General features: G+C 38.5%; 1 protein-coding gene across 1 annotated transcript; it reads left to right on the top strand.

The window, feature by feature from the left end:
- Positions 1-53,785: 53,785 nt before the first annotated feature.
- Positions 53,786-130,037, top strand: SLC27A6 (solute carrier family 27 member 6). Its single transcript, XM_020893503.2, has 10 exons — positions 53,786-55,122; positions 64,998-65,201; positions 73,851-74,009; positions 75,323-75,447; positions 101,788-101,982; positions 117,472-117,562; positions 120,996-121,194; positions 122,195-122,292; positions 123,511-123,641; positions 129,457-130,037. The coding sequence occupies exons 1-10, from the start codon at positions 54,597-54,599 to the stop codon at positions 129,631-129,633; spliced, it is 1,905 nt and encodes a 634-aa protein (XP_020749162.2). The 5' UTR covers positions 53,786-54,596; the 3' UTR covers positions 129,634-130,037.
- The last annotated feature ends 14,142 nt before the right edge of the window (positions 130,038-144,179 follow it).

Genomic DNA, 144,179 nt, shown 5'->3' with positions numbered 1-144,179 from the left:
TATATATTGAGAATCTGATTGGCTAGACCATACATTTTAACACAATCATTAGAACTTTATATTCCTAAATTCTAATGCAAATGTCTAATTGCTCCATGTTACCACATACTCCCCTGAATGGTAGTGCAGAACTTCCTCTCCAGATTTACCTACTGCACTCATGCAAGCCGGCTATAAGGGTGCTACTGTAAGTAACACGCTTGTTACAGATGAACCAGTTATGATGGTCTCTTTCTGGAAAATTAATGTGTCTGTGTTCTGGTTACCATTTTACATGACATCTCTTCCAAATTCTCTATTGTAGGTAGGGTGGTCTTCTACCATTGACAAATCATAATAGGCCTCCTTCTTGGCAAACAGGTTTACTGTATGCACAAAAATTACTATATACTTTCCTTCTGTTTTGGAAGTTTACCCTCTATATTATCCCCAGGTTAGTCAAGCGCTGTTACTTAAAGCCTAGGATCCCCTCAGAGGTTCCACCAGGGCTGCTACCAAGAGGAAAGAGGAGTGAGCTTCGATCGTGGGTCACTTTCAAGGTTAAGCTTATTATGCTTTGGTGATCAATTTAAGAGTTTGTTAGAAAAAGGTTCCTACTGCTTTCAATAAAAAAGAAATTTGAAAACTGACACCTGAGGTTACTTTCTTTCTCAGATCCTGATCTGCACCATTAAAGTGGGCAATAATATAAAGTTCTGTGTACAAATTTAGGAACAGTTTTGTTTTCAAGGATGAAACATAGAAAATCTATGGTAGTAATTGTACAATCAATATTTGTGCACTAATGACATTGAATTTGAAAGTGAAAGTGAAGTAGCTCAGTCATGTGCAACTCTTTGTGACCACATAGACTGTAGCCTACCAGGCTCCTCCCTCCATGGGATTCTCCAGGCAAGAATACTGGAGTGGGTTGCCATTTCCTTCTCCAGGGGATCTTCCCGACCCAGGGATCAAACCCAGGTCTCCTGCATTGCAGGCAGACACTTTAACCTCTGAGCCACCAAGGAAGCCCTTTGAATTTGGACATTGAATTTGGACTTTAACAAATAGGAGTATTCTCAATTAAATTTGTGTCTTAGAGCTAGATGAAGGCATATTCATTTCTGCTTCATTATTCATCTGTCAAGTGTTTAGGAGCTTGCAGATTTATTTAGAAGCTGGTTCATGGAGTGTCTGACTTGTGTTAGTTTGAAGATTCATTATTGTTGTACAAGTCCTTTCTCTACATGTCTCCAGAGCCCTTATCATGCAGCACTGAGTGTCAGGACTTGAGTGTCATGTGACAATGTAGAGTGTGACTGAAAGAAGCTCATGAGGCATTTGGTGTGGAATATGGCCTTTATTTTATTACCACTCTGTTGAGGGGATTTTAAAAATCTTTACACTTAAAATAAGTGGAATACTGTCCTCCTCCTAACCCCCAGAAAAGCTGTCCACATTTTAATGCTTGGAACCTATTGTCTTGCTTGGCAAAGAGAGTCTGAAGATCTGATTAAGTTGAGAATTCTGAGATAGACTATCCTGAATTATCTGGGTGGGCCAAATGTAATTACAAGGGTTTTTATAAGAGAAAACCAGGAAATTCAGAGTGAGAGGAAGGTTTAAAAAATACATTGCTGATTTTGAAAAGAGAGGAAGGGGCCATGATCCAAGAAATGCAGACAGGCTCCAGAAACTGGAAAAGACAGGGAAGCAGGGTCTCTCCTGGAGCCACCAGAAAGGAATGGATCCCTGACATCTTCATTTTAACCCAGTGATACTTTTTTTTTCAGATCTCTGAGTTGTTTTAAGCATTATGTTTCTACTAATTTGCTATAGCATTAATGGAAACTAGTAAAATGCCCCCCAGAATTGCAAAATTTGGACAGGTGAATAGCATCAAGTATTTGAAAATGTGAAGAGATGGGAAGCTTGTAACTGCTTGTGAAAGTATAGCCTGGTTTTTCCATTCTGGAAAGCAATTTGGAAATGCTTTGTAAAATTAAGTATGTATTTGTACTATGACCCAGAGATTTTACTGCTGGATATATATCCCAGAGAAATATTTTCATATAGTTCCTTAAAGATAGTTGTGTTCAAGTCTATTTGTATAGCATATTTAGTGCTAGTGGGAATTAGGATATCTCGGTATTTAAATTTTGTAAAAAATTTTTTATATTCTGTTGTTCAATCCCTCAACATCAGCTGTGTCTGACTCTTTGTGACCCCATAGACTGTGGCACACCAGGCTTTCTTGTCCTTCACTATCCCCAGAGTATGGTCACACTCACGTCCACTGAGTCAGTGATGCTGTCCAACCATCTCATCTTCTGTCACCCTCTTCTTTTCCTGCCCTCAGTCTTTCCCAGTATCAGGGTCTTTTCCAATGAATCAGGTCTTCACATCAGGTGGGCGAAGGATTGGAGCTTCTGCTTCAGCATCTGTCCTTCCAATGAATATTCAGAGTTAATTTCCTTAAGGATTGATTGGTTTGATCCTCTTGCCATCCAAGGGACGCTCAAGAATCTTCTCTAGCACAACAGTTCAAAAGCATCAATTCTTCAGTGCTCAACCTTCTATTTGGTCCAACATGACTACTGGAAAAACCATAGCTTTGACTAGATGGACCTTTGTCAGCAAAGTAATGTCTCTGCTTTTTAATACTCTGTCTAGGTTTGTCATAGCTTTTCTTCCAAGGAGCAAGCATCCTTTAATTTCATGGCTGCAGTCACTGTCTGTGGTGATTTTGGAGCCAAAGAAAAGAAATTCTGTCACTGTTTCCCTTTTTTTGCTCATCTATTCACCATGAAGTGATGAGCCTGGATGCCGTTATTATAGTTTTTTGAATGTTAAGTTCTAAGCCAGCTTTTTCACTCTCCTCTTTCTTTTTTTTTCCATTTATTTTTATTAGTTGGAGGCTAATTACTTTACAGTATTGTAGTGGTTTTTGTCATACACTGACATGAATCAGCCATGGATTTACATGTATTCCCCACTTGCATCAAGAGGCTCTTTCTTTCCTCTTCACTTTGTGCCATTAGGGTGGTGTCATCTGCAGGTAATTGATATTTTTCCCGACAATCTTGACTCATCCAGACTAGCCTTTTGCATAATGTACTCTGCGTGTAAGTTAAGTAAGTAGGGTGACAGTATACAGCCTGACACTTTATTTTTGCCGGGACTAGGTCTTTGTTGGTGCACGGGCTTTCCTCTTGTTGCAGTAAACAGGGGCTACTCTTGATCGCAGTGCCCAGGCTTTTCTCACTGCGGTGGCCTCTCTTGTTGTGGAACACGGGCTCTAGGGCATTTGGGCTTCTGTAGTCATGGTTCCCATGCTCTAGACCACAGGCTCAGTAGCTGTGGCGCATGGGCTTAGTTGCCCCATGGCGTGTGGGATCTTCCCAGATCAGGGGTTGAACCCATGTCTCCTACATTGGCAAGTGGATTCTTTACCATAGAGATGCCAAGGAAGGCCCTAAGTATTTATTTCTAAAATAAGGAATATGTATACCAGTGAAATTGTGTGTATTGTTTGGAAACAGGAAGCAAATATATGAAGTATAAAGTTAGATCTTCCAAATAAAATAAAAAAAAAAACCAGTAGATTTATTTCTCAGTACTACTTATATAACACAGAATATTGATTTATATTTTCAGCTGTTGATTTATATTAGTATGGCCTCCTGAATATTTATTTCATTCTGTGGGGTATAATCTAGTACTGTTGTCACTTATTTTGTTGCTAAAACTTTTCCATTTAGGGCCACTGAGAGCTCTTTCAAGTTAGCTTATGCAATACATTTATTTTTATCTTAATTAAATTGCTTATATCTTTACCATAATCTTTTCAGAATCTTCTCTTGAAATGTGGTCATATTACAAAAGAAAAGGGAAGAAGAAGGGGGAGAAGGAGGAGGCAGCAAATAAGCAAAAAAAAAAAAAAATTGGGACTTAGCACCTACTTAGAGAAGAGACAGCATCATGGATTAATTATTAAATGATGTCAAAGTCTTAATCATAATAATATTACATCCTCCTCCTCTTTTATCAAGTTTGGTGATTCCTAACACATTAAAGATGCATCTTTAGGAATGGGTACAGTAACTGACATCACTTTGCAAGACAGAAGAGGGGTACCTTGCAGCATCTCTCAGAACTTGCTCAGAAACACAAGTGAGTCAGCCCCTGGTGATTCCAGAAGTAACTCAGTGTGTGTGTGTGTGTGTGTGTGTGTGTGTGTGTGTGTGGTGTATGTGCATGTTTGTGTCCACATGTGCTTACTGTTCATGAACATGCAATCACATAACCGTAGCCAAGGCAAGGGATAAAAGCAGAAGTTGTATAGTCAGAAAGAGACCAACATTAAGCAAAAGAAAGGTATTTTTATTTCCAAATAGTAGCAGTATCCATATAGGCCTTCCCCAGTGGCTCAGTGGTAAAGAATCCGCCTGCAGCGCAGGAGACCCAGGAGATGCCAGTTCGATCCCTGGGTCTGAAAGATTTCCCTGGAGGAGGAAATGGCAACCCACTCCATTATTCTTGCCTGGGAAATCCCATGGACAGAGGAGCCTGGTGGGCTACAGTCCATAAGGTCGCAAAAAGTGGGACAAGACTAAGCAGCATCTCAGCTACTGTATGTGAACTCCAAACACAACAAAAGGGCTGTAGTAGAAGATACTCAAGTCTGTAAACACTCTTTTCTCATCACTGCCTAGCTTGGTCACCTCAGCTTCATGGTCCATAGCTGACTACTCCCTCCCCGCTGAGGACTCTTCCCCGTCGGCTTCCAGGACACCACTTACAGATACGTACACTACACCACATACATTCCAGGTCTTGCTCCTGCCTTTCTGGCCATCCATTCTGTTTCTTTCACCAGCTCCTTTCTATTGACTCAGCTGCCAAATGCTGAAGTGTCCCAGGATTCAGCCCTTGCACATTGTCTTTTTTTGTCTACACTCCTTCCGTGGGCATCTTGCCCAATTTATGGCTTGGAATTTCACCTATCTGCTGATATTCCCAAATTTATATCTCCCACTTGGACCATTTCCCTGAACTCCACACTGACATCAATTTGCCTGTTCATGACCTTCTCTGACTCTCTAAGAGACATATGAAAACTAGCAAGTCCGAAGCTAAACTCTGCCTTTCCCTACCATACCATTCGTCCCCAACCAGGAAATGCCATTGTTAGCTGCTCAAGTCAAAACTTTTGCATTAATCACCCTTGACTCCCTTCTTTCTCACACCCTGGAAACAAGGCACTGGCAAGTCCTTGTAAGTTACATATTCAAGATGTACCCTGAATCTTTTTATTTCTTAGTACTTCAGACTTACCACCTTACCCAAATTATTGTAATGGCCTCCCACCTCGTCTCTCTGCTTCTACCTTTGTACCTTGACTGCCTCAAGATCATCTTTCACAGTCATGTTAGATGGCCTTGCCACTCTGCTCAGTCTCTGATGGTCCCCAGAGGCAATGCCCACCTGCACAATGGCGTAAAGACCCTTCACATTGTGTACCCTTCCACTCCCCATGACTTCTCTGACTTCTCTGATCTAATTTCCTACTACCCTCCATCCTCACTGACCTTGCTTCCTTTTGGAACCCACCAGGTGCCTTCATCTCTCAAGGCATTTGCCAGTTCCTCTGCCTGCATGAGGACTTCCCTGGTGGCTTAGAAGGTAAAGCGTCCACCTGCAATGCAGGAGACCCAGGTTCAATCCCTGAGTCGGGAAGATCCCCTGGAGAAGGAAATGGCAACCCACTCCAGTACTCTTGCCTAGAAAATCCCATAGACGGAGGAGCCTGGTAGGCTACAGTCCATGGGATTTCAAAGAGTCGGACACAACTGAGCGACTTCACTTCACTTCTGCCTGCATGCCATTTCCTGAGATGGCTCTACTCTCTCCGTCTCTCAGGATTTTGTTCTTATGCCACCTACTCAGGGTTGTCTTTCACCATAATAAATTTGCAATTATTTCCATACCAGGAACTCACTCCCTTCTTTCCCTTCTTTATTTTTTTCCACAATGTTTTTAAACACTAGCTTACTATATATTTTACTCTTTCTGTTTGTCTTCTTTAACTCAAAAGGGACATTCACAAAGGCAGTGATATTTATTACTTCTGTTGAACCCAGAGCAGTGTCTGGCACATTGTAAAGTGTTTAGGACATAGTTGATGTTTGAACTAGTTGAATGGAGGAACAATTTCCTTTGGTACTTTACCAGTCACAAATGGGGCAGATAGTAATACGTCTCTGTTCAACATTTGTCGAGGCTGAATTCGTGTTAAAATGCCATTCTTTGGTAGAGGTTTTCCTCTCCCTGCGCTGGAACTCGCCTGTAGTCAAGGAAGGAAGCTGGGCTTAATGGCCATTGCAGCAACAGGATGGTGTCAAGAAAAAGGGAAGAAAGTGGCAGGAAGAGAAAGTGGGCAGGTTTCAAAGAAAACCCTTGCCTGCTGGTTGCACTCTCCCTGCAGACAATGCACTCCAGAGGCTACTGTCTCGGTCTCTAAGTTGTTTCCAGTGGAGCTTTATTTCAGCTTAGTGGCCAAGGGTAATCTGAATAAAATGAATAAGGTGGGTTATTCAGTTTCTAATTGCTATTTGCGCAACTTTTTCCTAATTGCATTTTCCATGTGCAGTTTGTGCCAAAATGAACATTCCACTAATGATGCTGGCAAGACAGTCTGTCAAACACTGACACCTAGTGAATGTTACTATACAGACCTTGTTCTGGGCTCGGTTTCAGGTCCAAGAAATTCCACAGACATTCAATTTAGGAGGCAGTCAAATCTCATTCACCTACTTTTAGTATTAGACTTGGCAGAGTTTGACTCTGAAGTGGTGCTCCTGCTCATTACCGGGCCCCCACGCATGAGTGAGTGTATGCCCTTGGAATGCTGGCAAAATTCTTAATCTAAGAAAAACAACCAGACAGAACTCATGCAAAATTACCTAGAGATCCTCTCGAGTCAAATAGAAATATTTCATTTTCATCACCTGTCCTGGTGTGTGATCAGCACTGCTCCTTCATTGCCAGGTGAGAAGAGCTCAGTCTTCCACTCCCGCGGGGTTCCCCAGACGAGGTGCTGGGCTTGATCTATGATAAGAGTGTCTTAAAATCGAAGAACTGGCACTTCAGCAGTATTTGCTGCCAACTGGTGTGATATAATGGAGGGGTTTAGACCCATCGAGAGACAAGAACTTTTGTGGGGTATGATGGAATCTGAATGGAACTTGGACAAACATCGCAGGGAACAAATGAGCGCTCCACCAGAGTGGCGCTCCACTGATTAACTAAATTTCTCTGCCGCGCAGTTTACGATGCTATTAAACAGAGAGCTCGCCAAGGCCCCCGGTTCTGAGAAGCAGTGAATGAGATGTGCAGGGAAAGTGTCCCAGCCATTGCGGCATCCTGCTCTTTTCCTTCTGTTCCCTTGGAGTCGCTCAGCAAGGGGCTGGGCCAAGCTGAAGGGCAGGTCTGTCTGTGAGCTGAATCTTTTCTTTACCTCCGTGTCTCTGCCTTAGCTGCAAGCGTGCCCTGACATGCAGAAAGCCCTAGAGCAGATCCCCTTACTCTTCTCACAGCTTGTAACCGGGACTCGGACCGTCCACACTGACATTGCCCAGACAGAGGAGAATGATCTCAGGGCCTCAGCTTCTAGCCCTGCTTGCTTGTATGCAGCAGGCTCTCACACCTGCCTCTCTGAAGACTTGGGGCAGTCATCCTTCAGGTTAAGAGAGAGGCTCTAAATCAGGTTACTTAGGTTCAGAACCCTCCTCCACCTGTTATTAGCTGTTTCACCCCAGACAAGTAACTTACACTCTCTTTCTGCCTCGTTACTCCCATCTGTAAAATGAGGACAAGACAAATCTCACCCCATAGGGCTGCTGTGAGAATTCAGTTAGTGTAGTGTGTGATCCCTGGGTCAGAAGATACCCTGGAAGAGGAAATGACAACCCACTCCAGTTTACTTACCTGGAGAATCCCATGGACAGAGGAGCCCTGGCGGGCTACAGCCGATAGGGTTGCAAAGAGTTGGACACGCATTATTAGTATAGCTAATAATATTGCCATATTCCTATAACGTAAGTTATGTCAGTGTGGGGGTGATGTGTGGAATGTTCCCTAGAGAAGACATGCATGATGGACTGCCAGCACCAGACTTGCTTGTCTGTGTGCTTTTGGTTCTGGTTTGGCAGAGTTTAGGTTATGTTGCTGTCCCGTCCTTTGCGAAGTCGAGCTGTTTGCAGTCTCGTCTTACTCCCGGGTGTATCGCTTCAGCCCTGTGTGGGCTTAGGAGAAGCACCAGCATTTGGCTCAGGCTGTTCCCTCCTGAGCCCTCCATTCTCCTCCCCTCTGCTCCTTTCCCTGTTCCCTTGCTCTTCCTCTTTCTTTTTCTCCCTTAATCTTATCCTCTCTCTCTCCCTCTCTTTCTCCCCACCCAACTGCCCCTTTACTCTTTGATGGAAGGCTGGATGTTTTTTTTCCCTTAATGGCACTCAGTTCATCTTCAGCACCCTACTTTGTTTGCCCAGAAATCTCTCAGCAGCTACAGGAAATAGCGTGCACATGCATATATGTGTTTTGTCCATTCTTTGTTGATATCAAATTAGAAATGTTTGCCAAAGTAAGGCTTTGCCTTCCTCACTCAAGGTTCATCTCAGGTGGCAAGAAAGTCCAGTGGCTACCTGGGCACCTCACAGTGACCTTAACAGCTCACTGTAGGTTGGAAATTTAGTCTTGGTTCACATAAGGTGAAATCTGGAGCAACTAGAGAGACAGAAGCAAGCTCAGTGCTTTGATCCTAAGGGACCAAAATAGGTCTTTGCTAAGTGACATTCTTGTGCTTCTGTTACTGATTCACAGGTCACACTAGACAGTTTCCCAAGCACTTTGTATGATTATACAAACACATTTTCAGGTGACATTTTCAGTCCCAGAGGGCAAATCCTCATCCTGTTAATTGACTTCCTTAGGCTCTTCTGCATGCCTTTGGACTGTTTTCTAACTCAGAACCCTGGGCCATTTCCCTTATCTGCTTTTTTTGTTATTAGGGCGTATTTCAGCTGTAACAAAAAGTTAGAAAGGTAGTATTGTGTGCCCACACCTGTCAAAAAACATGAGAAGTGCAGTTTCCTTTTGCCATAATATCAGATAGTAAAAGCTACACTGCTATTTATGTTATGTGCCTTTTTTTTTTTCATGTAATTGCCCCTGTTTTTTAAGTCCAGTCCTTGAATGGATGTATACTGAATTTAGCTTAATTAAACTTATTGGATTTTATTTCTATGATCATATTTTATGTTTTCCATTGGTCCATGCTTGCTTTTTCCTTTATAAATTTTGTTTTGATTGATCATGTTCTTTTACTATGCTTTGTTGGCTTAGAAACAATATATTCTATATCTCTTTTTTATGGTTATTCTTAAACTTTTACTACTTGTAGATGATTAAGAAAGTCAATCAACACTTTTACTGCGTCTAAAGAATAACTTATAATATTTTAACTTCAAGGATTATCTCCATTACATTAGTTCCTTAACAAATTATTCTATTACTAGTATTTTCCTTAGAGTTTACACAATTATTGCTTATGTATATATTATGACAAATTTGCTAACTCTAATGCTCATAATTATTTCTTTTACCTCAGGTCTTTTTTTCTGGAATAAATCAAAATTTCTAAGTGAAAGTCCCTTGGTAAAAAATTTCCTCAACATTGTTCCTTTCAATATGTCATAATTTTACCCTTGTGCTTGAAAGATAGTATTTCAGAGCTATAAAATCTTAGTTGACGGTTATTTTACCTTAGCACATTGAGGCTTGAGACTATTATTTTTCTTCTGCTTTTAAGGGTTTTTTTTTTTTTTTTTTTTTCTAGTCAATCTGTCTTTTCTGTCTGGCTGCTACAAAGAAGATCATTATAGCTATAAAATACTACTCTGGTTTAATTACATTGCATTTAAGTTTGAATTTGGTCTTATGTATCTTGTTTGTGACTTAGTGTATCTTGTGAATTTGAGGACCCAACTTCCATTGCACTGCAAAATTCTGAGCCATAGTTTTTCAATATTGCCTTTGATTTGTTAGCTGTTTCCTCTTAAAATTCTCATAAGATGCATAATCGCCTTTCTCCTCATCTTTTAATTTCATTTTTTTGTGTGTTCTCCACTTCCTGTTTTACACAGACTGCATTATAGATGACCATTTTAGAACTTTAATTCAATCATTTTAGAATTATAACTATACTTGTGCCTGATGCTGTATATTAACAACTCATTGATTACTTTTAATTTCAGTGATTTTGCTTTCTCACTCACTAGAAATTTTCATTTAATTTTTGTTCAAATCAACCTAGTATATTTTGAAAGTATTATATCTTTTTATTTTATTTTTATTTCATTTGTATTCCTCTAAACAATATAAGTCCATGGGGTCACAAAGAGTCGGACACAACTGAGCGACTTCACTTCTTCACTTAAACAATATAACATTTTAATGTTTTGACTCGTGCTTTCATAGTCTGCTTAGCAGTATACTTATGCCATTTGCTGTGTTAAAGCCTTAATTGTGATAGCTTATATTCTCTCATGTCATAATTTCAGACTACATGCTTCTGTTGGAAAGGGTGGTGGAGCTTCATTTAAGGAAGCCTTGTGGGGACTTATGATTCCTTGGTGGCTCAGACAGTAAAGCGTCTGCCTGCAATGTGGGAGACCTGGGTTCGATCCCTGGGTCGGGAAGATCCCCTGGAGAAGGAAATGGCAACCCACTCCAGTACTCTTGCCTGGAAAATCCCATGGACTGAGGAGCCTGTTAGGCTACAGTCTATGGGATCACAAAGAGTCAGATACGACTGAGCGACTTCACTTCGTGGGGACTGGATTGAGGGTGTGCCCCCAAAAGTTACTTTATGCTATACTTTCTTCTGCCATGAACATTACTAGATGGGATGAGCAGACTGCCTTTGTGCTCAAATACTAGCATCTGTATTCCCAGACCACACAGAAAATGTACATTTTATTTAAACTATGCTTGAGGGTACACCTTTGGTTACAAATTCTCAGAGGTCTTTTACCCAGATCCTGTACTTTCTACCTCAGATTAGTATGTATGAGATTGCTCTGCTCATCTCCATAAACTGGTGGATGACTATGGCTTTTCGCCGTATAGCTTTCTTCCACCAGGTGTGGGTCTCTTGGGTGGTTCTGGCTTGGCACACGCACTTAGTCTGCTCTTCAGCTTTCTAAGCCCCAGCGTTGGTCTCCCAGACCCTACTGAGAGTCGAAGCCTCTCCTGCACTCTGCCATCTTGGCTTTTACCTTCTTTCACCCTCTTTGCTTCCTGAGTGCTCAGATAGGCATTTAAAAACGTGTTTGTTACAGTTTCCCTTTAGGACGGCCACTATCAAAACATCAGAAAACAACAAGTGTGGGTGAGGATGGGAAGACATTGGAGCCCGTGACCATTTCTGGCAGAAACATGACATAGTGCAGCCACTGTGGAAAACAGTACGACCGTTCCTCAAAAAATAAAATGTTGAAATACCATATGACTCAGCAATTCCACTTCTGGGTATTTGCCCAAAATAATTGAAAGCAGGGACTTGAACAGATATTATCACACCAACATTCATAGCAACATTATCCACAATAGCCCAAAGTAGAAGAAATTCAAGTGTCCCCTGAAAGATGAGTGACTAGATAAAAATGTACATATGAACATATAATAATATTCAGACTTAAAATAGGAAGAAAATTCTGATACACAGTAAAACATGGATGAACCTTGAAGATGTTATACTAAGTGAAATAAAGCATTGGCAAGAGGACAAATATTGAATAATTCCATTTGTTTGAGGTTTCTCACTAGTGGTAAAGAATCTATCTGCCAGTGCAGGAGATACAAAAGACACAAGTTCAATCCCTGGGTCAGGAAAATATCCTGGAGGAGAAAATGGCAACCCACTCCAGGACTCTTGCCTGAAAAATCCCATGGACGGAGGAGCCTGATGGGCTACAGTCCATGGGGTCACAAAGAGTCAGACATGACTAAGCACGGTGGCAGTGGCCTGAGGTATCTAAAGTAGTCTAATCTTTGGAGACAGAAAGTAGAATAATTGTTGCTAGGGTAGAGGAGGGCAGTGCAGAAAGATCAAGGAGTTGTTTAATGGCTATGGAGTTTCAGTTTTGGAAGATACAGATTTCTGGAGATGGACAGTGGTGATAGTTCCACAATAATGTGACTGTAATTGATGCCAATAAACTGTACACTCTAAAGTGATTAAAATAATAAAATTTATTTTATATATATCCATAATGAAAAAAAAGTATATTTGACACACATTTATCCAGCATCCAGTATTTCTAGGTATTTTATATCAGAAAAATTTCTAGGTTAGTTGAACTGTAATTGTCCCAAAATAGGGATTCCCTAATTATATTACTTTTAGGAACTTTGAGTTTTTATTACACGCCAATGTATTGCTGAGACAAGCAAGAGAGCAGAGAAAATAAAACTTGAGGCTTCATTATTAGAGAATTCTTGTTCTCTTTAGTCTTATTTGACTGCTAAGGTAGTTGTATTATATGAATCTAATACGATAACAGGAATCTCAAGACTTCAAAGATGAGAAGCAAAGTAGTATCTGACCTCACAAGAAACACAACTGTTATCAACATGTCCAAGCTCATTCTGCTCGCTGCATGATTGTCCAATAAGTCTGGAGATGAGGTGTTGAGGCAAGACTTCAACTTTATTCAGAAAATCAGCTGACCAAAAAGGTGGCAGACTAACATCTCAACCATCTTCTTGGGGCCTGGAGGCCAGGTTCTTTTATGGATCAGAGATAGGGGGAGGTAAGGAAATAAAGTAAACATTCTTACAAGTATCTCTTAGAATATCAAGCCTCAGGTAGTGGGATGTGTTCATTGCTTTCTTCCTGCAGAGATAGGGGGAGGTGAGGAAACAAAGTAAAAATTCTTGCAAATATCTCTTAGAATACCAAGCCTCAGGCAGTGGGATGTGTTCATTTCTTTCTTCCTGCTGTCTACAGGTGGACAGGGTTATGAACAAAGGCTCTTTAGTTTAACAGTCAGGCAGAGAGGGGAAGTGTTCCATGAGGCAGGCCATTACATATAGTCTAATAACAAAAGCAGCAGAAAACAGGGATTAAAGTTACAAAAATAGATCCAGTATGGAATCAAAGTTAGTCCTTTCTGGTTACAAACGCAGCTACATGGTCCTTTAGACATAGCTTGTCTTAATATCTCTGGCTTTTCTATTTTCCCTGATAATTACCCACTTATTTTCATTTACTCATGGCATCCATTCCCATCAGCTTGTTGCAACGCATTTGAAGGGACCAAATTCTCTTTACCTCATGAAAATTTTTGATGTAGTATCTTGGCATCTACCTTTCAGAATAAGGGCTATAGATCCTTGACTTGAGAGGAGTCTGATTTGATGATGATTGTGAGTTCAGACACCTGATCCAGACATGTTCATTCACTAATAATGAATACACTACCTGGCAATGTGAGGAGCTCCATGGACCCACTCCCCAGCAAAACTGGCAGAAGTTATTTTTAAAAACCCAAATAATTTTAAGTTTCTTGAAATAGTCCTAAAGGCATACAGAAAAAGAAACACTCAAGAAAGTCTTCTTAAAATGTGGTAAAAACAGCAAAAATGTGTGCCATTGGAACCACCACCAGCTCCCTCCAGCCCCCTCCCACCCCATTCAGCTCAGCGTAATGGAAACTGCACTTCTGATGGGTGCAGCCTCTTCCCCCAGCTCCCAGTCAGAGACTATGGCATTTTCCCAGAAGGGCAAGATGGCAGTATTTCTCATACTGCCCCCAACTATATGTGGTAAAGGCTAAGGTCTGGCTAAGCACTGCCAAGAGTTGGGGACCCTGTTCTTCCATCTAGCATCCTCTCATGGGACAGGACCTTCACCTTGGGTGCAGTGAATACTGGAGCCCCATCACGCTCGGCCTGTTCGCAGACAGACGTTCCATGTCACAGGTGGCAAGCTGAGACTGGAGCCTACTGTCCTCAGCCTCTACCTGCCTTCCAAATGTCCCAGATCCTGAAGCAGGGGTGTTGCCAGGAGAAAGTAGTGTGTTACTTTCTCTACTTTAAGCTTCAGAGAAAACCAGATTTTGCCCAAGAATAAAGGTAAGTCAAAAAAAGAGCAATCATAACTCTTCCTAAAGGAACTCACTTTATTTGCAACAGTTTGGGGAAGTTCAGGCCTAAGGGCACTCTCAAAAACAATGGCAATTGTAGTAAAAAGAGCAATTGAGTAGATTTATAGATTCCATTAGAGATATAAGCTAAACTACCATCCAGTTAGTTTACCAGAGAAAACCCAGTAAAAGGGACAATTATGAGGAGTCTTTCCAGGGTCAGAACAAATCTGAAACACTGACCTCAAAAACTGTCACTAACAACACATCCTGATTTTAATTAGCTCAGTCTGTGGAGCAATTTATGCCCCAGAGCATTATTTAAAGCAATAGAACAGTCAGCTGGCAATCAATGGGGCTTAACAGCTGGTTGTGTTCAGGGAAAGAGACAATCAAAGAGATCTCTGCCGAAATCACTGCCATCCCAGAGTGACTGTGCAGGCTCCATGCTCCACAGGCTGCTCCATCTAGCAGCAACATTAGAAGTTGCACAATGTAGGGAGAAAACAGACTTTGTTAAACTCATCAAGCCAGTCTCTAAACAAATAAGCAAGCAGAAGATCAATAACAAACCCTGGTGTGAAGGGCCCGAGAATCAGTACCTAGTTTTGCTATTAATATAGTACCCAAAATGTCTAGTTCCAAAAGGGAAAAAAAAGATTGCAAGACATACAAAGAAAGGAAAACCTACACGTGAGAGAAAATAGCAGGCAACAAAAACTGCCTGTGAGAATAATCAGATACCAGGTTTAGCAAGACCTTAAAGAAGCCATTATAAATATGTTCAAAGAAACAAAGGAAACCATGCTTAAAGAAATAAAGGAAGAAGTGTTGACAGTGTCTTCTCAAATAGAAAATATAAAGAAGTTGTTAAAATTAATGACTTTTTCAATAGATTGAAAAAAATTTTTTGGTAAAGATATCATTTGAAAGGACCAAATGGAAATTATAGTTTTTACTGAAAAGTAAAATAACTGAAATAAAAAATTCACTAGAGGTTTCAACAGTACATTTTAGCCGTCAAGCTAAAGAATTAATGAACTTGAATATACTTTTTAGACATTATGCAACCTGAAGAACAGAGAGAAATAGAAATGAAGGAAAATGAACAGAACCTCAGAGAGATGTGGGACACCACTAAGCACACTGATATTTGCAAAATGAGAATACCAGGAGAGGACAGGGAGGAACAAAAGAAATACTTATTGAAAACTCAATGAAAAACATTCATCTACACATCCAAAATCTTGTCTGGTCTGAGAGTGGGGGCCCACACGAACACAAAATGACATCATTTGTCTCCAGGAGCTGTTAGAAGGGAAAAAAAATCCACGTCTGTAGCAAAATTATTAAGTAATCAGCTGTTTTAATTTTTGAGGTAGGTAATAAAAATGTATCTAGTTCACATCAACAAGAATTCTCCTTTAATGTGAATCTTGAGATTCTATAAAACACTAAACTAACTTCATAATCAAAGATGTATTAAAATAATCAGTGATGATTTAATGATTAAATACTATCTTAAGTATGATCTTTATTGACTTAAATGTTTGACTAATAGAATATTAATTCATGTTATCTAATAGTAGAGAGGATAGTTTCTAAACTAACTCTTCTACTCCTCTGGGATAGAGCATGCCTTACATGTAGAAATTAAGATTTGAGGGTCTCAGTGACTCCCCTTCCCTAAATTTACTTCTCCTAAGACTTATTACTTCTAGTTAAGCCCCTCTTCCAGATGCAAATGGAAGAAGGACCCTATTTAAAGCTGGATCAATCTTTCACATGAATCTGAGTGACATGAATCAGAGAAACGGGAAGGACCCTTAGAATCACTGAGATTGGAAGACAGCACAGCTTGGGCAGTGCCTTGATGGTATGAGAGTCAACTTTGATTACTTTTAGACCTTATTTACATCCTGCTCATGTAGGGGATTTGAAAAGCAAATTACTTTTACTATTGGTAAGATAATTCAAATTTGTTCAACTTATTTGTCTCTACTTTCACCCACAAAATTTTTAAATGACTGTAATTTTAGGAAATGACAGAAAAACACATAAAGGAAAAAGTGTTCTGTAGTGAGCCATGTATATTGAAGCTATGTTGTAATTATAGAACATAATACAGTTCTGAGGCTTTTTGATTGAGAGGAAAACAACAGTAGGGATTGGTATGTACAAAGGGAAGTAAATGCTTCAACACTAATGAGTTTAATCATCACATTCTCTCAAGGATTATAAAATTGAGAAGAAAAGGATGTGAGATTACAGAGACCTGTTCTGTTTATGAACAAGCTGTATATCAAGTGGCTTCAAGAATCTGGTGTCAGTCAGGCCATAAGAATGTTCCCTCTGAATTGCCCTAGTAAAGTGCTGTGGCATTAGCATCTTCACTCCTTTGGGTTAGTCTCAGCACTCCTACCTTCCAGGGTGAAAGAGTGTGATCAAAAAGGAAATACACATTATGTTTCAGTAATCCATGAAGTCTGATGGAAAATATGTTTCATTGTAATAAAACCACATTGTGCTAGTTAAAACATCAGTTTACTTTTGTCTTAAGTTTTCTTTTGGATGAAAAAACACAGAGGAGGGACACCCATGAGACTTATGGTGGTGGAAAGCATGAGGAAGGCTAATTACTGAGCTCAGCTCTGAAGGAAGAATAAAGACAAGAAGTAGTTAGGGCAGGAGAGGTGTCCAAACAGAAGAAGCAGAACATGTTATGTCCAGAGGGTAAAAGTGAGCATGATTTTTACTGGGACCTGTCAGTGTATTAGCACTTCTGAAGCATCGAGTGTGACAGGGAGATGTTAGAAAACTCCAGCTATGAAGACATGTGGCCAAAGAAATCAGTTAGAGGTTCTCCCCTAATTTAGCACAAGCTGGAAGTGAAGTGAAGTAGAGCCAGTTGGGATGACAAGAAGTGAAGCAGTTCTCGAGAGAGCATTACGTAGAGATAACAGACCATATATCTTTTGTGAATGCTCAAAAAATTGGAGTCAAGCATTTATGTCCCGGAATCAAGATTGCTGGGAGAAATATCAACAGCTTCAGAGATACAGATGACACCAGTCTTATGGCAGAAAGCAAAGAAGAACTAAAGAGCCTCTTGATGAAAGTGAAAAGAGAGTGAAAAATTTGGCTTCAAACTCAACATTCAGAAAACTAAGATCATGGCATCTGGTCCCATCACTTCATGGCAAATAAATGGGGAAACAGTGGAAACAGTGACAGACTTTATTTTTTGGGGCTCCAAAATCACTGCAGATGGTGACGGCAGCCATGAAATTAAAAGACACTTACTCCTTGGAAGAAAAGTTATGACCAACCTGGAGAGCATATTAATAAAAGCAGAGACATTACTTTGCCAACAATGGTCTGTCTAGTCAAGGCTATGGTTTTTCTAGTAGTCATGTGAGATGTGGATGTGAGAGTTGGACTATAAAGAAAGCTGAGCACCAAAGAATTGATGCTTTTGAACTGTGGTATTGGAGAAGACTCTTGAGAGTCCCTTTAAGGAAATCAGTCCTGAATATTCATTGGAGGACTGATGTTGAAGCTGAAACTCCAATACTTCAGCCACCTGATGTGAAGAACTGGAAAAGAGGCTGAGAAAGGTTGAAGGCAGGAGGAGAAGTGGACGACAGAGGATGAGATGGTTGGATGGCATCACCGACTCAATGGACATGAGTTTGAGTAAACTCCGGGAGTTGGTGGTGGACAGGGAGGACTGGTGTGCTGCAGTCCATGGGGTTGCAAAGAGTTGGACATGACTGAGTGACTGAACTGAACTGATTTATGTCCTGGTGTCTGATTTAAATGGGGAGCTGGTATTCCCATTTCCTGCAAAGGTTGGGGGGCTGTGGTTAGAAGGTGCAGTCAAGGTGGGTGCTAGGTGGAGGCAGAGGTCAATATAAGTGACATTTCTACAAATGTCTGTTTCATCTTTATAATGCGTAGGTTTTGTGACTACTTCTTTCTTTTTTTGGTCTCTTTTGTGCAGAATGGGCCCTTTATCTCTAAATTTTAGCTGAAACATTTGATGAGAACAGCAGAAACACTCATATTTGCTGCCAGCAAGGCACTCGTCCCACTCTATCAAGGAGTGTCCACAGCTGAGGCATTGTTCAAGCAATTCAGGCCAAAACAAGTTTTCCTGAACTGTATAGATCATCAAAGATAAATAGGGGGAGTAATTTTTCTGTTAAACAGGGGCAAGTATAATTTCTTCACATCTTCTCTTTGTTTGATGCATGTAATCACAGCAAAGCATAAATGATTTTAAATAAGGGAAATATGGATGTTTAAAAATAAGTCTCCTTTAATTGTAAATAAATAGAATTTGTTTTTCATAGTGACTACAGTTAGAATGTGTTTTAGATCTTCAGCCACATCCAGGAACATCTAAGAATGCTGTCTGGGGTCCAGAATTTTTTTTATATATATCCTTAATGGTAAGTTAATTTGATCTTCATAAGAACTGCCTTGGCTGCTGTCAGAGTGTGACTTAAAATGTCTGAAGTTTGAGAGGAAACAGACCATTTGGGGAAGTAACTTCAGATGATGAGCGAACTACAGCATTCAAACCACATCAATCATGGGGGTGGAGGACTACCGCTAAGCACATATGAAAATAGTTGGGAAGTTTCCAAAGGCATGGGGAAGAGCTATAGCAAGCACTTAATGTTTAGTTTTAAGGGTGTGGTTCTTTCTTTTAAAACATTTGAATAGTTTTAAAAGGTTACATTTCCTTATATATTGCACTTTTATTTTTTTAATACTAGCTGAGAACAGCACCACTGGGAAAAGATCTGGGTTGTCTTTGGTTGCTAGAGGATACCTATTCTGTTTGGATAAGAGACACGTGTAATATTGCTTGCTGCCAAAATTTTCATCTGCTAGTATACTTTATATAAATGAAAGTCCACCAGTAGAGTTTTCTTTTTTTTTCCTTAGGAAGGATAAAAATTTCTGATATTTACAAATCACCTAATAATATCCTTCACATGCAACAGCAGGGAGAATAAGGTGAAGGAAGCACAAGATGGGAGATGGAGGAAATGAAACTGACTACCTAAAGAATCACAAAGTATCCTGATATGAGAAGAGAAGGGATAATGGTGGTTGAAAAGGGGAGTGGAAGAACACATTAAAAAAACTGACAGACTTCACAGTTTTCATGGAGCTAAGTCCAGGTCAGAAGTTCACTGAAGAAGAGGAGGGGTTGAGTGACGACTGCATATATGATCATGACTCATTTTCCAGTGGGCTCCCCCGGTGGCTCAGATGTTAGATATAGAATCTGCCTGCAATGCAGGAGCCCCAGGTTCGATCTCTGGGTTGATAAGATCCCCTGGAGAAGGGAATGGCTACCCACTCCAGTATTCTTACCTAGAGAATTCCATGGACAGAGGAGCCTGATGGGCTACAGTCCATGGGGTTGCAAAAGATTGGACACAACTGAGTAACTAACACTATAATAAATATCATGAGTGACTTCTCTTTTAATTTACTCTAAATGCATTATTTAAAATTCAGCTTCTGAAATTTTCATAATGTTTTTTCGCTAAAAAGAAAATAACCAGCTTCCACTAACAGATTTATAGGAAAAAATGACTAGTTATTTTGACCATTCATTCAACAAAATATTTATTGGACATCTATATGGACAAGACTCTTCTAGATGTTAGAGATACAGCAATAACTAAAATATGGGGAAGAAACCTGTCCTCACAGAGCTTATGAAGTAATGAGCTGAAGTTGTTTTGATATACCACAGTGGATCTTCCCAAACCAGGCTTCCCTGATGACTCAGGGGTAAAGAATGTCTGCTGATGCAGGAGACACAGGTTCAATCCCTGGGTCAGGAAAATATCCTGGAGGAGGGAAATGGCAACCCACTCCAGTATTCTTGCCTGAAAAATCCCATGGACAGAGAAGCCTGGTGGGCTACAGTCCATGGGGTTGGAAAGAGTCAGACATGACTGAGTGACTAAGCGTGAGCATGATATAACACAGTACCTGCATTAAGCAAACTGAATATACTGAATATATAGTATTTTAGATAACGATAAATATTGGAGAGAAAACACCAAACAGAAAATGGAGTTAGGAAAATTATGTGTGTTAGAAATGCACTAATTTTGAAGAGGCCAGCCAGCCGGCCAGATAAGACATTACTGAGAAGCTGATATTTTTAAAAAGGTCATGAAGACTTGAGGAAGTGAACTTTGTGAATAGCTGAGGGAAAAGCATTCCAGATACGTATAAAATAAATATAATATCAAATTGGCAGACATAGTGCCTACGTTATAAGTAAGTACATTAAATGCAAGTGGGCCAAATTCTTCAACTGAAGGCCAGATACTGGAAGAATTTGTATAAAAACATAATCCAATTATATACTGTCTCAAAAGACAGCCTAATTCAAATAGCCAAAAAGTGGAAACCATCCAAATTTCCATCAACTGATGAATGGGTAAGCAAAGTGTGGCACACCCATGCAGTGAAATATTGTTCAGTCATGAAGTATAACGAAGCACTTATACATAGTACAATATGGATGAACCTTGAAAATATTATGTTAACTGAGAGAAACAATACATAAAAGGCTGCATATTGTATGACTGCATTCTATAAAACATGTGGAATAAACAAATCTATTAAAGGAGAATGTAAAATAGGGTTGACAGGAATTGAGTGGAAAAATAATGAGGGTACTGTTTATGATCTGGAGTTTCTTTTGGAGGTGATAAAAGTGTTATGGACTCAGATAGTGGTGATGATTGCACAGCCTAGTAGATTACAAAAATACTGAATTGTATACCTTAAGATCGTGAATTTTATAGTATGCAAATCATTTTTTGCACTGTTAAAGAGGACAAATAACATAGCAGATTAGACAGAACAAAACTGAAATTCTAGATTTGAAACGAATAATAATTAAAACCCAAACTAATGGATGTGGGACAGGGAGGGTTGAAGATGATGGAATAGGAAGACTCTGAGCTCACCTCCCTGCCATGATTACATCAAAACTACAAATACATATAGAAACTCTCTCTGAGAATGACCCAAAGACTAGCAGAATAGCTCTTCTACATCCAAGGCTGTAAATGAAGAACCATGTAGAGTCTGATAGAAGGGAAGGAGTGGTTGTTTGCACCTCTAGTGGTTGACCCAAAAGAGGAGGGGAATGTAACAGGCTTGGGTATCCTCCCAGGAGAGGAGGGGGTTTAAGCAACGTGCTGGGTATTCCAGCCCTGGGACTTGACACCAGGGCGACAAGGCCTCTTAGCTGATTTGAAAACCACTGGGGCCTACCAGAAGGCTGTAAGAGGTGGACAACAGTTTTATTCTTGAAATGTGTTGTCAATATTTAAGTATACAAAAAAGCGCTTCATAAACAAGTAAGTCCAAGCAATGTTCCATTGTTTGTATTACAAGCAGATCTATCTTTTTGACTAAACAAATTCTCATGTCTTTATCCAGTGAGTCATAATTAAAAGCATTTGACCAAAGATGGTTATATTTCTGTGTTCTGAATACTGCTACCTCTCCAGCTTTTGCACGCCTTATCATTCTTATCTGTGTCAACCATTGTGTGTGTTATTCCCTTGCTATCACTATCTGAAGAAATCATGTGTACTTCTTTATGAAGAGAAATACTGGAGGTTAAAAACTGAGAAAAAATGGTCACGTATTTGTCAAAATGGCCTTAGAATTATAATATTGAAGACTAGACTTTGCAGCATAACTAGATGAGTAAGGCTAAAGGAAAATGTATCCATTTATGAGGGGAAAAAAAACCTGAAGACCGTTTTTGAACACTAGTAGTGAGGAACTCGAGTGAGAAAGCTTAGTTAAGGGACATCATAAAATGGGTATGAACATTTAATGCATGAAAACAGTAAAATTTTACAAAAAAAGGTCTTCATGACAAAGATAACCATGATGGTGTGGTCACTCATACCATCACTCATACCAGACTGGCTTGCTGCAGTCTCTGGAGTTGCAAAGAGTCAGACATGACTGAACGACTGAACTGACAGTTAACACAGCTAAACCTAGAAATTATCATACTAACTGAAGTAAGCCAGATGAAGACAACTATCATATGATATCACTTTGTATGTGGAATCTTAAAAAAAAAATGTGTTACAAATGTACTCATATACAAAACAGAAATAGACCCACAAACATAGAAAGCCAAAGGAGAGGGAGGGATAAATTAGGAGTTTAGGATTAACATATACAAACTACTGTATATAAAATAGATAACCAACAAGGACCTACTTATAACAGGAAACTGTGCTCAATACTGTCTAGTAACATATAAGAGAAAAGAAGTGGAATACATACATATATATATATATATATGTATAACTGAATCACTTTGTTGTACATCTGAAACTAACACAACATTGTAAATCAATAATATTTCAATTTAAAAGATGAAAAATAAAATAATTCAGATTGGAAATAAGCAAAGTGACCACATAATTTATCCTTCAAACTGAGACACTGGAAACCAAGGTGAAAATTGTCAGTCATCTTCAGGCTAGACTTGGAACTAACATATTGTCATTTCTTCAATACTCATTAGCCACAGAAGTCAAAGGTTAGCTTGGATTCAAAGGGAAGAAACATCATACCAAGTTAAAATGGGAGAAGCATCAAAGAGCTTGTGGCCGTCTTTAATAAGCTACATATGGTCAAAGTGGGCTCAGCATAACACCAGAATGTCTGTACCCAGCCATTCACTTACTGTTAAACCAAATACTATCAACTGTCCTTACTCAAATCTGGCAACTCAAATTTATATAGTCAGTCTCATGATAATTATCTCATGATAATATTAATCTCTTGCCTATCAATTAGTCAGATGAGTAACTACTAGCATCATCCACGCACAAGACATTGGCACTGTGTAAACTGCTATGGAATAAAAACATGAACCCAAAATTCCAACCTTTAAAGGAGCCAAGAACCTATCAGAAGGTAATCATTCTCAAACAGGCACCATAAAGAAAGATGTGAATTCATAAGGAAGTTGATTCCTGGTGCCCATTCAAGAGTATGTGCAGGCTTACTTATCATTGAAAGGAAAATGTTTATTGAAATTATGTAACATTAATACATAATTATCAAGTCCATTTAACATTGTATAATCTTCGTTCTTAATATTCCAAGACATTTAGTTATGGTAACACAATTTAATAAGTAACCGCACAGTGTTAGGCCTCTTTTTACTTTTACTGTTAATGAAAGTGAAAGTCGCTCAGTTGTGTCCAACTCTTTGCGACCCCATGGACTACACAGTCCATGGAATTCTCCAAGCCAGAATACTGGAATGGGTAACCTTTCCCTTCTCCAGGGGATGTTCCCAATCTAGGGATTGAACCCAGGTGTCCCTCACTGCAGGTGGATTCTTTACCAGCTGAGCCACAAGGGAAGCCCATTAGGCCTAGGTAATGGTTTTATTTTAAAACATTTTGTTTATCCTTAAAATGAAAGCCTTTGAAAGAAAGAAAATGATGTAATTTGTAAAAGTGAAGTAGCTCAGTCATGTGCGACCCTTTGCGAACCCATGTACTATAGCCTACCAGGCTCCTCCATCCATGGGATTCTCCAGGCAAGAACACTGGAGTGGGTTGCCATTTCCTTCTCCAGGGGATCTTACAGACCCAGGGATCAAACCCAGGTCTCCCACATTGGAGGGAGAGGCTTTAACCTCTGAGCCGTGTGGCATTAATACAAGTGAACTTACAGATCTGGACATACAAAAGTATTATCTCAAGAGATTGACCCACTTGTGTGCCAGACCCAGGAAGTCCTATAGAGGTCACACAGGAGTCTCACACACACACACACACACACACACACACACACACACACACACACACACACAGAGCAAACTGTGTACATTTCAGCAGTTACTTTGACTTATGATTATGACTATATGAAAAAAAAAAGATAGGTCCTAAAAATGAATGGTGGAAAAAGCCACTGTTATCTATACTGAGAAAGAACTGGTCTAACCCTGCAGCTAGCAGCTCCAGAGAAGCAATGAATCCTCTCTAAAGAAGCATTAGCTCTAACTCTGTAAAGAATTATAAGTTTCCCCCCTCAAGGAATGCAACAAAAATTAGAGAAACCACATAGACTGAGGCTACAAGGAAGAAGAAAAGACAACCACATGAATTATACCTCAGGAGATTTAAGTTTACAAGCCAGGTTCTCAGAAGTCAGCAAAAAGTAACTATTCATTCTGAAATTTCTAATAATAGCAATGCCATCAGAAACCCCCTCCTTAATAAATCCTCAAACATAATCCATGTTGATTAATCTAAACTAAGATATGTAAATGTGCTATAATGTGGGTCTCACTGCACGCATTTATTTTGTTCATCCTTTTCTTGACTCAAAGCAGATTACAGCCGAAGCATCACCTAATAGAGATTGTAGAACTAGCTCCTTGTTTGTTTATTCTTTTTGGATATTGAAATATTCTTATTCAAGCTACAAAGTGTATCTCTACTCAACCTGAAATGCAGAAAAAGAGATTAGACTTGAGATAATTTATGTGCTTATCAGTCACTACAAGTGGGATTTGTACGACAAACTCCACCTGATTTATTTCGTATATTTGGTATTCCTGTTTGGTAGTTATTGTTATCATTATTATTAGATGTTTAGATTATTAGATGTTTAGATTATTAGATTATTAGATGTTTAGATTATTAGATGGAGAAGGGTTTTGGGGTTTTTTTGTGTGTATGTGTGTGTGCTGCTCAGTCACTCAATTGTGTCCGACTCTTTGCAACCCTATTGACTACAGCCCACCAGGCTCCACTGTCCATGGGGTTTCCCAGGCAATAATACTGGAGTGGATTGCTGTTTCCTTCTCCAGGGGATCTTCCCGACCCAGGGATCGAACCCACGTCTCTTGTGTCTCCTGCATTGGCAGATGGATTCTTTGCCACTGTGGCATCAAAAACTGTTCTAAAAATAATGAATTTTCTTTTTAGGAAAAATTCAATGAAAAAGAACAGTAAAAGTCAACTACACTCTAGAGATAATTCTGTATACATTTTGTCACATTTGTTCAGTATTTTAAAAATCTGCACATGTATGTATAGAATTATGTTGTGTATTGTATGTATGTATATGTATATGTGTATATGTACTACACCTACATGGTAAGAGATGGGTTGATTTTAGCATTAAATACACTCAGCAACAGACCCTGTATAGTTCAGAAGACTGTGTAAATCAGATAGGTCTGAATGGAGATGGGGTAGATACTGGAAGATATCTTAGGTTGGGTTCCCTGGAAAAGCACTAAGAAAAAGAATTATGTGTGCAGAAATTTAATTAAGGGGGAGTGGGATGATGCCCCTCTCCCATCACCTATAAGGAAGTGAGAAAATCAGGACTGGGCAAACAGGGAAATTGAAACAGGGGTCTAAGGCAATCCAGTGGGGAATTTAGAGCTTGAATGGTCCTTCAACAAGGGGGCCAGGCATTGAGAAGTGATCATTTTTCTTTTATTTTGGAGACGTCTTGGCACACTCCATACTATTGGACTTCTAAAGTCTCAACTGATGTGTTGTACCCTTGAAATTTTGTACAATTTATTTTCCATGTTATAGAATGTGTCTGGAGTCCCCCAACATAAATTTTTCTTGAAATTGAATTAAAAAAAAAAAAAAACAACACTAATGTATAGAACACTAGCTGTCTTTCAGAAAATTCCTGGAGAGAGTCGCTCAGCACTTAATGGTTCCTTATCATGATCTAGAACTCAGTCTAATAGCCCTATTGTGTTTGGGAAATAGGGGTTTTCATTCTGGGCAACCGAATGTGCAGAGGAAGATCGAGTTTTCTGTTACAGACAATGAGCAAGGTTGGAGGGCCACTGACCATCTCTGCCGTAAAAGTCTAATGCATTTAAATGTGGGATCAAGGATAAAACTGTAGGAATTAGGAATTACTGCTTTAGAACCAAATGTAAATACCACATATTTCGACAGTGTAGAAACTCTGTCTAATAAATAAACAAATTACACAGAGAAAAGCAAGCAAATACCATATGATATTACTTATACACTGACTCAAAAAAAAAAAACAAAAAACCCAAACCCTCACAGATACATAGAGAACAGGCAGGGGTGAGGGGAATGCGTTAAAGGGGGGAAAAAGATAAAAACTTACATGTGTAAAATAAGTCTTGGAGACGTAATGTGCAATATGAGGACTGTAGTTAATAAATAATATTGTATTGCATATTTGAAAGTTGCTAAGAGAGTAAATCATAAAATTCTCATCACAAGAAAAAAGTCTATAACTGAATATGGTGGATGTTAATTAGACTTATCATGATGGTCATTTTACAATATATACAAATATGAAATCATTATATTGTATACCTGAAACTAATGTAGTGTTTTATGTCAATTATACCTCAATAAAAAATATACTGTCTAGTAGGGGAAGTGACTGTGTGAATCACAGTAAACTGTGGAAAATTCTGAAAGAAATGGGAATACCAGACCATCTGACCTGCTTCTTGAAAAATCTGTATGCAGGTCAGTAAGCAACAGTTAGAACTGGACATGGAACAACAGACTGGTTCCAAATGGGAAAAGAAGTACATCAAGGCTGTATATTGTCACGATGCTTATTTAACATATGCAGAGTACATCATGAGAAATTCTGGACTGGATGAAGCACAAGCTGGAATCAAGAATGCTGGGAGAAATATCAAAAACCTCAGATATGCAGATGATGCCACCCTTATGGCAGAAAGTGAAGAAGAACTAAAGAGCCTCTTGATGAAAGTGAAAGAGGAAAGTGTTGGCTTAAAGCTCAACATTCAGAAAACTAAGATCATGGCATCTGGTCCCATTACTTCATGGCAAAGAGATGGGAAAACAGTGGAAACAGTGACAGACTTTACTTTGCGGGGGCTCCAAAATCACTGCAGATGGTGACTGCTGCCATGAAATTAAAACATGCTTACTCCTTGGAAGAAAAGTTATGACCAACCTACACATTACTTTGCCAACAAAGGTCTGTCTAGTCAAAGCTATGGTTTTTCCAGTAGTCATGTATGGATGTGAGAGTTGGACTATAAAAAAAGCTGAGTGCCGAAGAATTGATGCTTTCGAACTGTGGTGTTGGAGAAGACTCTTGAGAGTCCCTTGGACAGCAAGGAGATCCAACCAGTCCATCCTAAAGGAAATCAGTCCTGAATGTTCATTGGAAGGACTGATGCTGAAGCTGAAACTCCAATACTTTGGCCACCTGATGGGAAGAACTGAATCATTTGAAAAGACCCTGATGGTGGGAAAGATTGAAGGCAGGAGGAGAAGGGGACAATAGAGGATGAGGTGGTTGGATGACATCACTGACTCAGTAGACATGAGTTTGAGTAAATTCCACGAGTTGGTGATGGACAGGGAGTCCTGGTGTGCTGCGGTCCATGGGGTCACAAAGAGTCAGACATGACTGAGCGACTGAACTGAACTGAGGGAAAGTGAGACGGGTCTATGAGACTCACCAGCCAGCAATCCATATTAAGGTAAAAGTGACAGATAGGGGATCAGACACATAATACGAACCAGCACTGTAAGCAGGCAACAGTCAAACCTGTGAATCAATGTTACAGTCCAGTTATCTCTCAAACAAGCATGGCCTAAGGTATACGAGGTTAGAGTAACACTGGTGATGTTCCATGTTCTTTAATTGGAGACAGAGAGGTACTCTCCATGACAGTTCTCTTCTTCCCAACAGGAATCCTATTCCTTCAAACACAGTGCTCATAAATACTCTGACAACTGATCTGTTCAAGTGACTTACAGCTAAAAAGTATGAAAGCCAAGGACATGGGGGAAGAATGAATATTACCCTCGTATATATTACCTAGAAAGCAATTCATCAAAGAGTGTATGGCAAGATCTGTTTAAGAGATTGACTTGGGATTACAGAATAGTGAAATTTATCTTAAAAGTATGTACTGTGTATTGAGAAGAAATTTTATGTGTGGTGAAGCATTTTGCAATGCAATTAATTATTTTTAAGGAAAATTGATACTCAGTTTTTTTTAATTTTACTTTTTCAATTGTTTTATTCAATGTTAATTTTATTCAAAATTCTTTAATTTCAAAGATCAGTTATAAAGCATACTTTTCTAGGACACGTATTTGGTCAAAAAAAAAAAAAAAAGAAAAAAAAACTAAGTGATCTAGAAGTAGCATCAGTTCAGTCATTCAGTTCAGTCGCTCAGTTGTGTCTGACTCTTTGCGACCCCATGGACTACAGCATGCCAGGCCTGCCTGTCCATCACCCACTTGCAGAATTTACTCAAACTCATGTCCATTGAGTCAGTGATGCCACCCAACCATCTCATCCTCTGTTGTCCACTTCTCCTCCCACCTCAATCCTTCCCACCATCAGGATCTTTTCAAATGAGTCAGTTCTTCCCATCAGGTGGCCAAAGTATTGGAGTTTCAGCTTCAGCATCAGTCCTTCCAATGATTAGTCCATTCAGGACTGATCTCCTTTAGGATGGACTGGTTGGATCTCCTTGCAGTCCAAGGGACTCTCAAGAGACTTCTCCAACACCACAGTTCAAAAGTATCAATTCTTTGGCGCTCAGCTTTCTTTATAGTCCAACTCTCACATCCATACATGACTACTGGAAAAACCAGAGCCTTGACTAGATGGACCTTTGTTGGCAAATTAATGTCTCTGCTTTTTAATATGCTGTCTAGGTTGGTCATAACTTTTCTTCCAAGGAGTAAGTGTCTTTTAATTTCATGGCTGCAGTCACCATCTGCAGTGATTTTGGAGCCCAAAAAATAAAGTCAGCCACTGTTTCCATTGTTTCCCCATCTATTTGCCATGAAGCGATGGGACTGGATGCCATGATCTTAGTTTTCTGAATGTTGAGTTTTAAGCCAACTTTTTCACTCCCCTCTTTCACTTTCATCAAGAGGCTTTTTAGTTCTTCACTTTCTGATATAAGGGTGGCGTCATCTGTATATCTGAGGATTTTGATATTTCTCCTAGCAATCTTGATTCCAGCTTGTGCTTCATCCAGTCCAGCATTTCTCATGATGTACTCTTCATATAAGTTAAATGAACAGCATGACAATATATAGCCTTGACATACTCCTTTCCCGATTTGGAACCAGTCTGTTGTTCTATATCCAGTTCTACCTGTTGCTTCTTGACCGGCATACAGATTTCTCAGGAGGCAGGTCAGGTGGTCTGGTATTCCCATCTCTCAGAATTTTTCAGTTTGTTGTGATCCACACAGTCAAAGGCTTTGATATAGTTAATAAAGCAGAAGTAGATGCTTTTCTGGAACTCTCTTGCTTTTTTGATGATCCAACGTATGTTGGCAATTTGATCTATGGTTCCTCTGCCTTTTCTAAATCTAACTTGAGCAGCTGGAAGTTCACGGTTCATGTACTATTGAAGCCTGGCTTGGAGAATTTGGGGCATTACTTTCCTAGCGTGTGAGATGAGTACAATTGTGTGGTAGTTTGAGCATTCTTTGGCATTGCCTTTCTTTGGGATTGGAGTGAAAACGGACCTTTTCCAGTCCTGTGGCCACTGCTGAGTTTTCCAAATTTGCTGGCATATTGAGTGCAGCACTTTCACAGCATCATCTTTTAGGATTTGAAATAGCTCAGCTGGAATTCCATCACTTCCACTAGCTTTGTTCATAGAAGTAGCTATGGTGCTTCCTAAGACCCACTTGACTTCACATTCCAGGATGTCTGGCTCTAGGTGAGTGATCTTACCATTGTGGTTATCTGGGTCATGAAGATCTTTTTTGTACAGTCCTGTGTATTCTTGCCACCTCTTCTTAGTGTCTTCCACTTCTGTTAGGTCCATAACGTTTCTGTCCTTTATTGAGCCCATCTTTGCATGAAATGTTCCCTTGGTATCTGTAATTTTCTTGAAGAGATCTCTAGTCTTTCCCATTCTGTTGTTTTCCTCTATTTCTTTGCCCTGATCACTGAGGAAGGCTTTCTTATCTCTCCTTGCTATTCTTTGGAACTCTGCATTCAGATGGGTATATCTTTCCTTTTCTCCTTTGCCTTTCACTTTTCTTCTTTTCATAGCTATTTGTAAGGCCTCCTCAGACAGCCATTTTGCCTTTTTGCATTGCTTTTTCTTGAAAAGTAGTAGCATAATTGTAGTCATTTAGATTGGAGAAGGAAATGGCACCCTGCTCCAGTACTCTTGCCTAGAGAATACCGTGGACAGAGGAGCCTGGTGGGCTGCTGTCCATGGGGTAGCACGGAGACGGACACGACTGAAGCGACTTAGTAGCAGTAGTCCTAGTCATTTAGAAACACTTTTCTATTTGGCCACAAGATGGCAGCACATGCAAGGGTGCCTGTTTACAATGATATATTCGTATTGCATGCTCAGTCCCTAAGTCATGTCTGACTCTTTTGCGACCCCATGGCCCATCAGGTTCTCTGTCCATGGGATTTCCCAGGCAAGAACACTGGAGTGGATTGCCATTCCCTTCTCCAGGGAATATTTGTATTAGTATATGCTGAAGCTGAAACTCCAGTACTTTGGCCACCTCATGCGAAGAGTTGACTCATTGGAAAAGACCCTGATGCTGGGAGGGGTTGGGAGCAGATGGAGAAGGGGACGACAGAGGATGAGATGGATGGATGGCATCACCGACTCAATGGACATGGGTTTGGATAGACTCCAGGAGTTGGTGATGGACAGGGAGGCCTGGCGTGCTGCGATTCATGAGGTCACAAAGAGTCAGACATGACTGAGCGACTGAACTGAACTGATAGTTAATGTATCCTTTGGGGGACATGTAAAGAATGATTCAGAGGTGAATTCCACCTTGTATAATGTAACCAGTTTACATTATTGCTTATTTTATATTTTGTTCATGTTCTTTAGTTCTAGAGCAATGTGTATTTTTCACTCCATAATGCAGGAGCTAAACTTGTTTTATAAATTAAGCTACCTGGTGAAAAATCTATTTACTTTAAGTGCAGTGGGAGAAGACAGTATCCTGAATCATGAATCTTATTTGGGCTCTCTTCTGACTTAACTGACTTAACTGACTTAGGGAGGGAAACATCTCAAACTGCTGTTCCCTTTGAAACCTTCCCCCTGATTCCACATGGCTCTGTAATTTCCACTGGTCTCTGCTTAGTTTAGGTCAATGAGGTTTTCCATGACTATCCTGTAAAAAATAATGACACAATAAAGTCCCTTCCTCCTGTAAAACACCTTATCCCCTTACCCTGATTGTTGTTAAAAATCTACATTTATCATCACTCAGTCTACTTGTGTAGTTGCTTACTTGTGTTCCCATGTAATGAGATGTAAACTTCACACAGACAGATTTTGTCAGCTTTGTTCGTTGTTGCGTCTGCAGCCCCTGGAATAGTTCCTACATATGGAGCACATGTCAACTAATAGGTGCTGACAGGGGTGCCATGGAGAATGGAACAAAGAAGTATAGAAAGATGGCAGGTGTTCTTAAAGGTCTTCCCTGGGGGCTCAGCTGGTGAAGAATCCACCTGCAACGCAGGAGACCTGGGTTCGATCCCTGGGTTGGGAAGATCCCCTGGAGGAGGGCATGGCCACCCACTCCAATATTCTTATCTGGAAAATCCCCATGGACAGATGAGCCTGGTGGGCTACAGGCCATGGGTTGCAAAGAGTCGGACACGACTAAGCACAGCAAAGATGTATTTAAGCAGAACAGTTATTGTAAAGGCGAGTCCTAATCTAAGCTACAAAGGTAGAAGTTTTATTTCTGTTCTTTTCCACTGATAAGGCACTTTTATTGTTTTTCAAACTCTGTGGGTCTTGGGTTTCTATTTGATCAGTACAGATGATAAAGCTATTTTTATTCACATCTAAACAAAGGTATGAGTCTTCAAACATGTGATGACTTCAAAATTTGTATCTCCAGCCTGGGTACCCTTTTTTCACTCCACACCTCAGTGTCCACTCCATGTCTCTATTTGACGGTCTCGTGGGCTCCTCACATCTAAACACTGAACTCCTGGCAGTTCTGTCTTTCTGGTGATTCAGGTCAAAACCCATGGGTTTGTTCTTGCCTCCTTTCTCCCACATCCTAACTTCTAATTTGTCTATATACACTTCTAGCTTCGTTGCCTTAAGAGATCCAAACTATGACCACTTTTCTCCATCTTCACAATGGTCAACCAGGTCCAAGGTACTCCTCTTCAAGGAATAGATGAGTGCAGTAGCTTCCTAACTGGTCTTCTGATTCTTCTCTGTCCCATCAGTTTGTTTTTAACCCAATATCCAAGGTGACCTTGTTAAATGGTGTGATAACCTTGCTCTTCTGCTCCCAAACACCAGTGGCTTCCCATCTCACTCAAGAATGGTTAAACCAGCAATACCAAGCAGGGATGCCCTCTGACCTAGGCACTTGCTGCTTACTCCTGTGATCTCATCTCATGTCAGTTCTCCTCACCACCCCCACCGCTCACTCTCCTTGTTTGTACAAGGTTCCTCTTCACTCACATAACAGGTTCTTTGACTGTCCATAAACATGCCAACCAGACTGCTCCAGCAGTCTTAGACCTGCCTGGACCACTCTTTCTCTATGTACCTGCTACGACAATACCTTCACCTCCTTCAAGCTGATGCTCAACTTTTACATTTTCACAGAGGCCTCTCTGATCACCATTACTACATTTTATGGCCTCCAAGAACCACTATCCCCATTTCCTGCTTCATTTTTCTATAATTCAGGCTACTATTACCTAACATGGTGTGTTTTCTGTTAATTTTGCCCATTGACTTCCTTTTCCTACTAGAGCATAAGCTCCATAAAGGGAAACTGACACTTGTGTTTTAACAGAGCACTTGTGATCGTGGAAAAGGCTGACAGTCCTCCACTTCCCTCATCTTATCTGCCGAGAACAACCACAAACAAAGATTTGAATTGTCCAACTATAGTCGTGATGCTTTGTTATAACTCATCATATATGTATACATTTTCCTCATTAGATATGATCCTCTTGTTGTTCAGTCTGTAAGTTTTGTCTGACTCTCTTTGCAACCCCATGGACTGTAGCACACCAGGTTTCCCTGTCCCTCACTATCTCCTGTAGTTGGCTTAAATTCATGTTCATTGAGTCAGTGATGCTATCCAACCATCTCATCCTCTATCACCACCTTCTCCTCCTGCCTTCAATCTTTCCCAGCATTGGGATCTTTTCTAATGAGTTGGCTTTTCGCATCGGCCAAACTATTGGAACTTCAGCTTCAGCATCAGTCCTTCCAATCAATATTCAGGGTCGATGCTGTTTAGGATTGACTGGTTTGACCTCTTTGATGTCCAAGGGTCTCTCAAGAGTCTTCTCCAGCACCACAGTTTGAAAACATCAATTTTTCAGCGATCAACCTTCTTTATGGTCCAACTCTCACATCCATACATGACTACTGGAAAAACCATAACTTTGACTATATAGACCTCTGTAGGCCGAGCCGTATCTCTGCTTTTTATTATGCTGTCTAGTTTTATCATAACTTTTCTTCCAAGAAGAAAGCATCTCTTAATTTCATAGCTGCAGTCACCATCTACAGTGATTTTAGAGACCCCAAAAAATAAAGTCTGTCACTGTTTCCATTTGAGTTATTCTATTTTGTTTCATTTTTATTTCTATCTCCAGCAAGGTGGCTGGATGATGAAAGATATTCAGTAAACATTTTAACTGAAAGGGACTGTATAAAAACATTCATAGTATATAGCTATAATAGTATATTAACAAACACACCAGAATCTATAAATATAATGGAATATTTCTTTTTTATTTATCTTCAAAGAAGTTTCACTTTGTTACTGAGTCCAAGCTCATACTTCATGCCACATGACAGGCCAATAAATCAAGAGAGAAGCTGTTAGGGCAAGAAATAGTAGCTTTATTCAGAAACCCAGCAGACTGAGAAGATGATGGACTAGTTTTGCCCAGAACTACCTTGCCTGAGTTAGAATTCAAGCTTCTTTTATGCAAAGGGAAGGAAGTTAAATCAAACATTTTTTGTTTCTGGTCAGCCTCTGGAGGGGATGTGTTAATTTCTTCCTCCCTGTAGCCGTTCAAAGGTGGGTCTGGTCAGAATGTTTTCTATGACCTAAACAAAGGTATTTTAGCTTAATGTTCATTACCCAGAAAGCAAGGTTTCCAGAGATGGACTACTATGCATAAATTAAGCTTATAAGCAATGTCCCTTTAGTCATTAACTTGTAGTGGTGGTGGTGGTTTAGTTGCTAAGTTGCGTCTGACTCTTGTGACCCCCGGGCACTGCAGCCTGCCAGGCTCCACTGTCCGTGGGATTTCCCAGGCAAGAATACTGGAGTGGGTTGATTAACTTGTAATAGAATATAAAGGTTCTTCCCTATTATATCTTGGGAGCAAAAACATACAATTTGCCTTTGTGGGGGGGAACATTTCTTTTGTAATTGCCTTCAATGTCTGAACCAGGTTTTAAAAATCTTATCAATAATGTCAAATCATCCTTTGAAGGTAGATTTGTTTTAAGGGCAACTCGGTTTGGAGCTAGATTTAGTGAATACAGCGCATGTCATCTGGAATCCAAAACAAGTTGTGGTAATAATGTAAGATTTATCTTCTCTCATATATCTTGTAAACTGGCTCTGATTATAAATTTTTAAAATATATTTCAATGATGATGACTAAAGAATCCGGTGACAAACAGACCATCTAACCTTACTTGGAAGTGTAATGTGTATTTTTGATTTTTTGAAAAATTAGGAACAGTCTTTTCATGCCGCTTGCCCCTTAGACTCTCTAAACTCTTTGGAAACTATTTTTTCCGAAGAGTCAAAGTGAGACAGTAGCAGGCTTAATTACATATTCCACAATGTCAGAGTAAGCCAACTAAAAACAATACAGACTAGGGAAAAAATAGTCTTGTCAAAATCTTTATTGAGGTCCTGAAGATGTTTCTTGACCATATATCCAAGTCATTTCCTGCTGGTAGACATTTCCTGATGTGGTCACAGATAAGATATTATATATGTTTTAGATTTATATAACCAAGAGATCTCACATTACTTTCAGTTTTGCTAGATCACTCATTCATTCAATAGACAAAAAGGGAGCAAAAAGAAGCCAAACAGAATTGTTAGCTGGAAAACAGTAAGGTATCATATACAGGAGTAATTATTATTTAAATACCTAATTAGAGAAACCTGATTAAAGTTTAAAATAATAATCAACGAGATGCAGAAGTATATAATTAGGTGCTAAAATAAGCAGATGAAAAATTAAGTGCTACAGGAATTCAGATACGTGAGTGCCAAAGATTCTGAGATATTTTAAAAAGAAATTGGGCTTGAGCTACAGAGCTGAGAGTTTAAGGGGCAAGCAGCATGAAAAGCACAAGATAAGACAAAGTTGGAAGAGCATAGTTTTGGGGCACAGAGCAGTATTAAGTATTCATAGAAGACATAGGTGACGGGTGGAGGGGGAAAGAGTAGTTAGAAAGCATGTTATAAGCAGGATGGAAGATTGAGTTCTGTCTTAGAAGATAGCTGAGGGCTTTTAAGGAAAAGAATGACCTAGAATTGGTATTTTAAAGATACTAATATGGCTGCTGGGTGAAAAAAAAAATGGATTGAAACAGAGATAAATTGTTTTTAAAAATAATAATATCAAATAAGAAACTACTGCTGAAATCATCAAATGCCCTCATCTGACTCAACCAGTCAAACATCTGCAACTCTGGCTGTGCACGTTTAGGTTTTGTGTCATCGTCAGTTAATGCATAGGGCTCCCCTGGTGGTTCAGACGGTAAATAATCTGCCTGTAATGCAGGAGCCCCAGGTTCGATCTCTGGGTTGATAAGATCCCCTGGAGAAGGGAATGGCTACCCACTCTGGTATTCTTGCCTGGAGAATTCCATGGACAGGGGACCTGGTGGGCTACAGTCCTTGGGGTCACAAAGAGCCAGACACAACTGAGCAACTAACATTTTCCCTTTCAGTGAAAGCGTACACGGATGTGTCCTGGATCTATCTACATGAAATGTCTCTAGCACAGACAGTTGTTTTTTTAAAGTGTGGATTCTGACCATCCTCTAACTCTTGGGTCTGTATTATGGTTAATTCTGTCTACTGCTTGACTATTAAAATGTAAATTAAAAAAAAAAAACTCAGCTGTGTTCATTAACTTAGTTTATTAAAAAGAACTCATGGGGATATATCTCCAATGAAATTAATGCACTTATCTTTGATAAGAATATTTTCTAAAATCCTTTGACTCACCATTACTTTTGTGGACTTAAAAGAAATATTCACAGCCTAAAAGTGACATTTTCAAGTAGATTTTCAAGTACTTCATTTTCATGAAACTATAAATGATTTAAAAGTGGGGAAGTGAGAAATATTTGTGATGTGACCATGAGGAAGGTCAAAATATTCTCTGTTCTATCCAAGCAACTTGTGAACTAGGTCAGTACAGTCCTTGGCTCAATTATGTATTTCTTTATACTAAACTTTGACCCCAAATAAATTGAGTTAGCCTATATAAAATACAGGAAGATTACTCAAATGCTCAAAGTAGAAGCAGAAAGAAAAAAATAAAACATGATCCTAGGGAACATAAATCAAGTCAGTAAAACAATGTATGGCAAAAACTACTACAATATTGTAAAGTAATTAGCCTTCAACTAATAGAAATAAATGAAAAAAAATAAAAAGAGCTATAAAATTAACTTGATTATGGTAGTCTTTTCACAGTGTATACATTTATCAAATCATCTTATTGTACAGTAAAAACATACAATTTCATTTGTCAATTGTACCCCAATAAGACTGGAAAAATAAATAACTAAAGCCACAATACTTCTATATATATACAAAAATAGATGGATGAAGGATCTAAATAGATATTTCTTCAAAGAAGATGTATAAATACCAATAGCTCATGTTCAGCATAATTGCTAATCATGGGAATGCAAAGCAAAAGCACAAGGAAATACCACTCACAACTATAGGATGGTAAGTAGTCAAAGAGAATAATAACAAACATTAGTCAGGAGGTGAAGAAATTTAAACCTTCGCACACTGATGGTGAGAATATGAAATTTGAAAAATATTTTGGAGAACAGTCTGGCATTTCCTTAAAATGTTACCAAAGAGTTACCAAATTATCCAGCAATTCCAAGAAGACATTTGGAGAGTAAGGTGAAAATTATGATTAACTTGCTCTTTTTCTGGAGAAATGACAGGATCAGGCCTTCATAGAGTATTTACTTCTCTCTCTCCACTCTAAAGGGCTTCCCTTGTAGCTCAGTTGGTAAAGAATGTGCCTGCAATGCAGGAGACCTGGGTTTGATCCCTGGTTTGGGAAGATCCCCTAGAGAAGGAAATGGCAGCCCACTGTAGTATTCTTGCCTGGAGAATCCCATAGACGGAAGAGTCTGGCGGGCTATACAGTCCATGGGGTCCAAGAGTCGGACAAACTTAGCAACTAAGCCACCACCACCACCCACCACTTTAAAGATCTTCCTCAATTCCTGCAAGTATTATAGAGATCTCTATAGGAAATGTTCAATAATTCCACTTGAGTTCTGTTTTCTCCTCTCTTTGAGATTAAGAAATATACATCCATTTAATATAAAGGGGTGAAACTTTACAGATTTTCTTAAAAGGTACATAACATAATCAAATCACCATTTGGCTACCATAGCTATTGGAAATGAATTGCTAAATGAACAGAAAAGAAATGTAGGCTAAATAAGGACCTGGTAATATAGTTTCTGTTTCAAGAGACAAAAATTGTAAGCATGTTAACAAAGCTAATAACTGTTATTACTAAGGCAGAATAACTGCCTTAGCATTCAAGGCAAGAGAGAAAAATAAAAGAATTATAATTTATAAAGAATAGAACCAAAATCTCTTGCTGAATTTAGAACTTACAGCATTTTGGGCATTTTATATTAATCCCTTGTTTACAATATGGTCTATATATAAGTAAGTCTATGATTGGTTTGTTTTTTTGTTTTTTTTTTAATTTTTTAAAATGTTTGTCAGGGTATAGTTGATCTACAATGTTGTGTTAGTTTCAGGTATAGAGAAAAGTGAATCAATTATGCATATATCCAAAGTGAGTCAATTATGCATATATCCAATTCTTTTTAGATTCTTTCATTATTAAATGAAAGATACTATTCAGGAACTCTATTTCCTTCTAGTAGAATAAACTGTGCCCATTATGAAGAAGGATATTTTAGTACATTTACCATATTTTTAACTTTAACAAAATGACATGTTAATGTCTGTATTCCTAGACTCCAGGCCTAGGATACACCTTTTTGAGTCTTGCCTCTGCTCCTACATCAAAGTAATTGACAAGCTCTACATACATTCTTTATTTCAGTTCCGTCTCCCCTGCACTGCAATATGTCATTGGCATAAAAATAGACACCTAGAACAATAGAACAAAACAGAGAGCCCAAATATAAACCCATGCATACATGGTCAATTAATTTATGACAACGGAGCCAAGAATATACAATGGGGAAAGGTCAGTCTTTTCAATGAACAGTGTCAGGAATACTGGACGTTCATTTCAGTCACTCAGTCATGTCCTACTCTTTGCAACCCCATGGACTGCAGCTCACCAGCCCTTCCTGTCCATCACCAACTCCCAGAGTTTACTCAGACTCATGTCCATTGAGTCAATGATGTCGTCCAAACATCTTATCCTCTGTTGTCCCCTTTTCCTCCCACCTTCATTCCTTCTGAGCATCAGGGTCTTTTCAAATGAGTCAGTTCTACCCATCAGGTGGCCAAAGCGTTGGAGTTTCAGCTTCAGCATCAGTCCTTCCAACGAACACTCAGGACTATTCTCCTTTAGGATGGACTGGTTGGATCTCCTTGCAGTCCAAGGGACTCTCAAGAGTCTTCTCCAACACCACAGTTCAAAAAGCATCAGCTCTTTGGTGCTCAGCTTTCTTTTTATTGAACATCCATTGGATCATTGAAAAAGCAAGAGAGTTCCAGACAAACAGCTACTTCTGCTTTATTGACTATGCCAAAGCCTTTGACTGTGTGGACCACAACAAACTGTGGAAAATTCTTCAAGAGATGGGAATACCATACCACCTGATCTGCCTCTTGAGAAACCTGTATGCAGGTCAGGAAGCAACAGTTAGAACTGGACATGGGACAACAGACTGGTTCCAAATAGGAAAAGGAGTCTGTCAAGGCTGTATATTGTCACCCTGCTTATTTAACTTATATGCAGAGTACATCATGAGAAATGCTGGGCTGGATGAAGCACAAACTGGAATCAAGGTTGCTGGGAGAGATACCAATAACCTCGGATATGCAGATGACACCACCCTTATGGCAGAAAGTGAAGAGGAACTGAAAAGCCTCTTGAAGAAAGTTAAAGAGAAGAGTGAAAAGGCTGGCTTAAAACTCAGCATTCAGAAAACTAAGATCATGGCATCTGGTCCCATCACTTCATGGCAAATAGATTGGGAAACAATGGAAACAGCGAGAGACTTTATTTTGGGGGGCTCCAAAATCACTGCAGATGGTGATTGCAGCCATGAAATTGATAGATGCTTGCTCCTTGAAAGAAAAGTTATGACCAACCTAGACAGCATATTAAAAAGCAGAGACATTACTTTGCCAACAAAGGTCCGACTAGTCAAAGCTATGGTTTTTACAGTAGTCATGTATGGATGTGAGAGTTGGAATACTGGACAACCACATGCAAAATGAAATTGGTCTCCACCTGGCATACTCAAAATGGATTAAAGGCTTGACCATAAAACCTGAAACCATAAAATTCTTAGAAGAAAAGTGGTAAGCTTTTGGACATTGGTCAGGGCAATGATTTTTTGGATTCATAAAAAGCAAAAGCAAGAAAAGCAAAACTAAACAAGTGGAACTATATCAAAGTAAAAAGCTTCTTTCTATATGGCAAATAAAACTATAAAAAAAATAAAAAAGCAACCTATGGAATGGAAGAAAATATATCCAAAACATTTATGTGATAATGAGTTAACATCCAAAAAAATCTACAAAGAGCTCATGTATCTCAATAGCAAAAAGCAAGCGATCCAATTTTAAAATGGGCAGAGGTTCTAGTTAGACATTTTTACAAAGCAGACAAATACATAGCCTAAAAGTACATGAAATGGTGACCAATATTACTAATCATCTATAAAATGCAAATTAAAACAAAGTGATATTTCACTTTCACTTTGATTTCTAACTCTGGTTAGAATGGATATTATCAGAAAGACAAGAAACAGCAAGCATTGGCTGGGAATCCTAGTGCCCAGGTGGAAATGCAGCCACTGGAAAACAGAATGGTTGTTCCTCAAAAAATTAAAACTAGAATTACCCTAAGACCCAGCAATTCTCCTTCTGGGTTTCTGTTTGAAGGAAACAAAAACAAGAACTCAAATATCTGCAGCCCTTTGTTATTTGCAACATTACTTACAATAACTAAGGCATGCAAACAACCTAAGTGCCTATTGATGGATGAATGGATAAACAAAATGTGGTATATATATACACAATGGAATATTATTCAGCCATAAAAAGAATGAAAGCTTGCCATTTGCAACAATATAAATGAATCTCAAAGGCATTATACTACTGAAATAAGTCAGAGAAGAATAATATTGTATAATTTCACTTATATGTGAATCAAAAAATGAGAAAAATGACCACATAATTAAAAATACAAAGAACAGTTTGGTGATTGCCAGAGGTGGAGGTGGGAATGGGATAAAATAAGCAAAGGTGGTCAAAAAATACAAACTTTCAGTTATAAATAAGTTTTGAGATACACTCTACAGTAGGGTGACTATAGGTAATATTACTGAATTGCATAAGTGAAAGTTGCTAAGAAGTTGCTATCTTAAACGTCCTTTTTATCACAAGAGAAAAAACTGTTCCCATGTGTGGTGGTGGATGGTAACTAGACATACTGTTGTGATCACTTTGCTATATATTATGCAAATATATATATCAAATCATTTATATAGTATAACTAAACCTAGCACAATTGTACATCAATTATATCTCAGTTTTAAAAATGCACTATCTTTTGCTCTTACATTTCTTACTCTCCAGCAGTTTACAGTCTGGTGTTTTATTTTCTCATGGATGAGTTCTCTTTGTAGTTCCTGTGGATCGCAGCACACCAAAACAAGGTAAGTTACAGAAGTGTTTAATTAGCAGATAGATTATGCAATTCAGTGCACCCTTCATTGTGAAGAATAGACACTTTGGCGTAGTACACAGGGAGATCAACATGATGGTATCATGAGATACTAGCCCCCTCCCATAAAAAGAAAAAAGTAGTCTGGCTCTTAATTTGTTCAAGCTAATCATAACTCCCAGTTTTAGGGAGACCAGAAAACAAATAATGACAGAATATAGCAACATTAAAACTGTCTAGCATTACTATAATTTGTGAAAATGCCAAATTATAAGCTTATACTTTATAGACCTTTTGAAAAAGAATTTTTACACTATGAAAAAAATAACAAAGCAATTTCTACATGGTTTCTTCTGCCTGTTCCTATGTTTAAACTGAGATGCTTCCTCCACTATCCATGTGATTTTTTTACCAGCCCCCAGTGCTATTTAGAACTATTAGAGGAGCTTATCATATGATCAGAAAATTGAGTCAGTTCTTTAGAAATCAAACTTATTTCCTCTAAAAATAATATTATGCTTGTAGCCTATCTGACTCCCACTGTGCTCAAATATAGCAGTAATAACACTGTTGACTCCAGCATTGTATTCCAAGCCCTCTCAGGGGATATGCAAAGTGAATTCTAACTTGGGTTGACAGAGACCACATTCCACTGCTGTAAGTCTTTTGAACCATTGTTCAATCACAGGATGATTATTAGGACCTGGATAAAGAGTTCAGGGGCTTCCCTGGTAGCTCAGATGGTGAAGAATCTGCCTGTAATGCAGGAGCCCTGGGTTCGATCCCTGGGTTGGGAAGATACCCTGGAGGCAATCCACTGCAGTATTCTTGCCTGGAGAATCTCCATAGACAGAGGAGGCTGGCAGGCCACAGTCCATAGCGTCACGAAGTCAGACACCACCGAGCGACTAAGCACACTCAGCAGAGTTCCAGACATCTGAGGCTCGGGTGAAGGACAGTGGAGAGTGAGAATAGTCCTCTGAGGTCCTTCCTTCAAATCAGCTTCTAAGTACCTTTCTCATAAGGCCCTCTAAGGACATTTCTGAGAACGGCCCACTGATTCCCAGTTCTACTACACTGACCTGTCCTTCCTTCCCATTGATCGTCTCCTCCCCCAGGCCACTGCCCTGGAAAACTGAAGTTATTCTCTAGTCTCCACATCTGTGGAAATTGTTCTTTGGAGCAGAGGTTTTCTTTTTTTTTTTTAAACTAAGACCCACAGTAATAGAAGCATTTTACATTATAATTAAATAGATATATTCTTGTGACTCAGCTGGTAAAGAATCCGCCTTCAATGTGGGAGACCTGGGTCTGATCCCTGGATTGGGAAGATCCCCCTGAAGAAGAGAAAGGCTACCTGCTCCAGTAATCTGGCCTGGAGAATTCCATGGACTATACAGTCCATGGGGTCGCAAAGAGTTAGACATGACTGAATGACTTTCACTCTCACTACATGTATACATAACTGAAAAAAGAGTTCTGTGGAACAAAACTCAACATACTATGTGATATGCTCAATGAGAATTTCTGTTCCATTCTAGTGTATTAAAAAAACGTTAGTCACAGCTCACTAAACTGATTTCATGACTGACTTTTAGGGTATATCCCATTGTTTGAAGAACTCATTTTAAGGTTTAAAAATGTATATTTTAATAATAATTTTTTTTAAAGTTTAAACTGACAAGGGAAAATTCACAAAATTTCTAAAAATGTGACTCTGCTGGTTTGACTTTCTAGGTGTTGAGGCTCGTTCCTACTTTTGGAAAATTCTCCACCTCTTGATACCTGAGGAGGCAGATCTTTCTCCTACTGCAAAATAATCCCTTCCCCCTACCCAAACACACCCTTTCTCTGCCCGCTAGAAATGAGGGATAAGTACAACCTTCCTCCTTGGTCCGGAGCATGAGTTCATCGGGCAGCCTGAATTACTCTTGGCCACAGACACCATGTACGACAGTGTACACTATCTAGTGCCGGGTAGACCTGTGTGCGAGATGCTGCATCCGGTGTCCGTCTGAAGAACAGCAGTGTCTGCATCCTCATGGTGTTTGGTGGTGGATTTTAGCCACAGTCATGCCCAGGCTCCTTCAATTCTTGCCTTGCCTATGTCTTATTCTCTGCTGTACTGACAATTCTTCTCCTGTTTAAATCTGCACAGTGTAAGTTGATTTCTGTTGTTTGAAATCTGTTGCAATAATTTCCCTAAGGTTTAATTACATTGAGTATTTTAGCTATACTTTATGCAAAAAAAGAAAAAAATTCTGCCTTGGCAATTCTCAGCAAAATCTGCATTAGAGATCCAGGAAAGATAAGGTTGGGGAATTCTGAGATGAAAGTTTAACTGCGAGATTGAGAATGTGGCTTGCTGATGAGACATTATGTTGAGGAAGAATGCATCTTGGAGGTTTCCACTTTTCCTTTCCAATTAGATTCCTCATTATTTTCTTTCTTATTGACAAAAACTATGGGGTTACTAAAAGACCAAGATTCAAAGTCATAGGCAAAGAAAAGAAAGGAACCCTAGTTGCAGCATTGGGGAATAAAAGCAAGCCATCATGGTGACTTCCAGAGAGAGACTTTCACATGCAAGAGGCCAGTCCCGGGTACATAAGAGTAGAGAACTATACGGGAAGCTAAACTACTACCCATGAGCATTCATCTGCATATAAATAATAATGATTCTTATTAAATAATAAAAATACTTAAATAATTAAAATTATTTTATTGACAGGCTGTGATATCCAGTTTAGTGCTTCCCAATCAAGAGCTAAATTAACAGTATAAATTCTCTGGTTGGTCATCCAGATGGTACTCAGTTTCTGTACAGTTTCTAGTCAGTAGGACTGAAACAAGGAATACTCAGGTATTACAAAGATGCAGGTTGGTTGGGGCAAACACTCATTAAATTCCAGTGCTGCTCTTATTTGAAACATTATGTTTTGGCACTTCAGCCGTCCTTACTGCACAAGAGATTTCAGACTAAATGTTTTGTGTACAACTCTAGTACAGATGTGTTGAAAACTTTAATTCACACCTCAGATATCACCAGACTATCAAATCTGCACTGGATTGACACACATGTGTAAATGTGATGACTCTTTATGCCTCCTCCTAAGATGAGTGAGCACAAATACGTTTTTGCGAGCAAATAAGTTCTTATGAAATATCTAAGGAAACAAACTTGAAATACCAATAGATTCACAAAAACAACAACAAGAAAGGATGATGTAACAAACTTACATTTAAACTTACATTTCACTTAAACTTAGACTAATTTATCTTTGGTAGTGAACATATAGGTATAATTAATATAAATATTCTTTTAATGTCTAAATATAAATTTTAATATTAAAGATATGGAAAGCTAATTTTTTGGCATCAATCTCATGAATTTTCATTAAAAATATGGACTTAGACATATTTTATTTATTTTCTTAGAAAATTTTCTTTTCTGAGGACTTTTCTTCACCTGCATTGTGATAATGAGTTGTCGATATAAGGCAGAGATTTTGTTCATGTAGACTTATGTGCAGTAGAGATTTTTGAACAGGATGAATAAATGATCAAAGGGTATTACCTGTCATTTCAGACTTGAGTATAATTAAAGCTGTGCTGCCTACACTTGAGGCAGTTCTGAGATGTGAAGAAAGAGATCTTTAGGGGCATCATCTAGTTTATCCAATAAAGTATTAATGTGTTGGAAAAATAATTCTTGCTCATGAATCAATGCTAAAGGTTGCTGAGAAACTGACAAATAAATGTATCTTCACAAACAGTCACATAATCAAAATGAGAAGGAAAGTACCTAAAACATTTTAAGTAAGAACAAATAGTTTTATAGTTTTAGTCTTTGATCCAACTGATAAAAAATAATTAAGGGCTTATCAAAACTATATGACTATTTAAAAATCATGTTTTTGAATGTTGCCTTCATTAGGAATGGCAAACTCAGAACCTAAACCTATTTAGAGTCAATAAAAATGAAAATGAATTCTGTTTCTCAGTTCAGTCGCTCAGTCGTGTCCAACTCTTTGTGACCCCATGAACCACAGCATGCCAGGCCTCCCTGTCCATCACCAACTCCCGGAGTCCACCCAAACCCATGTCCATTGAGTCGGTGATGCCATCCAACCATTTCATCCTCTGTCGTCCCCTTCTCCTCCTGCCCTCAATCCTTCCCACCATCAGAGTCTTTTCCAATGAGTCAGCTCTTCGCATTAGGTGGCCAAAGTATTGGAGTTTCAGCTTCAACATCTGTCCTACCAATGAACACCCAGGACTGATCTCCTTTAGGATGGGCTGGTTGGATCTCCTTGCAAGCCAAGGGACTCTGAAGAGTCTTCTCCAACACCACAGTTCAAAAACATCAATTCTTTGGTGCTCAGCTTTCTTTGTAGTCAAACTCTCATATCCATACATGACCACTGGAAAAACCATAGCCTTGACTAGATGGACCTTTGTTGGCAAAGTGATGTCTCTGCTTTTTAATATGCTGTCTAGGTTGGTCATAAGTTTCCTTTCAAGGAGTAAGCGTCTTTTAATTTCATGGCTGCAGTCACCATCTGCAGTAATTTTGGAGCCCAGAAAAATAAAGTCAGCCACTGTTTCCACTGTTTCCCCATCTACTTGCCATGAAGTGATGGGACCAGATGCCATGATCTTAGTTTTCTGAATGTTGAGCTTTAAGCCAACTTTTTCTCTCCTCTTTCACTTTCATCAAGAGGCTCTTTAGTTCTTCTTCACTGCACTAGACAGCTCTTAATAAGAGCTGTTGGTTTCACTCATGTATTGTTTGGACTGGCAAGTTGGACCATGTAGTAGCACTCTTCGCACCAATGCTCAATCCAACTCCTGTCTGCTCTGCTCACCAAAGCAGGGCCAGGTTACTGATACTGGGTAATGGTCTTATTTTTAACATTTTTGTTTTGTATTAGAGTACAGCTGAGCTGTTTATTTGTTTTTGACTGTGCTGAGTCTTCCTTGCTGCACTGTGGTGAGCAGAGGCTCCCCTGTAGCTCCTATGTGCAGGCTTCTCATGGCAGTGGCTTCTGTGTGGAGCGTGTGCTCTAGGGTGCACAGACTTCAGCAGTTATGGTACATGGGCTCAACAGTTGTGGCACATGGGCTTAGTTGCTCTGTGGCATGAGGGGTCTTCCCGGATCATAGATTGAACCCATGTCCCCTGCATTGGCAGGCAGATTCTTTACCACTGAACCACCAGGAAAGTACTGATTAGAGTTGCTTTATAATGTTCTGTTGATTACAGATGTACGGCAAACTGATTCAGTTCTTTGCCTATATATTATACACCTGACCACTGTGCTTATGTGAACACAGGATTATCACATCATATATCCTAATACTTTAGTCTTAGTACTGAGGCTGGTGAAGGAGAGAGGCAACCAGTTAGGAACCCGTGGGGTAGGGATGGGAGAGAATGATGGAGGCCAGGGTTCAAGTCTTGGAGAAGGGAAAAGAAGGCAGAAGGTTTCCTGGGATGTTAGCTTGGCCCCTGAGCGTCATCAAAGGCATGAAACACTTTGGTAATAGTGTTATAAAACAGAACCAAAAGCTTTTCAATATATAACATGAACTAACTTGTACATATGTGAACTGATTTGTATAATATGAAAACATTATACACAGTCTCTGATATTTTCCCGTTCAATGAAAGTCATTAGTAACTGCTTTTGCACTTCCTAAACACTTTCATACATTGATGGTGAGCATGCCAATGATACAGCTGTTTTGGAAACTGGCAATATCTGGAAAAATCACAGATACATTTACACTTTCACTCAGCAATCTCATTTCTAGGAAGCTATCACAAACTCACACTAGCAAAAATATATACTATGTGCACAGACTCATTAACTGTAACAATATTGGTAATGGCAAAAGATTAAAAAACAAGTCTATCAGTAGAGAGTAAGTTGAGCAGGTTGTGATAATAGCCCACAGTGGAGTATATGCAAGCACACGAAAAAATAAGGATTTCTAAATAATGATAGCTTATAACCACAGGGATTATTAGGTGAAGGAAGCAAGGTGGAGATAAGTGTATACAGTATACAGATACCTTTTATCATCAGTAGTGATGTGCTATTTCAGGACAACTAGATGTTATGTTTATCTTAATGAACTACAACATAAAGTATATAGCATCACCTAACATTGTTATGTTATAACATGTTATGTTATGTTATGTCATAGGTGAAGCTATATAGGCAGTCTCAGCCAAAAATGTTTAACCTGAATCCCATCACGTCCTTAAATCTAGTTGTCAGCTTATTTTAAATACAGGGGACAAAGAACATGTTAAAGGAGATACAGGGAAGCATCATACCAGTGCAGAAGTTAGGGCACCCTACGAGACCACTGGCCTGTTGTCTTTAACTAGGAAATGTCTTGGGCAAAGATACAGAGGTTATGATGAGGTCTATTCGGAATAGAAGAGAACTCGGAGCTTGAGTTGATTCTAGTTTAGACCAACTAACTCTAAAAGACATTTTGGAAGGAATTAAATATGGACTAAGTATTAGATGGCACTAAAGAATTGTTAATTTTATCTCATGTAATTATGGTACAGCAATTAGGTAGGGAAACATCCTTTTATCAGATATGCAGGCACCCAGAGGTATTTATGGCAGAAATAGTCTATGTCATCTGTAATTTAAATATTTCAGGAAAAGAAAAAAACAGTTGAAACAAAATCAGCAGAATGTTAACAATTATGAAACCCAGGTGATGAGTATGGAGGCGGGATGCAGGCAGGCAGCCTTGTGAAATCAAGTCCCCCTAAACTGAGGTACCCTGCTGAGTTTGTGATTAATGTCTCAATCAAAAACTTTATTCTCTTTCTTGCTCTGCCCCCTGTTCCTCTCAGGATTGAGGAGTTGCAAAGAAAAGGGAAGGCTGAAAAGTAGGACTCTGCAGGGTCTTCCTGGGTACAAAAGCCCATCCATATACTCCGTTTCTTGTTTGTAGAGAAAGACTTTGGTCTCCTAGGCCTTCCCCAAGTTCTGAGGAGTAGACTCAAGTAATTACAAATTAGAAAGTTGAGGGAACGCAGAAACAAAGGAAAAGCACTTAAGCAAGAAAAATACGATAGCTTAAAAAATAGTTCAGCAATAAGAGTCCTATTTCCTCCTGAAAGGATATGTATGACAATCTGATACATATATTTGAGTTTCTGCCGAAACTAATGCCTTGCCCCCCAAATAGAGGATGGAAACTACCATACTGACCAAAGCAGTAGATGCCAGACTGACTGGAACAAGAAGGTTAATTAAAATTCCCAAAATATCACCCTGTTACCTCACTGCCAACCATCAGAGGAAAGCCTATGAGCTGATCAGATACCCTTCAACCTTCGCCCCTAAGTCTGACATTAAAAAACCTTCTCTTAAGCTCATCAGGGAGTTTGGGGCTTTTGAGCATGTTCTTTCTGCTTGGCTCCCTGCAATACATACTGAAATTTTCTTTCGTCACAACCAGTTGTCCTTAGATTGACTTTGCTGCGTGTTGGGTGAGCCAAACCAAGTTTGGTTTGGAAACAATTTTTTTTTTTTTTTTGCATTGTGTCTCTTTTTTTATCTTGATGTATATTTGAAAGTTTTCATTTAATAAAAAGCTAAAAAGTAAAACCTAAACAAAGAAACACCCGCTGAGGTGACTTCCCTGGTCCCTTCTCTCCTCTTCTTGGTGGCTGGGGGTGGGCAAGAGCTGGAGTGCCTGCCTGGCTTTTCTCATGGAAGGCACTGCCTGAAGTCTGTGGAGTCATGCCAGTTCTGGACAACACAGCTACCCAGAGAGAAATCATTACCATAATTAAGCCACTGGGGAATTTTTTTAAAATTTTAAATGTTATAAATTTGCAGATGTGTCAAGAAATTAGATCTACACCCTGAACCTCAGAAGTCCCACTCACCCCTTCCTCACCTACCAGACTAATCTTAGGCTTTATCAGACATGCAAAAAATTGGGGCCCTTGAATAGCTCGCTGCAATATTCAGAACATGTTGTTTCTTAATAAAAGTTGCCCAAGAGTTACTTTGATTTATCTCACTAATGATCAAATGATCTGCCTCAATAAACGTTCAGTTCAGTCACTCAGTCGTGTCCGACTCTTTGCGACCCCATGAACCACAGCACGCCAGGCCTCCCTGTCCATCACCAACTCCCAGAGTCCACCCAAACCCATGTCCATTGAGTCAGTGATGCCATCCAACCATCTCATCCTTTGTCGTCCCCTCTCCTCCTGCCCTCAGTCTTTCCCAGCATCAGGGTCTTTTCAAATGAGTCAGGTCTTTTCAAATGAGTCAGCTCTTCCCATCAGGTGGCCAAAGTATTGGAGTTTCAGCTTCAACATCAGTCCTTCCAATGAACACCCAGGACTGATCTCCTTTAGGGTGGACTGGTTGGATCTCCTTGCAGGCCAAGGGACTCTCAAGAGTCTTCCCCAACACCACAGTTCAAAAACATAAATTCTTTGGTCCTCAGCTTTCTTTATAGTCAAACTCTCACATCCATACATGACCACTGGAAAAACCATAGCTTTGACTAGACAGACCTTTGTTGGCAAAGTAATGTCTCTGCTTTTTAATATGCTGTCCAGGTTGGTCATAACTTTCCTTTCAAAGAGTAAGCGTCTTTTAATTTCATGGCTGCAGTCACCATCTGCAGTGATTTTGGAGCCCAGAAAAATAAAATCAGCCACGGTTTCCACTGTTTCCCCATCTATTTGACATGAAGTGATGGGACCAGATGCCATGATCTTAGTTTTCTGAATGTTGAGCTTTCAGCCAACTTTTTCACTCTCCTCTTTCACTTTCTTCAAGAGGCTCTTTAGTTCTTCTTCACTTTCTGCCATAAGGGGTGGTGTCATCTGCATATCTGAGGTTATTGATATTTCTTCCAGCAATCTTGGTTCCAGCTTGTGCTTCCTCCAACCCACCATTTCTCATGATGTACTCTTCATATAAGTTAAATAAGCAGGGTGGTGATATATAGCTTTGACGTACTCCTTTTCATATTTGGAACCAGTCAATAAAGATGGTTTATATTAAAATAGAAATGAGGCTACACTGAGGACTCAGAATCAGTGATAAAACACTATGTAAGTGTTTTATCTTTTCCAAATAGTGTATTTCACCAACACTGAGGAAGTTATCATAAACAAAAATATCTGGACATATGCAAACTGTTTTTAAAAATCCATGAATAAAATATGAGTGTAAAGTGTCTTCCTGGCCGAATTCTGACTGGCAAGAGTTTCTTGGCATAGTCTGTAGTCTGTAGCAGAAATGATAATTAAATATTTAATTTATTTGGGAATTGTTCCCTAGACTATTATTATTGAATCACTTGTTTCCTACTATAAAAATTTTATACTTCACGAAGTGTTTAGTGTATCTAAGACATGTGATAAAGTTAATGCCTCCCGACTCTCTAACAACAAGCCTCATCATCTTTAATGTTGAGTTCACTTCATGTATCCTTGTGAGGAATAATATTGTGGGCAATAATTGTTCATTAATACAAACAAATAGATTGTAAGCTTCCCATTTAAAAAAAAAAACATTTCTGATCAGAGAGTAAAACACTAATTAAAACCTGAGCAAAAATCTGTTCTTTAACAGCATTTCAAAGGGAATAAATCTTATCCTCAGCATTTGTCACCCTCCTTTCAGCATCTTTCTTCCTCACACATTCTACTCCATCCCCACCCTTTCCCCATGTGCCAGCTGCAGTGTAGGAACTCAGTGCTTCTTGGCAGAGTGCAAATACCTGCTGTGGTATTTTGGTACCAACGGAGCATCATCTGGTGCCCTTCTAAACCTCTGCCTTTTCCCCCAGACCTCCCGTATTTTAAAATGTGGCTGCTATACAATTTCATCAGAAAACATGGACAGAAGTAATTGATCTGCACAAAGTCAAAATGTTTAACTTACATTGGTAAAACCCTATAGGCATCAAGATGAGCCATGACTCATCATATGAAGCTTTGTTCAGTTTTACTTTGATCTACTCACTAAACAATTCATCCTCAACATAACTAAGGCCACCGAGGTGGGTAGGAGTGGATTAGAGAGGAAAGTCAAATCAGAAATGAGAGAGGGGTAGAGTAGAGCATATTTAGACTGAAGATAAGCAGAATTTTTCTTCTACATGGATTTGTATTTAGTCACAATAATTATTTTCAAATTACATTAAAAAATAAATTTTTTTATATTTCCTGAAGGAGAACCTGAGAAATATTGTATTGTCCTTGATTGAAAGTAATGTTAACAGAAATGTCTGGACTATGTGTGTGTGTTTATTTCTCTTTATTTTAATTAAGTGATAAGCTTGCTTGTAATTACTGTTACTGTCTTTCCCCCATTTTGTAATAATTAACATTTATAATTAATGATTATATCTATCTTTACTTAGCTGTCTTTGACATTATTTGAAAGTGAATCAACATCCCTGGAAAAAGTGAAGACAGATTCACAGGCTGATGTAGAAATACACACAGCACTTCTAGCTGTCCCGAGATGATCACTGACTCCTTTTGTGGTGAGAGTTCAGGCACAGAATTGGCTTTGGCCAATATAAATTTTGGCAACATATGTTTTAAGTTTTCCTAATAAATCAAACTGCTTTACATTTATGGTGCCAAATATTTTCTCAACTCACATATATCAGTAGTTACTAACAGTTTTGTTCCATGCCCTGTGATCATGTTTGGAGATCCATAATATGAAAAATCAGTGTAACATGAGTTTTTCATGAAGTTAATTCGATTTATTCTCAAAGAATGTCTTTTATTATAATGGTATTCCTTTTCTTCTTTTTAATGCTGAAATAAATTCTGTTTATGAAACAATGGTGACAGTAGATGATAATTGTTTTAGTGTGAGCTTAATGTTTTTAATTTTACATATTAAAAGTATGGCACACCTATGTTTCTTTACTCATTTTCCACTAGAGAAGGACAGATTTTACTTGTATTGGAATTCAAAAGTCTGAGACCAACTGCTACATATTCTATTCTCTGCTTCAACTATTGTTTTCTAGGAGGTGTCTGATTCAAACTTGAGTTAGGGAAAAAAAGCATAGAATGTCAAAGATGCTTTTCAAGTTGTAAACTAACTTCTCAGTTGTAAACTACTGGATACTAATACTTTTCTTTAAATGGAAAGGTGTTTCTGAATTGAAAAGAGCAGTGTTTCTGAATAAATTTAGAAAGGATTTTCTTGATCTACACAAAAGAGTTTTAAGAGCCTCTCATTCTTTTAAGCTCTTCACTGTGACTTCAAAGTAATCATTTTCAGATTAATAAACCAAAGTCTGCCTTGGAGTTATAGTTTTTTCTTTATTAGGAAATCTGAGGTTATCTAGAACCCAGATGGAGTACATGACTGAAGAAGGAAAAGCTGACAAAGTGACGCAATGCTTAATTATTTCAATATGTGCAATTAACCATTTATACACACTTCTGAAAGGCGGAGAGCTGGAATGGTCGTATCTGCAAGGAAAAAAATATGTAATTAAGTACCCCTCAGTTTATCTTCGGAGAAGGCAATGGCACCCCACTCCAGTACTCTTGCCTGGAGAATCCCAGGGACGGGGGAGCCTGGTGGGCTGCCGTTTACGGGGTCGCACAGAGTTGGACATGACTGAGCAACTTAGCAGCAGCAGCAGTTTATCTTTAGCAAAATTTCACCACTGTATAAAATTTATTGTTATTTTTAATTACCTGTTGCCTCTCCACTTTGCCCTACCCCCTTTTAGAATCTTTAGTTTGATGTTCTGATCATTTTTTAAAGGATCTCACTGGAAAAAAATCATTTTATTCTTTTTTTTTAAATGTGGTTGTGAATATGGACTTAAGCTCTCACCTCAAACAGTACTTTTGGAAAATTTTGTAAAAAGCACTATCAAGGCACTCTAAGGACTGAACTTTAGTATAAACGTCAAAACCAACCTACTAATACAAGTTTTCAAAACTATTTTTTGTATAACCGCAAACTCACTTTGTGATGTTTCATGAACAGAGTTCAAATATTCCTGCCTCTGTGAAATTCATAAATATCTTTTTCGTCGCCTGTTTCGCTGTTGCCTGTCTATCCTCCCGCCCCCGCCGCCCCCCCTCGCCCCCCTCTGCTAGCAGCTTTAGTTTTTCTTTTCTTTAATTCTTCCCTCGCCTCTGTAGCCTCTAGTTTAATTTCCTTTATTGACCATTTATGGAATGAATAAACTCCCCGACCCGGTTCCAGGAGCCTGGCTGCCCTCTGCCCCATGCCGTGAGGCTTCCCTCCTGGGATTCGGGTCGCTGCACACCAGCCAGTGGAGGACGGGCCGAGGAAGCTGCTCCAGCGACCGCGGTCGGAGCCGGGTTGGCCCGGCGCCCGGAGGCGGGCGGGAGGCGATCCCCTCCGCCGGGGCTTGGAGGAGAGATACCCCAGCTCAAGAACCTAGAAGGGGAGCTGCGATCCGCGTAGGAGGCAGCTTTTCCAGCGGGCGCAGCGGTCACCTGGGAGCAGCGCGGAGGCTCATCTTGCCCGAGGGGAGCCCAGAGGGCGCTGGGCTGCTGCGCGGGGCACAGCCGGGGCGGCGCTGCGGGCCCTGGGATCCCACAAGACCTGGGGACACCCTGGACGGAGGCGTGGCCCCGACACCCTGCGCGCTTCTGCAGCATCGAGGCGGAAAACCGCTGCGTATCTGAGTCTTCGCCACCCCAGCTTCTGTCGGCTGGAATTCAGCCTCCAAGTTGCAGGCACCGGAGAGCACCTGCCCCCGAGTGTGGTGGGGTATGCGCAGGAGCTTGAAAGGCACCGCGGACTGATCCAGCCAGCCCGGAGAGAACTGGTAGGGTCCTCAGAACCCCGCAGGGCGCCGGCCGCCGTCGGGGTTCAGACGCCAATGTGTGCTGTGCTGGATTCCTCGATCCCCGCCAGAGGCCCCTGAGCTTATCTCATGCTCTAACTGCTCTTCCGCCAAGTGTCCTAGGCCTTATCCCCAGCATTCTTTGGAGCAACTTCTGTGCAGAAGACTTTTAACTCAGTTTCGCAATAGTTCTTCTCCCTCCCATAAAGGTTGGGGCGAACTGCAGGTGCTAGCCCTGCACACCGCAGACTGGCCTCCGCAGAGAGGTGCCCCGGAGAGAACAATGGCAGAACGGGAATCTGGGCTGCCTTCTGGTCTTGCGGCCCCCGCGTTCCTGCCCTGGCTAACAGGACTAGGGGCTGGAATGGTCTTTCTGAGCTTCTTGCAGAAACTCCTGTACCCTTACTTCTGGAGTGACCTCTGGTACTTGCTGAAGGTGGTTCGCTGTGGACTTTGGACAGAGAAGCACAGACAGCAAGGGGAGCCAGTCACTGTCCTGGACAAATTCCTGATCCAGGCCAAGAAGCAGCCCCAGAAACCTTTCATCATCTATGAGGGAGACATCTACACCTATGAGGATGTGGACAGGAGAAGTAATAAAGCTGCCCATGTCTTCCGGAACCATTCCCAGCTGAAAAGGGGCGATACTGTAGCTTTGCTGATGAGCAATGAACCGGATTTCATTCACGTGTGGTTTGGTCTAGCCAAGCTGGGCTGCGTGGTGGCCTTCCTCAACTCCAACGTTCGATCGGTCTCCCTCCTGCATTGCATCCGCAGTTGTGAGCCCAGGGCCCTCGTGGTGGGTGCAGGTAGAGTATGCAAAATGATCTGCTTGAGCAGAATGGCAGCCCTGCCTCCTATCCCCCACCCGCACCCCCCACCCCCTATTTTTTTTGTTAGAACCAATTAGCAACTAGTATCCTGGGTATGTGATGAAGTGTGGATGTTAAGGGTACAAGTGGTTTAATTTCCCTTTCCCTCACTTCAATCACTGTTGTAGGTGACTTCTTCAGGACAGCTGAAGAGCTTTACTGAAATCTCAGACTTTTCTGAAATATTATTTTAGCAAAGGGATGGGATGAGTCTAAGGGGTACATTTTACTGTTCTTGATACCTTCAGTGAGTACAAGAACACAGAGAGATAGAGCTTGGTTAAGTTCTAAATTTTGTCAGATCTGACAAAATTTTCTGATGTGAAGGAAGATGGTTCTGTTTCATTGTTGAATACCTTCTGCCTCTAATAGTAGCACTATCGAGGTTGACTGCCTTTGCAGAAGAAACATGTTTAATTAGAAGTGCATGAATTCCTGTCTTCATGTCTGCTCTTATTCTGCACTGCCTGCAAGCTAGGATTTGCCTGGTAAAGTTGGACTCCCACCTCCCAGCCAGTAGCAAGCTCTTGGCAGACTCTCAGTCTCTTTCTCCCCCATCTCCTTAACCCACTGGTGCATCATTTTATTTTTCTTTCACTAAGTGCTGACCTTCTTCCCCTCCCCTTGGATTTAGGCTTTGGATATGTATACTGACAGTGAACTATAAAGAAAAGTTTTTGGTTGGGTGCCTGACTAATGAAGAACCTAGGATGATAAGTTGCAAAGCAGGGGAAGTGAAATATGAAAATTGATAACTTATTTGGTATAATCTAAGGGGTTTATGCATATGCTTCTTTCATGAGGGTAGGAAGGTAGAGGATCATGGCGAAGACCTTAGTGAAAATTAAGTATTTTAGGTTAATAGATACATTATGACACCTCATATGGACTTCTCAGATGACACTAGTGATAAAGAACCTGCCTGCAAGTGGAGGAGACATAAGAGATGTGGTTTCGATCCCTGGGTCAAGAAGATCCCCTGCAGGAGGGCATGGCAACTCACTGCAGTATTCTTGCCTAGAGAATCCCATGGACAGAAGAGCCTGGTGGGCTACAGTCATATAGTATCTTTAGATTCACAGAGAAATATGGGAGGAGGGGGAATCTACATTTATATACCAATGATTTATAAAGTATAATACTGTCTTTGTACCCTTTCTTATATAATAATTATATATCACATGAAAAGGAGTTAGCCATTATATAGTAAAAGGAAAAAAAAAAAAGCTTGTTTATTCCAGGCTTTCACTTTTGCTTATTTCATTTATCCTTCCAGCTCAATTTGTGACTAGATGAAGAAGCAAAATGTTTGTTCTTTTTAATTTATGATCATATTTTTAATGGAAAGGCATTTTATTTTAAATATAGCAATGTGTACGTGTCAATCTCAGACTCTCAAATGTGTCTTATTACTCTTAAGGACTGATTTTATCTTAAATTACTGGAGTGGAGAAACCAGAAAGCCTCTCTTGTGGTTTTTTTGTGTTTTTTTTTAATTATCTTCCAAGATTGAAATTCAACTCGTCACCTTGGAAAGAGGTTAGCTAGTATGATAACATTTCTTTGAACTGTAGCAATAAGTACAGTAGTCACACAGAGCTTCCATGACATGGTGAAGCAATGTTTACCTCTTATGCCGTGGGCAGTAATAATATGAATAGAGCAGGGAAAATGATCACAACAGTTCATCTTTGGATATATTCTGACATTTTAGTTGCTCATTCTAATTTAGATTGCAGTTTCTGGAGCAAATCTAAACCTTAAATTGTGCAAAGAAATTAGTAAAGCCATACATTCTCTCTAGAAGAGCAAACTAGAAGGGCCGCAATATCTCTGAAAAGATTTCTGTGGCCATGATGGTCACATGATGGCCATGGTCAACCTGAGAAGCATCCCATATCCTGTCTCTTGAGGGACTCTTCCTGAGGTGTGTAGGGCTGTTTAACTCTAAGAATAAGAGTTTTCAGGCTTCGGTGTTGACTGAGCTATTGCCCAGTTAGGACCAATTAATTCTGCAGTTTTACTTGTCCCAGCTTTAGCTTTGCTTGCCAACAACTAATTGCATTGTTTCCTTGTTTTTGTATTTAACATTACCAGACAAGTTTTGTATATGAAAGCCACATTGGGATGCTGGAATTTTAAGCCAAACATGTTTAATTACTTTGCTCAGTAAGTAGGTACCTGGAGAATTCAACCTTAAATCCTAGTAACAGTTCTTTATAGTACACTTCCAAAATATATAAATAGCATATGTTTCTTTCAAAAATGGGACAGTTCCCTTTTAATTAACTACCAGTTTTGTTGTTTTGTTTTATAAGTCAGCATAGCTGCCTTCAAAGTCACTTTTCTGTATTTGAAGCTCTTATCCTGAAAACTGTATTCTTGGCATCTTGAGTCTAATCCATGAACAATATATACATCTAGTTTTTAGAACTTTACATTTCAGAGTTCTTAAATTCTTATTGGATGTTTCTAATGGAAATGTACTATTAAATCCTTATATCTCCAGCAAGAGTGTATTGAAGTGGAAAGACCAGACAGTGATTTAGATAAGCTGGACAGCCCCAGGCTTCACTTCTGATCCGCCACTTCTTAATTGTGTGGTTGAAAAACAATCCTCAGCTGCTTTGAGTGATACTTTGCTTTGCTGTGAACTGCTGATAATACCATCTCCTTCACAGTGTAATTCTGAGGATTAAATGGCAGAGTTTTGGTAAAGTGACTAGCTGAGTCACTAGTGCATACAAAGTAAATCCTTGGTGAATTGAAATAATTGCTATTATCATTGTAAAGTCATTGGAGGCTTTTACTAAGGGATTTCATTTGAATTTCGATGCTACCTTCTAATTTGGTATTAGCTGCCAAAAAGACTAGTAAATCATCTGTTTGGTCCAGGACCTTTAACACTTTGCTATGTTTTAGCAAAATTCATAAGTTATGTAAAACCAGTGTCAAACAAGGTTTATAGGCAGGCCAGATAATGTCCGTGGTGGTCCATGGTGGTAGATGACATTACAATCATGACAGTTGCCTGATAGTTCTGTCTCCAGGATAAGAACAAACGTTATTCTTGCTCTAGTTGTTGCTACCAAAGATCAGTGTTGCCATTTACTCAAGGCTGACTGGGGACACCCAGTACCTCTTGAGAGGCAAGTGCATAACTATATTTTAGAAACTGAGAGGAGAAGTGGTGCTCCTAGGGTCTAGGGAGACGCACTTAGTAGGCGCAGAACAGACCCAAACCCTGGTCTCTCATCCAAGACTCTGCTGTGTTATACATTATGGCCCAGTGGTTTCTGGGGCTGTTAACCCCCTTTTGCTATAACCATGAAAAAAATTGCATTCCAGTTATATAAATATAGGAAAATAAAAAGTTGCATTTAGGAGAGGAATCGTAGGAACAGGAACCTGGATTTCCTGATGTTGTGCACACCTCTGTCTTTGTCCTCCTTTCTGCTCCTGCGCGTTTCCTCATCTCCATCTTTTCCCTTTCTCATCCCTTCCCTCCAGGCTCTCCCTCTGCCCTGCTGCTTTCCCGTAGCTCTCTCTGTCATCTTTCATCTGGTCATCTACTTGGTTTCAATATTTTCCCCACCAGTCCTCTTGCCTCAGGCCCATGTGCCATGGCTCTCCCAGTGACTTAGTGGAATGGTAAAGATGTGTTTGCCAGATCACGTAGAGGTACTTGTGCAACTTGGAGGAATTGGCCAAGAGCTCAGATGTAAGCTCTTTGAGCTGAGGAAGTTTGTTCTGTTTGCTGCTAAATTCTTAGAACTTAGTGTAAAAAAGATGCTCAATAAGTATTTACTGCCTAGATGAATGGATAGGTGATCGAATGACCTAATGAAAAACTTTAAGGTACCCAAGGGGCATTCAGTAAGTCTTCACTTACTTGCCTGTTTTTGCCCAGGAATTGTCCTTACGCTGTTCTCCTGGTGGCTGATTTTGGCAGTAGATATATCAATGAGTTACTGGTTAGGTTATTTTATATCAGTGTGGCTAAATGTTAGAATCATGACTCCCTGAAAGTCCAACCATTTTAAGCTTTGTAGTCTTTAGTTTCTAGACTTAGTATCCACAAAATTTCTGATTTACTTGCATTTTTGTATTTTCTGGGCTCAGCAGTAAAGAATCTGCCTACAGTGTAGGAGACGCAGGAGACATGGGTTCAATCCCTGGGTTGGGAAGATTCCCTGGAGAATGGCATGGCAACCCACTCCAGTGTTCTTGCCAGGAAAATCTCATGGACAGAGGAGCCTGGTGGGCTACGGTCCATGGGGTTGCAGTCAGACATAGCTGAAGCAATTGAGCATGCATGCATGCGTGCGTGTGTTTTGCACTCTCTCCTTTCTCAGTGTATCACGTATTAAATCATTATAATTATAAGTAAATAACTGAAAAGTATATATTAATATTCCCCTGGACCTTTATACTTTAGATTCAATAGTATGTTATGTCTCAACCTTCTGGAAAGGGTTTTGTTTCTTTTCACAAGAAGCACACTCTTGTGTCTGTTCTCTAAACTTAAAATAATGCGTGCAGCACTGCCCTGTCTGTTTTCGTGATCTGTTGCATTCACACTGTGCAGGGACAAATGTTCCAGTTAACAATCAAACCATTGTAATTCTCCAAATGACTTTCAACCGTAAAGATACCTGCTTTTCAAAGACCAAGAGGAATAGTTGGAGGAAAAAATAAAAACCCTTTAAGTTCTATAGAAAGTAAGACGTATTCAGATAGATGAGATGTGGCTCATGTGAACCTGTATTATTTTATCCATGTACTATGCTAGCCTTAACATATCTATTTTCATTTTCAAGGCATTTCTATACTTTTATGTAGAGTAGAATGAATGGCTGTTTTTCCTTTTTTTTTCCCTCCCATTTTAGACTCAGCTAGGTCAAGGATTACCTCCATTCCGAAAATATATATATATATATATATATATATATATATATATATATAACTAAATTTGATTGTTCATGATTTACTAGTTGGAAAAGGTAGTGTTCTAAGCATGATTATTTTCTTCACTGATCGTGAGGATACCGAGCCTGGAGTTCTTATGTACAGTTTATGTTGAACACATGTTTGCTGTAAGGGAATGAAACTTAAATACCGACAGGAGCAAAAACAATTTAAAGAGGGACTGTGCCTCCTCAGAGAAGTGGCAAGGCTGAACTGGAAAAACACACATCTGAGTAATAATTATTTCTTGGAAATACGATGTGTTGAAATAACAACAAATGAAGTATTCTACATTTTACTTTCTTGCACAATTTTGCCTGTGATAAATATATTGTCCATGCCCTAAAAGATGTGGGGACAGCTGAAAATGAAACTCAGAAACCCGTTTACAAACTTGTGTGTACCCATTCAGAGCAGTTAATAAAATTGCTTCAGGGAAGAATATGTTATCATGAATGAAATACTTATGCACTTCCTAGGGCTATTATTATCAGTAAACTATTATTTGTATAAGTAACTGACACATTGTTCATGATGAGATGAGTGTCTGGCCTGATGAGAACTATTGTTATCTACATCATTATATATGTTGCCTTAGGACACAGCTTACTTAAGCACCTGCCCAGGTATTCTGTGAGAAACCCATTGACCTGCTGTCAAGAAGCAGATTGGTAGTTAAGAGCGTGTGATGAGATCTACAATTTCACTTTGGTTTCTGTGTAAATATTGCTTTGCAGTATGGAAACCTCATGTTAACCCTGTGTAGTTGAATTTCATAATAGTTTTAGTAATGCATAAAATTTTAAAGTTAAATGTTTGCCAGTGTTTTAAGAGCTATGAGCAATTACCTTTGAAATTATCAGTTTGTTTTATGTAGAATAAAGTAATTTATGGAGTCGGAAACAGCAACCCACTCCAGTATTCTTGCCTGGAAAATCCCATGGACAGAGGGGCCTGGCAGGCTACAGTCCACGGGCTCACAAAGAGTCGGACACAACTGAGCCACGGAGCCAGCACAGGATAATTTAAAAATAATGTCTGTAAGTCAGGCAGAGAAATACAGATGTCATATGGTGTCACTTATATGTGGAATCTAAAAAGTGATTCAAATAGATTCAAATGGACTTATTTACAAAACAGAAACAAGCTCAGAGACATAGAAAAGAAACTTACGGTTGCCAAAGGGGAAAGGAGGGAAGGGCTATATTAGGACAGTACTATATATAAAGCAGCTAATCAGCAAAGTCCTGCTAGCACAGGAAACTACACTCAATATCTTATAATAAGCTATAATGAAAAAGAATATATATGTATGTATGACTGAATCATTTACTGTACACCAGAAATTAACACAGCAATGTAAATCAACTATACCTCAATTTAAAAAAAGTTTTTAATGCAGAATGAATAACATAATTCACACTAATGGTATATTCAGGGGATATATTACATTTTTACTCATTGATTTCATAGTCTCAGAAATGTGAATGAAACATAGCAATGGTATAGCAACAAGAAATTAATTTGTACAAACAGTCCTAAATGTTTATAAGCAGAGATCATAATTTACATCTTTTTATGCTTGCAACCCCACGAAACCAGTGCATGTGAGAAACAGTGTGTATTTCTTAGAAGAATCTATTGCTTTAAAAAGAGAGATTCGGTCTTCTCCTGTGTTGTAGACTTTGTTACGTCTCACAGAATTTTCATCTGTCTCAATTGTCTATGGTAATTTACTGTTAATACCTGCACCTACAGTGGATCCCATGAGTCGCATTCCATGTCCAGCCCTATGGGTGTGTGCCAGGCGCAGCTGGTGAAGGGGTAGAGTAGGATAGCCATTATTCATCTAAGGTGCTTGCGGTTCTGTGGCTTTCAGTGGTGGGACACTTCACTAAGAGTCAATCTTCACGAAACACAGCCAAGTCTTCATGAAGTATTTAAACAAAAGCTATTTTTTTGGGCAGGAATAAATATTTAAAATTTACTTTCAAAGTGACACTAAAAATTGCCATTTTATCAAGAAAGCCCGACAATGACAAGTAAATAATGATCCTTTATCCCCTACAAGATTTTTGAAGTTTCTATCTCAATTTTCACTCTCCTCATCCATATTTCCTACCACTATTAAAGAAATAACTTATTTAGATAAAATTCTGTTTGTTAATTCTAAATGTCTCATCTAAGTCAATTTCATTATAATGTATGAAGGAGATTAAATTGTATCTCCTCTGATACCTAGGAATCCACTCACTTCCTTTTTCTTGTAAAGGTCATCACTCTTAGTAAATATTATGATTTTTTAGACTCTACAGTTCCAACAAAGATTTTGATCCACAGTTAATCATATTGTAACTTTCTTGGCACCTATTTTGCCAATTTATTACACATATAATTAAGAACATATAAAATTTGTCTTGTTAATTTACAGTTCCAGGTGACATATTTGAAGTTAAGGGAATGAAATGGGTCAGTTCAGGCTTCTACTTATACATTCAAAATGTCAGAAAGAATCAGTTAAGCAAAATCTAGTGCTAAAAATTAAGAGAAAATACAAAGTACAAATAATTTGCTTGTCTTGCTTTTTCATTTATTTATGACTCATCCTTCCCCCAGCATTCCTTATGATTTTTTCACTTCTTCTTACCAAAGCAATCTGTATACAGCAATATGCTGTGTGTGCTCAGCAGAAAAAGATTTTCCTCTGGAATCTGACATCTTATTTTATTTGGATTTGTTAAAAAAATAAAAATTAACTCAAAAAATTTCAATCACCAATTTGCCTCCCCAATCCTAACACATCAACTCCTTACCATTTTTCTGTGTTTCCTTACTTTTCTTATGAATTTCCTAGTCCAATTTGATGTATTTATCTTGCTGCTTCGTTGTAATCAATCTGGATTATAGATTTTGAGGATGTAAATCATGAGTTTTTTTTCAAATGTTTTGTATTTATAGTAGAACTAAGTCAGGGCTGGCAGATGGCTTTTTGAAAGAACCAGACACTGCTTTACATTTTCCAGAAATGTTTAATGCAGCACCCTGAATTTAACTTTAAAATAGAATATATCTAGTGATTCTTTTTTAATTCTTGTTTAAAAATTATTTTAAAAATGTACTTAGATGGACAGGTCCATAATTATGTGGACTTTACCATTCTGACCAGGGTATATTTTACATTTAGTTGTGTTTTTTATCATTGGCTTCATTTATGAGGTAATATATAGACTTTAGAGTTAGTTAGACTTAGGTTAGACTAACAGTTCTATTCACCAACTTGTAACCTTGGTTGAGTTAGATTCCCAGGGTTGCTGTAATAACATGACACAAACTGGGTAAGCTTAAAATACAAAAATTCATTCCCTTTCAGATATGGGGACTAAAAATGCACAATCACAGTGTCTGCAGGTCCATGTCCCCTCTGAAGGGTCTAAGAAAAAAATCTTCCTTATCCTCTTCATAACTTCTGGTGGTTGCCGGTGATCTTAGGCATTTCTTACATTAACTCCAAAAGGCCACTGCTTAATGTCCCTGTGGATGTTAACATAGATTTTAAGATAAATAATGTAGCACTCAGAAATCCCGTTTATCTCAAAAAGTATGCTGTGTTGTAGGACCATGAAAATAAAGCTTCAGCACCCATGTAGAACAGGAAAGTGGTTAAAGATCCATCTTAAAGGAAGGGAGCATTACATTTTAAAAGAACTTAAAGAATATTGAGAACTTTGTCTCTCTTCTCTGGAGGGGAAAAAAATGATGCCTTACTCGCTTATACATCTTCCAGGAATGATGATGCCCTGCTTGTTTTGTGTCCCATAGAGTGCCAGGTACCCTCACACTAAATATTTCCTCCTCAAGGATTTGCACCCACCTTCCAACTCCCTCCTTTTCTACCAGTATTGCCCTCCTGGAGAGATGACAGTTTCTCCTACATTGAAGATCAGATTAAGAAGGTCTAGTTCAGTCTCCCAGAGTACCTCAACAGTCTCCCCTACACAATCATTCTTTGGTTATCTGTACAGTAGCTGATTCCTGAGATGAGTATCCCTCTGCCTTTCTCTAGCCTGGATTTCAACCCAGACCCTTGAGATTGTGAAGACCCCTAAGCTCTTCAGGCCTGAAGACACCCGCGTTTGCAGTTTTCTACTCTTTTATCTTCTTTTTTTGCTTGATGCTGGTTCTAATGAGGCCTTGAATCCCACTGCTACTGTGCACTGTGAATCCTGCCACCTTTTCTGGAAAGCATTCTTTTGCTTTCAAAGACCTTTTACCTTTAATAATTCTGATCCAGAGGAAAGAGCATCTCTAATCTCCTCCTTTAACTTTTCACTCTGAAATGGCATCTAAGGCAGCCTCTTGTGAATCCATAATTTGGAATCTTGTGCTTCCGGAGCAGTCAGATGTTTCTCCTGGATTGTTGCATTACAGTGGAACTGAGGAGTGACAGACAGATGGCTTTTTAGAATAATGAGATACTGAGTTGTATTTCAGAAAGAATGTTCAGGGCAGTGTCCAGAATTTAAATTTAAGACAAATTACAGAAACAGAGTTTTATTTAAAAACTGGGCGGGTGGGGGGGGGGCACAGCCTGGATAGTGGGATCTCCAAATTGCAGTTTGAATTGGGTTTTTTGCATTGATGAAATCAGGTAATAACTAAATTTTCCTTTAAATTGGTCATGTTGAAACAATCATAAAATGGCTAGGATGTTACTTATCCAATGTGAAAAGGAAGTTGGCATTGTATTTACATTTCATCCCTGTTCCAACAGGCAAAAGAATGCACAGGGTGAGTGGTTTGAGATTTATGTCTTATTTACTTATTCCTAATCCTTTGGTTTTTAGATTTTCTAGAAACTATAGAAGACATCCTTCCAAGCCTCCCAGAAGGTATCAGCATTTGGGCAATGAAAGACTCTGTTCCACAAGGCATATCTTCACTCAAAGAAAAACTGAACACAGCATCTGACTGTCAGGTGCCACGCAGCCACCATGCCATCTCAAACACAAAGACTCCTTATCTTTATATTTTTACTTCTGGAACAACAGGTATGATCCATTTGTTCTTTAAACTTGAAAAGAACACAGTGTATTATATTTGAAAAGCAACCGGTTTGGACAAATCTTTGCCTTGTGTAGCTGTAACTGAGCAAAGGACTTGAGTACCCAAGGTACAGAAGGCCAAACTCTGAGAGCAGGAGATTGCAGAAAAATAAGGATTTATTGCAGCCCACCAAGCCTCAGATCCACTTCAACTTGATCTTTGAGTTGGGAGTTTCTTAAAGGAGAAGAATAAAGAAGCTAGGGTTAGGCATCATCTTGTAACAGTTCTGTGACAGTTATGGGAGTCAGGATGTCTCTGGTTTACAACTCTGGCCAGGTGGTCCGTGGCTTGAGGGTCTGTGAGCTCATCTTGCCCTGGAGAAACAATCTGTTAACAATGTCTATGATAACCACTTTAGTGCTTTAACTATGTCATCAGCTACAGCAATTTTAGTCATCTGACTCTGGTTGATTACTGTTCAGTTCCCCGGGGATTGAGGTCAGAGGGGACAAGAAAGGGAACAAAGCTTTGGAGAGACAGTTGGTAAAAGAATTTGATTTTAGTGGGGCTCAGTTTCATAGCTACCAAAAATCTGAGAAAGCATGTATCCAAGAAGACCTGGGTTTCTTTAGATCTTTGAACTCTCAAACTTGGATGGAAAATGTAATTGCTTTACCTTTAGCTTGGCAAGTCACCATGTTCACTTGGCCATTGTTGCAAGTGGAAAGATTTTGAAGTTTGGTAGTACAAATGGCACTGGAATATCTGAAAACTTGATCCAGCCCAGTTACTCAGAGTGTGAAATTTGGATTGCTTCTTTGGCAGGATCTTTGCTAGCTTCCCTTAGATGCCTGATATATAAATGAAGAGATGTTTAAATGTTTGTAATCATCCTTCTGAATTAAAAAAGCCATTAGTCTACTTTAAAACAGGTTTCTATATTCTTGTATAAAATGTTAGTTCCTAAACACAATCCAAGTATAGAGCTGCCATTTAAATACCTGTAGTAAGCTCTCCTGGTTTTCCTTGGGTTGACTGGAACATGTGAGAAACAGGAAATCTTGAGGTCTTTGTATGTTTGGGGGAGGTTACAAATCAGAATCAAGAAACTAACTTTCCTTTTATCAGGTAAACAACACACACACACACAAAGAGTAATGAAACTACCTGGGAATTCAAAAGAAATGTTAAAGTTAATTGATTCTGAGGAAAATTGAATGGTATTTATGGTAGTTTGAATAGCCTTTTGTAATTAATTTGAAGATGACCAGGAGTTTGAAATGAGGTGTGTTAAAAGCAGGGTACAGTCCATGGGGTTGCAGGGTCGGGCATGACTGAGTGACTTTCACTTCACTTCAAAAGTATTGGTACTTACTTCTTATGCACAGGTAGTATTGTACGCAAAACTACTATTGCCTAAGTAAAGCTTTCTTACTTTGTTCTCTCCTTTTTTCTCTTTGGAGGCTAACAATAATCTCCCTTATACTGGAGATATGTTGTGCTTTTTGTTGTTGTCGTTGTTACTTTATTTAAAACAACTCTGATAAATGAACTGGGAAATGCTAATATGTATCAAGTTGTCAGCATAAAGATGACCTGACTTGACTTTGAAAGAAACAATGAAATTTTGGAAATTATATCTTTGAAAACTTCCAACAGAAGTTACTTGACAATTTGTCTTTACGCTGTTTTCTTATAAAAAGTGACTCTGGTCTTCAAAACAGTCTTTACCGCTCTCCTCTCCCCGCAACCCTCCTCACCCCAAAGGATAGTGTGGAGCAGACTGTTAACAGCTCCTGTTCTTGAAGATTAAAACCAGTGTTTGATACATTTGCACAACAGGCTGAAAGCAAAAGCACTATTAATTTTTTACTTCATATTTATTCATATTAAAGTAATACAGTACAGAGTTGAAAATGCTAATAGTTTTAGAAATATTAGAGAAAAGTACCCTGCTTACCTATTCCCAAACCAGTTGCATTTGGTATTTTTCTTGTTGTCGTTCAGTCGCTAAAGTTGTGTCCAACTCTGTAACCCCATGGACTGCAGCGTGCCAGGCTTCCGTGTCCTTTACCATCTTCCGCAGTTTTCTCAAACTCAAGTCCATTGAGTCAGTGATGCCATCCAACCATCTCATCCTCTGTCACCCCTTCTCATCCTGCCTTCAATCTTTCCCAGCATCAGAGTCTTTTCCAGTGAGTCGGTTCTTTGCATCAGGTGACCAAAGTATTGGAGCTTCAGCTTCAGCATCAGTCCTTGCAGTCAATATTTGGGGTTGAGTTCCTTTAGGATCGACTGGTATGATCTCCTTGCTGTCCAAGGGACTCTCAAGAGTCTTCACCAGGACAGATCTTTCTGTAATCATCTCCATATATCTAAATAGCTTGAGAATTTTATTGGGTACTTAATAGGTGCCCCCCCCCCCAAAATAGGTACTGCTTGTCCACAATGGAAAGATGAAAATTTTATCTTCTTTCTTTACCACTCTCTCCCTCCAACTCAAGATTTTTTCCTCTGGTACAGATACTTTTCCTCTCTGACATCACTCTATATATTGTTTCATCCTAAATATTGGTTTGATAGTTATCAGTATCATAACTATTTCTAGCTGCCCTCTATAGTATAATAAAATTATATTTATTTCCTTTCATGTAAAACCCTCCCCAGTCTGGAATTGGTCATTTGTTTTTTCATTTGCTTGCTTGGTTTTTTCTACATCTATGACCAGTCTGTACCCATCCTTCTATCAAAAAGTAACTCACCTTTAGGCATTGAAAAGCTTGTCTGTATTTTGTCAAGCCTATGTTCTTTTTGTTGTTGTTCTATTTCATTTTGATTGGGGTATTGTTGCTTTAGTTCCTCTTTAGTTCTTTACTGTAGAGGAACGAAAGAGCCTATTGATGAGGGTGAAGAAGGAGAGTGAAAAAGCCGGATTAAAACTAAATATTAAAAAACTAAGATCTTGGCATGCAGTCCCTTTACTTCATGGCAAATGGAAGGGGGAAAGGTGGAGGTAGTGACAGATTTCCTCTTCTTGGGCTTTAAAATCACTGAGGATGGTGACTGCAGCCATGAAATTAAAAGAAACTTGCTCCTTGGCAGGAAAGCTGTGACAAAGCTAGATAATGTGTTGAAACAGACATTACTGTGCTGACAAAGGTTCATATAGTCAAGGCTGTGGTCTTCCCATTGGTCACATATGGTTGTGAGAGCTGGACCGTGAAGGAGGCAGAATGCCAGAGAATTGATGCCTTAGAACTGTGGTGCTGGAGAAGACTCCTGAGAGTCCCCTGGAGGGCAAGGAGATCAAACCAGTCAATCTTAAGGGAAATCAACCCTGAATATTTGTAGGAAGGATGGATGCTGAAGCTGAAGCTCCAGTAATTTGGTCTTTTAATGCAAACTGCCAACTCATTGGAAAAATCCCTGATGCTGGGAAAGATTGAGGGCAGAAGGAGAAGGATCAGAGGATAAGATGACTGGATGGCATCACCCATGCAATGTACATGAACTTGGGCAAACTTTGGGAGATGGTGAAGGACAGGGAGGCCTGGCATGCTCCAGTCCATGGGGCTGCAAAGAGTCCAACACAACTGAGCAATTGAGCAACAATAACTACATAGTTGCTTTACATTGTTGTGTCCATTTCTGTTACATAGTGAAGTGAATCAGCTGGATGTATGCATATATCCCCTCATGTTTGGATTTCCTCCCCATTTAGGTGACCACAGAGCATTGAGTAGAGTTCCCTGGGCTTACAGCAGGTTCTCCTGAGTTTTCTGTTTCATACATATTAGCGTATATATGTCAGTTCTTGATCACATCTTTCCCAAAGCTTTCCTCCCTATGATTTCAATCTTGACATGTCCTGGGGTTCGTTTCTCACCATCACCCTGAGAATTCCCTTCAGACCTTCTTTCCAATCCCCTGATTCTTAGATTCTAAATTTATTTCCTTTGTTTACTTTTCATTTTATCACTGCACTTTTTTTTAGCAGCTGCTTGTTAGTAGGTAAGTTGAAGCTCTCACATGCCTGAATGTCTTTCTGTTTCTACCCTTACCCTTATATAGAATTCTAGTAAGAAATGATACTGGTGCAGGGATTTGAAGGCATTGCTTTTTTACCTTCTATCTTCCAGTATATGTATTGAGAAGTCTTTTTTTTTTTTTTTTCTGCTTTCATGTCCTTTACGTCAACCTGGTGGTGTTTTTCTTTCTTTTGGTGGGTGAAAGTGGGGGCAAGGGGAGGAACTTTTAGAATTTCATGAGCCTTCAGTAGTCTATGATTTCAGGATTATTTGTACTGGGACTAGTCTTACTTATCCATTTTCTGATAAATCTGTCAGCCTTTTAAATCTAGAAACTCATGTCTTGCAAGTCTAGGTACTCGAAATTTTTTTTAAAGATGTCTGCATATTCTCTTTATTTCTATTTTTTTTCTGACCATTCTCTCCTTCTATTATTTTGTTTGTTTGTTCATTCTTTTATCTTTGGGTCTCTAACTTTTTAAAGCTTGGCCTCCTTGAACTGTTATTAATTTTCTAATCTTTTCTATCCTATTTGCCTTCTCTTACCTTTTGGTTTACTTTTTGAGAGATTTATATTTTCACCCTATGTTCTCTGAATATTTCTCATTTTATAGCATGTTATTTTTGTATTATTGATACTTCATTGTCTCATACCTCTCAGAATATTAATATTTTTTAAAAAATTTCTCCTCTCTACCTTGTCTCTATTTTCTCTAATGCCCTTTTACCTTTTATTTTACAGTGGCCTCTGTTCTTTACTCTAGAGGATTTCCTCAAATATCTGTTGACCTTTGGCTGCTCATGTTTAAAGGGTAGCCACCAAAACACACACCAAAACAAACAAAATCCTAACTAAAAGCTCTGTGTAATGGAGCAGGATTGTGAGCTGGTTAGTTTCAGTGTCCAGGACATTTTGTTGGCAGATTCATGACTACCAGTTTTACTTCTAGGTGCTTTAGATTCCTCAGACCAGAATCTTAAAGGGAAAACTAGTAACCTGTAAAAAGGGAGCTGGAGGAGGATGCCCACTTTCTCTTATTCCCACGAGATGTTCAGTCTGTCTTCTTCCTGGTGTCTCCAGAGGCTCATCTTTTTCCAGAGGATACATATCAGATCTTTACCATTGTGGGGGAAGCAATCTGGTGCTGTAATTTCATTTTATTTTTTACATTTTAAAATGTCAAAAGCATTTATTGGCATTCTTTCTTTTTTTTTTTTTCTTTTGAGAATGTGTTTATTATGTTCTAAAACCTTGAATAACTCACTTTTCTTTTAAAAATTCAAACTGAAAAAAAAAAATTCAAACTGAAAGGAAAACTAGAGATTTCAACAATGTTCACAAAGGGTGGTATTGGCATTCTTTCAAATTTGGATTGTGAATGATCCTATACAGGAAAGGTTACACAAATATCATCTCTCTTTAGCTTAAAGTTCTAAGCAACTTGAGGTCTTATAGAGAGCAAAGCAACATACAGAATTGGGCATACAGTAGATGTCATGCTTTATAAATACAGAACTGTCAGAAAATGTAGCAAAATCACATTTGCTACAGACTAGGGTCCTTGGACTCTTTAATCAACAGAAAATGGAAAGGGATCAGATGAGGAATTCGGGCAAGGCTTGACTGGGACTCATGCCACAGAACAGAGAAGTGAAAACAAGTGACAAGCGCTCCTGCTGGCTCCCTGACTCGGGAGGGCTGGCTGGTTCCTAAAATGGGGTGAGGGTAGGGGTGGATTGGTGGATGGGGCTGGAGGGGTGGCTTAAGTGGTCTGCCCACCCTCTTGGAGGTGCTGTTTACAGGCGTCATGTACAGTAACCTCCTTTTGTTCCTGGCACCTCAGAAATGGCAGTTGATTTGTGCCCCTTTTGAATGTTTTTCATAATTGCCTCAACTGTACATGCATGCAGTTATATTTAGTCCCTTATAGTTTCTTCTATTCTGTCACTTGAGGTGCAGGCAGCCCATGTAAAGGGTCACAGGCCCCAGATCCCAGCCTGTCTCACACTGAACCTCATTAAAGATTGAATTGATGCTTTTTATTAAAAGCATCTCTCTCTCTCTCTCTCTCTCTCTCTCTAAGCTGATGTTTTGCAGCTAGAAACCCAGAGCTGAATTAAGTGATAGTAGTTGTAATGATCATGAGAATTTATATTAGTGTTGCCTATTAGCATAAAAATCAAAGCAGATTTTCTCAAACAAAAAATCTTACAATGTTGATAATGAAGTAAGTGTTGATACAAGTTAGGGAGTGATGTAAAGAAGTGAGACTTAGAAAAGTTTAAAATGATGGGAGCAGAGTCCACTCACAGGCCCTTTCAAGCGGGTTGTATGGGAGTTCTTTGAATGACATCAAACCTTTCCTAATCATTTTACTAATGTGAAGCTCACCAAAATATATCTATCGACCTAGGGACAAACTTAGAATGTCTCTGAGTAAGGAAAGGACTGAGGTCAATTTTTATACCATTCATGTATCTTTGACCTGGGAGATTCTGTGAGATCTTGATGAACAAGAGAGGCTTCCCTTATTTATGACTGGTGGAATTGCTTCTTAAACAGAACTCCTATTTAGCTCCCTCTTACAGTTCCATATTGATACTCCACTCTGGGAGGTACCTAGTCTCCAAGTTTCTGAGCCTTGCTGGGATTTTGTGGGAGCAAATCAACTTTCTCCAAGGCTGTGTCAGTTGTCCACCTGCCTTTCTAAAGTCGTGTTGCGGTCACCTCCAATTCCATTCTTTTTGGCCTTGAAGGTCCGTGTGTGTATTCAGTCTGCCCATATCCACTTCTGAGGTGGCTTGTTGAGTTTGGCTAGGTGCCACAAGATTTCCAGGAAAGGCTCTTTAACCCTGGAAATGGCAGCCTTGTGGTCAGTCACTGCTGCAAGCAGTGGAAGGAGGAAAAAGATGGAACTGCCGTCCAGACTGCACTGGGACCAGTTGCAATCACCATTAAGTTTATTTCCTTTTGTCTTGCCTGCTTAATATTAGGGATTCTTTCCCTTTTCCAAAAGTATCCCCAAATTCCCAAGATTTTTTCCATCCCTACTCATAAATTGGTTTTCTCCTAATAGCATCTCTTCTTCCTGCTAATCCCCAATTCACTGGACAGAACCTCACTCCCACCTTTATGCCTGGACCTCATCACATTGGTCTCCCCACATCTGTGGATGTGTGGAGAGTTTTAATGCCAGGGAGCCACAGAAGGTTTGAAAAGCAGAGGATTTCAGAGACCACCTAAGGTAGCATTTTCCCAAGCTTGTGCCACCCATACCCCTTCATGTCTACAAAGAAAAAAACTTAAACTTGAAGAGGTGCTTTATGACCACAGGACTTTGAGAAACACCACTGAAAAAAAACAGTAACATTTTTGTACATCTGGGCCCCTCAGAGGCTTTAGTATGGTAATGAACCAAGTCTTCCAAGAGAGACTCTAAGTTGCAGTTTTAACAAGCTTATTTATTCTGTTGGTTCTTCTTTCTTTAAAACTTTTTTTATTCTTTCTTTAAAACTTTAAGCTGCATGAACCTTTGATCACTTTCATTGTTGGATAAGCTCCTATCTGTTGTCTCCTTTATCAAAAAGTCTGAGTACCTTAAATAATTTATAATAACTTTTATAATAAGTTAATGAGGTCATTATTCACTTAAAACGAACCAAATTAGGAACCAAAACGTGAGTAATTTGTTTGTTACTAAAGTGCTTTACCGGAGTGACAGAAGCACACAGGTGAAAAATAACTAGATAAAGCATCCTTCATTTTTTGACACACCTCCAACTGAAAAATTATTTTTAAGCTGGGTTGCCATGAGATCAGGAACAATATGGAAAGTAGGGAATATGATAACTGAAGAACAGCAGGTAGGAACTTCGCAGAGGCAGAAAATGCATAAATATTTGATTCTCCGGATGAAGATGAGAAAAGCAATTACAGTATCAAGAATCAAGGATGCTAGTCTCACTGAAAATCTTTATAATGGCTTTAACAAGAAATTTTGGAGAGATTCTCTATCCATGTGGAGGACAATAAACTCTTTCAGGTTGTGAGATGCCTAGCTATCAGAAAGAGCCACAGAAATTTCTTTTGAGATAACTTAATAAATGAATTTTAGTTAGGATTGTAGGCAAGACCATGCCAATTTTGTGTATAAGATCAAGTCTCTTCCAGTTGGTGAAACTAAAGGCCAAAGCCTATCAGAAAATGTCGAAGCAGGTGCAGCAACTATGCAGACACGAAGCTCACTCTGGAAGAGTGTCTGGAAGTCGGTGTAGACTGGGGTTTGCAGTCATAGGCGCTGCTCTCACTAAAAATCCCATGACAACTTTAGTTTTATTCAGTAAATAGGTAGAACCAGAGAAAAAACTGTGTATTGGGGGCATTTTTATAGCAAATATGGCTCTTTGAAGCTTCCTAGATTTCAAAACTCTTATATAATTTTATAGTTTTAATCCTCTGGGTAGATCCAAGATTCTAGAGATTAATTTAAGTCACAGCCGGCATTTGCATGGCCCTTTTTACCAAGCATATAGACTATTTGATGTATTTTTGCCTCAGTTGCTGTTGTAGTTGATACCAACACAGTATCTTTTCTGTTACATTTTTTTTTCCCCCTTTTCTTCCAGGTCTACCAAAAGCAGCTGTGATTTGTCATCTGGCAGCTACAAAGAGTTCTACTGGATTATGGGCTTTTGGTTGTACTTCTGATGACATCATTTATATAACTCTTCCTCTGTATCATAGTGCAGCATCTCTTCTGGGAATTGGTGGATGTATTGAATTAGGTACGCTTTTATTGTCTGAATAAGTTTTCACAATGTCTAATAATTAGAACTTGTCTTCATTAAAGTTTGAAATGCTGTTTGTAGAATTCAGAGTAATTGTATGCATGTTATACGATTATAAAATGTTTACTAAAAGGATACAGCTTCATCACCCACTTCAGTGTATGTCTGAAGTGGAAAGAGCAGTGCCCTGGGAATTTGGCCTTGTGGTTGGAACTGGCTATTGACAGGACTTCCTTCTCCATGTGATCACTCACTGTTTAGTGGCCAAGCCCTGCCTCCTTAAGTGGAGGTAGGAGCTTTCCCAATCAGAAGCCTAGTATCTCTCAAGTCTTAGCTTTGGAAGTCACATGGATCATTTTATCTGCATTTTGTTGATCAAAGCAAGTCACAAGCCAGCTCAGAATCAAGATTTGACGAGTGGGGAAATAGACACCACTTCTTGAAAGAAAGGGTGTCAAATCCACATTGTAAAGGTAAGTGCAGAGGAGGAGTTATTGAGGCAATCTTTGCAGACGTTGTGCTCCAGATACCCAAGAAGTCATTTGGAGGGACTCACAACTCAGTAGATTCCATTGATAATCATGCTGAGATTATGTGTCTGTTACTAGCTCACTCAGAAATAATATTTAGAGATCACTTACCATGATTTATATATATATATATATATATATATATATATGTATATAAAATACTATAATGTTATAGAATGGTATGTTTAGAATGTGATAAATGTCTACAGTAAATAAAGATGAAGGTCGAGACATTAGCATTTTCCTTGGAACATATTCCTATGACTTAAAATTGTTATTAAAATTAGGTTGTTAAAATTAAGTTCTGCAGTCATCAATGAACCTTTTTGTTGGTGCTTTCTTACTAATTCTGCCTTGCTAACTCAACCTCAAAATATATTGAGGCTGCTTTAAAATTTTTTAAAATAAATACTATGTAAGTATTCAAAGTCAGAAGTAAGTGAATATTCTTGGTCTCTGTGAAGAAGGATGACCTTTATCTATATTCATTCTCTACTACTTATCACTGTCCTATTTATTTTGAGTGCTTCTTTTATCCCATGTATTGTAAGAAGCGTACCTACAGTCAAAATATAGAATTACAGCATGAATATTTTTAAAAGACTTATTCGACTGTAAGATTAATGTTTTCAAATGAGCCTGGTATAAATGGCTGCTGATAGATTATAAAAGCCTTGAAAGTGAGCAAAACTCTTCTGAACAGAGCAACATCATTTGTGTTTTATGTTAACTCTGCCCTTGAATTTTTTCCCTTGTGCCTTTTTATGCCTTTTCTCATAGGTGCCACTTGTGTGTTAAGGAAGAAATTCTCAGCAAGCCAGTTTTGGAATGACTGCAGGAAGTATAATGTGACCGTGTTCCAATACATTGGAGAACTTTGTCGCTACCTTTGCAAACAACCTAAGGTAAGAGTAATCTTTGCTGGAGAGAAAAAGTAATTTCAGAAAGAAAATGTATTGAGAGATAATAATTTTTGTTTGCTTAGACTCCATTGTTTTCCAGAACATAGTTTAACTGACTTACAAGGATATATGCAAAACCCCAAATTAAAATAAATATGAAACAATCAAAGAAAATAAAAGAAGAGCTACTTACAAATGTACTAATGTGCTTTTCATTGAGGCAAGGGAAGAGAGACTCTCAATCCAGTCCACTTCATGCTTATACTGATTAAAATTTCTGTAAACAACAAAAAAAATTTCTGTAAACATAGCATGCATCTGATTATGAAATATTTTCTGTTTACAGAGAGCAGTTATTCCAAGGGTTGAATTAGATTATCTTTTAAAATGTTGGTCTTTTACAAAAACACAGAAACTAATGACACTGATTATACTTGTTTTTCTATTTTTTTTTCTTTTGAACAAGTGATTACATTAGAATATTTCTTTGTTTGGTTTTGCTGTAAACTTAAAAAGAAGTGTTGCTTTGCACTTTGCACTTATCTGCCCACTAAGGTGGTCATTTTCATGACCTTTTGATAAATCACCCCTTCTGAAAGCAGACAGGTTGGGACAGTTGCATCCTGAAGGCTGTCTTTATGTTAGTTGGTTTGCTTTTTTGCCCTCAGGAGTTATTGTCCTTTTCCTGGTCTCATTTGTGTTTCAAGATGCTTATTTTTCAGCTATCTAATGATCTAAACATACTTGAGGCTACAAAGAAGGAACTGTCTGTAATCAAATCTACACCAGCCCCCTGAAGGGTGCTAATAGAGGATGCCTCCCTATGCAAGGCGGAGCAGCAGAGCCTGACTGATGACCTGCCCTTGACCTTTGAGAGAAACACGTTTTCTAAGACATCTCTCACTCATTACCTCTTTCCATCTTCACCCTGGCTTAAGGCATGGATGGTAGACTGGAATGCCTTCTCTGGCAGCTAAAATATGGACATGTAATCCTTCCTTACCCACAGCACAGCTGAGATTAGACTGGAGGCATTTAAATAAGACCGTATTAAAGATACAGAATTACACAGGAGAGATAATACAGAGAAGAATCTAAAACTGGAGAATCTTGTTTACAAAAATGCTTGTCAATTTAAGCTTGGAGTTTACCATCGTGAGACCTCCCATCTGACTCCTGACCTGCCTCCTTGTAGGAGAGGCCATCCTACCCTTTTGTTTGATCAAGAGTGCTTCAGATCCCTATGGATTCCCCACATTCATAGCTTAGACAAGGAGTCTCATAAAAATGCTTCAGCTTTTTGACTTTTATTCTTCTCTAGGAGAGTTTGCCAGTATCAGAATTGTGGTCTTACCTGAAGATTCCCAGTAGAATAATTATAGTGCTACAGACTGATTTATTTCTTCTTACAGAGCTTATTGTATTTTTTGATGATGTGATACCTGAACTATTTGAGGAATTAATGCCATCCAGTAAAATGAAAGGCTTTTTCAGTGCAGGGCATCATAAGCACTACCTAACAAACTTCTTCATAGCCTTTCTGGACCTTGGCCCCAGCCATTCCTATTTCCTCTCATCCTTTATTAGCAACATGAGATTTTGCAAGATCATTTGCTCTGTAAGTCTTTATTAAATGGTTGGATATGTTCATCCGTTTTTTTCTATAAGTTTTGCCATCTTAAATGATGCTATATTTAGTATCTTCATGGAATATAGTCACTGTAGGGCCTCAGAAGTGAAGATGGTCAAAGAGCATGGACATTTTGGTGATTTTTATGGCATGTTTCCAGATTGCTATTCAGAGTGGTAGATGTGATTTAGAATATCATTGACAATTTGGAGTATGCCCACTGCACAGTCTCTTATTGATACTGAGTGGTGTTAAAAATAATGGTCTTCCAGTGTCCTTCACAGAAAACTAGACGCTAGTTGTTTTTGTCATTGTTGTTGTTAGTAACGCTTACATTTTATTTACGTGGGTAGCACTTAAAATATGTTATGCTTTGTAAGTTTCTTCAAAAGTCCCTGTAGGATGGAGAACAAGGAGAAAACACCAGTCTCCCTGGCTCACTCTTTCAGATATTGTGGCTGAAACCCAACTTGCTTGGGTTTTGTAGTAATATTGTTTGAACAAAGAATGTTGTTTCTTTAAAAAAAAATGAGGAAAAGAGTTCTAATTTTATAGACTAGAAGCTAACATATTTTTAATTTCTTTGTTAAGATTACTGGCAAGATGGGGTAGTTTTTTTAAACTGTATTTCCCTTTTAAAATACCTCTTTTACTTATTTATCTCTTTGGCACATGTTTTATCTTATTCATTTGAGCTCCCATTTCATAAAATAAAGGAATTAACAGTTTGTTGTATTTGCTATAAGCCTTTTTTCAAGGTATTTTCCTTTGATGTTTTTAAGTGAGGTGAAATATTCTTTTCTCTTCCCTAAACTTGTAATGCACTGATTTGGGGGAAATACTGTAGCTGCAGAAAATTTGAGAGAACTGAATTGAAAGCAGAACTCCTGGTTGCTTTTAGTTAATTAAGTATTTTAATTCTTAAAGTTCTTTGAGGAAAGACTCCTGTTTGTGAAATAATCTCTAAGCACTTACCTAAAGACAAGTTGATGAGGAGAGAGGGAAATAAACATATTTGCCGAAAGGAAAACATAATGATTTTTTTTTTTGAACAGAGATACATTGTATTACCTAATCTTCTTTGTTGATTTCTCACAGAAAGAGTACAAACAGTTCTTGGCATTAAAGATTGGGAACAGAAGAAAGTCATTTTGTTATGACATCTTATCCCTTCAAGGGGATCTTGTTCTCTTGCTGTCTAATGTTCGTTCCTTTCAATGGACTTCCCCTGAAAGGAAGTGGCAGCGAGTGTGTGCAGCCAGCATAGCAGTGGGTCCAAGTAAGACCATAGAGTTAATAAGTGGCACAGTCCACACACCCTCAGAGAAAGTAAATTGTGTGTCTCCTGAGACGTGGTTTTAAGCCCCATAGATATTTAATAGGCATATTTAAAAGAAAGCAAAGCCATGTATTCTCTATATCTAGAGTTGTTGTCAATCGCAGGGTAAGTAATATATTCTGGACATTTACCTGAAGGCAGAAGCCACAGTCTGAGTTGAGTGTTTGTATGTAGTTGTATAGACACCTCCTAGAGTTGGCTGTCCTTAGCTGGAAGCACTTATCCACCCCCTGACTCAACCCCATCATTTTTCTCTTTTTGAAAGCTTCAGTTACAAAATTTCCTTTGGCATAAACATTTGGATGTGCCTCAGACTGCTGGCAGCAGCACTGTCCTTAAAGAAAATCTAAAAAAAATAGCTGAGGTACTCCCTCCTCTTGGTCATGGAGTGTTAGGGAAATTATCCTCTTCCCCTGAGCCTAGAAAAGCAGCTCTTTCCCCATCTTCCAGTCTTACATATTTTCTACATTACTGAAGGCCATCATACATTTTATCATTAGATCTAGCTCTATATTTGCTTAATATTAGGGCTTCTCAGGTGGCACAGTATAAAGAATCTGCCTGCCAATACAAGATACAAGAGACACAGGTTCAATCCCTGGGTCAGGAAGATCCCTTGGAGGAGGAAATGGCAACCCACTCCAGTATTACAAAAGTGATCACAGATAATGATTAATATTATGAAGAAACAAAACCTTCTGAGGTGATGGAGACCAATGAGTGGTAGGAGTGAGGCATTGCTGATTAGATCGAGCAGTCAGGGAAGGCTTCACTGACATGGTAACCTGTGAGCTGAGGAATCATCATGATGGTGTGGGTGGGATACTGCCACGGCAAAGCTAGGGGACTGCAGTCATGATGGAATAAACTGAAAACAACGCAGCCCACAGAGGACACACTACTGAGTGTTTAATGAGATGGAAACTGTGGCTGGGCCATCCATGGACCAGATCTTATGAGGCTCAGTAGACCGTGGAGGTCAAATTTGGATTTTGTACCCTTCAGAGTATTTGCAAAAAGATGAAGGTAAACTGGAAAATATACCAATTCAGGAATCAATTTTGAAGGAAAGATAACAAGATAATAAGATTCCTATTAGTTCAGGAATAGGGAGTGAAGAGTGAAGAAATGGATAGAATTAAGGAAGAGTCTGTCCCAGGATTGCAGTTCAAATGTCTAGGCAAATTGTGAACTATTTGTCGAGATGAGGAAAACTGAGATTCAAGAAGTGAAAATTAAATGTCTTTTGGACATGTTAAATTTGGCATGTTAGACATCCAGTTTAAGTAGTAAAATAGGCAGTTGAATGCAGGAATCTGGAGCTCAAAATGTACAGGGAATGGGGCCTAATTAACAAAGCCCTGTGTTATGATGCATATGTAAGATGCCTCTTTTTCAAGTTAACATTATAGTTTATCATTTACAGTATATAGTTTGTCTATAGCTCTCAATGTGAAACACCTACATTTTGACATTCTCAAAGCATAGCTTATATTCTTTAGTATATGTACATTTGTATATATGTTTTCCATTAATTATATCCTGTTTCCTTTATATTATTTTCTTAAAATTTAAGAAATTTATTGGGAACTAGAAAATATACTATGATTCTGAATATTATAGTGAATATTAATGTCAAATATTAAACTTTGACAATATTAAAACTTTGACAAAATAGTTTATGCTCAACTTTCATCATGAAGAGAGACATTTTTAAACACCTGAATATTTGATAAATATTTATTGAATATTTTTCATTAAATATTAAATATTCTTCATTCAATTCCCTGTGGATTATACTAAACTTTCATTAATAATGTTTAGACAGTCCTACGGTGGACCCTTAAGTGTTTGCTGTGTTTTTATGAAGGTAACAAAATGAAAATTTTTACATTGATGATGTGAGATTTTTTAAGACTTCGTTATGAAAGGGAACCTGCTTTACTTTCTCCAAAGAGAATCCATCATTTCTTTCAAGCTTTAAGAGGTTTCCTTCCATGGACAGAGAAGCCTGGATGCTACAGTCCATAGTGTCACAAAGAGTCAAACACAACTGAGCAGCTAACACTTTCACTTTGTCATATTTAGGTAAGATGTAAGGATAAAGACAATTCAATAGTACTAGAGAATAAAATTCCAGTTCTTGTTGTTTAGTCCCTAAATCCTTTCCAACTCTTTTGCCACGCTATGGACTGTAGCACACCAGGCTTCTCTGCCCAAAGTGTTCTCCAGGCAAGAATGTATAGGTGGGTTGTCATTTTCTTCTCCACGGGATCTTCCCAACCCAGGGTTCGAACCCCCCCTCTCATGCATAGTGGGCAGATTCTTTACCACTCAGTGACTAAATGATGCTGACTTAACCTAAATCTCTTGAACTTGTATGTTTGTTTTACCAGGTATGTTTTTAATGGGTCTGAAGACAGTTACAGGCTTTCATTGATATCACCTTGTCCCTGATTCAGGGCATTACCATTTATTCTTTTCTAATTGAAAAATGAATATTTTAAAAGCATTTGTTCTTTTACCATGTTTTCATTTTCTTAGTCTCTGTATAACTTCAAGTGTTTTACCATTAGGTTTTCCCCATTTCACATCTTGTGAAACATATAGTTTCTCAAAGCATTAAGCTTTGGAAACTTTTATTATCACATGTAGTAACTTCCAAAGAATGACACTTTAAAATTAAGGTGAATTTTAGTTGTTATCAAGATGTTCTGATTTAGTTTCATTGCCGTTGTCTTCTTGACAGCACTCAGAATAATTTATTTTATCTCCAAGACCTAGTTGTTTAAAAATATTTAGTACTTTTTAAATTTTTTCTTTTCCTCAGATATTTGAAGCATATTTTTACATGGTTGAGAAAATCAGCTCTCTTTTAAAACCCAGTTTTTCTTTAATAAATTAGAGATGTGTTTACTATTCTCATACTAAATATGAAAGCTTTAGAAAAGTTTGCAAGGAACCAGAACTTTCTTTTCTGTTGAGAAACTACAAATATAGAAATATGAGGGACTAATATCTTAAAAATAGCTATTAGCAACCTAAATGTGGGTAGAATTAAAAGGGAATTAATGTTTTGGAAAGTTTTAGAAGTGTGTATATTATTAAAGGCTTTTTATAAATGCATTTTTAATACTTAGTGATTGATAGTTCATGGGTAGTGGTACATATAAAGCATGCATATCTTTTTCTATCTGCTTATACCTTTCCTGCTGTCATTTCCACTAGAATGCATATATCCTTTTTTACTAGATTTCCCCACAAATTTGCTTTATATGGAAAGCTATCAGTTAGTGTGTTAGCTGTGGAATCAAAAGACATAGGCTCAGTTCAAGCTCTTATATTATGACTCTCTACTGTTCTCTTCTCTTGGAGCCACAGGGCCTGTCTTTATATTTATTGTTGTTGTTCAGTTTCTCAGTAATATCTGACTCTTTGCAACCTCATGGACTACAGCACACCAAGCTTCCCTGTCCTTCACAATCTCCCTGAGTTTTCTCAGACTCATGTCCATTGAGTCAGTGATGCCATCCAACCATCTTGTCCTCTTTCGTCCCCTTCTCTTCCTGCCTTCAACCTTTCCCAGCATCAGGGTTTTTTCCAATGAGTCAGCTCTTCGCACCAGGTGGTCAAAGTATTGGAGCTTCAGCTTCAGCGTCAGTCCTTCCAATGAATATTCAGGGTTGATTTCCTTTGGGACTGACTATTTTGGTCTCCTTGCTGTCCAAGGGGCTCCTAAGAGACTTCTTCAGCACCGCAGTTCAAGGCATCAGTGTTCAGTGCTCAGCCTTCCTTATGGTCCACGTCCATACACGACTACTTGGAAAAACCACAGCTTTGACTTTTGCCAACAGACCTTTGTTGGCAAAGTAATATCTCTGCATTTTAATATGCTGTCTAGGTTTGTCACAGCTTTTTTTCCAAACAGCAAGTGTCTTTTAATTTTATGGCTTCAGTCACCATCTGCAGTGATTTTGGAACCCAAGAAAGTAAAGTCTGTCACTCTTTCCATTGTTTCCCCACCTATTTGCCATGAAGTGATGGGACCAGATGCCATGATTTTTTTTTTTTTGAATGTTGGGTTTTAAGCCAGTTTTTTCACTCTCCTCTTTCACCTTCATCAAGTGTTTCTTTAATTCCTCTTTGCTTTCTGCCATAAGGGTGGTTATCATCTACATATCTGAGGTTATTGATATTTCTCCCAGCAATCTTGATTCCAGCTTGTGCTTCATCCAATCCACCATTACATGATGTACTCTGCATATACGTTAAATGAGGGGGAAGGCAATATACAGCCTTGACTTACTCCTTTCCCAATTTGCGATTAGTCTGTTATTCCATGCCCAGTTTCTAACTGTTGCTTCTTGATCTGCATACAGGTTTTGCAGGAGGCAAGTAGGTCGCCTGGTATCCCCATCTCTTTAAGACTTTCCTGCAGTTTGTTGTGATCTACACAGTCAAAGGCTTTAGTGTAGTGAAAAGTTAATTCATGTTTTTCTGTACATCTTATGGAAAAACTGAATGAACTTTATGGCTAACCCAATATAAAATAGATAACAGTACCTACCTCTCCTAATTTGGCCACTGATTCTAATCATCCAGTTATGAGATAATATGTGAAAAAACGTGAAGTGATAAGCCAAGCACAAATGGAAGGATATTATTTTTAAGCAGAATGTGGTAATGTTTTTCATGAATATCATTATAAGATTGATGTTTTAGTGTTAAAAAATATTTGGCCTTTAACTAATAAAAACCATGCAACATTGATTATAAAAATCAATTTAGATCATGATTATTTTAAAATAAAGCTTTACTAATGTTAAAATGTTAACAGGTTTATATTGCACTTGTCACACAAAAACATTAGAAATAAAAATATAAAATCAGAAACCCTGAAAATATTATACCTGTTTATACTCTATATGTACTATATATACCTATATATACTCTTGGGTTATATCCTGCTGTTACTATAAACATGGTGTATTAGTCAGGTTTTCCTACCTTCCATATTGATTTAACATTTTAAAATTTATATTCAAGATTATTTATTTTACTATTTATTTGCTATTTTCCACATTGCCTCTTCCTTTAATAGTCTGTTTCTAATGTCCATGCTATGGACATATGAAGTCAGGGTCAGAAATGGTGGATCTCTGCCTTTCCAGTAAGGCTTACCAAAAATTACAAGATTCTTTAACAAATTATTAGCAACCTGAATTTTCTAGCAGATGATTTTATTCCCAATGAAAGAAAGACAATGAATTTAAATAAAAAAGAGAGTTCTAAGTCCATCTTTTCCATTAATTCATCATGTGGCATCAGGCAAATCATTTAATTTCTTTGCACCTCGGAGTTGGGGAGCTTCACATTAAAGCCTGTCTTCCCTGTCTTATAAGCTCTGTGATCATGGACGAATTGTTCAGCTTCTCTGAGCAGCCCCCACACCAGTTTTTTCATCTACAGGATGAATATAACAATTACATCCAAAGCTGACATAAGTATTAATGAGACAGATATTGAAATACAAATGGAGACAGATGGGCCGTAATGATGGGGTCTCCTGGAAGAGGAGACAGCCTTCTCCCAAGAGGGCTCATGAGATGTATTTGTTATTGTAACAAATGTGCCAAAGTTGTTCTAGGTTCGCAACAGCCTGACAGGTTGCGATGGCATCTATGGCAGCCCCTGATAGATATAAACAGGCATGCCAGTTTATAGCTTTAAATTGGCTCTACTGCTGGGGTCTTCCTCAGTCTTCCTGACCTCTAAATGCTAGCATGTCCAGAACTCTCAGTCAAGCCTTTCCCTTCTCTCTCTCTGGACGTGTTCCCAGCTGCAAATACCATCTACAACTTAACTCTCAAACGTGTATTTGCAGCCCTGTCATTAATCTTCCTTGCGGCTTCTCTTTTTCTCACACCTCCATGGGCACATCCTGCAGCTTCAACGTTTAAATATATCCAGACTCAAACCTCGTCTTGCTGCCCCGCTGCTCTCATCTGCATTGGCACAACTTCTGCCCCCAAATCCCAGAAAGGGCCTCTTCTGAACTCCACTTTGCCTTTCTAACTTTGATTCTTATGGAGCAGTTGGAATGATTCTGTTAAAATGTATATCAGATTATGTTACTTCACTACTCAAATCCCTCTGATAGTTTACCTGGAGGAAAATCCAGATCCCCTTAGCATGGGGCCATAGAGCTCTGTGGGATCTGCTTGCCCTGCTAGGACCCCCCCACCCCCACCCCGACACACACTCTGCTTGTTTCATCCACCCCAGCCTCAATGGCCTCCTAGGTTTTTCTTCAATGCACCAGAACTCTCAGTTCTTCCCCTTGAATGCTCCCCCAGATATTTGCATGTCTCACTCCCTGGCTATTCAGATACCCTCCTCCTCCTCCAGAGGAGGGCTTCTCTGGCCACAACCCATATTTGTGTCCGGTACAGTCACCTTCCCAGCTCACATGGACCCCACACCCAAAATCGGGTTCTAGTGTTGAGACAGATGATGTCACACGTGCACTAAGAGAATGTGAGTGGATTTATTACTCACATAATGAGACTTTTTGGGGAGAGGAGGACAGGGGCCCAAGCAGGTCAAAAACTGGCCTGAGATAGCAGAGGAAAGAGATCAGTTCAGCTTTTATTGTGCTAAGAGGCTGGGACTAGGGTGAGGGACCTTGTGCACGTAGGGTTGCTCGTGTGCTTTGAACTTGCTGTTGCTGCCAAGGGAAGGAGCCCTGGCCATTCCCAATAGTTCGCCCAGATATAGGGCAGAAGAGGAAGGGGGATGGGAGTGGTTTGAAAGCTCTCCACTGTCAAACATAAAGAACGGAGTCAGGCTCTTGACTACAGTCTCCTAATTCTCTTTCACTGCCTTATTTTCTTCATAAAACTTATCACCTCATTATATATTTCATAGACAATTTTTATTTGTTGTCATTTAATCTCCCCACCCTATTATATAAGTTCCAGGAAACCATGAGGTTTATCATTTTTATCTGTAGTTATATCCTCAGTACTCAAAATGGTGCCTGACATCATAGTGCTCAATAAAAATTTGTTGTATTATTTTTAAAAATAAAGTAACAAATATGAGAAGACCAGTTGCTGGGACATACAAGTGTTCATGATTGGCACAGTCTTTGCCTCGCCCAGACCTGAAAGGGAAGCTCAATTACAAATGAGAAAGTCAGAATTCCTGGGGAGGACGGAGTCCAGGGAGAGTTCAGAAAGATCAAAGTTGGCATTATTGCCTAAAGGGTCTGAGGCCATTGCTGCACTCAGCGCTCAGCAGAAATTATCCTGCATTTTTCAGAACATTCATTAGTGACTCATGGCAGTTGTGGCTCAGGTGAACTTTTTCTGGGTCTCCGGGGAAGATCATCCTCCCTTTTAGGTGAGTGAACTCAGTCATTTGGGTTAGAGGTGAGTCTTGTCAGCTCCTGGAGCTGGTCTTTCTCTACAAGGCCACTTTGCAGCGCCGCTGGTCTGAAACATTGCTTTCCTCCCATTTTCAGTTCTCTCAGTGCTGCCAGGATAGAAAATACCTGTGCAGAGTGGTCTACAAATGGTAATCTTGATTATTTATTATTTTCTAGAAAATGAGTGGAAATAAGCCCACTAGGTGTCACGGTGTGATTGGAAGGACTGATGCTAAAGCTGAAGTTCCCTTGATGCAAAGAGCTGATTTATTGGAAAAGACTCTGACGCTGGGAAAGATCAAGGGCAGGAGGAGAAGTGGGTGACAGAGGATGAGACAGTTGGATGGCATCACCAACTCAATGGACTTGAGTTTAAGCAAACTCTGGGAGATGGTGAAGGACAGGGAAGCCTGGCATGCTGCAGTCCATGGAGCCGCAAACAGTAGGACTTAGGGACCGAACAACAATGTGTTACAGCTTTTTGTGGTAACACTTTCAGTCACAGAGGTCTTTTCTTACTGTTATTTATGACTTAGATTGGCTTGTTGAGCTGATGACTGTCGTCTCTGAAATTGTGGCTTGCCCATACCCAGACTGGAAAGGCAGCTTGACCATGACTTTTAGGGGCAGCTGAGCCTATACTGTCTTAGCAATAGGGGGCTCCTCTTTCAAATCCTCTTAGGTCCATCCTTGAAAGAGTCCCCTGGCCTCTCCCCTCCACCATTCCTTTCCTGCTTCAGTATAAAATCTACTCTGTTGTGCCTGTTTTCTTGTCAGCAGGATTCTTTCATACCCTGTTTGAACTTAAGTTTCTTTGTCCCTGTTCTGTGACACCCCCTGGGCTTGCTGTCTGTATTTTTCCAGTGTGTAGTAGAAGACTGTCCATGAAAGACGCAAACTGTTGGAATGTTATAGTCACTTCTTCTCATTACAGGGCTGTGTGGGCGTGATACTTGTACATGTGTGATTACAGTGGGCTTCAGAGAAAAGAGGTCTTCTGTTAAATAGAATCAAGACGGAAGAATCGTAATCCCTAACACATGTCGTTGTATGTTTTTGATGATCCTTTACGAATTACACCATACTCTTGTTTTGTGCCTTAAGTCACTGCTTATCCAGGGCTAAAAGGCAGAAAAGATTTGCCCCTTTGTTTTCACTATGAGTTGTTGGGGTTGTTTTTTTTGTTGTTGTTTTTTTTTTTTTACCTCTCCATCTATCAACGGTCTTTGTTTCCTGAGAAATCAGGGTTGATACACAAAATTACCTATATTAAAACAGAACCTCCAGAGTTTCACTTTTCACAGGTAAATAAAGAGGCTATTCAGCCAGGCTGTGTTGTAGATTCACTGAACAGAATTAAGCACATGGTCTGGAAGAAAGAGGCTTTGTTTCTAAGAGGCATTGTTAGAGACCTGCATATTTCAGCACAGGAATAAATCTGTGACTGGGTAGGATGTAACTGCAGTTCAGCCACTCCCTCAAATACAGAAGCTCAACAGACACTCCTGGAAAACAGCTCCCAGAGGATATTTTGAAGAAACAAGAGCCTTGGTACAAATTACTGTGACTCCTCCATGCTATGGGCACATCGTTGTGATGCGTGGCACTGAAAGCCAGAGGGAAACCATCTGCTGGAAACTGTGACCCTGGAATGTCGGCATGGAAAGCTCTGACACATCGAGCAAGTTCTCTCTTAAATTTCAAATGGGATAAAATGTGTCTGTTCTGTGTAAAACCAAGTGGTTAACTCTGTGTGTGCACCAGTGTGTAAACACTTTAGGCCTTACTGCTAAATTAGAGTTTTCATTTTTCATTACTACTAAATAGTTTTCAGTTCAGTTCAGTTCAGTCGCTCAGTCATGTCCGACTCTTTGCGACCCCATAAATTGCAGCATGCCAGGCCTCCCTGTCCATCACCAACTCCCGGAGTCTATCCAAACCCATGCCCATCGACTTGGTGATGCCATCCAGCCATCTCATCTTCTGTCGTCCCCTTCTCCTCCTGCCTCCAATCCTTCCCAGCATCAGGGTCATTTCCAATGAGTCAACCCTTTGCATGAGGTGGCCAAAGTATTGGAGTTTCAGCTTCAGCATCAGTCCTACCAATGAACACCCAGGACTGATCTCCTTTAGGATGGGCTGGTTGGATCTCCTTGCAAGCCAAGGGACTCTGAAGAGTCTTCTCCAACACCACAGTTCAAAAGCATCAATTCTTCAGCGCTCAGCTTTCTTCACAGTCCAACTCTCACATCCATGCATGACCACTGGAAAAATCATAGCCTTGACCAGACGGACCTTTGTTGGCAAAGTAATGTCTCAGCTTTTTAATATGCTGTCTAGGTTGGTCATAACTTTCCTTCCAAGGAGTAAGCATCTTTTAATTTCATGACTGCAATCACCATCTGCAGTGATTTTGGAGCCCCCCAAAAATAAAGTCTGACACTGTTTCCACTGTCTCCCCATCTATTTCCCATGAGGTGATGGGACCAGATGCCATGATCTTAGTTTTCTGAATGTTGAGCTTTAAGCCAACTTTTTCACTCTTCTCTTTCACTTTCATCAAGAGACTTTTTAGTTCCTCTTCACTTTCTGCCATAAGGGTGGTGTCATCTGCATATCTGAGGTTATTGATATTTCTCCTGGCAATCTTGATACCAGCTTGTGCTTCATCCATCCCAGTGTTTCTCATGATGTACCCTGAATATAAGTTAAATAAGCAGGGTGACAATAAGCCTTAAATAAGCCTTGACGGACTCCTTTTCCTATTTGGAACCAGTCTGTTGTTCCATGTCCAGTTCTAACTGTTGCTTCCTGACCTGCATACAGGTTTCTCAAGAGGCAGGTCAGGTGGTCTGGTATTTCCATCTCTTTCAGAATTTCCCACAGTTTATTGTGATCCACACAGTCGGAGGCTTTGATGTACTCAATAAAGCCAAAATAGATGTTTTTCTGGAACTCTCTTGCTTTTTTGATGATCCAGCGGATATTGGCAATTTGATCTCTGGTTCCTTTGCCTTTTCTAAAACCACCTGGAACATCTGGAAGTTCACGGTTCACATATTGCTGAAGCCTGGCTTGGAGAATTTTGAGCATTACTTTACTAGCGTGGGAGATGAGTGCGGTTGTGCAGTAGTTTGAGCATTCTTTGGGATTGCCTTTCTTATGGATTGGAATGAAAACTGACCTTTTCCAGTCCTGTGGCCACTGCTGAGTTTTCCAAATTTGCTGGCATATTGAGTGCAGCACTTTCACAGCATCATCTTTCAGGATTTGAAATAGCTCAACTGGAATTCCATCACATCCACTAGCTTTGTTCATAGTGATGCTTTCTTTTTTTTTTTTTTTTGCCCATTTTATTTTTTAAAATTTTTTTAAAAATTTCTTTTCTTTTTCCATTTATTTTTATTAGTTGGAGGCTAATTACTTTACAACATTGCAGTGGTTTGCATTGAAATGAATTAGCCATGGATTTACATGTATTCCCCATCCCAGTCCGCCCTCCCACCTCCCTCTCCACCCGATCCCTCTGGGTCTTCCCAGTGCACCAGGCCCGAGCACTTGTCTCATGCATCCATCCTGGGCTGGTGATCTGTTTCACCCTAGATAATATACATGTTTCAATGCTGTTCTCTTGAAACATCCCACCCTCGCCTTCTCCCACAGAGTCCATAAGTCTGTTCTATACATCTGAGTCTCTTTTTCTGTTTTGCATATAGGGTTATCATTACCATCTTTCTAAATTTCATATATATGTGTTAGTATACTGTAATGGTCTTTATCGTTCTGGCTTACTTTGCTCTGTATAATGGGTTCCAGTTTCATCCATCTCATTAGAACTGATTCAAATGAATTCTTTTTAATGGCTGAGTAATATTCCATGGTGTATATGTCCCACAGCTTCCTCATCCATTCGTCTGCTGATGGGCATCTAGGTTGCTTCCATGTCCTCGCTATTATAAACAGTGCTGCAATGAACATTGGGGTGCACGTGTCTCTTTCAGATCTGGTTTCCTCGGTGCGTATGCCCAGAAGTGGGATTGCTGGGTCATATGGCAGTTCTATTTCCAGTTTTTTAAGAAATCTCCACACTGTTTTCCATAGTGGCTGTACTGATTTGCATTCCCACCAACAGTGTAAGAGGGTTCCCTTTTCTCCACACCCTCTCCAGCATTTATTGCTTGTAGACTTTTGGATAGCAGCCATCCTGACTGGCGTGTAATGGTACCTCATTGTGGTTTTGATTTGCATTTCTCTGATAATGAGTGATGTTGAGCATCTTTTCATGTGTTTTTTTGCCATCTGTACGTCTTCCTTGGAGAAATGTCTGTTGAGTTCTTTGGCCCATTTTTTGATTGGGTCATTTATTTTTCTGGAGTTGAGCTGGAGGAGTTGCTTGTATATTTTTGAGATTAATCCTTTGTCTGTTGCTTCATTTGCTATTATTTTCTCCCAATCTGAGGGCTGTCTTTTCACCTTGCTTATAGTTTCCTTTGTTGTGCAAAAGCTTTTAAGTTTAATTAGGTCCCATTTGTTTATTTTTGCTTTTGTTTCTAAAATTCTGGGATGTGGGTCATAGAGGATCCTGCTGTGATTTATGTCAGAGAGTGTTTTGCCTATGTTCTCCTCTAGGAGTTTTATAGTTTCTGGTCTTACATTTAGATCTTTAATCCATTTTGAGTTTATTTTTGTGTATGGTGTTAGAAAGTGTTCTAGTTTCATTCTTTTACAGGTGGTTGACCAGTTTTCCCAGCACCACTTGTTAAAGAGGTTGTCTTTTTTCCATTGTATATCCTTGCCTCCTTTGTCGAAGATAAGGTGACCATAGGTTCGTGGATTTATCTCTGGGCTTTCTATTCTGTTCCATTGATCTATATTTCTGTCTTTGTGCCAGTACCATACTGTCTTGATGACTGTGGCATTGTAGTATAGTCTGAAGTCAGGCAGGTTGATTCCTCCAGTTCCATTCTTCTTTCTCAAGATTGCTTTGGCTATTCAAGGTTTTTTGTATTTCCATACAAATTGTGAAATTATTTGTTCTAGTTCTGTGAAAAATACCGTTGGTAGTTTGACAGGAATTGCATTGAATCTATAGATTGCTTTGGGTAGTATAGCCACTTTGACAATATTGATTCTTCCAATCCATGAACACGGTATATTTCTCCATCTGTTTGTGTCCTCTTTGATTTCTTTCATCAGTGTTTTATAGTTTTCTATGTATAGGTCTTTTGTTTCTTTAGGTAGATATACTTCTAAGTATTTTATTCTTTTTGTTGCAATGGTGAATGGTATCGTTTCCTTAATTTCTCTTTCTGTTTTCTCATTGTTAGTGTATAGGGATGCAAGAGATTTCTGTGTGTTAATTTTATATCCTGCAACTTTACTGTATTTGTTGATTAGCTCTAGTAATTTTCTGGTAGAGTCTTTAGGGTTTTCTATGTAGAGGATCATGTCATCTGCAAACAGAGAGAGTTTCACTTCTTCTTTTCCTAACTGGATTCCTTTTACTTCTTTTTCTGCCCTGATTGCTGTGGCCAACACTTCCAAAACTATGTTGAATAGTAGTGGTGAGAGTGGGCACCCTTGTCTTGTTCCTGATTTCAGGGGAAATGCTTTCAATTTTTCACCATTGAGGGTGATACTTGCTGTGGGTTTGTCATATATAGTTTTTATTATGTTGAGGTATGTTCCTTCTATTCCTGTTTTCTGGAGAGTTTTAATCATAAATGGATGTTGAATTTTGTCAAAGGCTTTTTCTGCATCTATTGAGATAATCATATGGTTTTTATCTTTCAATTTGTTAATGTGGTGTATTACATTGATTTGCGGATATTAAAGAATCCTTGCATTCCTGGGTAAAGCCCACTTGGTCATGGTGTATGATTTTTTTAATATGTTGTTGGATTCTGTTTGCTAGAATTTTGTTAAGGATTTTTGCATATATGTTCATCAGTGATATTGGCCTGTAGTTTTCTTTTTTTGTGGCATCTTTGTCTGGTTTTGGAATTAGGGTGATGGTGGCCTCATAGAATGAGTTTGGAAGTCTACCTTCTTCTGCAATTTTCTGGAAGAGTTTGAGTAAGATAGGTGTTAGCTCTTCTCTAAATTTTTGGTAGAATTCAGCTGTGAAGCCATCTGGTCCTGGGCTTTTGTTTGCTGGAAGATTTCTGATTACAGTTTCGATTTCCTTGCTTGTGATGGGTTTGTTAAGATCTGTTTCTTCCTGGTTCAGTTTTGGAAAGTTATACTTCTCTAAGAACTTGTCCATTTCTTCCAAGTTGTCCATTTTATTGGCATAGAGCTGCTGGTAGTAGTCTCTTATGATCCTTTGTATTTCAGTGTTGTCTGTTGTGATCTCTCCATTTTCGTTTCTAATTTTGTTAATTTGGTTCTTCTCCTTTTATTTCTTAATGAGTCTTGCTAATGGTTTGTCAATTTTGTTTATTTTTTAAAACAAACAGCTTTTAGCTTTGTTGATTTTTGCTATGGTCTCTTTAGTTTCTTTTGCATTTATTTCTGCCCTAATTTTTTTTTTTTTTTTAATTTTTATTAGTTGGAGGCTAATTACTTTACATCATTACAGTAGTTTTTGTTATACATTGATATGAATTAGCCATGGATTTACATGTATTCCCCATCCCAGTCCCCCCTCCCACCTCCCTCTCCACCCGATCCCTCTGGGTCTTCCCAGTGCACCAGGCCCGAGCACTTGTCTCATGCATCCATCCTGGGCTGGTGATCTGTTTCACCCTAGATAATATACATGTTTCAATGCTGTTCTCCTGAAACATCCCACCCTCTCCTTCTCCCAGAGTCCACAAGTCTGTTCCATACATCTGAGTCTCTTTTTCTGTTTTGCATATAGGGTTATCGTTACCATCTTTCTAAATTCCATATATATGTGTTAGTATACTGTAATGGTCTTTATCTTTCTGGCTTACTTCGCTCTGTATAATGGGCTCCAGTTTCATCCATCTCATTAGAACTGATTCAAATGAATTCTTTTTAATGCTGAGTAGTATTCCATGGTGTATATGTACCACAGCTTCCTCATCCATTCGTCTGCTGATGGGCATCTGGGTTGCTTCCATGTCCTGGCTATTATAAACAGTGCTGCGATGAACATTGTGGTGCATGTGGCTCTTTCAAATCTGGTTTCCTTGGTGTGTATGCCCAGAAGTGGGATTACTGGGTCATATGGCAGTTCTATTTCCAGCTTTTTAAGAAATCTCCACACTGTTTTCCATAGTGGCTGTACTGATTTGCATTCCCACCAACAGTGTAAGAGGGTTCCCTTTTCTCCACACCCTCTCCAGCATTTATTGCTTGTAGACTTTTGGATAGCAGCCATCCTGACTGGCGTGTAATGGTACCTCATTGTGGTTTTGATTTGCATTTCTCTGATAATGAGTGATGTTGAGCATCTTTTCATGTGTTTGTTAGCCATCTGTATGTCTTCCTTGGAGAAATGTCTGTTGAGTTCTTTGGCCCATTTTTTGATTGGGTCATTTATTTTTCTGGAGTTGAGCTGGAGGAGTTGCTTGTATATTTTTGAGATTAATCCTTTGTCTGTTGCTTCATTTGCTATTATTTTCTCCCAATCTGAGGGCTGTCTTTTCACCTTGCTTATAGTTTCCTTTGTTGTTATTTCTGCCCTAATTTTTAAGATTTCTTTCCTTGTACTAACCGTGGGGTTCTTCATTTCTTCCTTCTCTAGTTGCTTTAGGTGTAGAGTTAGGTTATTTATTTGACTTTTTTCTTGTTTCTTGAGGTAGGCCTGTAATGCTATGAATCTTCCCCTTAGCACTGCTTTTACAGTGTCCCATAGGTTTTGGGTTGTTGTGTTTCCATTTTCATTCATTTCTATGCATATTTTGATTTCTTTTTTGATTTCTTCTATGATTTGTTGGTTATTCAGAAGCGTGTTGTTTAGCCTCCATATGTTTGAATTTTTAATAATTTTTTTCCTGTAATTGAGATCTAATCTTACTGCATAGTGATGCTTTCTAAGGCCCACTTGACTTCACATTCCAGGATGTCTGGTTCTAGGTGAGTGATCACACTGTTGTGGTTATCTGGGTTGTGAAGATCTTTTTTGTAGTTTTTCTGTGTATTTATATTACTAAATAGTTTTGTGTGTTTATTTATTTCTGGCTGTGCTTGGTCTTTGTTGAGGCGAGGACCATTCTCTAGTTGTGGTAAGAGGGCGTCTCATTGCAGTGGCTTCTCTTGCTGCGGACCGCAGGCTGTTGCAGGCTTCAGCAGTTTGGGCTCCCAGGCCCTAGAGCACAGTCTCAGTAGTGGTGGCACATGGGCATAGTTTCTCCAGGGCATGCAGGATCTTCTAGATCAGGGATCAAACTCGTGTCTCCTGCATTGGCAGGCAGATTCTTTACCACTAAGCCACCAGGGAAGCCCAGACACCCAGGTTTCAACTGTTTTCTATTACTAAGATCGTGGGGAAAGGCTTGAGAAAATAGAGCAGGAGATACTGAGGTGTTCTGACCTGGTTTTCTCCCTGCTCCCCTTCTTTCTTTCCTTCTGTCCATTCCTCCTTCCTTCCTTCCCTCTCTGCCCACAGAGCACATAGGCTTTGATGAGTTCACATTCTATCTCTGTTTCTGTAATGTTTGACTTTGGACCTGAACTTCATTATCCCAATGTGCAAAATGGGGATAATGCTTATTTCATAGAGTTGTCATGGTGATTAAAATGAGATAATATAATAACCTGGTCACGGGGTACAGACACACTCCCTTGCTTCTTCTGACATGACTGCAGGCTTGTCTTTTGTTCCCGTCCCACACTGTCCAGATTTCTGCTTTGCTCTCTTTCTTGGACTCTCTCTGACTTGGTTTCTGATCGTAAGTCTCTTTATTTGAATGTGTCTCGTTCTGTGTGCCTCCACACTGATGCCTCTGTGTGCAGCTGTGTGTCTCTGTGTATGTGCTTTTCTCTGTCTTCCAGGATATCTGTGTCGCGTTTATATCTTTTTTTTCTTGGCTTTGTGTGTGTGTGCATGTGTGTGTGTGAGAGAGAAAACATCCCTCTGTGCGCATGCGTCTTTGTCCCTCTCTCTCACTCTGTGTTGTGGATCTCTGTGCTGTGTAAGTGTGTCTCACTTTACATCCCTGCATGCGTGTGTGTGTGTGTGTGTGTGTGTGTGTGTGTCTTCAACTCTCTGAGTGTCTCTGTGTTTCTCTCACATGTAGATGGGTCTCTTTCTGCCTCTGCATATGTCACTGTGTCTATGTTTCTGTATTGCTGTATTTCACTGTTTCTCTCTTTTTTTTTTTAATTCTCTCTCCCTCTAACTTTTATTCTCTGCCTTTCCTCTTTCCATCTGTCTCTTGGTCTCTGCCACTCTGTGTCTTTCTTCTGTGTATGTGCCTATGTAGGTGTATATGTTCATTTGTTCATTTAATTGTGCTTATATTTACACATGCTCTCCTCATCCTGTTACCAACACAGCCTAGATATCCAGTGACATTTAGGTAGTAACCTCACAACTCAGGAAGAAGTGAAAGGAATTGGAATTTTTCCTAAAAGAAGTCTTCAAGAGACTTTCAGACAGAGAGGACCTTCTTTAAATTATAGATGGGCATTAGGAAGATTGAAACTTCCCAGGTGACACTAGTGGTAAAGAACCTGCCTGCCAATGCAGGAGATGTAAAGGACAAGGGTTCAATCCCTTGGTCAGGAAGATCCCTTGGAGGAGGGCATGGCAGCCCATTCTTGTATTCTTGCCTGGAGAATCCCGTGGACAGAGGAGCCTGGTGGGCTATAGTCATGGGGTTGCAACAAAGAGTCAGACACAACTGAAGCGACTTGGCACACATGCATTACGAAGATTTGGTTGCATTTTAGATGATTTACCACTGATTTCACAAATCACCTTCAAAAAGGACACACAAGAGATTAGGTGTAATTCACAACCTCAGACCCTGCTCTCAATTTCCATACCAGTTCAGTCACTCAGTTGGTGTCCGACTCTTTGCGACCCTACAGACTGCAGCACGCCAGGCTTCCCTATCCATCACCAGCTCCCAGAGCTTGCTCAAACTCATGTCCATCGAGTTGGTGATGCCATCCAACCATCTCATCCTCTGTCATCCCCTTCTCCTCCTGCCTTCAATCTTTCCCAGCATCAGGGTCGTTTCCAATAAGTCAGTTCTTAGCATCAGGTGGCCAAAATATTGGAGCTTAAGCTTCAGCATCAGTCCTTCCAATGAATATTCATGGCTGATTTCCTTTAGGATTGACTGATTTGATCTCCTTACAGTCCAAGGGACTCTCAAGATTCCCAATTTTCATATATGCCAGGGTATGCTTGAAGTCTCCCTTTACCAATCTTGATAATTTTTTCTTCTGCACATTTGTCTTTTTGCTGACCCTCCTTTATCATTTCTCTGACCATATAGTGGGTTCCTCCTCTTATCATCTTTTATCTGGACCTCAGCTACTATCTGCTGCAAAACTCTCAGGCCATCATGCCAGTGGTGCCAGCTTACTGTTGTTATTATCTCAGGCTCTGCTTGATACCTTCCCTTGGTTTCTAGTCATCTTGCAGGGTCACCAGGAGAGCTTCCCAACATCACTAGGTGGGTAGGATTTTTTTTAAGGCTCATCTGAACAACCTTTTGCCCACCAACCAATGTGCTTGTATACATAAGAAACTCTTCACTGCTTTACAATAAAACCAACTCCCTTTTATTTCTGATAAGATAAAGCCCTTCTTTTAGGAAGAGAACACAAAATGAATCTGGATGAAAAAACTTGAACTAATTTGTAGCACCAGTGTGTTGTCCAGTTTACCAGGTGGTGTTTGCTATGTGTTAATATTAAATTGTTGCTTTTCTCACTTTGTGTATAATTTAGGGCAGAGGTCAATAAGCTTTTTCCGTAAAGCACCGGATTAGTAATTATTTTAGGATTTGTGGATTATGCTGTCTGGCACAACTACTTAGTTCTGCTTCTGTATTGCAAAAGCAGAGTAGATAATTCAAATAAATGGGTATGATTCTGTCCTAATAAAACTTTATTAACTAAAAGAGGAAGTAGGCTGGAATTAGCCCCAGGTAACCCTTGATAACATCTTGATGGCATTTATGATAACATCTCCCTGGGTATTATGTATCTTTCAAGTAAAGTCTCCACTCCTGTGTAAACTAGTCTTTTAAAAGCTTCTGTTTCTCTTCTCCCCTCACCTCTCCATATAGGTGTATATATGTGATTTTGTGTGGGTGTATGTCAAATATAATTATATAGTTTGGTCTTGCTCCAGAGCTTCATATATTTTTATATCATTATTATAAATAAGAGAATCATATTTTCATTTGTATATTTCGATGCTCATGATTTTCATCAGATAAAATCTGAATAATGTCATTGAAACTTTAGATTATATCTCAATAAAATGTAAAATAACTATAATTTATATACCTTATATTAATTATGTCATTTGTATTTTACTCTTAGGAGTATATGCATACCAACAACAGAAGAAATATTCATTCTCTTTTTCCCCACAACACTAAATAATGAATCTGTTGACCTTTCTTCATACCCCTCAAAGCATGATCTTCTGGGTTTTCTTTTAAAGGAAAGAAAAATAGAATAAATATTTAAACACTTTAAATAAATACATATCTGAAGAGTTAAATACATGAATTTAATATTTCTAGACAAAAGCCTTATCCTAGTTTTGGTGATTTTATTTTCTATATCATTGAATGACTCTGAATGAATATTCTTATTTATTAATAGTAAGCTTATATAGCTATAGAACACACAGGTTAAAATCTATGTAATTGGGTTTGCAAACAACCTTCTTACTGGTTTTCCAGAGTGTGCTTGTTCATTTTATAATTAATGATACTTGCTAAAACTCGTCTCTTACCTGAAAAGCATCCAGGAGTCATGCCGTACGAAAGATCATTCTCTGTTAAAGCAGAATAAATTCTAAGATTTGCAGGACTACTATTTTATATACGAAGATGGCAGTGAAAAATCCTTGAGCTGGTTCCATGCCAGGTGGGCAGTATTGGACATGCCCATGGGAGGAGGAACCAGGACAGAATTGCTCCTGGTTGTATTTAGTGGTAAAGAAGAATCCTCTGTCTTGAAAGAAGCTACTGTGATTGGGTGACAATTTTGTTTGTTTATTCATTTTGTTTTGTTTCTCTATCAGTGGAATATTTACCTTAAGAGTTTAAAGGGCTAAGGAAATCAGCAAGTCAGATTCTGATGTATCCACAGCCCTTGGCTCTTATTTCTTTTTTTAATTTGATTTTTATTTTATTAAACTAGTACTTTTACAATTTTTAAAAAATCAGATAGTACTCTCAAGAGAAAATGGTACCCAATGCTGTCAATACTTGATCTCTAGAGGTAAATATATTTAATTATTTCAAGATAATTTGATTATTATTTACTTCCATATTTCTTTTTTTTAAGAAATAATTTTATTTATTTGTTTTTGGCTGTGCTGGGTCTCCATTGCTGCACAGGCTTTGCTCTAGTTGTGGCAAGCAGGGGATGCTTTCTAGTTGTGGCAGATGGGCTTCTCATTTCAGCGGCTTCTCTTGCGGAACGTGGGCTCTCAGGCACCCGGGCTTCAGTGGTTGCAGCACGTGGTCTCAGTAGTTGCGGCTCCCAGACTCTAGAGCACAGGCTCAACAGCCGTGGCCCAGGGGCTCAGCTGCTCTGCGGCACGTGGGATCTTCCTGGATCAGGGATCTAGCCCAGGTTTCCTGCATTGGCAGGAGGATTCTTTACCACTGAGCCACCAGGGAAGCCCCTACTTCTATATTTCTTAATAAAACATGTATGTTACTATTTCTTGATTTTTCAGTTTTAGCTATCATCTGCTGCCCTTCCTACTCACATAGTCACTCACGCACACATGTTTCTTCTCCCTCTGTGACACCAATCTAATTATATTAATGTTTTAAAATATTTTGTTTTAAATATGTTTTAAAATATGTTGATGATTAGTTGTTTTCATTTTAAAAAGTCATATATAGTTTATTCATAGCTAACACACAGTGTAATTAAAATATAATAATAATTTTAAGCTTTTTATTCCTGATACTAATTGACTTCTAAAGTTTTGTTTCCTAAATGCCTGTTACTAATTCATCTCAAAACTTTCCATTATAGCTGAAATTTCTGAACATGATTTAATAACACTTCAAGTATTTTTAATCAATTTTATTCGTTTTCTTCTTGAAGATATTCCCCTAGGTATCATCAAAAATCAGTCATTGTCCTACCAGATGTAAATAATATTCTGATTTCTGCCTCTGCAGATTAGTTTGGTTCTGAGATCTGACCACTTAATATTCAGGCTTGCATTGAATCTACTCTTTTCAATAGATTCCTACACCTGAAATGGTGTCTGGTCGGGCTTCTCCAGAGAGTAAGTCTCAAGTATTTGATCAATGTGCAGAGGGCAGACTCCCAGATACACTGTCTGTATTAGGATGTCTAGGAGTACAGCTGCCGCCTAAGCAAATTTGCAGCCGAGATTTCTGCCTTCCTCATGTCTTTTTGTTTGTTTTGATTCTTTGTTGACACACTCTGGAGTGTGTATTGTGTTCCCAAATGCAGGCTTAGCGTTCAAAATTATCTACTCTGGTTAGTCACATGCCTCTTATCTCTTCACTTTTTCAGGTTGAGAAATCACCTTTCCCATTCTCTGTGTTCTTTAAAGTTAATAGATTAAAATCTCCTTGAAGACTGAGAAGGAACTGGGATAAAGAATGTTCACTGGGCCATTTTTAATTGTGTCAGGGACATTGTGTTCTCTATCTTATTATTATTGCTGACTTATTATTATTTCTTGTTGTTTTATATTACTTTTGTAAGGATGATGGTACATCAGAGGGAATCATGGTTTTACCATGACTAAGCTGATATTATATACTTGCTATAACTTTTTAATTGAGGTATAATTAACATAAACATATTAGTTTTAGGTATGTAATATAATGATTCAATATATAGTATGTATTGCAAATTGATCACCAATGTAAGTCTAATTAACATTCAAGACCATACATAGTTTCAAATTTTCTTTTCCTTGTGATAAGAACTTTAAGATTTACAGTGACCCTTGAATCGCATGGATTTGAACTACAAAGGTCCACTTATCACAGATTTTTTTCAGTGGTAAATATCATAGTATTACATTATCTGCTGTTGTTGAATCTGGGAATGTGGAACTGATGATACTAAGGACCAGTTAGAAATTATATTTGGATTTTCTTCTGCATGGTGGGTCCTTGTCCTTAATCCCTGGTTGTTTAAGAGTCAATTATGGTGGCTCAGACGGTAAAGCATCTGCCTACAATGTGGGCAGTCCGTGTTCATTCCCTGGGTTGGGAAGATCTCCTGGAGAAGGAAATGGCAACACTCCAGTATTCTTGCTTGGAAAATCCCATGGACGGAGGAACCTGGTAGGCTGCAGTCCATGGGATCACAAAGAGTCGGACACGACTGAGCAATTTCACTTTCTATTCTCTTAGCAACTTCCAAACATGCAATTCAGTATTGTTAATTATAGTCACCACACTGTGTTGTGCATCCTCAGGACTTGCTTATTTTATGACTAGAGATTTGTACATTTTGACCCCCTTCACCCATTTTTGCCCACTCCTTATCCTGCCCCTGGCAACCACCAATATGTTTTCTGTTTAGGGTTTTGGGGTTTTGTTTTTGCTGCTGTTTGTTTGTTTGTTTTTCAGATGCCACATATATGTGAGATCATACAGTATTTATGATCATACAGTATTTCTTTGTCTGACTTATTTCACTTAGCATAATGCCCTCAAAGTCCATCTATTTTGGTAAGATTTCATTCTTCTTTATGATGGAATAATATTCATGTGTATCTATATCACATTTTCTTCATCCATCTGTTGATGGGTATTAATAGGGTCTTCCATGTCTTGGCTTTTGTAAATAATGTCACAGTCAATATTTGTTATTGCTGTTGAGTAGCTCATTCACGTCTGACTCTTTGCGATCCTGTGGACTGGGGCTTTCTTGTCCTTCGCTCTCTCCTCGAGTTGTGTCCATTGAGTCAGTGATGCCATCTAACCATCTCATCCTGCGTCACCCCCTTGTCCTCTTGCCTTCAACCTTTCCCAGCATCAGTGTCTTTTCCAATGAGTTGGCTCTTCTTGTCAGATGGCCAAAGTATTGGAGCTTCAGCTTCAGCTTCAGCATCAGTCTTTCCAATGAATATTCGGAGTTGATTTCCTTTAGGATTTACTGGTTTGATCTCCTTGCTGTCCAAGAGACTCTCAGGAGTCTTCTTCAGCACCACAGTTCAAAAGTATCAATTCTTCGATGCTCAGCCTTCTTTATGTTCCACCTCTCACATCCATACATGATTACTGGAAAAACCATAGCTTTGACTATATAGACCTTTGTCAGCAAAGTGTCTTTGTCTCTGCTTTTTAAAATGCTGTCCAGGTTTGTCATAGCTTTCCTTCCAAGGAGCAAGCATCTTTTAATTTCATGGCTGCAGTCACTGTCTGCAGTGATTTTGAAGCCCAAGAAAATAAAGTCTGTCACTGTTTCCATTTTTTCCCCATCTTCATGGGGTGCACTATATTGGATCACATGGTAGTTCTGTTTTTATATTTTTGAGAAACCTCCATTCTGGTAAGGAAAAAAATATATATCAGGAAAAATAAGACTTCAGCATCTCAAATTTAGGAAGAGATTTTCCCAGATATAGGAACATAAAAGCTGTATTATTCTGGGCCAGTGTTAGCTCATTAGCTATGGGACACAGTTATGCCACGGACTTGCATGAATTTTTTTACTCCTTTCCATATCCAACTTACTTCTGGATGGTTGCATTTAAGTAATAACAATGAAAGAAAGAATTTGGAATTGGAATTAATAAATTAAGAGGAAAATATTTTCTTCTAACAGAGGGAAGGAGAAAAGGATCATCGGGTACGTTTGGCATTTGGAAATGGAGCACGCGGTGATGTATGGAGAGAATTCTTAGACAGATTTGGAAATATTAAGATCTGTGAGTTTTATGGAGCTACTGAAGGAAACATTAGCTTCGTGAATCACACTGGGAAAATTGGATCAGTTGGGAGAGCGAATTTCGTCCACAAAGTAAGTACAATATTTTCTTTAAAAAAGAGATATATTAAGATCTGCTAATCTCTCTTCTAGACTTTATACTGTAACTTATAGTAAATATTATCACTTTTAAAAAAAATGTTAAGAACTCCTATAAATACCATAGTTGCCTTTAGGTAAACCATGGTGCCATAGACTATGAAAACCTTGCCTATCTCCCATCTTTTCCCTCTGTAATATGGGGATAATGATAGTTAGTTCTTTTGTTCAGCTTTCAAATTTAATGATAAAATGTATAAACAGCAAGCATAAGCCCTGATATATATTAATTTGATTCTTTTCATTTTCTGTTTTCCCTCCACAATTTTTCCTGTCATCATTTTTATATCACTCAAAAATTATATGTAGGCTTCTAATATATAGTTTCCTTAAAAACTATGCCAAGATATTACTAACATTTTAAAAGTAGCCAAGAAATTACCTTCTTAGGAGTAAAATACAGCTGATTTCTCAACAGCAACCATGGAAGACAAAATATAGTGGACAGATACTTTCAACTTGCTTGGAGAAAATAATTATCAAATAGAATTTATATTCAAGAATAATATTTTTAAAGAATAAAAATGAAAATTTGAAATAAGCAAATCCAGAATCACAGTAGAATATTTTATCTCTTTGATAGAATATGCAAAAATTTTTTTCAATGATATAATGTATTAAATAATACAATAAAGAAACTACTTGCACTGATGAACATATATAGGACACTGCATTTCAGTTCAGTTCAGTCGCTCAGTCGTGTCTGACTCTTTGCGATCCCATGAACTGCAGCATGCCAGGCCTCCCTGTCCATCACCAATTCCCAGAGTCCACCCAAACCCATGTCCATTGAGTCGGTGATGCCATCCAACCATCTTATCCTCTGTCGTCCCCTTCTCCTCCTGCCTTCAATCTTTCCCAGCATCAGGGTCTTTTCAAATGACACTGCATTTAAAAACTGCTGAATATCCATTATTTTTAAGCATTTACAAAACATTCACAAAGATTACAGGACCACTTAGTGAACTCCAGCAAATTTCATAGGATCAAATATATATGGATTATGTTCTCTGATAACAGCTTAATTAAGATAGAAATGTTTAAAATAACAGCTAAATCTTTTCCTAAATATTTGAAAATGAAGCATCTCTAAATATCTATGAGTCAAAGAAAAAATTATAATAGAAAAATAAAAATAGAAAATAATTTAAGCAGAATGCTAATGAAAATGTTACATTGCAAAACTTGTGTACTCAGAGAAGAATAACTGAAAATTAGTGAGCTAAATATCCATTTTCCATAAGTTAATTTTTAAAAACAGCTAAAACAAACTCAAAGAATATAAAAGGAAGGAGATGATAGAGAGAATAATTTAAAGAAGTAGAAAAAAGCATTTAGTGAGTATCAAAAGAGATAAAAGTGTAATTTTTAAAAGTAAAGAAACAGATTCAAAGCTGGTATTAATTGCTCTGATATTTGAAACTTAAAGAAGGTACAAACCATTTTTATAAATATGTTCTTTGGGATTGTGAAGATCCTGTTGACATTTAAGAAATTCATGTGAATTGTGAACAAAATAATTGGTGGAATAATAAGTGCTGATATTATCAAGTACTGCATTCTTTACAGTTAGTTTTCTCAGTGGATTGCACTGGTTCCATTAAAAATTTGCTATTAATATTAAACATTTTTGGTGAAGCTGAGTCATTCCTAAGTAATTATGTGATAGGAATACAATGAAGCTTGACTTCATTGTAATTTTCTAATATATTAAAGTCCCTGTCAGACTGTTATAATGTCCATAATACTGGAAGTTATGATTGTCTCCAGTTATATTTGGAAAAACTTCTGATTTTTTTTTTTTTTTTCAGTTTGGAAATGGAAGAAAAAAAGTCCCTAATGTCATGTGAATTCTAGTCTTTTATCATTTCATTTGTGTGTTGTTTCATTACATAACAGGTAATCAGAAAAAAATTAGACCAATAATTGTTTCATAATTATGTCTGGAAATTTGATCAGTGTGTCTCTCAAAAATTTAAACCTATCGGAGGCTTACAGTTACCCTCTCAGAAAGGAGTCAGCATCTAAAGAGAGGTAAGATGTTACAACCAAAAGAAAAAGATGAGGCAACAGCGCAAAGTTCCTGTGACCCAAATGTCCTTCTTGTGTGCTGCGTTTCCTAATTACTTAAATGCATGAAGAGAGGCGTGTCCCATAAATGCCTCCAAAGCAAATAATATAAAAAATTTGGTGACAGCTCAATTGAGAGACAGCCACATAAAAGTTGTAGACCGCCTTCTCCTTTTCTATGTCCAGTAGTTATAACTGGGAAGGAACAAACATGAAATCGAAAGAAATAAAGCTGGAAAAAAAAGAAGGAAGAAAATGAATCTAAATAAAAAACTGCTAAAAAAAATATGGCTGAATATCAAAATAAGTCCCCCCAAATAGCCAGAAAATGTTTAGAAAAATAATTTCCAATGGTTCAAAAATTTGTAATAATATTCTGTTTAAAAATAAGAACGGAAAGGAAAGTGCAGGAAAGGCATAAATCAGCAAAGGGAGTTGAAAAGTAGCCATGCTCAACCCAAAGGAGAAAAATATAAGGGAAAAATGAAAATGTTACAGACCTAAACATCACATTGAAGAACTTAAAAATAAATAAGGCTGTAAACACTACTAGTGAGCAAGATGGATGGGATTAAGGAGTCACACAAACAATATAAAGAATAAGCAAATAATAATATAAAATAAATGAAAAAGATAAAATGAAAACATAGACAACGATCTGACATGTGCTTAATTTGTGTTCTTACAGAAAAAAAACTCAAAGTGAAAAAAACTACTTGAAACCTAATAGAAGAAACCTTCCTGAAAAGAAAGATTTGAATGTTAAGCAAAAAGAGCACATATTTCAGGGGTGGAATATATGGTACAGAATGATTATCAGAAAATAGTTTCTGGTGAAATTACTGAATGTAAATTGAAGAACCAAAAGCAGATACTAAGGCAGAAAAAGCAAAAGATGTACAAAGTAGAGGGTGAAGATGGGAAATGGCTCAGGCATCTTTCAAAATGAAAACATTACACCCAGTTCCCCCCAAAGGGAAAGTAATGTTTTCAGCTAAGAATGCTAGTTTAACAAAGTTGTCCTGAAAGTCCAAATGCAAAAAAGTGGCATCCTCAAACTTTTAAGAAATCAGAGAATGTAATTCCTATGTACTTACAGGAATATACTACTGCTTTATAGTCACTAAATGAAAAATTCTGGTGAATATAAAGATAAAGCAATGAAATGAAGGAACCACCTTCTATTAAAAGGTTTGATTGAATCCATTTAAATGTAGAAGATTTAAAATTCTGGATTACGTTTGTAGATGGAATGTAAATGTAAATCCTGACAACATAGAAATATTTATAACTAACAAAAATGGGAATTGGGTGGGAAGAAAGAAGAAAGTATAAGTGCTAATTATCTCATCTTTCATGGTGGTAAATCCATAGATACAAAAAGTAAAGTTTGAGATTTGGTAAAAAGACTTCTTTCCTTCACATTTGTATAAACATTTTTATTGTCTTAAAGTAAGCATCTTTTGAGCTTCCCTGGCGGCTCAGACAGTAAAGAATCTTCCTGTAATGCAGAAGACCCAAATTCTCTCCCTGGGTTGGGATGATCCCCTGGAGAAGGGCATGGCAACCCACTCCAGTATTCTTGCCTGGAGAATCCCATGGGGGAAGGAGCCTGGAGGGCTGCAGTCCATAGGGTTGCAAAGAGTCAGACAAGACTGACCAACTAACACTTTCACTTTCAAGCATCTTTTAGAGACTAGGAAATTTAGCCAACTGTGAAGTTAGAAAAAAAATTCACACAGGACCATCTTCACACCTGACTTCAGTTGCAATTGGGGGTCCCTAAGACCACCTTGCCTGGAAAATCCCATGGACGGAGGAGCCTGGTAGGCTTCTGTCCATGGGGTCGCACAGAGTCGGACACGACTGAATGACTTCACTTTCACTTTTCACTTTCGTGCACTGGAGAAGGAAATGGCAACCCACTCCAGTGTTCTTGCCTGGAGAATTCCAGGGATGGGGGAGTCTGGTGGGCTGCCGTCTATGGGGTCGCACAGAGTCAGACACTACTGAAGCGACTTAGCAGCAGCAGCAAGACCACCTTTAATAGTTTTTGATAATTCACTACAGAAAACTCATCAAAAGTTGATATAATAGTTACATGTATTTCCAGGTCAGGAAGCTTACCCAGTCTTGATGTCCAGAGTTTTTGAGGGGAGTGGGGGTGCTCAATCATTTAAATCTAGTTGGCTGCCTCTGTGGTTAGCATCCATCTCTCGTCCTTCAGGAGGTCAAGATGTGTGAGTAAAAACCTCTATCCTACATAACATTATTGACCTGGCTCAGAGACCCACTCTCAACAGTGTAGTTACAATCTGGCTACCCAAGGCCCTTAGGCAAATAACAGTAGTACTACCCATCATGATATTGCAAGGGCTTAAGAGATTATCCCATCCCTCTGGGTTGTCCCAGCGAACTGACTTTGAGTGTCCTGTTTCATGCATCAAACTTGGATAGGTGATCTATTTCACATGTGGTAATATACATGTTTCGGTTCTATTCTCTCAAATCATCCCATCCTTGCCTTCTCCCACAAGTCCAAAAGTCTGTTCTTTATATCTGTGTCTCTTTTGCTGTCTTGCATATAGGGTCATCATTACCATCTTTCTAAATTCCATATTATATGCATTAATATACTGTATTGGTGTTTTTCTTTCTGACTTAATTCACTCTGTATAATAGGCTTCAGTTTCATCCACTTCATTAGAACTGATTCAAATGTGTTCTTTTTAATAGCTGAATAATATTCTGTTGTGTATGTACCACTACTTTCTTATCCATTCATCTGCTGATGGGCATCTAGGTTGCTTCCATGTCCTAGCTATTGTCAGCAGGACTGTGATGAACACTGGGATACATGAGTCTCTTTCAATTTTAGTTTCCTCAGTGTGTATGCCCAGCAGTGGGATTGCTGGGTCATATGGCAGTTCTATTTTCAGTTTTTTTAAAGGAATCTCCACACTGTTCTCCATTATGGCTGTATTAGTTTGCATTCCCATCAACAGTGTAAGAGTGTTCCCTTTCCTCCACACCCTCTCCAGCATTTACTGTTTGTAGACTTTTTGATAGCAACCATTCTCAAGTGGTACTGGCGTGAGATGGTAGTACCTCATTGTGGTTTTGATTTGCATTTCTCTGTTAATCAGTGATGTTGAGCATTTTTTTCATGTATTTGTTAGCCATCTGTATGTCTTCTTTGGAGAAATGTCTGTTTAGTTCTTTGGTCCATTTTTGGATTGGGTCATTTATTTTTCTGGTATTCAGTTGCATGAGCTGCTTGTATATTTTTGAGATTAACTCTTTGTCAGTTGCTTCATTTGCTATTATCTTCTCCCACTCTGAAGTTGTCTTTTCACCTTGCTTATAGTTTCTTACATTGTGCAAAAGTTTTTAAGTTTAGTTAGGTCTCATTTGTTTATTTTTGCTTTTATTTCAATCACTCTGGGAGGTGGGTCATCGAGGATCCTGCTGTGATTTATGTTGGAGAGTGTTTTGCCTATGTTTTCCTCTAGGAGTTTTATAGTTTCTGGTCTTACATTTAGATCTTTAATCCATTTTGAGTTTATTTTTGTGTATGGTGTTAGAAAGTATTCTAGTTTCATTCTTTTACAGGCAGTTGACCAGTTTTCCCAGCACCACTTGTTAAAGAGATTGTCTTTTCTCCATTGTATAGTTTTGCCTCCTTTGTCAAAGATAAGGCTGTCCATAGGTGCGTGGATTTATCTCTGGGCTTTCTATTTTGTTCCACTGATCCATATTTCTGTCTTTGTGCTAGTACCAAACTGTCTTGATGACTGTAGCTTTGTAGTATAGCTTCAAGTCAGGCAGGTTGATTCCTCCAATTCCATTCTTCTCACTCAAGACTGCTTTGGCTATTCGAGAATTTTTGTATTTCCATACAAATTGTGAAATTATTTATTCTAGTTCTGTGAAAAATGCCATTGGTAGCTTGATATGGATTGCATTGAATCTATAGATTGCTTTAGGTAGTATACTCATTTTCACTATACTGATTGTTCCAATCCATGAACATGATATATTTCTCCATCTCTTTGTGACATCTTTGATTTCTCTCATCAGTGTTTTATAGTTTTCTATATATGTCTTTTGTTTTTTAGGTAGATCTATTCCTAAGTATTTTATTCTTTTCATTGCATTGGTGAATGGGATTGTTTCTTTAATTTCTCTTTCTGTTTTCTCATTGTCAGTGTTTAGAAATGCAAGGGATTTCTGTGTATTAATTTTATATCCTGCAAATTTACTATATTCATTGATTAGCTCTAGTACTTTTCTGGTGGTGTCTTTAGGGTCTTCTATGTAGAGGATCATGTCATCTGCAAAAAGTGAGTGTTTTACTTCTTCTTTTCCAATATGGATTCCTTTTTATTTCTTTAACTTCTCTGATTGCTGTGGCTAAAACTTCCAAAATTATGTTAAATAGTAGTGGTGAGAGTGGACACCCTTGTCTTATTCCTGATTTTAGGGGAAATGCTTTCAATTTTTTGCCATTGAGGATAATGTTTGCTGTGGGTTTATCATATATGTCTTTTATTATGTTGAGATATGTTCCTTCTATGCCTGCTTTCTGGAGAGTTTTTATCATAAATGGGTGTTAAATTTTGTCAAAGGCTTTCTCTGCGTCTATTGAGATAATCACATGGTTTTTATCCTTCAATTTGTTAATGTGGTTTATCACATTGATTGATTTGTGAATATTGAAGAATCCTTGAATCCCTTAGATAACGCCCAGTTGGTCATGATGTATGATCTTTTTAGTATATAGTTGGATTCTGTTTGCTAGAATTTTGTTGAGGATTTTTCCATCTACGTTCATCAGTGATATTGGCCTGTAGTTTTCTTTTTTTGTGTGGCATCTTTGTCTGGTTTTGGTATTTGGGTGATGGTGGCCTCATTGAATGAGTCTGGGAGTTTACCTTCCTCTGCAATTTTCTGGAAGAGTTTGAATAGCATAGGTGTTAGCTCTTCTCTAACTCCATCTGGCTCTGGGCTTTTGTTTGTTGGATGATTTTTGATTACAGTTTCTATTTCCGTGCTTGTGATGGGTCTTGTAAGATTTTCTGTTTCTTTCTGGTTCAGTTTTGGAAGGTTATTCTTTTCTAAGAATTTGTCCATTTCTTCCAGGTTGTCCATTTTATTGGCATATAGTTGCTGATAGTAGTCTTTTCTGATCCTTTGTATTTCTGCATTGTCTGTTGTGATTTCTCCATTTTCATTTCTAATTTTGTTGATTTGGTTCTCCCTTTTTTTCTTGTTGAATCTGGCTAATGGTTTGTCTATTTTATACATCTTTTCAAAGAACCAGCTTTTAGTTTTTGTTGATTTTTGTTATAGTCTCCTTTGTTTCTTTTTCATTTATTTCTGCCCTAATTTTTATGATTTCTTTCCTTCTACTAACCCTGGGGTTCTTCATTTCTTCTTTTTCTAATTGCTTTAGGTGTAAATTTAGGTTATTTATTTGATTTTTCTCTTGTTTCTTGAGGTAAGCTTGTAATGGTATGAACCTTCCCCTTAGCACTGCTTTTACTGAATCCCATAGCTTTTGGGTTGTTATGTTTTCCTTTTCATTTGTTTCTATGGATATTTTTATTTCCTTTTTTATTTCTTCCATGATTTGTTGGTTATTCAGAAGCATGTTATTTAGCCTCCATATGTTTGTATTTTTAATAGTTTTTTCCTGTAGCTGACATGTAGTCTTATCACATTGTGATCAGAAAAGATGCTTGAAATGATTTCAATTTTTTTGAATTTAACAAGGTTAGACTTATGGCCCAGGATGTGATCTATCCTGGAGAATATTCTGTGTGCACTTGAGAAAAAGATGCAATTCATTGTTTTGGGGTAAAATGCCCTATAGATATCAATTAAGTTTAACTGATCCATTGTATCATTTAAAGTTTGTGTTTCCTTGCTAATTTTCTATTTGGTTGTTCTATTGGGGTATTAAAGTCTCCCATTATTATAGTGTTACTGTTAATTTCCCCCTTCATACTTTTCGGCATTTGCCTTACGTATTGAGGTGCTCCTATGTTGGGTGCATGTATATTTATAATTGTTACATTTTCTTCTTGGATTGATCCTTTGATCATTATGTAGTGTCCTCCTTTGTCTCTTTTCACAGCCTTTATTTCAAAGTCTATTTTATCTGATATGAGTACTGCTACTTCTGCTTTCTTTTGGTCTCCGTCTGTGTGAAATATCTTTTTCCAGCCCTTCACTTTCACTTTGTATGTATCCCTTGGTTTGAGATGGGTCTCTTGTAGGCAGCATATATAGGGGTCTTGCTTTTGTATCCATTCAGCCAATCTTTGTCTTTTGGTTGGGGCATCAACCCATTTACATTTAAGGTAATTATTGATAAGTATGATCCCATTGCCATTTACTTTGTTGTTTTGGGTTCGAGTTTATAAACCTTTTCTGTGTTTCCTATCTAGAGAAGATCATTTAGCATTTGTTGAAGAGCTGGTTTGGTGGTGCTGAATTCTCTCAGCTTTTGCCTGTCTGGAAAGCTTTTGATTTCTCCTTCATATTTGAATGAGATCCTTGCTGCATATAGTAATCTGGGTTGTAGGTTTTTCTCTTCCACAACTTTAAGTATGTCCTGACATTCCCTTCTGGCCTGAAGAGTTTCTATTGAAAGATCAGCTGTTATCCTTATGGGGATCCCTGTGTGTTGTTTGTTGCTTTTCCCTTGCTGCTTTTAATATTTTCTCTTTGTGTTTGATCTTCATTAGTCTTACTAATATGTGTCTTGGGGTGTTTCACCTTGGGCTTATCCTGTTTGGGACTCTCTGGGTTTCTTGGACGTGGGTGGCTATTTTCTTCCCCATTTTAGGGAAAGTGAAATGACGTGAAAGTGAAAGTCGCTCAGTTGTGTCCAACTGTCTGCGACCCCATGGACCATTTAGTCCATGGAATTCTCCAGGCCAGAATACTGGAGTGGGTAACCTTTCCCTTCTCCAGGGGATCTTCCCAACCCAGGGACCAAACCCAGGTCTCCTGCATTGCAGGTGGATTCTTTACCAAATGAGCCACAAGGGAAGCCCAGGAATACTAGAGTGGGTAGCCTATCCCTTCTCCAGTGGGTCTTCCTGACCCAGGAATTGAACCAGGGCCTCCTGCATTGCAGGCAGATTCTTTACCAACTGATCTTTGAGGGATGCCTCTATTTTAGAGAAAATACTTGATGAGATAATTTCATACTTGATGGAAAAAAGAAGTCTTAGGGAACTTTTTAACTATTATCACTTCAAGTATTTTCTTATGCCTTTTCTCTTTATCTTCTTCTTCTGGGACTCCTATGATTCGAATGTTGGGGTGTTTAACATTGTCCCAGAGGTCTCTGAGGTTGTCCTTATTTCTTTTCATTCTTTTTATTTTTTCTCTCTGCTTCATTTATTTCCACCATTCTACCCTTCCACCTCACTTATCCTATATTCTGCCTCAGTTATTCTACTATTGGTTCCCTAGTGCTTTTGATCCCAGTTATTGCATTATTCATTATTAATTGACTCCTCGTTATTTCTTCTAGGTCCTTGTTAAACATTTCTTGCATCTTCTCAATCTTTGTCTCTAATCTATTTATCTGTAACTCCATTTTGTTTTCGAGGCTTTGGGTCATCCTTACTATCATCATTCTGAATTCTTTTTCAGGTGGACTCCCTATCTCCTCCTCTTTTGTTTGGTTTGGTGGGCATTTATCATGTTCCTTTCTCTGCTGAATATTTCTCTGCCTTTTCATTTTGTTTAGATTGCTGTGTTTGGGGTGCCCTTTCTGTAGGCTGGAAGTTTGTGGTTCCTCTTTATTGTGGAGCCTGCTCCCTGTGGGTGGGGTTGGATTAGTGGCTTGTCAAGGTTTCCTGGTTAGGGGAGCTTGCATCTGTGTTCTGGTGGGTGGAGCTGGATCTCTTCTCTCTGGAGTGCAATGAAGTGTCCAGTAGTGAGTTTTTGGGTGTCTGGGTTTGGTATGGCTTTGGGCAGCCTGTCTTTTAATGCTCAGGGCTGTATTCTGGCTTTGCTGGAGAATTATCTTGGTATGTCTTGCTCTGGAACTTGTTGGCTCTTGGGTGGAGCTTGGTTTCAGTGTAGGTATGGAGGCTTTTGGATGCGCTCTTGTCTATTAATATTCCCTGGAATCAAGAGTTCTCTGATGTTCTCAAGTTCTGAGGTTAAGCCTCCTGCTTCTGGCTTTCAGTCTTATTCTTACAGTAGCCTCAAGACTTCTGCACCCATACAACACAGATGATAAAACATCTAGGTTAATGGTGAAACAATTCTATTCTCCACAGTGAGGGACACCCAGAGATTCACGGAGGACCAGGGGGAGAAGAGGGGGAGTCAAAAGGGGAGAGAGCAATCTAGCCAATAATCAATTCCCTATGTGCTCTCCACAGTCTGGAACACCCAGAGAGATTCACAGAGTTATATAGAGAAGAGAAGAGGCAGGAGGGAGATAGAAGTGACCAGAAGGAGAAGACGGGGGTGGGGTGGGGGGTCAAAAGGGTAGAGACCAATCTAACCAGCAATCAGTTCCCTAAGTGTTCTCCACAGCCCAGAACACCAGAGAGATTCACAGAGTTAAGTAGAGAAGAAAGGGGGAGGGAGGAGATAGAGGTGACCTGGGGGAGAAAAGGGAGAGTCAAAAGAGGAGAGAGCAATCAAGCCAGTAATCACACCCCTAAGTGAAAATGATACTGAAGATAAGATTCTTAAAGGTACAAAATTGGTAACAAATACCAAAAAGCAAAAACTAAAAATCTAGAATAGAGTTTAGACTCTCAAGAATGCAATATTAAAAATACAAAACAAAATCAATCACAAAATCAATAATCTAAAAATTATAAAAAATATATATATGAAATTTGCTTTAAAAATAGGGTCTTTTTTTTGTAAGGTAATAGTAGGTTATAAAAATGAAAATTAAAGAAGTAATAAAGAACTTAAATTTTAAAAAATTTAAAAAGTGGTAATAGTAAAAATATATCTAGGAATTCTTTGGAGCTGTTGTGGGCACTGTGGGGTCAATTCAGTTTCAGATAGTTCCTTTTTCTAGCTTGTACTTGTTCTCAAGGTCTATAGGCCCCCTCCAAAGCTTAACTAACGGCAGTGTAGTCAATGTTAACGGCAAGGTTTTAATCTGTACCTGTCACTTCCAGAGCGGTTCCCTCTTTGTTTATTTTGGCCTCCTCTGCTTGCAGATCTCTTTGGTGTCTAATTTCCAGTGTCTGAGGGGGCGAGGGTGGTCACTTATTTAGGCTCACTTGTTCCGCTGTGTTGTGGGGAGGGAGGAACACTGCAGACGAATATCACTGGCGTGTGTGGGGAGTGCCCACAGTGTATGGACTCACTGGCTTTGCCCCAGCTTACAGGGGCGTATGCTTGCTGGGTCTACACTGATCAGGCTCCAGGGTGCTCGGCAGGGCACTGTCCACAGCGGGCCCCGCGTTTCACGCACGTCCCAGGTCAAAGCCGCTCAGGTTCAGGTTCTCAGGTGCTCCGCAAGGGCACAGCCTCAGTGGGCGTGCGTTTTGTGCCCTTCCCAGGTCTGAGCAGCTCAGACCGAGTGCGTGGTGAGCGCACTGTCCCAGGGAGGCCGTGCGTCTTAACCACCTCCCCGGTCCTGGCCGCTTGGTTTCCCGGGTGCGCTGCGAGAGCATCATCTCAGGTGCGCCGTGTGTCTCCTCTGGGGAGCTGATACCGGGCTGCGACCCTTCTGGCAGATGTCAACCAGCCAAGATCCCAGGAAGACATGGTCAGCAGCTGAGAGCCTGCTCACAGTTTGGTGGAGGGTGCCCGTCTCTGGTCTCTGGAGCTGAGATTGGAGCAGCCCCTTGCCTTCAGGCTCTGGCTGCCGCCCGCCTGCCTCTCTGCCTCCGGCGCGGGGGAGGGGCCTGGACGCAGCCGGCTTGCTCTCCTCTGTTCGCTCAATCCTTTGTGAGCCGGCCAGGCTGTGAGTTAGAGCCTTTTTTAGGTCAAGTCCTCTCTCTCTCTTTTCTTTTCCTCTCTGGCAATCCCGCAGTTTGGGCTGCTATCTCACATTAGCTCCCTCAGATTGTCCGCAGGGCATTCAGGCCTGGTCCTTACCCTAAGAATTGATGATGCCGCCCACGCCTCCCTGTCCAGTCCCTGCTGGCTGGTGGCAGATGGGAGCGTCTGGGCTACTTCTCTGCTGGCAGTTGCGGTTAGGCGCCTATTCTGTGGGCTTTTTTTTTTTTTTTAATTCCTCCCAGTTATGTTGCCCTCTGAGATTCCAAAACTCCCCGCAGACCTGCCTGTGAGAGGGTCTCCTACTGTTTGGAAACTTCTTCACGACTCCCTCCCCAGGTCGGATCTCTGTCCCTAACTCTGTTGTCTCTCTGTTGTCTTTTGTATAATTTTGTCCTTCCTCCTTTCAGAGAGAATGGGCTGCCTTTCTGGGTGCCTGGTGTCCTCCGCCAGCATTCAGAAGTTGTTTTGTGGAAGTTGCTCAGCATTCAAATGATCTTTTGATGAATTTGTGGAGGAGAAAGTAAACTCCCCATCCTATTCCTCTGCCGTCTTAGAACCTTCCCTCACAAATGATTATTTTTTAAATATAACTCTGTGAACCAATCAGAACTATGCTGTTGCACCTAGAAATATGTATTCATAATGGCCCAACTCTATATAATATTACATGTTACTATATATAAATATATATTTATAACAGATGAGAGGTTTACATTTGTGTGTGTAGGATAAAGGAGCTTGTAATGTACAGGTTTAGGCAATGTGGTATAATGTTGAGGCCAAACATCCCAAATTGGAATCACTGTACCTAGGGACTTAATTCTAGCTCTGCCACTTACATGACTTTTTGACTTTGACAAGTCACTTTCTCTGGATTCAAAGTATACTCATGTATTAATAGAGGAAATAATTTTTGTGTTCCCTTTCCAAATTCTGAATTTACAAATTTGAATATGCAGAAGCATACAGGTGTAGGAACTCTAAGGGCCAGTGTGCACAGCCACACAGGTGAGTGCCACACAGTTCTGGGGACCCATTTGCCTTGACAGTTACAAATGAGACCCCCTGCAGCTGTGTTCTAGACATGGATACCTCTTCATATACCTACACCTATATGTATACATTCACGAGATATTAAATTGCAGCATCTACTTTTTTATTTGTGTTGTTATAACACAACCATTTTTGTAACCTTGTGGGACCTCTTGAAGGTAAAGAAAAAAAAGTAGAAATCCTTATAGCTGAGACTTAATACTCTGATCCAGGCTACTTCTAGAAGATGCTATGATATATTTAAATTTCATTTGTATTATAAAATTACTTGATTTCTCACCAGAAAGTCCCCTGTATCCAATAAGGAGGGCACTGACAGTGATTTGATGCAGAATGAATCTTACTCATGCATGTGGTTGCCAAATTAATCTCAAAGCAATAAAGTTAAAGCTGATATTACCAGTTGCTGGGCAAATTTTTCAAGATATAAAGCATGCTAAAACAGGTAAAACAGGAGAGAGAAAGATGGGTAATAAACAGAGTTCTGTTCTTGTTTGGCCAAAATGACAAATACAATTCTGTAGTTTCTGGAATCTTTCTTCTTACCAGTTATTAGAAAGTGGCCAGTCTCTTGTTATGCCAATTAAAGACAAAAACCAACAAGATGCAAGCTTGCATTGTAACAAGAATCTATGTCTAGAGTAACAATATATTTTGCTTTGCTGTCTCTTTCATTGGTCCCCATCTTAAAACAGGATAATATTAACTTCTACCTCATAGTGTGTTTAATGATTAAAAGCTCTTTGCACAGTGACTGGAAAACAGGAAGTACTCAGTTGCTATTAGTTGCTCTCATTTGTATTTAATTGAGATTCGTTAGCTTATTTGAATTGTGATTGTGGTCACATGTTGATTATCCAGAGATAGTGTTGTTTTGTCTTTGATAGCAAATAGTATTGTTACATTTCTCTCATTGATCTTATCCATCTTTTCTCCTTTGTTCTATGTTTGTTCATTTCTCTCTTCTTCCTCATGCTCCTCCTCCTTCTCTCTTGCTCTCTTTTATTTGTCCTTCCTATTTTTTTTTTTTTTTTTTACTTTATTACCTTCATTTTCATTTACTGTATACTGGTTCAGCTAAATAAGATTGCTTTTTTAGTTGATTGGGAAAACCTCAGTTTTCTTATGTATGACATGAGGGAGCTGGTTGAACCAACCTGCAGTTCTCGCCCAGGGTCAGATTTTGAGGCTCTGTGAATCTGTATGATACAGTAATATGAATGTTACAGGAGCGGAGGAGAAGGAAATATGGAGAGTCAAGGAGAGATGTTCAACTAGCTTGTTTCCTGGTGTGATAAATGTGTTCCAAAAAATTCCCATCTTACACAATAGTGTGCAAAAGTGCTGAAGGTTAGTTTAAAGACATTAAGGTGAAAGACTGGGGGAAGGTCTAAGTAAATGACAAAAACAGTACTTTCAAGGCATCTAATCCCTTCTCAGAGGATGATAAGTTAAAATATACAGCAAAATCCTTGCATTCACATAGTATCTATTTTGTTGTTGTTTAGGTCATTAAGTTGTGTCTGACTCTTTTTGCAACCCTATGGACTATAGCTTAGCAGGCCCCTCTCTCCATGGGATTTCCCAGGCAAGAATACTAGAGTGAGTTGCCATTTCCTTCTCCAGGGGATCTTCCCAGTTTACATTTTAGTTCTATTAAAATTTCCATTTCAAAGGATGTTTTGAAAGATTGCAAAAAAGAGAAGGCAAGAAAGTGGTTCTCTTAACTGTAGTTAACAAAGTATGTGATTTAGTGCATGGATTGCTTCCTGGTATTCATTCAAGATTAAAACAGGTAAAACTTTTCTAAGGTAACATGCAACATAAAAGAAGTGAAAGTGAAAGCCGGTACAGGAGTGCTTGCTGGTTACTAACAACTTCAGTTTTGATTTTGAAATATTCATTTAATTTTTTTTTTTACCAGGAAAGCTTACTTGTTTTTAGTAAATCCACATTCTGATTCTGTATTTCAATTGTTCTTGTTGTTGTTCAGTTGCTCAGTAATGACCAACTGTTTGCCACCCCATGGACTGCAGCATGCCAGGCTTTCCTGTCTTTCACTGTCTCCTGGAGCTTGCTCAAACTCATATCCATTGAGTCGGTGATGCCATTGAACCATTTTGTCCTCTGTCATCCCTTTCTTCTGCTTTCATTCTTTCCCAGCATCAGGGTTTAAAGTTCAGTCAATTGAAACAAACAGTATTTCAACTGACTGAGCTTTAAATCTCCTACCAGTGGATGTTATTGCACAAATAAATTACTAAATTTTGTTTTTGTTTAATTTTTCTTTTGCAGCTTTTTTTCACTTTTCACTTGATAAAGTATGATTTTCAGAAAGATGAACCCATGAGAGATGAGCAGGGCTGGTGCAGTGATGTGAAAAAAGGTAAGATTATTGTATTTGAAGATACCTTTTCAGGTATTTTCTGAATTTCTCTTTAGTTACTGAATTTAGAAAAGAAAGAATCGTTACTTCTGATATGTATTTGGATTTTTAGTGCAAGTAGAATGGTTTAATTGTTAAAAGTTACAGGCCCCGTGTGGGTCACTCAGATTGATAATTACAAAAATTTCCAAGTGATTACTTTTGGCCTTAAAGTTTTCTTAATCCACCACTCTTACAGGGGCATATGTCTAATGTCCTATGTCATCAAGATATAAAAACGAATGGCAGTTTATGAGTCTATGTACAGAGGAAAGTGAGACAGACTTGGATTTAAATCTGGACTCTCACACTTAGAAACTGTCCAATTTGGGGCAAATCACTTAACCCATCAAAGTCTCATTTTCTTTATATGTAGGGTAGCAGTGATAATATTTTTTCATTAGGTTGCTGTTGACAGCTAAATGAGATGATGTTTGCAGAACCCGGTGGAAGGCCTGGCATGTAACTTGTTACCTCCCTCCCTTTCTCTTTGTTGTCCAGCTCCTCCTTCTCCAAGCTAGTCTTTCTTATAGTTTTGGGTTAGAAATTTTTTAATCAAAGCAAGTGCCCCAATTAACTAGCAGCTGCATGTAATCAAGGTAGAAAATTAAATGTAGAGATGTGCCCTTAAAATTGATTTGAGATCCAGTCTGAGAAAATCAGGCCAAAGTTACTTTTTATTGCCTCATAATGTTTCAACTGCATTTCAGATGACTTCAAATATGGAGATAAAGTTCATAGACCTGTTCCCCGCCTCCCCTCCGCCCTACACCACCTGAAAGATTGGACAAAAAGATGAGCCTTATCTATTAAAAAGCAAATACTCCAGTCCTCTGAATTTCAAGCCTCAGAGCATTTATCAATTTTTTTTCTAATCCAACTCTATAGACAGTGTCTAAGAGAAAAGTCATTTCTAAGGAGATTGAAAAGACCTTTGTTTATCCCCACTCTTCTAGTGTGTTTTATTTATTATATTTATCATAATATGTGATATTGGAACTTGGATCCCCAAACTGCTTATGCAGTCTTGGGGTTTTTCAGAAGCAGATTGTCCCCAAATATCTACTTTATAAGTTTGCAATTCTCAAAGAGGATTGCTCAGTTTTTTGTTTTTTTTCCATTAAAGCATTGTGTCTTTCTCTGTGCTTTCACTGCAGTGAGGCATGGGTTTGATCACTCCCTAGTTGGGGAACCAAGATCCCATATGCCATGCAATGTGACCCCTCCAAAACAAAATCATTGTGTCTTTCATAAATTATTCCTAAGAGGAAAAGATAAGAATACACTCTAACCTTTTTAAGCATTTGCAATAATTAATTTGTCAGGTAAGGAACTATTACCTGTGTCCTGAAGAAGAAAAAGAAAGAATATAAATTTTAAGGAAAATATAAGAGGCTTAGAAAATTCTGAAATGTATATAGGGAGTGTAGATTGATGGAATAAGCAAGGGAGGAGAACCTTTGGAGTCAGATGAAAGTGAAAGTAAAAGTTACTCAGTCGTATCTGACTCTGCGACAGCATGGACTTTACAGTGGAATTCTCCAGGCCAGAATACTGGAGTAGGTAGTCTTTCCCTTCTCCAGGGAATCTTCCCAACCCAGTAAGGCAGGCATGGAGTAAGATGGAGGTGGTTAAAAAAAACTCCAACATTTGGCAGCTATGTGAAAGTGAAAGTCACTCAGTTGTGTCCAACTCTTTGGGACGCCACGAACTATACAGTCCATGGAATTCTCTAGGCCAGAATACTGGAGTGGGTAGCCTTTCCCTTCTCCAGGGGATCTTCCCAACCCAGGATCAAACCCAGGTCTCCTGCATTGCAGGTGGATTTTTTACCAGCTGAGTCACAAGGGAAGCCCAGGAATACTGGAGTGGGTAGCCTATCCCTTCTCTGGCAGATCTTCCCAACCCAGAAATTGAACGGGGGTCTCCTGCATTGCAGGCGGATTCTTTACCAACTGAGCTATTTTTACCCCCTCAGTTTCTTCACCTGTAAAATGAAGATAATAAGAGGGCCTGACTCAATAGGTTTCTGATGAGACTGAGATGGAATACATATGTAAAGTGCTCAGAATAGTGATACCCAGAAAGTGCTCCTAAAGTGTAACAATGGCAGTGATGATGATGATGATGATGATGATGGTATTGGTGATGACAGTGACAGTGAGGGGGGGGCAGGCGAGTTTTGGCAGATGGCTGTGTGCCCTGGGAACCCACGATGTCCATAAGGAATGGGAACAGTAAGAGTTGGAAAGCATGTTAAAATAACAGAAACTTCTTTAGAGTTTGCTGGAATAGCCTCATCAGACTCGTCACATAGATGTTAACTGTCTTTATAGTGGCCAAAATAAGTCATTGGCCTTGAAATCATCTGGGGAAGTGATTGCTGGTCCCCTTTGTCTTCTACTGTTAGAAGTAGTTTTTTACCTTGCTGACTGCTGAACAATATCTTGATTAATTTGAATATACCTGATTAAAAATTATTTTAGATTATGTGTCTAAATATAAGTAAAACCAAAAAAATTCATGGTTTATCTCCTGTCTATTGAGGATTTCCAGAGGAATAAACATCTTCTTAAACTTGTAATAACATATTAATTAAATAAAATCTAATATTATACAGAAAGATCATAGAGACTTGAGTTTGAGTTCTAGGCCCCTTCTTTTCTATCTGTTGAACTTTACTAATACACTTCACTCTTTTGGGCCCTAGCACCCTCCCTGTGAAATAGGGATTATATTGATCAACTTCAGAGAATCTCTCTGAAAAAGTAATGACAGTTGCATTTCTCATGGGGCTTGCTCCATAGTAAGTGCCCAATAAATAAATATTGCCACCATCATAATCTTATTTAAAATTATCATTTTTGTTCTTATTTATATTATGGCCATTATTATGGGTGTTAGAATCTATGTAATCCAAAAACATAGCCATTAGTCTATCCACTCAGGATGTAAAATAAATTTAAAATTACTTTTTTTACATTCCATTTCCTTTTTGTTAGCTTTTCCAGAGTTATTTATGCTTTGTAAATATAAATTTATTTTATTATATTTTATATTTATTATAAATATGTATTATATAATATATAATATAATAATAATATAATAATAAATATTATTATAAATATAAATATTTATATATAAATTATTATATTATATTTATTATATTTATTTATAAATATAATATATTTATATTTATAGAGTTATTTTATAGCCTGTAAAAGGGTGTGCTAGACTTGGGCACCCAGAGTAATTGATGTCAAATATAATAAGAATAAGTTCAGAGGAAAGAAGGATAAGCTACACTGGATGTATTGGTCAGATGTAACAAGGTACACACATAGTGTGTGTAATAATAGTTTTAATCAAATCACTGAAAATGCCTCTCTCTCAGGGGAACCCGGACTTCTCATTTCTCAAGTGAGTGAAAAGAATCCCTTCTTTGGCTATGCTGGGAATAAGAAGCAGACAGAGAAGAAATTGCTTTGTGATGTTTTTAAGAAGGGAGATGTTTACTTTAACACAGGAGATTTAATGGTCCAAGACCAGGAGAATTTCCTTTATTTCTGGGACCGGATTGGAGACACTTTCAGGTATGGAATAGCATTGGTTGCAAAGCTTGTTTTTCTCTTGGGAACACTGCTCTGAGGGAGGCTCTGTGGAAACATTATACACCACCTGCTCTGGCAGAGTGCTTTCATCTCAGTAATGGCTCCCAATTTAAAAACTCACTGCCCATCTGTTTCTAGATTGAAACATAAGTTACATTTTTATGTCATTTTTATAATTATCTTAATGAATCACTTGGGGGTCCAAATCAGTGACTTCTTTTTTTTTTTTTTTTTTTTGCTTGTTTTAAGAATATGATACAGGCAGACTGATGTGAAGTCTAAATTGTAGGGTTAAAACAGAAAAACAACTTAGTCAAATACTGCCTAATTCTTGACTTCATGGCAAAAATAAACAGCAAAATTTACCTTTCTTATGTGTTTTTTTAATTCTTTATCTTAGGCTTATGAATTTATTTTGTTTTCTAATCAATGACTATAGAACAGTGGAGGACCAGACTATAGACAGTCCAGAAACATCCTTTTTCCTCACCTTCTTCGTGTCATGTTAGAAGGGCACCTTATGTAAAATCATTTTTTAAAAATATTCATTCATATTCATTAAAAGAGCCAAAGAGGTTAATCCCTAGAAATTAAACAGGCTCAATAAACTGAAAGGCAACTATAACTTTCCTTTCAGGTTTTCTATCATTATAGATAGAGAATGTTTGTACTTAACTGTTATTGTCAATATATTAGAAAGTAAAGAGATTTGTAGTTATTTTTATGACATTAAAAAAAAACATTTTACAGTAAGCAATTTATACCAATAAGATAACAGATAAAGTAATTTTAGCTGAAAAACAGATACTGATTTTGTTGACTTACAAAGTTCTTCCTTAGAAATGTCTTTCATTTTGAAAATTGCCATTATTTTTGGTTATTAGGTGTCTGCACAGAGCCAAATACAGGGCACTAAAACTTAGAACTGGGTACCTCATTCTTAACATATAGGTGTACTAACTGAAGCTTGTTCTTTGTTTAGGTGGAAAGGGGAAAATGTAGCAACCACAGAGGTTGGTGATATCATTGGAATGCTGGATTTCATACAGGAAGCAAATGTCTATGGTGTGACTGTGCCCGGTATGAACAGATTTCAGGTTTGGGAGGGATTCTTAGAATGAAATAAAACTTTTTTTTTTTATTTTCAAAAATCTTACTAATTGGAACATTTCATTTTTCACATATTAAGATGTCTTAGTTTTGGCTTGGCAAAGTGATGTCGTAACCCCAAGCTAGCAAACTTCACGGTCACACCTGGGGAATGGTACCCCAATTGCGTTTTAATGTATGTGTGTATTTTTAAGCAAATCTTTTGAAAACTATAGTCCAGTTATTTAGTGCTAGAAATAGTTACAGATTTTCAATGGCCTATTATTTTTCTCTTGATGATGAGAAAAATGACTAGAATTTATACACACCACTATGTGTAATGACTAGATGACTAGAGTTTATACACACCACTAAACAGGAACATGTTCTAATTTAAATGTTTAATAACATTGACTTGTAGTTAAGTTGAGTCTTTTTCAGAAGTTATTTTAAAATCTGTTTGGCCTCATCTTTATAAATATGTATAGGAGTATTGTCTCATGTTGGTGAAAATGGCAAAGAGAAGTAACCAACTTGAAATCACAGTGTAGCTATTCCCCTTCACCTTGTTTTCCTGTGTGTGTGTGTGTGTGTGTGTGTGTGTGTGTGTGTGTTTCAACAAACAACAGTATTTTGCAACTGATGTTTGCATGTGCAGGGGATACTGTTGGTGGGGATGTTTGGATAAGGCAGCAAAGAAAAAGTCTGTTTAATAGACAGTCTTTGGGTCCTGGGGAAATGCTACAAGAGATTCCGAACCCCTGGGAAAAAAGATGGGATGTGAAGCAGTAAGTAATCTGTGGATTTAGTCATGGAAATATCAGTCTCTAGTTTCTTATTTTTTTCATTGATACTTAACATGACATTTTAAAAAATATATTTGTCTTTAAAATGTTTCCTCTTAATATTTCATATTGATAGTAATGGCATGCAAATTAGGGGTAATTTATGGTTTTTTCTATTCCATCTATTTTATTTTTGTAGTGTAGGTAATTAAACATAGATTCTACACTTTTTCTTTCCTAAATAATTTCTAGACAGTAAATCATAAGCTCAAGGAAAGACCCACTCATTCATGCTACTCTTGCATTGTTACTACTGCAATAGATGTAATGCCTATATTTATAACAGTGTATAATGAACAGGAATTTTTAAAAAATTCACCTACAGCTTGTAAAACTAACTCTATTACTAACTTTTTATTTTCAGGTTATGAAGGAAAAGCAGGAATGGCTTCTATTACTTTAAAACCAAACAAGTCTTTAGACTTGGAAAAAGTTTATGAGCAAGTTGTTACATTTTTACCAGCTTACGCCTGTCCACAATTTTTAAGAATTCAGGTAATTTTACCTACCCCTAAAATTTAAGACCAGGAATTTACAAGATAGTTTAATTACAAAATAATACCACTTAGACAATATGTTCATTTTGTTTTTATTAGAAAATTTCAAGAACAATGAAAAGCATTAGGATGCTAATTTATGCCATATTTGAAGCCTAATTATAGACAAGAGCACAATAATAAAATGCTAGTCTTTGCCCTTGTCCTATTTGTTGCCCTCCTCCTCTTCAATCTGGATAAATGATAGACTCCGTGATGGTGGCAAGACAAAACCACATCTTACACATGCCTTTGTGCTTTGTGAAAATAATTGATGCTGTATTCCTAAAATTAGATCCCACCAGGCCGCCTCAGAGCATCTGCAGAATGTGTGTAGACCCTCAAGGCAATTGGCTTTAAGCAATTTTGCTTTTAATTTTTATCCTCATTCTGTCCAGTCTCCCTCAGCGACTTTGTATCTTGGGGGAATTCTGAACTCATTTGTTTTGAGAGGTGTGTGTGTATGTTAACCACTTACTCGTGTCCAGCTCTTTGTGACCCTGTGGACTGTAGCCCACCAGGCTCCTCTGTCCGTGGAATTCTCCAGGCAAGAGTACTGGAGTGGGTTGCCATTTCCTTCTCCAGGGGATCTTCCTGACCCAGTGATCAAACCTGGCTCTTCTGCATTGCAGGAGGATTCTTTACCATCTGAGATAGAGGGAAGTCCTTTGCGAGGTGGGCCCTCTCTTGTTAGGTTGCTGGAGAAAAGTCCAGTAAAAAGAAAGCAAATTTACTCAGCTACTAGGTAACTTTGCATGCTCATTTATTCAGCCATTTATTCATATAATACTGTGCCTCAAAAATAATTTCCCAAAACTAGTCCTCCATATCTCTTAACATCAGTTCAGTCACTCAGTAGTATACGACTCTTTTCGACCCTATGGACTGCAGCACATGAGGCTTCTCTGTCCATTACCAACTCCCGGAGCCTACTCAAATTCATGTCCGTTGCATTGGTAATGCCATCCAACCATCTCATCCTCTGTCGTCCCCCTCTCCTCCCACCTTCAATCTTTCCCAGCATCAGTGTCTTTTCAAATGAGTCGGTTCCTCCCATCAGGTAGCCAAAGTATTGGAGTTTCAGCTTCAGCATCAGTCCTCCCAGTGAATATTCAAGACTGATTTTCTTTAGAATGGACTGGTTGGCTCTCCTTGCAGAGACTCACAAAAGTCTTCTCCAGCACCACAGTTCAAAAGCATCAATTCTTTGCACTTAGCTTTCTTTATAGTCCAACTCTCACATCCACACGACTACTGGAAACCCATAGCTTTGACTAGACAGACCTCTGTTGGTAAAGTAATGTCTCTGCTTTTTAATAAGCTGTCTGGGTAGTTTACAGTTTTTCTTCCAAGGAGCAAGCATCATTTATTTCATGGCTGCAGTCACCATCTGCACTGATTTTGGAGCCCCCCAAAAATAAAGTCTATCTCTGTTTACATTGTTTCGTCATCTATTTGCCATGAAGTGATAGGACCAGATGCCATGATCTTGGTTTTCTGAATGTTGAGTTTTAAGCCAACATTTTCACTCTTTTCTTTCACTTTCATCAAGAGGCTCTTCAGTTCTTCTTTGCTTTCTTCCATAAGGGCGGTGTCATCTGTATATCTGAGGTTATCGATAGTTCTCCCGGCGATCTTGATTCCAGCTTGTGCTTCATCCAGCCTGGCATTTCACATGCTGTACTCTGTATATAAGTTAAGTAAGCAGCGTGACAATATACAGCCTTGACGTACTCCTTTCCCAATTTGGAACCAGTCTGTTGTTCCGTGTCCAGTTCTAACTCTTGCTTCTTGACCTGCATACAGATTTCTCAGGAGGAGGGTCAGGTGGTCTGGTATTTCCGTCTCTTTGAGAATTTTCCATGGTTTGTTGTGATCCACACAATCAAAGGCTTTGGCGTAGTCAGTAATGCAAAAGTAGATGTTTTTCTGGAACTCTTGCTTTTTTGATGATCCAGCAGATGTTGGCAATTTGATCTCTCGTTCCTCTGCCTTTTCTAAATCCAGCTTGAACATCTGGAAGTTCATGGTTCATGTACTGTTGGAGCCTGGCTTGGAGAATTTTGAGCATTACTTTGCTAGCATGTGAAATGAATGCAATTGTGCAGTAGTTTGAGCATTCTTGGGAACTGCCTTTCTTTGGGATTGGAATGAAAACTGACCTTTTCCAGTGTTGTGACCACTGCTGAGTTATCCAGATTTGCTGGCATATTGAATATAGCACTTCACTGCATCATCTTTTAGGATTTGAAATAGCTCAACTATTTCTTATCTTAACATAATCATGTAGAATTTTTCTGGGTATATGTGTCACATCACTGTTAGATCCCTAATAGAGCAACAGCTGACTTAATATTCTTTTTTAAAATATTTGCTGAGTAATTGCTGTGGCCAAGTCACTGCTTGGCCAATGAGATGGATCATCTAAACTGTCACAAATACATGTCCATTTACATCATATTTTAAGAGCTTTTACATATATTATCTCAGATTATTTTTATAGCAATGCTCTGAAATGATAAATGTAGTGCAAAGTGTAAGTCGCTCAGTTGTGTCTGATTCTTTGCGACCCCATGGACTTTACAGTCCATGGAATTCTCCAGTAATTATGAAAAAGAAGTAACACATTTTTAATTGAAATTTTTGAAATAATTGTAGATTCACATGCATTTGTAAAAATCAATACAGAAAAGTCATCTGTGCCTTTTACGTTAGCTTCCTCTAATGGTACCATTTTTCACAAAGATTTTTGAATATTGACAATGATACAGTCCACTCATCTTATTAAAATTTCCTCTGTTTTTACTTGTACTCATTTGTGTGTGTGTATCAGTCCATACATTTTTATGACCTGTATGGCTTGTGTCAGTTACCATAGTCAAGATGTGAACAATTCCACCACCACATGCTCGCTCTTCTTACCCTTTTCTAACTCCACCCAGCTCTCTTCTGTCCCTCCCATCTTGCCCCAGAAGAATATATTTTAATGGAGTAGAAACTGATGGATCAAATAATATTTTAAACATGTACCTCCAAGGGCAACTTAAAATTCACGATCATTAATCAAAAGAAGTATTTTGGGCACAGGACTCCTCCAAAGATTAAATCAGTCTTGTACAAATTTAGAAGATATTTTAGAATCTTTCAGTTCAGTTCAGTCGCTCACTTGTGTCCAACTCTTTGAGACCCCATGAATTGCATCACGCCAGTCCTCCCTGTCCATCACCAACTCCCGGAGTCTACCCAAACTCATGTCCATTGAGTCGGTGATGCCATCCAGCCATCTCATTCACTGTCGTCCCCTTCTCCTCCTGACCCCAATCCCTCCCAGCATCAGGGTCTTTTCCAATGAGTGAACTCTTCGCATGAGGTGGCCAAAGTATTGAAGTTTCAGCTTCAACATCAGTCCTTCCATTGAACACCCAGGACTGATCTCGTTTAGGATGGACTGATTGTATCTCCTTGCAGTCCAAGGGACTCTCAAGAGTCTTCTGCAACACCACAGTTCAAAAGCATCAGTTCTTCGGTGCTCAGCTTTCTTCACTGTCCAACTCTCACATCCATACATGACTACTGGAAAAACCATAGCCTTAGAATCATTAAACACCTAAAAAACATGATCCATGAGTGTTATGTTTATTACAGTATTTGCTATAATGTCATGCATAGTGCAGGACAGTTGGCAGCACAATTATTTAATAAATAAATAAATAATTTAATAAATAAATTAATAAATGATCTGATCTAAGAAACGCAAAAGTATAAGTTACTTCTGACAAAAGGAATAGGATGATTATCTTATTAAAAATTTGTTTAGCACATATTTTAAAAGGATTCTTTTTGCCAATAAATTTACAAAAAATTTTAAATGTGATATTACTTAATATGGCTGAGATGCAGTTAAACCAGTCCTTTCAGTCTGCTTGTGGAAGCACGAATTGCTGTCATCACTCTAGGAAACAATTTGGTAAATGTGTGATCATACTCTTCAAATCTGCGTATATTTTGATTTTGTAATTTCAGTTCCAAAAATTTACTCTTAGGACATAACTAAAGATGCACAAATGTTATGTATAAAATGTTATTTTTTTTTCTGTTCTCTATAAGTTCAAGAGCAAGTGTAATGTTAATTAGCATATTATAATTAGAGGAACCCTTATTAAGCCATTAAATTGCGGTATTTTGATGAAAATTACCTAATCTGGAGAAAAATACCTAGTATAATATTTTTGTTATTTTTTTAAAAAAAGGCAGAACATCAAATTTTATGTAGAACTTCTAGTTTTCTAAAAGAGAAAAAATAATATATGCTTCTACACAGTTATATCTAATTCTGTGATGACAGTGTAGGATAGGGGATGAGATTAGAGAAGAAGGTTCAAAAAGAAGTAGATTTAGTTGAATTAGCTCATAAGGATGTATAAAAATGGCCAAACTACTCATAGAACCTGTAAGTTATATGGACCCTACATGTCATCTGAGTTAAAACAAGGTTGCTTCTTTATGCCTGAAACCACACAGATCCTTTAAATTCCTTGTCTCCTTTAAATTCCTTAAAGCAAAGATTTGTAAGCTTTCTAGATCCGTAGCATCTTTAGTGTCTTTGTAATTATTTCATAGCACTCTTGGGTCAAAACCTACTGCTTCCCCGTGGCGTCTGTCTGCAATGTGGAAGACCCAAGTTCGATCCCTGTGTCGAGAAGATCCCCTGGAGAAGGAAATGGCAACCCACTCCAGTATTCTTGCCTGGAAAATCCCATGGACGGAGGAGCCTGGTGGGCTACAGTCTATAGGGTTGCAAAGAGTCAGACACAACTGAGCAACTTCACTTGGGTCAAAACAAGTACCTAAGCATTCATTTATTCAGTAGTTAGGACAAAGTAAAATAAATATTTACATCTAATAAATTAGTTGCTATTTGTAAAGATAATGCATATACATGGAAAGAAAATGCTTTTATTTCATATTTAAATAATCACATGTATTCAGGAGATGTTACATTGGGTATTACACAGCTCCTCAAATTTTGGAGTTGCATTTTATTGAACAGGACCAGACTAATTCCATAGTCCACATTGATTTTGGTTATGCTTGCTTTTTGTGATAGCAACCACTGAAAACCCTGTTTCCCAGAGGTATGACATCATGGAAAAGAATGTATCACAAACTGATATTGAAACTGTGAAGAGTTCAGTACCTTGAGCCAGACATTTTCTCATGTGACATCAGATGTCACTGGATTTACCTTGAAACATTTAAATATCCCATGGAGACCCCGGCAATTCACTGAGGTACCATGAAGCACCTCAGTGTATAGTTTGGGAACCCAAGTTTTAGATCATTCCTTATCCTCTCTGGTTCTTGCAGTGTTCTGCCTTGTGGAATAGTTTGCTGTCTTTTGTAACTTTTATCTCCTTACAGTCTAGTAGCATTCTTTGTACATGATATCATATTGATGTTGGAGTGGAGAGATAAATCTATGTTTTAGACATATTTGTAATCAGTTGTAATCAGTTATTAACTATATTCATATTTCTTATATATTGAATGAAGTTTACAGGAAGATCAAGGTAAAGATTTAAGTGTTCTAAAGGGCACTTAGAATTTAAAAATATAAACATTTTTAATGTTAAATTATTAGTAGTAAAAATAGAGATGCTTACTGGATATAAAAATGTTATAATTAAATATTATGGTCTGTATTATTGAATATTTTATTTGTGTATTATAGGTAATGTTAAATGATTCCACTAATCCAGGTCATTGCTTTATAGGAAAAGATGGAAGCAACAGGGACATTCAAACTACAGAAGTTTCAGTTGGTGGAAGAAGGATTTAGTCCATTGAAAATTTCTGAGCCACTTTACTTCATGGATAACTTGAAAAAATCATATATTCCTTTGACCAAAGAAATTTATGATCAGATAATATTAGGGAAGATTAAACTTTAAGATATTTTTATATATGGGATTTTCATATGCTGCTTAGGAGGAATGAGAGGAGAGTGATTCTTTAATATGAAAAGGGGAGTGGGAACTGACATTAATTAAGCATGTACTGTATTTCCTTAATATGAAACAATTTTTCCTTAAGTAATAATTTTAATTTGTCTCAATTGATAACAAACTTTAGTTGATTATTCTTTTTACCTATTTGGGGATCCAGTGCATAAGTAAATATCTGCCTTTAAGTTTTTAAATAATAAATAAGTAGTTAACAATTTAGACACATGCTAAAAATGTACATATTAATATTTAAAATTTCTAGTTTTGAGTGAAGGGTTGAATTTTACTCAAATATTTGATTTTTATGTGCCCTGTCTTACAAGTCAATAAAACTATCCTTATTAATGTGAGTTTTGAGGTTTTGTTTTGATGTTTTTAATTGCAAATTTTCATTTAAAGGAAGGTAACTGACTAAATGCATGCACTCCTATATCCCTTTTCCTAAATTCACATGAAGATGCTAGAAGAAATGTAAAAATACAAAACAATAAAGCAGGAAAACTGGAAAGCCCCAAGCATTTAGGAATTTTGAGAAGATATATAAGATATATAAGTGGGATCAAGTTGATGCTAAAATCCAACAGAGCTGTGCTGGTGGTGGTTTAGTGACTAAGTCGTGTCCGGCTCGTGCGACCCCATGGACTGAGCCCACCAGGCTCCTCAGTGTGTGGGATTCTCCAGGCAGGAGTCCTGGAGTGGGTGCCATTTCCTTCTCCAGGGGATCTTCCAGAACCAAACCCAGGTCTCCTGCAGTGCAGGTGGACTCTACTGACTGAGCTACGAGGTAAGCCCTCAACAGAGCTACAGAGACCAGCAGCAATACAGGGAAATAATAGACTAGAATAGGACCAGTGTGTTAACACCAAGATCAGATGCATAAGGCTTTGAATGTGAACAGTCTTCTGAATAGTTAACCAGGAAATGTATCACAAGAATTGTGCAATAATTACAGTGGTACTTATCTCCATCTGGAAACACCAGGCTCGTGTTTGGCTGAAGCCAAAAGCAAGTGAAAGACTCTCTTATCAAAGTAAGCTAGCTTCCGCAGGAGTGGGTGGTAGAGCTGGTCTTAAAGTCCTGAACAGCACGGGGAACTCCGCTCAGTGTTATGCGGCAGCTTGTACCGGAGAGGTGTTGGGGGAGAATGAATACTTGTGTATGTATGGCCAGCTTGTATGGGAGGGGGTGTTGGGGGAGAATGAATACTTGTGGATGTGTGGCCAGCTTGTATGGGAGGGGGTGTTGGGGGAGAATGAATACTTGTGGATGTGTGGCTGAGTCCCTTTCTGTCCACCTGAAACTCTCGCAACATTGTTAATCAGCTAAACTCCAATACCAAATTGGAAGTTAAAAAAGAAGAAGAAAAAAAGCAGGCCCAGCAAGCAACTCCTTTGCCCATAAACCTAATTCTCTGTACAACCAGAAGGAAAGTTGACTTTGCCTCCTGTTGCTTCGCGATGCGAAAACATTTATTTTGGCTGGAAGAGAAGAAGTTGCAGATAGTTCCTTTTTGTCATTGTTAGAAAAATGTATATTATAAAGGTAAAATATTTTTTAAATGTAAAGATTAATCATAAGTAGTGTATAAACAAAAGGTCACACTTTCTAATGAAGAAAATGAAAGAGAAAATAATGTCAATTTTGAAAAAATCCATAATTTTAAGAGAAAAAATTTTAAATGAATAGGAAGAGAAAAAGTTAAATAAATCTAAGGGTATCCATGCTCTTACTATGTAAATGAAAAATGGATAATTGTCTTTATTAAAAATTTGTTAAGTAAATGAAATTTTTATTTAATTTTTGTATTGGTTATCTGTTATTTATCTTTCCCATTAAAAAACTGTTCTGCTTTTATGTTTATATTTTTAATTTAGATTAAAATGCTATAAATTTTAATGAACTTTTTTTTTTAATACTAATTCATAGCTCCTTAAAATCGTTGGAGACTAGATTGAAAGACAAGATGGTGGAGTAGAAGAACATGAGCTCACCTCTTCTTGTAGCAACACCAAAATACAACTAACTGCTGAATAACCATCACCAAAAAAACAGTGGGATCTACCAAAAAAGATGCCATGCATCCAAAGACAAAGAATAAGCCACAACAAGATGGTTGCAATCATGATAAAATCAAATCCCATACATGCCATGTGAGCAACCCACAAACTGGAAAATAATTATAACACAGAAGTTTTCCCACAAGATTAAAAGCTCTGATCCTCACATCAGGCTTCCTATACTGGGGGCGGCGGGGGCCAGGGAGCAGTCTGTCAATGGGAGGAGGAAGCCGCAGAGGATCTGGGTCTGGTGGCCAGTGGGGTTGGAGCTCAGGAGTCCCACAGGACTGGGAGAAACAAACCACTCTTGGAAGATGCGTACAAAGTCTCATGCACACCAAAGCCCAGGGAAAAAGCAGGGACCTCATAAGAAACTGGACCAGACCTGTCTGCTAGTATTAGAGGGTCTTCTGAGAAGGCGCAGGTTGGAGGGTGGCATGGGGGAGGGGGGTGTAGTTCACTGCTGGGACAAAGACAGTGGCAGTAATAATTCTGGAGAGTACTCATTGGTGTGAATCCTTTTAAAGATCACCATTTTCTTATCAAGATCTAACTCCACACAACAGTTTGTAGGATCCAGTGTTGGGACTCGTCAGGTTAAATAACCAATAGGGAGAGGACACAGCCCTACCCATCAGCAAACAGGCTGCTTAAAGTCTTCATCAGCACTCAGCTACTCAATAAATAAGCTCCCTGACACAGCCCTGCCCACTAGTGGGACAAGACCCAACTTTACCCATCCCTGGGCAGGAACCAGTCCCTCCCACCAGGAAGCCTGCATCGACCTCTTAGACAGCCTCATCCAGCAGAGAGCAGACACCTGAAGCAAGGAAAACTAAAACTGCAGCCTGTAGAACAAAAACCTCAGTCATAGAATGTCACATAAAATGAGACAGCAGAGGAAGATGTCCTAGATGAAGAAGCAAGGTAAAACCCCAGAGCAACTAAATGAAGTAGAGGTAGGCAATCTGCTGGAAAAAGAATGCAGCATAATGATAATGAAGATGATGACCCAGAATTTCAGAAGAATGGAGGAGCAGACTGAGAAGATACAAGAGATATTTAACAAAGAACTAAAGAACAAACAGAAGAACAATACAAAAACTGAAATGAAAAATACACTAGAACAAATCAACAGCAAGTAACAGAGGCAGGAGAATGGATAAGGAAGCTATAAGACAGAATGGTAGAATTTGCTGCTGTGGAACAGAATAAAGCAAAACGAATGATTAGAAGCAAAGACAGTCTAAGAGACCTTTAGGACAACATTAAATGCACCTAAATTTGCATTAAAAGGGGTTCCAGAAGGAAAAGAGAGAGAAAGGACCTGAGAAGGTGTTTGAAGGATAGTAGCCGAAAACTTCCCCAACATGGGAAATTAAACAGTCACCCACGTCCACAAAGCACAGACAGTACCAGGAAGGATAAACCCAAGGAGGAGCATGCAAGACACATAGTAATCAAGCTGACAAAAATTAAAGATGAAGAAAAAACATTAAAAGCAATGTAAATGTATAAAAGAATTCCCATAAGGTTACCAGCTGATTTCTTAGCTGAAGCTCTGTAGGCTGGAAGAGAATGGCACAATATATTTAAAGTGATGAAAAGATAGAACACCCAAGAATAATCTACCAAGTAAGGCTCTCATTCAGACTTGACAAAGAAATAAAAAGGTTATAGACAAGCAAAAGCTAAGAGAATTCAGCATCACTAGACCAGTTTTGCAACAAGTACTAAAAGAACTTCTCTAGGATGAAAAAGAAAATGCACAACTAGAAACAAGAAAATTATGAATAGAAAAGCTCACTGGTGAAGACAACCATATAGTAAAGGTAGGAAATAATTCATACACAAGTATGATATCAAAACCAGCAATTGTTAGGAGAGCACAAATGCAGAATATTGGAAATGCACTTGAAATGAAAAGACCGGCAACTTAAAACAATCTTGGCTATATATAGACTTCTTTATCAAAATCCCATGGTAACAACAAACTGAAAATCTACAATGGATACACACAGAAAATAAAAAAAGTATCCAAACATAACACTAAAGTTAGTCATGAGATCACAAGAGAAGAGAACAAAGGAGGAACTATATAAAACACATCCAAAACAATCAGCTAAATGGCAATAAGAAAATACATATCAATAATTGTCTTAAAGAGATTAAGTACTCCAACGAGGAGAGATAGACTGATTTAGTGGATACGTAAATAAGACCTGTATGTATGGTACCTTCAAGAGACCCAGTTTAGATCTAGGAAGACATACAGACTGAAAGTGAGGAGATGGAAAAAAGTATTCCATGAAAATGAAAATCAAAAGAAAACTGGACTAGTAATACTCACATTCAACAAAATATATTTGGAAATAAAGACTGTTATGAGAGACAAAGAAGGAAACTGCATAATGATCAAGGGATCAACCCAAGGAGATGATATAACAATTATTAATAAATATGCACATAGCATTTCAATATTTAAGGCAGATACAAACAGCCATAAAAGGACAAATCAACAGTAACACAGTTAAGTGTGGGGAACTTTAACACTTTCATCAATGGGTGGATCATCTGGACAGAAAATCAGTAAGGAAACACAGGCTTTAAATGACACATTAGGCCAGATGGAAGTAATTGAAATTTAAAGAGCATTCCATCCAAAAGCATCAGAATACACATTCTTCTCACGTGCACATGAAACATTCTCCTGGCTTGATCACAAGTTGCACAACAAAGTGAACCTTCTTAAAGTTAAGAAAATTGAAATCATATGAGACATCGTTTCCTACCATGACTCTATGAGATTAGAAATCAACTACAAGAAAAAAAAACACAAACATGTGGCAGCTAAATAGCATGGAAGAACTGATGCTGACGCTCCAATACTTTGACCACCTGATTCAAAGAACTCATTCACTGGAAAAGACCCCGATGCTAGGAAAGGTTGAAGGCAGGAGGAAAAGGGGATGGCAACCAGATGATTGGATGGCATCACTGACTAGTTAGACATGAGTTTGAGCAAGCTCTGGGAATTAGTGATGGACAGGGAAGCCTGGTGTGCTGCAGTCCATGAGGTCACAAAGGGTCAGACATGACTCAATGACTGAAATGAGCTGAACTAAACAACCAATGGATTACTGAAGAAATCAAAGAGGAAATAAAAAAATACCTAGAGACAGATGAAAGTGAAAACAGATGATATAAAACCTGTGGGACAGAAGTAAAAGCCGTTCTAAGAGGGAAGTTTATAGCAATACAATCTTAAATTATTTACTTAATAATTTACTTGAATTATTTACTTAAATCTCAGTAAATAAAAATCTCAAATCAATAACCTAACCTTACACCTAAAGCAACTAGAGAAAAATAACAAACAAAACCCAAAATTAGTAGAAGGAAAGGAATTATAAAGATCAGAGCAGAAATGATTGAAATAGAGATGAAGAAAACAATACAAAATATCAATGAAACTGAAAGCTGGTTCTTTGAAAAGATAAAAAAAAATGATAAACCTTTAGCCAGACTCATCAAGAAAAAGAGGTAAAGAGCTCATGTCAATAAAATTAGAAATTAAAAAGAAATTACAGTGGACACCATGGAAATACAAAGGATCAAAAGAGACTACTCAAGTGGCACGGTGGTAAAGAATCCACCTGCCAATGCAGGAAACACAGTAGATGCAGGTTTGATCCTTGGATTGGGAAGATCCCATGGAGAAGGAAAAGGCAACTCACTCCAATATTCTTGCCTGGGAAGTGGACAGAGGAGCCTGGTGGGCTGCAATCCATGGGTCAGAAAGAGTTGGACACAGTGACTAAACAACAGCAAAATGCAAATAATAATTATAGCATAGACAATGTGAAATTCAATGGAAGAATTATAGATATCTATGAAGCACTGGGGAAAGAAATCTTCAAGTTCTTTACAAATTAGGAAACTACAACTTAAAATAAGGATGAGATACTTTTTACCAATGAGAGTTGAACAATTATGAAGATTGGATGGGTCTAGAGCTGGCAACACACTAAAAATAGAACTCTTGTAAGTATTGTTGGTAGGCCTATAAACAAGTGCAACTCTCTGGAGAACAGTACCTGTCAGAATATAAAATGCATAGAACTTTGACCCATCTATTCTACTCCTAGGAATAAAAAGGTATTGATAGTGAGCCAATATTTATGTTAGATTCAATTCAGGGCAATATTATTAATTGAAGACAACCTAAAAGTAGAGAAAACTAAATAAATATTGGTAGAATCTGTATCTGGTGATGCTCTGCAGTGATTGAAAAATGTGACTAAAATGTCAGTATGTGCTAATGTGGAATCATTTCCATGTTATATGAGTAAGTACAGAGTTTGCAGAGAGTATCATTTGTTAAAAATACATTGAGAAATACAAATATTTACAAGTACATTTTCAAATAGTCATAATTAATTAAGAAGTATAGAATTGGATGGGCAATGGGTGGGTTTTTACTTTTTACTCTATACCCTCTGTGTCATTTGAATTGAAAAACTCTGCTGATGTAAACTTTTAAAACAGCTTAAAAGTTAACTATCTTGACATCTCTAAGGAAAGCATAAGGTAGATAGCAGAGAATTAAATTGTGTTATTGCAGGAGAAAATGTAATATACTCAACCTTTCTCAGTAGAAATAATTTTTAGGTTGTCATCTTCTCCTCCAATATATTTTACTTCCCTGTAATTCTACCACTTCTTGACATACATAAGATGAATTAAGACAGTTCAAGAAAGAATAAAAAACTGATATTTTTTATAAACTTCATCTTTATCTTCTTGAGGAAGCAGACTCTGGCTATTAATTCTGCCTACATTTCAGTTACTTTGCAAGTAAATTTTAAAATATGTAACAGAAACCAAGTTTGAACCACATTCTTGATGATCTCTCATGATTTGTTACACCTGTTTTTTTTTTAACTGGTGAAAGGATTTCTCATTGGGGCTGTAGTTTTCAGACCAGAAAACTCTGGGTAACATCGTCACCAAATTAAAAGTCAAACTTAATATACAATATTAAAAATGTCTGTGGAGTTTACTGACCTCTTGCAGTGCTCTCATTGTCTTTTCCTTAGAATTTTGGTTTCCTGATTTAAACTGACGTTTCATCCATGTAAGCTATTTGACTCACTTCCTTCTGAAGGGACATAGCTGCACGATTACCATCTGCGTACTCTGTCATATTTCAACAATGAGCTAAAAGGGTGAAAGTGTGATTGCATTTCCCAGTCAGCCCCGCCTGACCTTGTGAAGAGAGATGATTTCTCCTCTTCGTCTGATTACCACAGGAAGCCCTCATTGCCACGGTCCTTAGCCTCCAACAACAGGCCATGATTCTCAGGGTCAGAGTAAGTAACAATCATTTGTGCATCTTTTAATATGTGGATACTCAGGTGCTCCCCCAACTCTACAAATCAGCAATTCTGTTGGATATAGGTCCTGGGAACTTGCATTTTAAATATCTCCTCTAAGATTCAGTCCCTCTAAGATTCAGGACTGAATGGTTCCTCATTAAACCAACTGGTTGCTCATGTTTTCTTTACTATATCATACTTCTCCATGCGTTCCCAATCTTCCAGTCCACATCCATCCCATTGCATTCAGTTGATAGCCTGCCTCACACTTACTGAGAATATACAAGTCACCATCTGGGAACACCGTCATTTTCATAGCACTTGAAAAATTGTCAGTCCACATGCCAATCACTTTCATTTTTCTTGCTGTGGAATGAATGCTCCTTTTACTATCATAAGCTCTTACCTTCTATGTTCTGGAAGTCATCTTCTCCCCCCAGCTTAAGAATTCTTCCTGATTATCTTCCTTTCTCTTCTGAATTTAATCTCTCTTTTCTATTCATTTATTTTCCTCAGTATATAAATATGACCTGTTGTTTTCCACATTTAAAAAGACGTCCTGTTTCTAGAACTAGACTAAACTAGAACTAAGTGATTTTAAAGTATGTGTGGAGAAATAAACAGGCAAAAATATCTAAGATAATTTTGCAGAAGGATGAGCCATGAGGACTAATAAGTCATGTCTCATATTAAAACATTTCCTAAACACTCAGCAGTTAAAGCAGTGTGTTCCTGGCTCACGGATAGACAGGTTGGCCAATGGAAAGTGATCAAAAGGTTGAAACCAAGACAAGAATTTTAATGATATGGATAACCGTGATGGTGTGGTCACTCACCTACAGCCAGCAATCCTGGAGTGTGAAGTCAAGTGGGCCTTAGGAAGCATTACTATGAACAAAGCTAGTGGATATAATGGAATTCCAGCTGAGCAATGTCATATCCTAAAAGATGAATGCTGTTAAAGTGCTACTGTCAATATGCAAGCAAATTTGGAAAACTCAGCAGTGGCCACAAGACTGGAACATCGGTTTTCATTCCAATCCCAAAGAAAGGCAATGTAGACTTACATTTTTCAAGTACTATGAAAATGATTTTGTTCCCAGATGGTGACTTGTATATTTGTAAATTATCGTACATTTGCAATCATTTCACATGCTAGAAAAATTATGCTCAAAATTCTTCAAGTGCTCAAAATTTAAAAAAAATTATGCTCAAAATTCAAGCTAGGCTTTAGCAGTATGTGAACTGAGAATGCTGAGATGTACAAGCTGGATTTAGAAAAGGCAGAGGAACCAGAGATCAAATTACCAACATCCATTGGATCATAGAAAAAGCAAGGGAATTCCAGAAAAATATCTATGCCTGCTTCATTGACTACACTAAAGCCTTTGACTATGTGGATCACAACAAACTATGGAAAATTCTTAAAGAGATGGGAATGCCAAATCACCTTACCTGCCTCCTGAGAAACCTGTATGCAGGACAAGAAGCAACAGTTAGAACTGGACACCTAACAACAGACTGGTTCAAAATTGGGAAAGGAGTACATCAAGGCTATATATTGTTTATTTATATATATACCCTGTTATTTATATATATACCCTGTTTATTTAACTTCTATGCAGAGTACATCATGTGAAATGCCAACTGGATGACTCACAAACTGGAATCAAGCTTGCTGGGAGTAATATCAACAACCTCAGATATGCAGATGATACCATTTTAATGGCAGAAAGTGAAGAGGAACTAAAGAGCCTGTTGATGAAGGTGAAAGAGGAAAATGAAAAAGCTGGCTTAAAACTCAACATTCAGAAAATTAAGATCATGGCACCCAGTCCCATCACTTCACGACAAATAGATGAGGAAAAAGTGGAAATAGTGACAGATTTCATTTTCTCAGGCTTCAAAATCACTGCAGACAGTGACTGAAGCCACGATGCTTGTTCCTTGAAAGAAAAGCTATGACCAAACTAGACAGCATATTAAAAAGCAGAAACATCGCTTTGCCGATAAAGATCCATATAGTCAAAACTATGGTTTTTTTTTTTTTTTTTCAGTAGTCATGTGCGGGTGTGAGAGTTGGACCATAAAGAACATTGAGAGCCAAAGAATTGATGCTTTTGAACTGTGGTGTTGGAGAAGACTCTTGAGAGTCCCTTGGACAGCAAGGAGATCAAACCAGTCAATCCTAAAGGAAATCAATCCTGAATATTCACTAGAAGGACTGATGCTGAAGCTTAAACTCTAATACTTTCACCACCTGATGCAAAGAGGTGACTCAGTGGAAAAGGCCCTGATGCTGGGAAAGGTTGAAGACCAAAGGAGTACGGGGCGACATAGGATGAGATATTTGGATGGCATCATTGACTCAATCGACATGAGTTTGAGCAAACTCAGGGAGATAGTGAAGGACTGGGAGGCCTGGCTTGCTGCAGTTCATGGGGTCACAAAGAGCTGGACATGACTTAGGAACTGAACAACAACAAATGACAGCAATAGAACAAAGATACATTTTTAAATAAATGGTCTTGAGACAAAAAGGTTACCATCTGGAAAAGATAAATTCATACCACACACTGTATATGAGGATAACCTCTAAACACATGAAATATTTAAATGTGAAACATTGAAAGAAAATATGAGCCAATATCTGTATAACACTGGAGAGGCAAAGGCCTTTCAAATATAACTCAAAATTCACAAACCAAAATGGAAAGATAAAAATATTTGATGACATAAAAGGAAAGAAGGAAAAATGAGGAGAGAGCAGAGGGAGATGATGGGGTGAAAATATGAAAGAGAGAGAGAAGAAGAGAAGTTGGAAGAGGAAGAAAGAAAAGAGTAACTTCAGTTTAGGGAAAAAAATACCACAAAATCAAATGACAAATGAAAAACTAGGGGAATAACTGCAACTTACATCACAGATAAGGGATAATCCCTTAAAGATCTCTTAGAAAAGGTAAGTAGTGTGGTACATATACACAATGGAATATTACTCAGATATTAAAAAGAACACATTTAAGCCAGTTCTAATGAGGTGGATGAAACTGGAGCCTATTATACAGAGTAAAGTAAGTCAGAAAGAAAAACACCAATACATTTTATTAACACATATATATGGAATTTAGAAAGATGGCAATGACGACCCTATATGCAAGACAGGAAAAGAGACACAGATGTAAAGAACAGACTTTCGGACTCTGTGGGAGAAGGTGAGGGTGGGAAGATTTGAGAAAATAGCATTGAAACATGTATATTACTATAAGTGAAATAGATCACCCGTCCAAGTTTGATGCGTGAAACAGGGCACTCAGTCAGTGCCCTGAGACAACCCAGAGGGTTGGGACGGGGAAGGAAGGGGGAGGGGGGCTCGAGGTCAGGGGGACAGATGTACACCCATTGCTGATTCATGTCAATGTATGGCAAAACCCCCCACAATATTGTATAGGAATTAGCCTCCAATTAAAATAAATAATTTTTTTTTAAAAAAGAAAAGGTAAGTAGTACAGTTAACAAAAACAATAGATGAAGTTATAAACATAAATAGTTTGGAGGACATAATTTTCTCAAGTGTATAAAAAAATGTCCTTGCTTATTCATAATAAGAGAAACACAAACATTCCAGAAGTACACTTCGCTTCTATTTTGCACTTGTATTGTCAAAACTCAAAAGTCTCCCAACAGTTGGCAAGGGAAAAGAAAACAGGCCTTCATATATTGCTAATGGAAGTGTAAAATTATAAAGTCCCATAGAAATCACTGAGCAATATCTATAACTTTATAAAGTAGGTATCTTTGGTCTAGTGATCATTTCTGGGAATTTATTCTGAGAGTTGCACCTATTTATTCTAAAGAGTTGCACCTGGACATATACAGAAAAAAAATTTACAAGGTCCCTGACTTGGGCATTGTCTGTAGTAGTACAATGCTGGGAACAATCCAAGTGTACTTTTTCCACCAGCTTAGGTCTCAGTGGATGATCTGAGTTAGAGAAGAAACTTGAAATTGCCACGGAAATAAGATATTTAGAATTAAGGAGCTCAAGGACACTCAAGGAGCTCAAGTAGCAGAATGAAATGTGACACAAGACCAAGTTCGGAGAGACTAGGACCGAAGTATAAAGAGAACCAAGAGCTCAGGTGGAGGTGGAAATACAGGCGTGATCAGAGAAGTAAGAGATGAGTGAGTGCTACATTGTCACAGACCTCCAAGGTAAAAGTTCAACAGTGTAGAATGATTCTGATTGATCTTAAAAAGACAAGGCTAGAAAGAAAACTGTTACATGGGTTTGGCAAAATTGGTATCATTAATGACTTCAGCAAGAGTAGTTTTTAACTGGTGGGGAGGCAATAAGACAGATTCAAATAGGTTGAAGAGTGAATGGTTGGTGAGAAAGTGGAGATAATTTTATGAAATTTGCATTAAATGGGGACAGAGATGAAGAACTTGAAGATGTGTGTGATATTAAGAGAGAACTTAAATATTTGTATTTTCTTTTAAATAGACCATATTGTTTTAAATAAAGCAAAACATAAAACAAGGTGAAAATAATACACAGTAAGTCTTGTTTCATCCTCATTTGTCTCTCACCCATGGTAGGGAATCATTTTTATTTATTTCTTGTGATAACTTTCAGTATGTCTTTATGACAATATAATATATATAAATACATATCCTTATTTCTGTGCCCATGTCAAGCATATAAAATGCTATTCTGTTTTCCATTTAATAATGTATATGGGAGATCTTTGCAAATTAGTATGCAAGGACCTTTCTCATTTTTTATAGTAGTTTTTGATGCAAATATCATTGTTTATTTAAGTAGCCCAATGCCCCCCTCCTCCCCAAGTGTCCTTAGCACACTCTCAAAAACTTAGACCCAATGTTGAGAGAAATTATAGATGTAAGAAAAGTCAAAATTGCCTGAAATTAAGTGATGCAATCTTGCCTTTTAAAATGGAAATTAATTCTGGCTTGAACTGAAATTTAAATTCCCTAACTTTTAATTCTTGACATAGAATTACAAAGAAGCCTCTCTATAAAAAGACATTCAGAGGACTGTTTACTGACTGCTTCTTGGGGTCTTCTAGTATGATTCATGGAGCAGATCTCTTAGGATTGACAGCTATTTTACTTCTTTCCAGTTGTCTGTGAATTAGATCTGGAATAGGAAGAACAGCCAGGGGATTACTATGGCCTCATTGTGCGTGATGAATTTGAACAAGGAAGCCATTATCAGTAATGGGTGTGTCAAAGAAAGTCATACTGACACCAAGCTGCCAAGTGTGGAAATGGAAACAGGTAAGCCATTTGCTGTCTTTATTATCATAGCTCTTTGTGCTACTTCTTGAATGTACTAGTATCTGTAAGTGGACATCTGAGCCAAAAAAATGACATTTTCTACAGATATATGTTTTATAAATTGTCAATAACTTAATGGAAAGTTAAAGCAATTCTTCATATATTAAGAACTGCAGCATGGATACCAGATATTATATTCTCGTGCAGACATCTTAAAATTATTGAAGATGATACATGAAAGCTTATGCCAAAGAGGCAATAACATAATGAAAAACTTCTATCAGACTGAGTTTAGTAAACAAAAAGGAAATTCTTTTTTGACATTGCCAAGAAAGTCAGTAAGGGAGAAATATGAAGTAATTGGTTTATATCAAAGCTAATGGTCAAACCTATGTCTGTAAATCCTGTGTCAAATATTTTGGTAACTGATAAGCAAGCCAAACTATTAAGTTGAAAAAGGAAGTCTATGAATGGTCAACTGTTTTTCATCTTCATCAAAATACCTGATTTTACTATTTAGTTGCCTTCAAAACCTATTTAAATAAAAAAATATTATTTGACTCTTTTAAGATTTAATTGTGTGCTATATGAAAGCATGAAAGACATTTAGCTCAAATTGAGTTTTGTAGTAAAATGAATGAAATTTTTATAGGCTATGTGGGAAAGTTCTGTATATAAGGAGAGCAAAGCAATAATACAGACTTCTTATAAGGTTTCCTTAAACATTAGTTACTGACACAGAACTAAAAAAAAAAAAGACAACATGTAGACAATAACCTATAGATAACCCTATTCTTATTATAAAAAAAATTAAGAACTTTTTACAAAATACCTGTCTTATACTGCTTAAAACTCCCATGGTCAATAAAAACAAGGAGTTCAATTAAATAGCAATTAAACGAATGGATAATATATGGTATATTAATTTACTTTTATTTAGCAGATCCCTAAAGAGAGAGAATGTGCTTGATTGGGGAAGTTTGCAGGAGGAGCATGGGAAGAAAAGAACCGGATATAAGAAATTTAGAAAAAGCCTGCTTGAAGCTCCATGCTGAGGGAATAAGCCCCCAGAGTATAACTGGCAAGAGGCAGAAGTGGGGGGGGGGTCTCTACTAGAAAAAAGAAGGTCATAAATGACCAATCTGTTTAATTTCCTAAATCTGTCTGAAATGCTGATGATAGTGATGATGAGGATAATTTTCTCCTTCTAGTTATAAGATCTGTGCGATTGATCTCGTGGGGTAGAAGTGGTTGGTCTTGCTATTGCCTTTACTAATGACTTGTTAAGAGCAGAAATAGCTTCATATTCTAATTAATGAGATACCAGGGCAGGTTTTCTGAGAAAGTCCCTCCTTACTTTTAATGGAGAACAATGCAAAGCCAGACTCTTCAGCCAGACATGAATGAATGAGGGTGCAGGATGCCATAACTGTTGATGGCAACATTGTTGATGATGTTCTGTTACCATGATGAGGGTAATTAAGCTAAAACAAACAGGCAAAAGAACCTGATACCTATGGAAGAACAGGGCTTCTCTGGTAGATAGGTACTGGTAAAGAATCCACCTGCGATGCACTAGACTCTGGTTTGATTCCTGAGTGGAGAAACTCTGCTGGAGAAGGGATAGGCTGCCGACTTCAGTGTTCTTGGGGTGTCCTGGTGGTTCTGATGGTAAAGAATCCGCCTGCAAGGCCGGAGACCTTGGCTCAAACCCTGGGTTGGAAAGATCCCCAGGAGAAGGTAACGGCTACCCACT

Source organism: Odocoileus virginianus, chromosome 3 (assembly GCF_023699985.2).
Source record: "Odocoileus virginianus isolate 20LAN1187 ecotype Illinois chromosome 3, Ovbor_1.2, whole genome shotgun sequence".
Classification (NCBI taxonomy): domain Eukaryota; kingdom Metazoa; phylum Chordata; class Mammalia; order Artiodactyla; family Cervidae; genus Odocoileus; species Odocoileus virginianus.
Note: the sequence above shows the minus strand (reverse complement) of the source record. Positions and strands in the feature narration are given on the sequence as shown.

Bases quoted from the DNA above. Each gene is read 5' to 3' on its own strand.
- SLC27A6 (XM_020893503.2), top strand. From the start codon at position 54,597: ATGGCAGAACGGGAATCTGGGCTGCCTTCTGGTCTTGCGGCCCCCGCG. The intron at 65,202-73,850 runs GTATGATCCATT...CTTTTCTTCCAG, and splicing joins TTTTACTTCTGGAACAACAG to GTCTACCAAAAGCAGCTGTG. The intron at 75,448-101,787 runs GTAAGAGTAATC...TTCTTCTAACAG, and splicing joins ACCTTTGCAAACAACCTAAG to AGGGAAGGAGAAAAGGATCA.